The sequence below is a fragment of the Eleutherodactylus coqui genome, chromosome 7 (genome assembly GCF_035609145.1).
Source record: "Eleutherodactylus coqui strain aEleCoq1 chromosome 7, aEleCoq1.hap1, whole genome shotgun sequence".
Classification (NCBI taxonomy): domain Eukaryota; kingdom Metazoa; phylum Chordata; class Amphibia; order Anura; family Eleutherodactylidae; genus Eleutherodactylus; species Eleutherodactylus coqui.
This window is the reverse complement of record NC_089843.1, coordinates 13,008,631-13,152,809: the sequence shown is the minus strand read 5'-3', so window position 1 is coordinate 13,152,809 and position 144,179 is coordinate 13,008,631. Positions and strand designations below refer to the sequence as shown.

Genomic DNA, 144,179 nt, shown 5'->3' with positions numbered 1-144,179 from the left:
TGTTGAGATGCTCTCCTTATCTAAGGAGAGCAAAAACTCCCCCTCTCCTTTTGGTCAGTAGGTTTGCAAAGCTAAACTCAGCTGGATAGTCAATTGGAACTTGATTAGCCACTCCCATTTGTTTCCTCGTTGTACCTTAACTTTCATTATAAAATCAGTGTAAGCATGTATGCCACGCGGGTGGCTGCATTGTGAATATGAGTTGTCGACAGGTAGGCCACAAACTCTACCGAAATGCCTTGCACTTCAAAGCTATCACTATACTGTCACCTCTGTTCTCATCCTTGCTCTCAGTTTCAGAACCTCTTTCAAATGCCCACCTCTGGGGCACTCTATTCACATTAGCCCCTCTCTCCTGTCCTCACCTATGCACAGCTCGCATGCACTCTTTACCTTCTTACTCAGCCTCAAACCCCCTAATGCCACTAACAAACATAACAGTCGCCCTCATAAATCTCCTAACCATCTGCTAACCTTTGCTATTTTGCTGCTACTAGCAGCTGGGGATATCTCTCCCAATCCTGGCCCACCCTCCACCACTCCTAACTATTACCCCCTACCTGACTCACTAAGAAACCCTGAAGCCCAACTGCTAGCCCATGCATACCCTCCCCTGACTCCTTTAATTGTGCACTCTGGAACTGCCAGTCAGCATGTAATAAACTTCCCACCACCTACGACTTTTTTTACTGCTAAATCTCTAAATCTTCTAGCTCTTACAGAAACGTGGATACAGCAGTCTGACACGGCCTCCCCTGCTGCACTCTTACAATGGCTTGCAGTTCTCTCATACCCCAAGACCAGATGACAGGCGTGGTGGAGAAGTAGGTGCTCTTCTCTCTCCGAAATGTACCTACCAGGTCATCTCCCCGGTACCCTCACTCACTTTTCCATCATTTGAGGTACATGTGCTATGGCTTTTCCGCCCACTGTCCATTCGAGCAGCACTTATCTACCGCCCCCCAGGTGCTTCCCACCTGTTTTTGACCCAATTTGCTGCCTGGATCCCCCACTTCCTATCCTGCAAAATTTCAACCCTCATCTTAGGTGACTTTAACATCCCCACTAATGACCCCATCTCTCCATCTGCCTCCCAGCTTCAATCACTCACCTGCTCCATTGGTCTCTCTCAACTCACAGCCGCTCCCACTCACAGGGATGGCAACACTCTTGATCTGGTCTTCCTCTGTCTCTGCTCTGCTTCCAACTTCACCAACTCCCCTCTTTTGTTCTCGGACCATAACCTCCTCTCTTTCTCTGTTACACTCCCTAACATCTCTCCAGGCCAACCTACATACTGTACCTACAGGAACCTTAAGGCCATTCACACCCAGGAGTTTGTTGAGTCCCAGCAGTCCTCCCTGTCCCCTGTCTCTCTCCTCTCCTGACGCACACTACAACACTGCTCTCAAACATGCCCTGGATGAAGCGGCGCCCCCCATGACACAAGCTATTCAATGTAAAATGCGGCAATCCTGGCTCCTACCTCAAACACATTTCATCCGGCGGTGCTCTAGAAGTGCTGAACGGCTGTGGAGGAAGTCGCAAATGTCCGCAGAGTTTCTCCACTACAAATTCATGCTCAGAACCTACAACCTCGCACTCCACCATACCAAACAAGTCTACTTCACCTCTCTCGTATCCTCACTATCCTCACTATTACACAACCCTAAACAGCTCTTTGATACTTTTTACTCCCTTCTTAGCCCTAAACTGCAACCCCCAGTGACGCAGACACGCTAAAAACGCTTACTGTTGCCCTCATCCACTCTCTGCTCGATTATTGCAACTCGTTGCTGATCTGTCTTGCCTGCACCAGACTCTACCCTCTCCAATCCATCCTGAATGCGGCAGTCAGGCTCCTCTTCCTGTCCAGCAGCTACTCGGACGCCTCTGCCCTGTGCCGGTCACTGCACTGGCTGCCCGTTAAATACAGAATTCAATTTAAATTCACTACCTTCACCCACTTAGCTCTCGACAGCACCGTGCCGCCCTGTATTGCCTCCTTCATCTCAATCCACCACCCAGCCCGGGCTTTCCCCTCTGCTAATGAAACTAGACGGCACGTCTCTCTAATTCGAACTTCTTATTCTCGTCCTCCAAGACTTCTCCAGAGCAGCACCGGTCCTCTGGAACGCACTACCAAAGGCTACCCTGGAAATCCAGGACTCACAAAACTTTAGGTGTGCTCTAAAAATGCACCTCTTCAGGGAGGCATACCGCATACCCTTAACAAACCCCTCTGTACGCCGCCTAATACCATGCTCCCTGACCTACTGACTGCAATCCTTGCCAGCCATCATAAACCTCTCCTGCAGTCATGCTGATTCTGCCATCACACGGCTAAATGTCTGACCATTGTTTGTGTGTATAGCATCCCTCACACTCCACCTCACCATATTGTGCACATCTCCAGCCCTTTACCTTCTGTATCACCCCATTACTTGTAGTATGTAAGCTCGTTGGAGCAGGACCCGCACCCCATTAATTGTAGTATGTAAGCTCGTTGGAGCAGGACCCTCACCCCTATTGTTTCCATCAACTGATTACTATATGTAACTGTGGTTCTGTAATGTTTGTACTTTTGTCTTTCTGTATCCCCCCTGTCTATGTAAGCGCTGCAGAATATGTTGGTGCTATACAAATAAAGATTATTATTATTATTAACTAAGCAAAGATGGGGAAACGCATTGAGGCCCCTTTTGTCCATCTGTTTGTGAGCTTATATTAGCTCAAGTCTACATTGTATCCTCTTACAGGCTTCTATTGTGGCTGATGTGATGACATCATACATTAATGCTATTCATGCATTCTGACTACCTGCTAGGCCTTGGGAACTCTTGATGGTTTCTCTGCCTTTTTTTCCCACACCTAGCGTGGGACCCAGTAACTTTGACTTAGGATCTGCGCCTTCTCTTGAAATGCTTTAAGTTATTAGAGCATTTTTATAGTTTTGCCTCTGTGGAATAGGTGTTTTTTTCCACAGTATCTATTACAAACGTTGTTAGTTTCACATAGTGTGCGTCCTTTACCATCTACTTAGGGGGGCACGACTTTGGTCAGCAATTTTTACATTCCACAAACCTCCTCATTGATGGTCATTTTTGGCTGACCTATGCCGTCGCACCTCAGTCTCGTTTGGTTGTGACTAGAGGCTCAGGGGTTGTCTCCATACCCAGAGACATAACTAGACTCTTCGGCCCCAATGCAAAATCTGTAATGGAGCCCCCAACCTACCATGTGCAGTTTGTATTACTGGTGTCGTCTTATGTGATGTAGGGGCTTCTGGGCTGCCTAGGGCTTCAGGACCTGATAGCGACTGCTGCCCCTGCTCCCCCTATAGCTACACCCCTGTCCATACCAATACACCTGTCCATCTAGTGGTATATTTCTATTCTTTTGGATTTATTAAATACACTGGGGAACCACATTTTTGTTGCATCCTAAAAACATTTGTTCTTACTTTATTTGAGTTAAGCTACCCTTTTTTTTTTTGTAATTCAAGATTTTAGGTTTTCATCGTAATGTAAAATTTTCAACATTTAGTTTAACATAATGAAGTAGAATGTCTTATTAGGCATCATCCAGGTGAGAATATAATAATTTATATAATACAGTAAATACACAAATAGAATAAAACATATGATTGCATCAGAATTGGTCCACAATTTTGAAATAAAAAAATGTAACCTCCCTTTTTTAAGCATAACACTTGCACAAAACTCATTCAGATTCTATTCAGGCAGGCATTTGTGTTTGAAGCTCTTGGGTTTGAGTGCTTGCTGAGGACAATCTTGTTTGATGCTCCAGCAGTAGTCTGCCATTATATTCCTGTCCCATTGCCCCTGATAACGCTCTTCCATCGTCTTCAGATCTTGATGAACGCGTTCTCCCTGCTCATCACTAACAGCTCCAAGGTTTTCAGGAAACTTATCAAGATGACTGTTCAGGAAGTGAATCGTAACACATGTTTAGAGATGAGCGAACGTACTCGGTAAGGCTGATTTTGCAATCGAGCACCGCGATTTTCGAGTACTTCACTACTCGGGTGAAAAGATTCAGGGGTCGCCGGGGGGCAGGGCGTGGCGTGGCGTGGTGGAGGGGGGGTAGCAGCGCGGAACAGGTGGGAGCTCTCTCTCTCTCCCTCTCCCCCCCACTCCCCTCTGCAACCCCCCGCTCACCCACGGCGCCCCCTGGATCTTTTCACCCGAGTAGTGAAGTACTCGAAAATCGCGGTGCTCAATTGCGAAATCGGTCTTACCGAGTACGTTCGCTCATCTCTACTCATGTTACATCCAATGTCGCGGAAAGCCAACAGCATCTTTTGAACCGGATGTTCATAGTTTTCTGCTTTTTTGTTGCCAAGGAAGTTCTTTGTAACTGCCACAATAGACAGCCATGCTGCTTTCTCCTCCTTATTCCTCTTCCTGGCAAATTCTTTGTCACATATGAGGGTTCGAATTTGAGGTCCATCGAACACACCTGCTTTTATCTTCTCGAAAGTCAAGGCAGGAAAAGCAGAAGCACTCACTTTCTCTATTCAAACAAACTGCTTTGTTAAGCCAAGTTTGATGTGAAGTGTGTGTGTGTGTGTGTGGGGGGGGGGGGGATGATTCTGTCTCTACTAACTATAGGTTCATTCACAATATTTGGCATCCCTACTTCCAGAGCTTCACATTTCGGCCAGTCCTGAGTCCAGTGTTTCTCCTGAGCTTGGCTGTCCCACAAACACAGAAAGCAAGGATACTTTGTGAAACTTCTTTGTTGTCCAAGGAGGACATTTATCATTTTAAGATCCACCCAAATGATCCAGTTATGTTCCTGATACTTCAGTAAGTTGAGGGCAATATTTATGTTATTATAATCTTCTTGTAGATGAACTGAATGACCAATTGGAACTGCTGCATAAACATTCCCGCTGTGTAATAACACTTTTCAGTGTTCTCGTGTGAAAGAGCCCACACCCCTTACAAACCACAAAATAGCACCTGCAGCCTGTAAGTGGATGACGGTGTGTTTTTATTGTCTATTAAGTCATCATTATTTAGTATCTTTTGAAATATTATATGCTGTGATGTATAATAATTTTTGATTGCTACTATTTCTGTATATTTTTGTGGCTCTTATTTTGGGGGTTGTTTTTTCTTCAGGTTATTGAGTTATTTGCTTCACACAATTACAAACAGGCATACATTTATTACTTACTCATGTCTGTGATGAGCTCAGCTTTTGTGCGGATCTTCGGTGACACTTATGTGATGGAACCACTTTTGTCATCTGGTTGCCATGGCTCCCTGATGCTTTTACATCATCATGAGGTATCGTGCGTCTGAGCACTGGCACCTGTTTTCTTTCGGGGTTAGTGTTTGGTCATGTGATTGGAGGGTCGGGCTCCTGATGTCTTTTACTTTAATCACATCGCGCAGCAAGGATCGCAGCACAAATGCGCTCGCCGTACATCACACATCAGGTCAGTTTTATTAGGGATTCTAATGTAGTATAAAAGCCCACTTTTTAGATATTATTCATCTCCTGGCGATGCTGCAGATGCAGTGAGATCCGTTTTGAGGCATTTCTTGTGACCTATTTCGCTATTTGCTATGTCTCAGGGTATGTGTCTATTTGTATTATTCATTTCAATTTTAGTGATTTTTCACTTTGGAGCTAAGTCTATTACTACCATATTTCCCCCAAAATAAGACCCTGTCTTTTATTGTTTTTTTTTTCCCCCAAAAGAGACACTAGGTCTTATTTTTGGTCGATTTCTTATTATACTCACTTAGAAGGCATGTTCCAGGTCTCATCTGTTGCTCTGACACATTTCCCGCAATAATCAGCCACTCATACAACATCACTTCCTAGATACTGGATTCATAAATCCCGCCTCCAGGAAGTGAGGGCTGTGATTTGTTCTTTGACTGCTGCTGCACTAATTGCCTGAGCAGCGGTGGAAGAACCAATCAACAGCCATCGCGTTGTAGAGGTGGAATTTATGAATTAGCTGAGCTGCGGCCAATCACAGCCATCCCATTGCTTCTTCCAGCGCTGCATTGATTGACTGAGCAGTGGTGGAAGAACCAATCAGAGCCATCTCTTCCTTGAGGTGGGTTTTATGAATCCCATAACCAGAAAGTGATGTTGTACGAGCAGCTGAGGACTGCGGGAACTGCGCAGAACCTCTAGAGATCAGTGGGAGGGACCTGGACCAAGCCTGCAAGGTAATGTATTTTTTTTTTTATGTAGTATTACTATGGCTTATTTTTGGAATAGGCCTTATATTTAAAGCCTCCCCGAAAACTAGGCTAGGGCTATTGGGGAAACGGTATTTCTACACATCCCTTGTGCAGTTTTCAGTGGTGGAGTAAACAGTTATTGTATGCAGTTACATCCATGCACACTGGAGTTGCAATAAACAAAAATAGTCTCGCCTTCTTAGTTGCCTGCGGTGTCTGCAGTTTGTAGGTGCAAAGAAAGCATACTCACGTCCGCTGTGCCATTTGGTCCTATGGCTTAGTAAATGATAGTGGATACGTGGGAATGTGGACAAGTGTGATAATTTTGCTTTGCTTTTATTATAATTTCATGCTTGTATAATCAGGTACACGACACAAAGAACGCGTGATGCGTGATGCCTTGTTCACCTCAATTTGCATTCTGTTCACCTCAAAAATATCCTTATAAATTTTTGGCAATCTATATATGGTAGCCATGGTAGGATTTACTGGAACCAAAAAATGAGCTTCCTTTTCCTCCAATACACCCATATTAAAGGGGTTGTCCCGAGGCAGCAAGTGGGTCTATACACTTCTGTATGGCCATAATAATGCACTTTGTAATGTACATCGTGCATTAATTATGAGCCATACAGAAGTTATAAAAAGTTTTATACTTACCTGCTCCGTTGCTAGCGTCCTCGTCTCCATGGTGCCGACTAATTTTCGCCCTCCGATGGCCAAATTAGCCGCGCTTGCGCAGTCCGGGTCTTCTGCTTTCTTCTATGGAGCCGCTCGTGCCAGAGAGCGGCTCCGTGTAGCTCCGCCCCGTCACGTGCCGATTCCAGCCAATCAGGAGGCTGGAATCGGCAGTGGACCGCACAGAAGAGCTGCGGTCCACGAAGGTAGAAGATCCCGGCGGCCATCTTCAGCGGTAAGTATTGAAGTCACCGGACCGCCGGGATTCAGGTAAGCGCTGTGCGGGTGGTTTTTTTAACCCCTGCATCGGGGTTGTCTCGCGCCGAACGGGGGGGGGGTTTAAAAAAAAAAAAAACCGTTTCGGCGCGGGACATCTCCTTTAAGACCCCTCGATACCAGATTTCTTAGACCTTTCAGACATTCTTCAGTTGGATCCATATCCATTCTTTTGTATATAGCCTTATTTAATAAGATGTTATTTCTTTGTGTGGCATAGAATGTAGAGTCCATTATTACAATGTTTCCTCCTTTGTCTGATTTTTTTATGGTTATGTCCATGTTCACCATTAGATCTTTTAACTCTTTCCTTTCTCTAGATGTTAAAGGGGTTGTCCCGCGGCAGCAAGTGGGTCTATACACTTCTGTATGGCCATATTAATGCACTTTGTAATGTACATTGTGCATTAATTATGAGCCATACAGAAGTTATAAAAAGTTTTATACTTACCTGCTCCGTTGCTGGCGTCCTCGTCTCCATGGTGCCGACTAATTTTCGGCCTCCGATGGCCAAATTAGCCGCGCTTGCGCAGTCCGGGTCTTCTTCTTTTATGAATGGGATCGCTCGTGCAGGATGCCGTCTCCGTGTAGCTCCGCCCTGTCACGTGCCGATTCCAGCCAATCAGGAGGCTGGAATCGGCAATGGACCGCACAGAAGAGCTGCGGTCCACGGAGGGAGCAGACCCCAGCGGCCATCTTCAGCAGGTGAGTATGAAGACGCCGGACCGCCGGGATTCAGGTAAGCGCTGTGCTGTTTGTTTTTTTAACCCCTGCATCGGGGTTGTCTCGTGCCGAACGGGGGAGGGGTTAAAAAAAAAAAAAAACCGTTTCGGCGCGGGACAACCCCTTTAAGTTGTCTTCTTTTCTCTCAGCAAATTCTTCTTTCTTTTTTAAATTCAAAAGTTCTTGTTCCAACACAAACTGGAAATCATTCGTATGATCAGTTCTAGATTCAATGGGGTAAAATTCGGGGTTAGCGATCTTAAAAATTAATCTCTTCCTTAGTTGCTGTTTTTGTTGTGTGTACATGCTTTCTTTTTCGAGTTCCGTTAGATCAAGTATAGTCATAATTTCTTTCACTGTTTTACCTGTAAATTCATTTTCCATATCAAATTCTTGGTTATGATACTTTTCATCATAATAACCTAATTCTCTTCTTATATGAAAAGGTCTCTTTATTGTAAGTGATCGTATGAAGCGATTAACATCCAATATAGTTCCGAATACATTAAAATTATTCTTTGGTGCGAAGCTCAGCCCTTTTCCCAAGATTTTTAATTGGTTACCTGTGATCACCAATGGGGATAGTACTATACCATGGTTACCTAGTGTCTTTTCCTCCTCTCTGGGTATCTTCGGGCTTGTGGATAACCTTCTCTGTTTTTTTGTTGCTGATGGTCTTTTCTGCGGTTTGGTTGTGTTATTGATCGGGACTTGATGCTGTCCAACTAGATGAATCCTTTTCAGTTGCGTAGTCCTCCGTGTCTGTGGTAGCGAAAGTCACTCTGCTAGGTTTCCTAAAACGTGATTTGTTTTCAATAGATTTAATGGAAGGGTCTCTCTATGGAATAATAAGTAATAATGGAATTAAACTGTATAAGACAATACATTATATCAATAGTAATGAATATATGCGAGCTATAGATACATTTGTCTGTTTTACCTGTTTGTTTCTGTATGCGATGTATTAGATCACATTATGTATGGGGCGATTATTGATTAGATATCATGTACAACAATGTATGAACCATGAAAGAAACTTTAGACTTGCATGCAAGGATAGTGAATTTAAAGGGGTTGTCCCGCGCGAAACGTTTTTTTTTTTTTTTTCAACCCCCCCCCCCCCCCCCCCCCCCCCCGTTCGGCGCGAGACAAACCCGATGCAGGGACTTAAAAAAAAAACAGCACAGCGCTTACCTGAATCCCCGCGCTCCGGTGACTTCTATACTTACCGGTGAAGATGGCCGCCGGCATCTTCTCCCTCCGTGGACCGCAGCTCTTCTGTGCGGTCCATTGCCGATTCCAGCCTCCTGATTGGCTGGAATCGGCACGTGACGGGGCGGAGCTACACGGAGCTACACGGAGCCCCATTAAGAAGAGAAGAAGACCCGGACTGCGCAAGCGCGTCTAATTTGGCCATTAGACGGTGAAAATTAGACGGCAACCATGGAGACGAGGACGCCAGCAACGGAACAGGTAAGTGAAAAACTTTTTATAACTTCTGTATGGCTCATAATTAATGCACAATGTACATTACAAAGTGCATTAATATGGCCATACAGAAGTGTATAGACCCACTTGCTGCCGCGGGACAACCCCTTTAATTAAATTGTAAGAGGATTACTAAAATCTGCAGAACAGAAGGGGTTAAGTGACTAGTTCTGAGGGAAGAGAACTAGCATGGAACCATATATTATGAAGGAGTTAATAAGTCAGGTAGAAGGTAATTAAAGGTAATTGTTTTAATTTAAAAGTCAGGAAGTAACAGAATGCAAATTGAGGTGAACAAGGCATCACGCCGAAACGCGTTCTTTGCGTTGTGTACCTGATTATACAAGCATGAAATTATAATAAAAGCAAAGCAAAATTATCACACTTGTCTGCATTCCCATGTATCCACTATCATGCACACTGGAGATGTAGAATCTTCTCCAATTCTGCTATATGCCATCTGTAATGTCACTGCTGTGGGAGGAGCCAAGCTGTGTTTGTCTTCTGTGGTAATCAAGCTTGTGTGTGTGTGTGATGTGCCATCAGAAACACTGCTACTATAATTTCCTACAACTCAGCAGTCCTGGCAGAACACACTGACCTACTACCACCACAGAGATCCGGTGGGCTGAAGGACTTATGGTGATGTCACTGCTGTGGGAGGAGCCAAGCTGTGTTTGTCTTGTCTGGTAATCCAGCTACTGTGTGTGATGTGCTACCAGAAACACTTGGACTATAATGTCTTAATAATTACTAGTATTTCTATGAACATTGTTGTGCAGTAAATTGGCCACTAATAACGACTGATATTTACTTTTCCATATTCTGTGATATTGATTTGTTTTAGGTTTTTCTGATTGTAGTTTTGCTCATATCTTTATATGTTTGGAAGCATTTTTGTAGGTTCAACCCTTCATGTATTCAGCACACTGGGGGTACCATATTGAGGCCGCCTGCACACAGAAGAGCCAGATTCTCCATGCAGGAGCCTGCAGCGGAATCTGAATCTGACAGCAGTGGTGTCCGCATGTACCTGTCATTTCTGTTCTTCATCTGCACTGCAGATGGACCCGGCGGATCACCATCGGACATGCGCAGTATAGATTTTTTTTTTCAATTTTTTTTTTCCGCACTCCGTCGCTAAGCAATAACGCGGAATTCATGCCCACCTTGGATTTTGCAGCAAAATCCATTTGTGTGCAGGCGGCCTAAGCCTGGCACAAGAAATGCCAGGCTTGATATATTTCCATCATTGTTGCCCATCGCCATAGGTCTGTTGCTGCTTGAAGGTTAGTGGATATACAGAAGGTTAAAAAGACAAGTCTTGGTGGAGATACTAAATGCTTGTTGTTACCACGAGAGGCATTTTGGAAAGTTCATCTCAGCACATGGTCTCCTCAGGGGTTACATTTCAGAAAGGACATCCTGAAAGGGAGGAGACACAGATTAGATATTAGACAGTGAGGGGAGTCAATGAGTGGAACAGGTTGCCACGGGAGGTGGGGAGTTCTCCTTCAATGGAAGTGTTCAGAAGCTGGACAGACATCTGTCTGGGACGATTTAGTGAATCCTGCATTGAGCAGGGGGTCGGACCCGATGACCCTGGAGGTCCTGATGACCTCGGAGGACCCGATGACCCTGGAGGTCCTGATGACCTCGGAGGACCAGATGACCCTGGAGGTCCTGATGACCTCGGAGGACCCGATGACCCTGGAGGTCCCTTACAACTCAACCATTCTATGATTCTGTGACTCTATGTTCTGTCATATTTAAATACGTGTTGGGTATGTAGTAATTCCCAAAAAGTTTATTTACATAGTGTAAAATGTAAATAAATTTAGAGTTAAAAAGAAGCCAATGATTTGTAAATCTCATCTAACCATATTTTATTCACAGTAGAATATAGAACATATTGGGGGGGGGGGAGACATTGTTCTATTTCATTTTAAAACAACTCATTTAGAAATTGATAACCGCAACACATCTCACAAAACCATTGTGTCATATCCCCTCTTCTTACTATACTCTGTGAATGTTCTGGAAGTGAGGAGACTAGAGATGAGCGAGCATACTCGCTAAGGGCAATTGCTCAAGCGAGCATTGCCCTTAGCGAGTACCTGCCCGCTCGAGAGAAAAGGTTCTGGTGTCGGCGCGAGGGAGCGGTGAGTTGCGACAGTCAGCAGGGGGGAGCAGGGGGAGAGAGATCTCCCCTCCATTCCTCCCCGCTCTCCCCTGCAGCTCCCTACCCGCCGCCGGCACCCAAACCTTTTTTCTCGAGCAGGCAGGTCTAAGGGCAATGCTCGCTCGAGCAATTGCCCTCAACGAGTATGCTCGCTCATCACTACAGGAGACCATTTGCTGTTGTGATGGATGCAGTATGTGTAGTGTACAGAAGTCAATGTACCAAACTTTCTGGATGTTTCTGAACGGTCTATGTTGTCTTGTGCTTATGTGTTGTCAATGTGTTCTATGTGAGTGAATATGATGTGTATTGCATAGCTGCAGCACTGAATGGGTTACTGTCTGGGTTATGTCTGGAAATGCATCTTTTGTATGTCATGTGACCTGTCATATAAATGTGTTTGCAAGGTGCATGAGTGAGGTATTTTAGGTGTTCTTTATCAGTCCGCTACTGAGAGTGCCCTGAGAGGAGCCTGTGGGCACGCAGACACCTTCAGTCTGTGGGCCTAGAAGATGGAATAGGCAGAAAGGATGCTGTGTGTGTCCAGAGCCTATCTCATCAGGTCCCTATGCAGTATCGTAAAAGGAACAACAAGACTGCGTGAACCCACTGTTTAGCGCTGAGTGTCAATCTTCAGCCGTGAGTGTGCCCTGGTAGAGAGTTGGTGAGTGGAAGTGAAGTATGTTCGGGAATAGAGTGCCACAGATAACTTGGCCTATGAGAATCCCAGTGGTTTTTCCGTGTTTCCTCCCTGTCACACCACGTGTCCTCCTGCATAAGTGTCTTTAGCCAGTGAATGTAAAGTTGTTATGGACTGTTCCAAGTTTACAAGTTATCTTACAGTAAATGGCTTTACTGACAGTTCCCGATTCGGCCTTTAAAAAGACAACTCTGCGAGTGTGGACCCTTTAATACACCACAGTCTAGAATTCACTGTGGAGGACGGAATGGTGGTGTCACCCGTGACAAAAGGACTACAGGCAAATCCCTGTTGGGTTTTTACCCATTTAATAGCCTGCCCTCAGCCCCTTGGACATGTCCCTGATTACCCTCTGCGTGGGAGACAGTAGTGCCACCGTGACAAGTCTAGAATTCACTGTGGAGGACGGAATGGTGGTGTCACCCGTGACAAAAGGACTACAGGCAAATCCCTGTTGGGTTTTTACCCATTTAATAGCCTGCCCTCAGCCCCTTGGACATGTCCCTGATTACCCTCTGCGTGGGAGACAGTAGTGCCACCGTGACAAGGCCTAAACTCATCCCCGCCATCTCCTAGGCTGGGGCCTGCTCCTTGGACGCTGCATATGAGGTTCAGCATTGTCTTGTTGAAATATGCAAGGGCTTCCCTAAAACAGATGTTGTCAGGATGGAGTATATGTTATCCTACGACCTCCATATACTGCTCAGCATTGCTAGTGCCTATCAGGGTGTGTTAGCTGCTTGTGTCATAGGTAGTAATGAAACCCCATACCATCAGAGATGCAGAACTGTGCACTGATAACAAGCTGGATGTTCCTCTCCCCTGGAGTCTGCAGGACACGGCATCCATGGCTTCCGACAAGAATTTTAAATTCTGATTCATCCCACCACAGAACAGTTTTCCATGTTGCCTCAGTCCATTATAAATGAGTTTTGGCCCAGAGAGGACGCCGGCGTTTCTGGATTGTGGTGTTCTATGGCTTCTTCTCTGCATGATGCAGCTATCTATAACTTGTATTTGTGGATAGCACAGCGAACTGTGTGTCACAGACAATGATTTCTGGAAGTATTACTGAGCCCACGCAGTGATCGGCACCACAGAATCAGGCCCGTTTTTAATGCACCTCCAGCATCCAATGTTAAACCTTGTCCCTTATGAGATTTCAAAATCATGGCCTTCTTTTTTTCTAAACACTTATTTCTGTTTTATGCAGTAACCCAACTTTTTGGAATTGAAGTTGTAGATCATCGCTACAATTATGAATGCCCCGCAGCATCGGTAAATGGCTTTACTGACAGTTCCCGATTCGGCCTTTAAAAAGACAACTCTGCGAGTGTGGACCCTTTAATACACCACAGTCTAGAATTCACTGTGGAGGACGGAATGGTGGTGTCACCCGTGACAAAAGGACTACAGGCAAATCCCTGTTGGGTTTTTACCCATTTAATAGCCTGCCCTCAGCCCCTTGGACATGTCCCTGATTACCCTCTGCGTGGGAGACAGTAGTGCCACCGTGACAAGTCTAGAATTCACTGTGGAGGACGGAATGGTGGTGTCACCCGTGACAAAAGGACTACAGGCAAATCCCTGTTGGGTTTTTACCCATTTAATAGCCTGCCCTCAGCCCCTTGGACATGTCCCTGATTACCCTCTGCGTGGGAGACAGTAGTGCCACCGTGACAAGGCCTAAACTCATCCCCGCCATCTCCTAGGCTGGGGCCTGCTCCTTGGACGCTGCATATGAGGTTCAGCATTGTCTTGTTGAAATATGCAAGGGCTTCCCTAAAACAGATGTTGTCAGGATGGAGTATATGTTATCCTACGACCTCCATATACTGCTCAGCATTGCTAGTGCCTATCAGGATGTGTTAGCTGCTTGTGTCATAGGTAGTAATGAAACCTCATACCATCAGAGATGCAGAACTGTGCACTGATAACAAGCTGGATGTTCCTCTCCCCTGGAGTCTGCAGGACACGACATCCATGGCTTCCGAAAAAAATTTCAAATTCTGATTCATCTGACCACAGAACAGTTTTCCATGTTGCCTCAGTCCATTATAAATGAGTTTTGGCCCAGAGAAGAGGCCGGCATTTCTGGATTGTGGTGTTCTATGGATTCTTTTCTGCATGATGCAGCTATCTATAACTTGTATTTGTGGATAGCACAGCGAACTGTGTGTCACAGACAATGATTTCTGGAAGTATTACTGAGCCCACGCAGTGATCGACATTACAGAATCAGGCCCGTTTTAATGCACCTCCAGCATCCAATGTTAAACCTTGTCCCTTATGAGATTTCAAAATCATGGCCTTCTTTTTTTCTAAACACTTTTTTCTGTTTTATGCAGTGTCCCAACTTTTTGGAATTGAAGTTGTAGATCATCGCTACAATTATGAATGCCCCGCAGCATCGGAAACGCATAAGTGGTGGATTATCTGAGATTATCTGTGATCTGTGTGTAGATTCCAAATCCTTGATCAATAAATTGGTATCTTTGTTTTCCTAAACTCTGACGACCTTCTTACAGTTTCTTCATATGTGGCATAAATGCTGCATTTAACTAACATGTAACAAATATTCTCCACACGAGGGGGACAATAATCTGCCTGAATCCGCAGGGGTGTGACATTGGGGCGGATTTTCAGCATGGATTTAACCTCTTTAAATTATGGACTGAAATCCAGATCAAAATCTGCACCAAAATCTGTGTTCGGGCGGACTCACACCAGCGTGTTTGCGTGCGCAATGTGGAGCAGGCAGAACCCATTGTTTTGATAGGTGACAGCGGCCACGTCAGTGATCCGTGACGCCCGCTCCCCCGCTGACAGGTGGGAAGAAAAAAAGATGCTTCTGCGAAAGCATAAGTAAAGGAAATTTCCCTCCCTTCAGGGGTTCGGCGTTGTGGGCCAGCGCCGGTCGCTGATGGACGCTCCCCTGCTGACAGCTGAAGTCCTATCCCTTCAGTGCGGGTGCCAGGGTATGGTCTTGCACCAGGCCTCGGTGGCACACCCTGTATGTCTTTAGTGACTAATTTTACTGCGCTTGCAGTATCTGAGGAATAAAAAGCCCAGCAGCCAATCACTTTGAGGGGGCGTCACCCCCCTGTGAATCTTGACTCTGGAATTCCTGGTGGCGTCAAGATACACTAATACCGGTAGGACATGCCCCCATAGCATCACGGTGCCATGCAGGAAAACCTTTCTAGTCTGTATGACCCCAATCAGAAGAATGGGGTTCATATTTATGCGTCTCGCACGATTTTGACACCTGCGTGAAGCCGGCCTTAGGGTGCATTCACGTGCAATGGATTTCCTCTGACTCCGCAGTCCATCCGTATATAGGCACAGGGCGGTTTCTGCAGTCGGGGACGCGTTTCTATGAGTCGCAGCAGATGAATGGGACGGTCACAGAAATGTCTGCAACAAATTTGGTTTCACACACTTTGCTTTTTTGTGGCATTTTTCTTTGTGGTTTTTGCCTTTTTTCTTGTTGGCATAAAACAGCGCAATATTATATTAGCTGAAAGTCAAGGGGCAAATATTTAACCCCTTAACGACCAGCCATACACCTTATTACATTAGTCATCAAGGGGCTGTATCAGAAGCCTGGCACGGGTCTACCAATGGCAGTCTGATGTCAGCCTGGCACTTGCCTTAACAGCAAGAAATGGACCCCCGTTATTTAACCCTTTACATGTTATGGTCAATGACACAGTGGCATGTAAAAGACTGACAATGGGAGGGGGCTTCCTCCATTGTAGTGGCCCAGTACATGCTTTCCTGGCCCCCTCCGTAATGTCATACATGTAATGTCTTATGTAGATGTGCTGTGCAAAAACTGTCTTGCCATTCTGGTATGTGTATTGCACAGCTGCAGTGTGTGATGGGTTAATGTCTGCAAAATATTACTGTCTGGTAAATGTATCCATTCTATCCTGTCTCATGGTATGAGAGGGGCAATAAATGTGAGTGCTTGAGAGTGGGAAAGAGTAGTAGTTGTGGTTGTCCATATTCTAGAGCTGCTAAAAAACACAGAGGCACATAGGGGCACCTTAAGCCCTTATGTATTGAAGATGGAAGAAGAGGAGAGGTTTGCCAAGGGCAAGAATCTGCATGAAGTGTAAGTGAGCCCCAGAGAGAGAGAGAGAGAGAGAGCAGAGAGAACAAGTACAGTCTGTCAGGCCTAGTGCAGAGGTACTCAATTATTTGTTTGTCACGCCTGTGCGTCCTGAAGTCTGGGACCGCCTGGTGGAGGTCCTCTACAGTCATTGTTCACACTCAAGCATCCTGAAGTTTGGGACCGCCTGGTGGAGGTCCTCTACAGTCATTGTTCACACTCAAGCATCCTGAAGTTTGGGACCGCCTGGTGGAGGTGCTCTACAGTCATTGTTCACACTCAAGCATCCTGAAGTTTGGGACCGCCTGGTGGAGGTCCTCTACAGTCATTGTTCACACTCAAGCATCCTGAAGTTTGGGACCGCCTGGTGGAGGTCCTCTACAGTCATTGTTCACTCTCAAGCATCCTGAAGTTTGGGACCGCCTGGTGGAGGTCCTCTACAGTCATTGTTCACACTCAAGCATCCTGATGTCTGAGTCCTGCTGAGTGGAGGTACAGGTCTTTATATAGTCATGTACAAGCGGCCTGAAGTCTGGGTCTGCCGTGTGGAGGTACTCTAGTTTCTCTAATTCCTGAACTATTCAAGCTTGTCATTTGTGCCTTGTATCGCTAAAGTTTCAAGTAAAGTTTATTCCAGGCCCTGACTGTTCCTGGGGACCTGAGGTACTATACTCCTGTCTGTGGTTCATTTATTTCCTTGCCGATGTTCATGCCAGTGGGGAGTGAAACGGGGGCGTCACCTGTGAAGACCCCTTTTCCGGTCCAAACGTTTATTGGGCATCCCCATGTCAGGGGTGTCCGGAAGAGGCCCAGCGCTGCCCTGGTATTGGCTACATACATCCCTCTGGGAGGGAGCATTGTAAGTGCCGCCGTGACAAGCCAGCATCTTGCCCTCCAAGCTCCTCAGCGTATGTCATGTGCCCGGGGTCATCCTACAGTACACTATACCGTCACCCATTGGAATGTTATATTGTGATCACAGGGTCCCAGTGGGTTAATACGGCATCCGGAGGCTTTGAAGATAGGCCACCATAGATAGCAGTCCAGGAGACATATCCATATTACTCCCCAAATCCACACCATTCACAACCTGATTGGTTGTTTGGATTTACTCATTCCCGATGATTGGTTATTTGGGTTGGCTGATTCACGGTCATTGGTTGTTTAGGTTGGGTCGTGTAGAAGTGGGGCGTAAAAGGCTAATATGGAGGTTGTCAAGCCACACGCTTAACAGTGCTTTTTAACACACACCATCATTATGATTGGTAATGAGTAGAGATGAGCGAACGTACTCGTCCGAGCTTGATGCTCGGGCGAATATTAGGGTGTTCGGGATGTTCGTTATTCGTAACGAACACCACACGATGTTCGGATGTTCGGGTTACTTTAACTTTCTTCCCTGAGAAATCTTTTCTATATGCGCTCAATGGGGCCGGCGGCAGCAGCACCAACCCCATTGAGAACATATAGAAGACAAATCCTTCTTCTCTGCCACAGCTGTAACAGCTGTGACAGAGAAGAACGATGTTTGCCCATTGAATTCAATGGAACCGGCAATACAGCCGACTCCACTGAATGCAATGGGCTGCCGGCGATCGCAGGATGAATTGTCGGAAAGGGGTTAAATATATAAGCCCTTCCCTGCAATTCATCCAGAAATGTGTAAAAATAAAAAAAACATATATACTCACCTGGTGCCGGCAGACGGAGTTCAGCGCGGCAGGCTGCAGTTCTCCTGAACTGCTCTGAACAGCTGTGAGTAGTATTCAGCAGCCGGGGATTTAAAATCCCCGCCTGCTGAATGAGCTGCCTCTAATTGGTCACAGCCTGACCAATCAGAGGCCAGCCCTCACTCACACCCAATCTTGCGTTTTCATTTGCATGCATCAAAAATGTCAAAGCCTTTGATTTTCCGTAACGTCTCTAGTTGGGTCGTGGGGCTTATTTTAATGCACCCCTATTAGTCACAGTAGATTGTTGTGTCTGGAAAAAGCTGCTAAACGAGATTTAAAGGTTTTTCCTTCTCGACTCATGTAGCTGCCACGGGCCAGAAACGCAAGAGCAATAAATCGCAACGTGCCGCATGCCTCTGCGTGATCCCCAGCCATGGCTGCAGGCTATGTACGCTGCGCCGTCTGTGTGTGAGGAGTGTCGTCATACGTTGTCATACGTGATCCCGCTATGAAGCAGAAAGGGGAAGTTAAAGGAAAAAAGTCCCAAGTGGCACTGAGCTTATCCGTGTCGGTGGTCCGCGCGGCCTTGTGCGGTACATCCACAGCCATTCGTGGTCTCTGCGGGCAGAGGTCGTGCTTACGGACATTGGTAAAACGCTGCAGGCTCTACCGATACGTTCGTGGGCACGAGGCATGCGGCATTCCGAGGCAGATAACTCATTTTCCACGTGAGGAAGTGTTGCTTCTGCGCGAAAAAGAGCAGAAACTCAGTGAAATTCGCACGCCAATTTTGCTCATTGACCAGGATAAATCCGCGGCAATAACTGCGGCGGACGGACACGGGTTTTGACTTCGTTTTAAGAGGCAGAAAGCACGCGGATTCTGTATAAACATGCGCCCGTGTGAGTGAGCCCTAGGGTATGTGCCCCACGCATTGGGGCTTATTCACACAAACACGTTAGAGCTGTGTATTACGCATGCAAAATGTCTGCGCGCTACGCTGCGAACGGAACCAATTGCTGTCAATGAGTGCGGCTACATGTACGCTTTTTGCGCACATAATTCAGTCCACAAAACAAACACGTCGCGAGTTTTTGGTCTACAATTTGCACCAATTAGCCCGTATTAAAGTAATTGGTCGTTGTAATCCAAGGGTGCGCGCTTGTTCGTTTTTCTGTGTACGCAAATACGCAAAGCCGGCGTGCAAAGAAGTACAGTAAAATGTGTACAGACACGTACAAAAGCGCCCATTGCGCAAATGTGCACTTAAATATGCTTGTGCCCATGTGAGGCCGGTCCTGGGGCTCCTTCATACAAGCGTAAGTGCAGACACACTCGCAACCGCGTGACTTTTTGCGCTCTGAAGGTCGCAATATTGCAGACATTTGGCACTTTTCACTGTACTTTGTGCTGCTGGGGATCATTCGCATCACCCGCGTCATCACTTAAAAGGCTGTGCAGCCTGGTTAGTCCGTGGCGTTTCGGATTTCCCGCTATGTCACAAGTATTTTGTGCGCAGCCGTCAGGTGCTCATTTACGCGCCCCGCCCCCCCCCCCCCCCTCCGGCTCCTGTGGGGACTTTGGGCACAAAAAGTCTTTCACATGAGTGAATTGCGCACGTGAGAATGAGCCCGTGAGATCATTGGCTCCTGTTCCTCAGGAGGGTCTCAAGTGGGCGAGTTTACAGCGAATGTCTTGTACGCTCGGAGACGCACAAATGATGGCTCTCATTGGGTCTTACCACAGATACGGATTTTCTCCTAGTGGAGAGACGGAGAAATGGCCGCATGTCCTACTTTTATGGAATTCTATAGAAAGCCGTCCGTTATTTCTTATGGCCGATTACATTTTTTTGATTGTTTATTATTATTATTATTTTTTTTTAATTCCTTCAGGCGCGACGCCTGCGTGATCAGCGGCGCCACGGGAGCGGAGCTTCTCGTAAATCGCGTCACACCTGCACAGAACGTCACAATTTTACAGGCGAGCCCGATACCGCGCTCGCCTGCGTAAATACAGCCTAAACTCTCCGAGGGTGCGATGCGTTTTTGGGAGGCGATCCCGTGGCGGTGCGTGGGAGTTCAATGCCATTTTTTTTTTAATCTCGCCCGCCACTAACAATGACCGCATTCTCTGCGGCTTGGACCAGCGCCTGCGGAAACAAGCCCATTAGTCCTGTGCGTCGCACAAACGTCATGCAATCCTCCCCCCTGTGTAAATACAGCCCGATGCTTCTCACAGCTGAGGGGTTGTTACAATGTGTCAGTGCAGGGAATTCTTAGTGAAGCAACACAAACATGTCTACTGACACAGGAAGAGGGGGCGGGGCTGCTTTCTTAGTATTCCGTGGCTTGCCGCAGTGAATCCGCGTGACGGCGAGCGTTTTTTTTTTTATTCTGCCCGTGTGCCAATATTTCCTGTTATGTCACAAGACGTAGCTGAAGGCGCGGGCAGCGGGAATAACCTGCTGGTCCTTCTGGCAGTTCGGTTATTACCCCGACCCCCGAATGACTTAACCCCTCAGTGACCGAGCCTGTTAACCCCTTAATGACAACTCGGTTTTCCTTTTTTTTCATCGTCGCGTTCCTTGAGCCGGAACGTTCTACATTTCTCCATCGGCTTGATTTGCTTTCGTGTCGCCGCGTTCGCAGAGCCGCCGCATTGGTTTTCCGTGGACGGAGCTCTAGGGGGGTTGTTTTTGTTGCGGGGTGAGCTCTATTCTGCTTCTACCTTTTAGTAATATTGTTTGTTTATCCCTCCAACGTTTTGATCGCTTTCTATTCTGCTTTTTGTAAAGCCGGATTGGCAAAACGAGCCATGTTCGCCATGTTTTTTGTATTTTTTTCCATTTTGGGCGCCGCGGCGGTTACATAATGCACTCCCTTCCTTCTCTGGGCGATTATGACGCAGTTTTCGGCGCGCATCCGCCAGCAGATTTAGTCTTGTCAATCGGTAAAAGTCACGTGCAGAATTCTGATGCTTTTGTTGCGGATCAGCCGCAGATTTCATCCTTTCAGCTGACATTTCCGTAGCGAATTCGCACAATGGGTGTTGCATTTTTGCGCTCGCCTCTGCGTGTTTTATTGTACTTTTTTTTTTTTTACACATGCAAGTCATGCTCTTTTGCGTGCACAAAAAACAAACAACCATGCTACTATTCATAGAAATGGAATACACAGGCAAATAGCGCTGTCTCTGATTGGCTGAGCCGCAACGCTTGAGAACCAATCACAGCCAGCTTTTGGAAAAGCAGGGATTGTGAACCCCTGACCTGGAAGCGCTTAGGGAAAACTACAAGCAAGTCTGCCGGGGACCTGCAGAGAAGACATGCGGCGGAGCAGACGGCGCCTGATAGGGGGAGGGATTGTTTTTATATAGATAGGGCTTATTTTAGGACTTTGACAGCAGGATTTCCTATTGTAAACGTTGCATCACACCGCGCAAAAAACACGTGATGCAACTAAAGGAAGGTTCCACAGGGAAACATGGCTACAAAATATCACAAATCGCGGCTATACAGAGCGCGCCACGATCTTGTATTCTCGCAGTGTCGCAGGCTACAAAACAGCGCTAATGTGAAGGAATCCATTGGAAAGCCTGGATACAGCGATGTGTAGCACTGCGGCATCACGAGAAAATCACATGAGTTGTAGCCCTTGTGGAAGAGGGATTAAGGAACGGCGCTAGGAAAGCACACTTACCTGCGCTATGGTCATCTCTGTCTTTGTACACAGGCCTATCTGTGGATTAATGGCGACATCTACTCCGTCGCTACAACACTCGGCGATCACAAGATCCGGACAGACGGGGATTCCTGGACGGCTTCTTATCACTAAAGACAAAACCAATTTTGTTGCCAAGTCTTTGGGAGGTGGAATCGGCCTTCTGAAGCAATGGAACTAAATGTTTCCTTCCCCGCCAAGGGCCCTAATGATATCCAGCAACATCGATCAGGAGAATGGCGCACCGTGAAATCTCGCAAGTAATCAGATCGTTAATGGTTTCCCATGCCTTGTTGATGTAACAGTATGGATGAGCAAACCAGGAAACTGCGAGAACTTTTACCCCCAGACAACCTTTGCAGCCTTGAAGGTGCTGTTAGCGCTCGTTCACACGGCGTCGTTTCTGCGCAGAATAGGTTTCCTATAGAAACATTCAGATGAAGGAATCTTAGACACGCAGGAAACGCACCTTTAAATGATTGGCCAGGCGTGGCTACGAAGCTCACCTCTAAAGGCCCATTTACACTGAGCGACGATCGCTCAAACAGCGCTAAAAAGCAATCGTTTGAGCGATCATTGTTGCGTCTAAACGCGCGTCCACCGTGCACTTCTCCCCTGAGGTCTTGTATGACATCATGGGGCACAGAGATGGTAAAAAGAATAGTTACAGGAAAAACTAAAAAATTACAGAATATAATAAAAATCTAGGCATAAAAAAGTGACCCAAAGCCGACGCCAACCCAAACGCAATGCGAAACGTATTATACATCAAAATGTCCAAAACAAAACGAGGAACCCGCTCCCTACTTTATTTAGCATAAACTTACTAACTGGGAAAAAAAACAACTATAAGGGCGCCCACCCACTGGCGTTTGCCATTTCCGTGCGTGAAAAATGCAGCGCTTTCGGCGCGTTTTTGGCGCGTTTTTGGCGGCGTTTTTTGCGGCGTTTTCGCGGCTTTTTCGCGCCATTTCCATTGACATTCATGGGTGCATTACGAGAAAAATAAGGACACATATGCAACTGACAGTTCCTATGTTAAAAAACGCAACGGACCGAAAAAAAAAACGCCAGTGGACAGGAACACATTCAAAACTAATTGCTCTTGAGAAAAAACGCAAAACGCAAAGAAAAAAAAACGCCAGTGGGTGGGCGCCCTTAATGTTAAACTTTTTTTTCTTGCTTTTTACTGCAATAAAACTAAAAAAGTCAGTAAAAAAGATATTTAAAATCTAGCCCTACATGTCACCGGGGGGAAATGCAGTAAAAAGGATTTGGGTAGCTGAAGAAAAAAAATTGTACAGTAAAATCCCTAAAAAGTGTCTGGTCCTTAAGGGGTTAAAGAGCTGAACAGCTCTGAAAAAAAGGCATATGTGTGGGAAATGTGGGGTCAGCGCCTCCCGATATTATGCAATAGACCAACTTAGTTTCAGAGGATGCCTTTCATGTAACACCAGCATGTGGGATAGGGCTCACCGCATCCCACATGCAGGCAGCTCGCAGTATACACCGGCTGTCAGCCCAATCGGGCTCACCGCATCCCACATGCGGGCGGCTCGCAGTATACACCGGCTGTCAGCCCAATCGGGCTCACCGCATCCCACATGCGGGCGGCTCGCAGTATACACCGGCTGTCAGCCCAATCGGGCTCACCGCATCCCACATGCGGGCGGCTCGCAGTATACACCGGCTGTCAGCCCAATCGGGCTCACCGCATCCCACATGCGGGCGGCTCGCAGTATACACCGGCTGTCAGCCCAATCGGGCTCACTGGATCCCACATGCAGGCAGCCCACAGTATACACTGGCTGTCAGCCCAGCCGACGTACCTAACTTACTTGGCGGCTCGCTCATATGGTGGTGATCGCGATATGGGGCGGGATCCACGGCCCCACACCGTGCTCGCGCGTGGGGAGGTTAGTCTAAGTGCTTTTACCCACTAACGCTTTTTTAACGCTTCGTTATCGCTGTGATTTTTAAATGAGATTTTCTAATGATAAAATTGCAGAAGCGCAAACTTACGATTTTTGTGGGATGCGATTTTAACATTAGAAAGTCCCATTGAAAAGAAAAAAGCAGCGATATCGCAGTGTTAAAAAACCACCAGTGGGTAGAAGCCCCAGCGCCGCCTTCACACTTGTGAGAAAATCGTGCAATTTTGGAACAATGAAAGAGTGCGAGAAAATGCCGATTTATGAAGTCCATGACTCTTAATGACTTTATTCCCAATTGCGATGTTTCCTGCGATGTTGCAAGATTTGGAAATTATCGCCTGCCCGATCCTTCTTCGTTTTGCATTTTTTTCTTTTTAATTTTTCTCACCGTGTATCCCTACGGAGCCTCCGATTTATCGCAGCGCAACACGCGCGAACTTGCCGTGTTCATGCGATTCTAACATTATAAAGTCCTATTGTCGTCTATCGCATGAGAAAATCGCAAGCGGCAGCAATACAATGCGAGAATATGTATGCGATATTGTCGCTATTTTTGCGCGGCGCTATCGCAGTCGCCAGTGTGAAAGAACCTTACGGATGTATTCACACATCAGGACATTCCACAAGACATTATGGTATATCCCTTTGTCAAAATGCGCATCTAAATGTAGATTCGGAAGCGGATATTTCCGCCTAGTGGAACACTCCACAAAGTATCGCAGAATATTCCGTGTGAAAGCGCCTAAGAATGCAGTTCCTCCAAGTAGTCACACTAATGACTGCGCAAATTCATGGTAAAGCTGCAGTATTATCGGAAAAGTCTTGCGGCCAAGTAGCACTTTTTCTAAAACCTTGCTTACATGGTTTGTGAGCGCCGCTCCACGGGACGCCCATCACAAGGAGTTCAACCTCAGCTTTATTAACAAGACAATGATGCTACGCTCCAGAGCTGCATTCCCTCCCCTCGCTGCAGCAGGCACAAGCAACATTTTCTGCCTGCTTTTACTCTTGTGTTTTGCACATTAACAATGACTTTGCATAAAGTTGAGATACCGCAGATACTTCATGATGTGTGCTGGATTGTGGCCTTTACAGGAGGGGCTGCGAATGAGACGTCACGTGACATGCGCAATGTATCAGCAAACTGCTCTGAGCAAAAGCTGTCCAAAACAACATGATGCCGGCTTCACACGGCCGAGAAAATTGTGCATTCAAGACGCACAAATATGAACCCTGTTCTTCTGATTGGGGTCATACACATCAGCGATGTTTTCCTGCATGGCACCGCGATGTGATACGGGAAACAAATCGCCGCATGCTCTATCTTGCTGTATGATCTCGCGTCACAGCGCCTATATATTTCAATGGGGCCGGCGGTTCCATTGAAAGCAATGCGAGAAACTCTGCGATCCTGACGCGCCTGTGACCGCTGCGGCAGAGGATCCTTGCATCCCCGAAGCGATTGTGAGGCTGTTCTCACATGCAGGGCGAGCGTGATATGGAGGCAGGATTCACAACATTATATTGCACTTCCCCTGGGAAGGTAGCCTAAAACCTCTACCACAGTCTGAGGAAGAGCGGAAGGTACAGCACCAGTAGGGGGCACCGAGTCTGCATCACCTCTGTGTCCCGGCTGGAATCTCCCCTAAAGGCTTTTATTACAGAACAGCGAACTGGAAGCGAGCGGTCGTGCATAATCTTACTGCTTTAATCTTTGAAACTATTTTTTTAATGTTTTGCGCCTTGAGTGCCGGTCTTGATTAATAGACGGTGCAGCGTGCTAACGGTGAAGGGGAGGGGGGGGGGGCAGGGTGATGTTAGCGAGAGCAGAAGGGAGTGTGTCAAATTCCTGCAGGCATATCACACGCTGTGCAATGTGTTTTCCTGTCCTATGGAAAAGAAAGGGCAATGTGCTCCGAGGAACACGAAAAATTAGAACATGCCTCATGTATATGATTCCTCTCTAAAGAATGGGACTCATTCGTGCGTCTCGCAACGCACAAATCTCACACAATTTTCTTGGCCATGTGAAAGTGGCCTGACAGAGCCGACTGTCAAAAAGAGTGTCCCACTGTCTCAACGCTGATGAGCCTGCACCATTTGGAGGTCAAGGCTGGTGCCAGGAGTAAACAATCCAAGAGTGTGCCACTCCTATAATAAGAAGGTAATGTTATCCCCAGAGATGTGGTCTTCGCACTTTGACACGATGAAGCGTGGCTATGACTTTGGGAAGCGGACTGTGGAACTCTCTGCCTGAGGACGTAGTGATGGCAAAATCCATAGAGGAGTTTAAAAGGGGACTTGATGTCTTTCTGGAGAGGAAGGATATTATAGGATATAAATCTAAGGTTATTTGTTAATCCTGGTATACAGGCAGGTAGGAACTATTAGGGGTTGATCCAGGAAACAGTCTGATTGCCATTAGGGAGTCGGGAAGGAATTTTTTCCCCAAAAGGGCTAATTGGCTTCTGCTCTTGGGGTTTTTTGCCTTCCTCTGGATCAACACAGGAGGATAGACAGGCTGGACTAGATGGACATTGTCTTCATTCGGCCTTACAAACTATGTTACTGTGTTACTATGATTCTTGGTATTCACCAACCGATGTGAGCCACTAATTCAAAGCAAAGGTTGGCCTAGCGGTTCCTATGGTAAGTTGATGTCTGAACCTACCGTAGACTCTTCTGACAGGTGGTCCTCTTTATCCTGGAAAAGTTGGTAGCATTAATACTTCACACCGAGGAGATATTCTATATTTAACACAACTAAGTGAGGCAATCGTTGCTAAAGGCATGAGGCCGACTGCAGCTGAGCTAGTTGGAGGAACTTTGGTGATTAGGGGAAGACCAGCGGAGGGGATCCGAATGAGCGGCACATAATGGTGTGAGAGGATTTCCTGGCTTGAGGTCCTCTTTTTTCTCATTAGCATGTTAGTAGGGAATCCCTGAGGTTCAGTGTTGTGCCTCTTCTGCTTTCTCTGCACATAGCCCTGATTGGGTGGACTATCAGCAGATTTCGTTATTTGCTATCATTTAGCATTATCTTTCTGCTACTATATTTTTATATATTAAAAGGTTTGTTTCAGTCTAAATCTGCTTATGTCAGCGAGCGTCCGCCATATACAATGAGAGAGCAATATATTGTTTACATAAACATGAAAATCGAATTCTTATCAGCACAAGACAGCAGCAAAGAGTCTTCAAGAAGACAAAGACTGGCATTAGAATAATTGAGTTAGCAGAATGGCCAAAGACAGAAACCGCCCATTGTTTGCACTATAACCAGTTTAAACCAAATCTTAATTGTCATGTGGCAAGACCCAACTGAGCGTGTCTGCTACCCTGTTTCCCTGAAAATAAGCATGATTTTCCAGGATTTTTGAGGATGCAAAATGAATTTTCAGGATTTTTGAGGATGCTTGAAATATAAGCCCTACCCCAAAATTCAGCCCTGCTTACAATTAAAGAAAAAGTCAATCTAAATAGTGCCCAGGCAGCAATACATGTAAAAAAGGGAAATCTTTATGAGCAAAAATTAATAAAAGTCTTATTTTTGGAGAAATGGGGTAATCTCCTTCCCTTTTTCTGTCTAAAGTTACCTCATGAACACTCGCCATGAGAATAACTTATAAGCACACAATATGTTTTAATATATTCGATTGTCATACCTTCCTTTGTTTGAGTTACCGTATAAGATTTTTCCCGCCAAAATTAAAACAGAGTCAGCATTTGCAACACTTTGCCTTGATGTTCCTTTTGTTGTTCTTTCTGAGCTCGTACCCACCACACCTCATATGGCACCCACAGTATATTGAACAGAGCAATTACACTAACAGCATCCATCCAATCCGGAAATTTCTGCTGCTCTCTATATCTTAAAGGAGTTGTCCAACTCTGCAACTAATGATGGCCTATCATCAATAGTTGATCCTGAGGGTCCGCCAGCCAGGATCGGTAAGCTGCTGTGTGAGTGTACTGAGCTGCTGTATTTCCAAAAACAAACAGCTCTATTCTCTCCGCTGTGACCCGGCATGGCAGACAGAGTTTTGTCATGGGAGTTAATTGGTCTTTGCCAGAGTGCAATTCTTGCCCATTGCAGAGGCAATACAACTGTGAGTTTCCAGCAACACAGCAGCTCCATACATTCAAACAGAGTCTTGGTGGTCAGCTGATTGGCAGGGGTCCCAGATGGTAGACCCCCACCAATAAGCTAAAGAGTTGTATGAGCTGGTCACCAGATGATATCCATGGTATCTATGTTTGGATGAAGGAGGAACTTAGAATTAGGTCATTAGCAGAGCAGGGAGTATGGGTAGGGTGGTAAGCAGATAGAGATATAAGGCTGTGCTGCTCTGGGGGGAGCCATATGGATGAGCGCTATAAGTATGTGAAGCACTGAAGGTACCAAGAAATTCTCCCATCAAACTCCAATCACTGAGAGTTTCTAAAAACTTTAAAAAAATACTACATTCAAAATATGAAATCTATGTATTAGCTCAGATAATACAAACGCCCATAAAGGGGGGTCCGCCACGCAGGGGGACATAATAATGCTTTCCTTTCCTAAGCATTGTAATACACAGCACACATGTGTTAACGCTCCCCATGACAGCAGGACACATTGACATGAAAAGGCAGCCTCTCTGGGCCTTGCACAGCTCCCATCCACATCCTGCCCACCTCCATTGAACTAATCATCAGTCTCTCTTGGCCCCGCCCAGCTCCCGCCCACTCTAAGTTCACTATACAGCACCGGATGTTCTCCTGCTGTACAGTGAACATAGAGGGGGCGGTGCCAGGAGAGACTGTCTACCGTATTAGTTAATTGTATGTGTGATACAGCAGCTCTGCAGATGTATCACACATGATTGGCTTAGATACATCTGCACAACAGTATCATACAGGAGCGGCTTAGATACATCTGCTCAGTAGTTGTATCTAAGCTGATCATGGGTGATATATCTGCTGAGCTGTTGTATCTAAGCAGATCCTGTGTGGTATGTCACATATCATCTTGGCAAACAGTATCACGTGATAGTTGCCCCAGCAGTAATATTGACCCCCAATACTTGCCCCAGCACAAAAGTGACCCCCAATAATTGCCCCAGCAGTAAGTGACCCCCAATTGGTGCCCCAGCAGTAATCGTGACTCTCAATATTTGCCCCAGCACAAATAATGACCCCCAATAGTTGCTCCAACACAAATAGTGACCCTTAATCCCTTCGTAACATAGTATGTAAGGCCGAATGAAGACAATGTCCATCTAGTCCAGCCTGTCTATCTTCCTGTGTTGTTGATCCAGATGAAGGCAAAAAACCCCAAGAGCAGAAGCCAATTAGCCCTTTTGGGGAAAAAATTCCTTCCCGACTCCCTAATGGCAAATCAGACTGTGACGAAGCCTGTTTGCGCCTTAGTGATGGAGCCAAATTTTGAAAATTTGACATGTGTCACTTAACATATCATAACTCTGTAAAGGCTTTGACATGTCCCAGTGATTCTGACATTGTTTTTTCGCCAGATATTGTACTTCATTTAGGTGGTAAAAATAGACCATTAGAACTTGTGTATTTTTATTAAAAGTGCCAATATTAGGAAAATTTTGAAAGAATTGTCATTTTTTTCACATTTTCAACTATAATATCTCAAATATGTGCAAATATACTGTAAAAATCTTTGCTGAGACATAAATTTCCAAACTTCCATCTGCTTACTTTATTCTGGATGCACATTTGAAAAACTTGTGGTTTTTTTTTTTAACCATTTAGAAGACGTACAAATATAACATTGATTATTAGCATTTTGAGAAACACTTTGTTTTCCTGCACCAAGCCAAGATTGTAAAGGCTCATAGGAGTCAGAATGATAGATACCCCCACAAATGGCCCCATTTTAAAAACTACACCCCTTAATGTATTCACTGAGTCAATTAATGCAATTTAGAGGAGAAAAAAATAACATTTTATATTTTTGTAAATATGTCATTTTAAAGACATATTTTTTTCCTATAGTGCACATGAAAATGAGGATTGACACCCCAAAATGGATACTCCTGTTTAGAACTATACCCATTGTGGCCCTAATATTATGTCTGGATGCACAACGGGGCCCAAAATGAGTAGTCGGTGGCTTTCAGCACAGAAATTAGCATGAAGGCGATTTAGGCCCCATTGCCCACTTGTAGACCCCTTGAGCAGCTAAAACCATAGAGAACCTCCACAAATGATCCCATTTTGAAAACTAGACCCCCTAACGAATTCATCTAGGGGTGTACTGTGTATTCTGGTCCCACAGTTTTTGAATGAATTTAAGTAAAGCAGAAGTAAAACATTATGAGTTTCGTTTTTTTGGCAATTCTGTCATTTTTAAAACAGTTTTTTTTTGTACAGCACATATATGAATGAAGACGTGCAACCCAAAATGGATACCCCCGTTCGTCCGGTGTTCACAAATATACCCATTGTGGCCCTAATCTTCTGTCTGGATGCACAAAGGGGGCCCAAAATGAAAGGAGTAGTCGGTGGCTTTCAGAACAGTCATTTTGCTTGAAGGTGATTTAAGCCTCATTGCCCACTTGTAGAGCCCTGGAGCGGCCAAAGCAATAGAGAACCCCCACAAATGACCCCATTTTGAAAACTAGACTCCTTAACAAATTCATATAGGTGTCTACTGAGAATTTTTACCCTACAATTTTTTAATAAATCTAAGCAAAGCAGTAGAAAAAAATTACAATTTTCATTTTTTGGGCAATTGTGTCAATTTAAAAACTGTTTCTTTTGTGCAGCACACATGAATGAAGACTTGCACCCCAAAATGGATCCCCCTGTTTGTGCTGTATTCAGAAACATACCCATAGTGGCCCTAATCTTCTTACAGGACACATGGTTAGGCCTATAATGGAAGGAGCACCCGTTGGATTTCAGGGTATAACTGAACTAATTCCAGGCCCCACTGCCTAATTGTAGAGCCATTGAGCGGCCAAAACGATAAAGAACCCCGCTTTGAAAACTAGACCCCTTAATGAATTCATCTAGGGATGTACGGCATATTTTGACCCCACAGTATTAGAATAAATCTAAGCAAAGCAGAAGGAAAAAATTACGATTTTCATTTTTTTGGCAATTGGGTCAATTTAAAAACAGGTGTTTTTGTACAGCAGACAAATGAATGAAGATGTTCACCCCAAAATGGATACCCCCATTTGTCCCGTGCTCAGAAACATACCCCTTGTGGCCCTAATCTACTTATAGGACACATGACTAGGCCTAAAATGGCGGGAACATCCATTGGTTGCAGGGCACAACTGAATAAACTCCAGGACCCATTGCTCACTTGTGCGGGAAAAAAAATTGACTCCCTAAAAATAATCCCCCCCTCCCCCATACACTCCGCACCCTTTTTGTCCTTCCCTGAATCTTAGATAAAAGTAATAATGCAAACTGTGTTTTTTTCCGAAGACAGGGGTAATTACGGGGGCCTGGTTGGGATGGGCATATGGGGCAATAAAATCCCTGATAATTGCCCCAGCAGTAATAGTGACCCCCAATAGTTGCCCCAGCACAAATAGTGACCCCCAATAATTGCTCCAGCCGTAATAGTGACCCCCAATAGTTGCCCCAGCAGTAATAGTGACTCCTAATAGTTTCCCCAGCACAAATAATGACCCCAATAGTTGCTCCAGCACAAATAGTGATGCCCAATAGTTGCCCCAGCAGTAATAGTGACTGCTATTAGTTGCCCTATTAGTAATAGGGACGCCCAATAGTTGCCCCAAAAGTAATAGTGACGCCCAATAGTTGCACCAGTACTTATAGTGACACCACCCATCCCGGCAGGACTAGTAATAGTACCCATCGATACTGCCCCTAGTAGTAACAGTGACCCCTAATACTTACCCTTCAGCTGAGGACAGTCAGCCAGTGGATGCTGCTGTCAAGATCAGCTTCAGCACAGACTTTTAAATGAACTGCGCATGCACAAAGAATTAGATGCGCGTTCCCAAGAAGCTGACAAGCGCTAGTGTGTCTGTGCGACAAGAAAAGAAGACATAGAAGAATTTGTCGTAACCAAGGACGACGCAATGGTAAGAATAAGGGGGCGGGGGGGGGGGGGGATTGTTCAGGTAAGTATATAACTTCTGTATGGCTCATTTACAAAACGCATAGTATATTAAAAAAGTACTTTGTAAGGGCCATACAGAAGTGCATACATGTACTTGCTACGGCCGGACAGCCCCTTTAAATGAATTACTTGGTACAAACTAAGACTGTTATAGGGCATTATGGAAGAACCGTGTGCAGGTGCGAACGGGAAGGAAAGACGCAACATCTTTCCTCAGAGGGACTGCAGCTAAGAGAGGTTTTCGGATATTTCTCCTACAAAAGATTTGTTCTGTGTGCGGTCGCAGTGCTTTCATATCAGTGTAATACCGACCCGCAGCCGCCAGAGATACATCACAGGAAAAAAAAAAGTTCCAGCTCCAGAGGTTCAGTAAAAGCCATGCACCCATGTAGATAAAGCCAAATAATGTTTGCACTTGCCATCTGAGGAATCCCGAGACAGAGAACCCAATAAAACAAAGATGTGCCCTGAACCCATCAGCGGTGCGAAAATTAAGGGTCACAATTTCACATATAGCTAATGGATGTGTAACAGTGCGGAAGCGTTGCCGGAGCACACATGTTCTGGCGAGGGGGTTCTGACAACCAAAAAAACAATAAAATTTCAACACTAAGCCAATAAAGTGACAGCCGTCCCTTCATAGGATAGAAATCTCACATGAATATGAGCCCCATTCTTTTGAAAAGGGTTATACACAAGAGTGATTGCGGGAAACCATTCACAGCATGTCCTTTCTTTGTGCGTGCCCTCGCATCGCATCGCCCATTATATTCGATGGGGCCAGCGCCAGCATCACACTATGTGCTAGGTGCAAGTAAAACAATGGAAGGCCCTCTGCGACCCTCTGCAGCGGCTCTCAGCCACGCCGGAGGATCGTTATTTACCTGAATCGATGTGGGGTGGTTTGGATATAAAATGCGGGCAAATCGCATGTTAATGAGCGCGATATCAAACCGTGATTCCCAGCCCGCTATCACACTCACCATGGGAAGTTTGCCTCAGGAGCCTTTTTCTTTGGTTGTCACTTATTATACTAAGAAGCAGCCTATGACATCTCCGGCAGCGTCTCTGCAGCGCGGCGCTGGCAATACTTGACACTCTCTGTCGGCCCTCACGAGGCAAACATATTTGCGGTTCCTTGGTGTACCAGCTACACTGCCCATAGACTGATATTGGAGCAGCCATATAACAGGAGACTATACCGTCTATTATCTAGGACCGTCCGGCCTCTCGTTGTATAAGGTAATGGTCTTTGGACACTGCTGCCTCAAGTTACTAGCAGAACAAGAGACTGTTCTTCTGTAGCAATGGAGTCCTGTTATAAGCCTGGAGCCCCTGCAAGACTCCCACCACTAGTCATACCACAGAGCCAAGTGCGATAACGGAATCATGCTGGCTCACATGGTGTTGTGACTAGATGGGCAGCAGGTTGATCAGGAGCTGCTGCCATTTGCAGAACACTGCTCGGGACGTCCTGCTGAATCAGCATAGCAACAGCAAATCATTATGAAACAAGAAATTACAACAAAGGTTTCCAGTAAAACCCAAGCTGGGGCCATGGATCATGGGACAACAAAGAAAAGTATACATAAATATCTCACCCTACCAGAATCTTAATACCTGCATGTTGTAAAACGGGGCCTTCGCCCTGATAAGAGAAATCCCGTGCTGGAACCGAGTTATGATGACCCCATTGTACCCTAAACAAAGAATAAGAAAAGGCACAGAGATAAAGGAAAGATACTGATAATGCAGCAACACGAACAATATGGCTGGCGTCACATTCACAGCACATAGACTATTGTGCAATACAAACATGCAGAAGTTTCTCTATTTGTGGAATTGAAAGGGTTACTAGACCTGGGGGGGGGGGGGGGGGGTCACAGGAAACTTCTAAACAGAGAAAGAATGTGAATTTTCTCACTTGAAACCTGATCCCTAAAGACAGAATATAAACCAGGATGTCATTTATCACATGGCTGGTAATGCTCCCGGGAGCGGTAGATATTGCGCCATGACCGGTTTGGTCTCTTACAACGCATGTGATGAGGAAGGACTGGAGTCTGAGATGCATCACAAAAATCTGACTTATCTTCCTCCATAATGAGAAGCTGATCCACGTATTTTTGGTTCACATTTTTAAATGGATTAATAAAAAACATTCTGTATATCTTTCTACATCTTCGGTCTTGAACTTGTTTTTCTTGTTTTTGGATTTCTCCTTGTGTTCTTCCAGGTCAATCCATGCATGACATTTATTCATTGCTCACATTAGTACATTCTTTGGTTCACTGAGCCTCCGGTACTGTAAAAGTGCAGTCAGTATATGTGACATATATACTCCATGTCCAATCCAATCCCTCTCCTAGAAGAAGTGTGTATGTATATACTAGATACAAGATGTATACTAGCAGGCATAGAGGCTCTAGGACCCAGTTGTACCACCTCTACCTTGGATACAAGATGTGATACAGGTGGGCATGGAGGCTCTGGTACCTCATTGTACCCCCTGTAGCTTGGATACAAGATGTGATACAGGCGGGCATGGAGGCTCTATAACCCTGTTGTACCACCTCTAGCTTGGATACAAGATGTCATACGGACAGGCATGGAGGCTCTAGTACCCTGTTGTACCGCCTCTAGTTTGGATACAAGATGTGATACGGGGGCATAGAGGCTCTAGTACCCTGCTGTACCACCTCTAGCTTGGATACAAGATGTGATATGGGCGGGCATGGAGGCTCTAGTACCCTGTTGTACCACCTCTAGCTTGGATACAAGATATGATATGGGCGGGCATGGAGGCTCTAGTACCCTGTTGTACCACCTCTAGCTTGGATACAAGATATGATATGGGCAGGCATAGAGGCTCTAGTACCCTGTTGTACCGCCTCTAGCTGGGATACAATATGTGATACGGGGGGCATAGGGGCTCTAGTACCCTGTTGTACCGCCTCTAGCTTGGATACAATATGTGATACAGGGGGCATGTAGGCTCTAGTACCCTGTTGTACTGCCTCTAGTTTGGATACAAGATGTGATACAGGAGGGAATGGAGGCTCTAGTACCCTGTTGTACCACCTCTAGCTTGGATACAAGATGTGATACAGGGGGCATGGAGGCTCTAGTACCCTGCTGTACTGCCTCTAGCTTGGATACAAGATGTGATACAGGAGGGAATGGAGGCTCTAGTACACTGTTGTACCACCTCTAGCTTGGATACAATATGTGATACGGGTGGGCAAGCCAATAATATCATACGTTAAGAGAATCATTAGAAATATGAGTTCTAGTATTTTACAAATCAGGGGAATGATAAATGCAAAAGTGCAAAAATATCTACATCCTCAATACGTGACTTAAATGAAAAATATTTTATTAAAAAGGTCTAAATAAACTAATGAATTATCATGAAAGTAATGTGGCATCAGTGCAAAAAGGATGGGAAAGAATACACATAGCAAGGGCTCCTAATAAAGCACCAATACAGGACAGAAGTCTGACATTATCCTGACCAAGAGAAGTGGCAGAAACCTCTGAGGCTCTGAATAAAGGAAGCTGGAGCGGGCACGGTCTGGGGTAATCGCTGCGCTACCGAGTAGATCCGGTGTGACTGAGTGTGCCGGGACGGAATGGAGTGCGGCTTAAATAAATGGTCTTCACACGTGTCTGTCTTTCCAATCAGTGAAAGTTGGCTGGTTTGTGTCCCGATGTTACCGCAAAGGATAAAACTGAGTGACAAGAACAAAAATCAGAATCCAAGTATAATTCATACCGGATCATAATGCGGCACATGGGAAGAGAGCAAAGAGCCAAATACCAAAGCACAGTCACTGAGATGCATTAAAAAATAAACTGCTACTGGCAGGGGTGCCCGAGCCTGTATGCTGCCTGAGTGGGAGTTTAAAATACCCCCCCCCCCCCCCCTTCATAAAAATTCCACTCATTGTATAGGCATTGAAAGCATCAATACACAAGATACCAAACACTTATTTTGACCATTGGGACTTGTCTGACATATTAATAGTGCCCAGTAGTGGCCCTAATACCAATAGTAACCCCATTAATGGCACCAGTGTAGGGACATCATAGTGTCCCCAGTAGTAATAGTGGCCCCTTGTAGCGGCTATAGTAGTAAAAGTAACCCCCATAGTGACCCCAGTAGCAACACTAACCCTATATAGTAGTAATAGTGTCCCCATATAGGCTACAATAGAAATAGTCACCCCCATAGTGGCTTCAGTAGTAATAGTGATACATGTAAGATAAAGGCGCAATGAATTGTGGTTATAGGCGCAATCCAATTTAACTCAAAGAGGCATGAGATGTGCTTTTGAGCTCGACCCCTGTTAAAATAACACAATTGGATTGCCTGAAGAGAAAAGAAGACCAACAGGAAGACCCCAAGGATTCAGCTGGAGTCTATTTACCATGTATAATGATCTAAAACCGTCTATTCGCACAATATTCAAGAAACACTGGCCTATTTTAACACAAGATCCCCATCTGGTAAAACCAATCCCATAAAATCCACAGATAATCTTTTGAAAGGCAAAAACTCTAAAAAAAAAAAAAAAAAAAAATAGTCCGGCACCAAGCAGACTAAGAACTATCAAAAACCCTGCCTGTGACCATTATTTCCATCCCAATATCATTGGCTGCTTTAGATGCAAACATCACCAATACATAGTAACATACATATTTCGTAAGGCTGAATGAAGACAATGTCCACCTGGTCCAGCCTGTTAGCCTCCTGTTTTGTTGATCCAGAGGAAGGCAAAAAACCCCAAGAGCAGAAGCCAATTAGCCCTTCTGGGGAAAAAAATTCCTTCCCGACTCCCTAATGGCAATCGGACTGTTCCCTGGATTAACCCCTAATAGTTCCTACCTGCCTGTATACCCGGATTAACAATTAACCTAAGATTTATATCCTGTAATATCCTTCTTCTCCAGAAAGACATCAAGTCCCCTTTTAAACTCCTATATGGATTTTGCCATCACCACTTCCTCAGGCAGAGAGTTCCACAGTCTCACTGCTCTAACAGTAAAGAATCCCCTTCTATGTTGGTGATGAAACCTACTTTCCTCTAAACGTAACAGATGCCCTCTTGTTACTATCGCAGTCCTGGGTATAAACAGATCACGGGAGAGATCCTTGTATTGTCCCCTCATGTTCTTATACATGGTTATTTAGTCGCCCCTTAACCTCCTTTTTTCTAGAGTAAATAGTCCCAATTTGGATAGCCTCTCTGGGTATTCCAGTCCCGTCATTCCATGTATTAGTTTAGTCGCTCTTCTTTGAACCCCCTCCAAAACCGTAACATCTTTCCTGAGCACCGGTGACCAGAACTGTACACAGTATTCCATGTGGGGCCTGACAAGTGCCTTTATATAGTGGGAGGATAATGTTCTTGTCCCTCGCCCCTATACCTCTTTTAATGCATCCCAAGACTTTATTTGCCTTTGCAGCAGCTGACTGGCATTGGTTACTCCAGTTTAGTCTACAATCCACTAGTACCCCCAGGTCTTTTCCCATATCACTTTTCCCTAGCAGTACCCCATTTAGTGTATATTGGTGACATCTGTTTCTCCTACCCATGTGCAGAACCTTACATTTATCAACATTGAACTTCATTTGCCATTTTTCTGCCCAAGCCCCCAGCTTATCCAGGTCCGTTTGTAGCTGTACCTTGTCCTCAGGTGCGTTGATTATATTGTATAATTTTGTGTCATCTGCAAATATTGATATTTTGCTGTGCAGCCCATCTATCAGGTCGTTGATAAATATATTGAACAGAATGGGGCCTAATACTGAACCCTGTGGCCCCCACTAGTGACTGTGGCCCAATCAGAGTACGAACCTTTTCTTACCACCCTCTGCTTTCTATCATTGAGCCAATTTTTTACCCAATTACACACGTTTGCACCCAATCCGAGCTGTCTCATTTTGTATATTAGCCTATTATGTGGCACGGTGTCAAAGGCTTTAGAGAAGTCCAGATATACGAGATCAATGGATTCTCCCTGGTCCAGTTTAGAGCTTACTTCATCGTAGAAACTGATCAGATTTGTCTGACATGAGCGACCCTTCATGAATCCATGCTGGTGAGGAGTTATTCCCTTGTTCTCCTTGAGGTGCTCATCAATGGCGTCTCTCAGAATCCCCTCGAAAATGTTTCCCGTTACTGAAGTGAGACTTACTGGCCTGTAGTTACCAGGCTCACTTTTGGTCCCCTTTTTGTATATTGGAACCACATTGGCAATGGTACAACACCGGTCTTGATAGTGTCTAGAAATATTAGGTGTAGCGGCCTAGCTATCTCGTCACTTAGTTCCTTTAGTACCCTTGGGTTTATTCCATCTGGGCCTGGTGATTTATCGATTTTAATCTTCTTTAACCGGTTCCGCACTTCCTCCTGCGTTAGGTATGACATATTTTGCGGAATAAGTTGGCGCTATACAAATAAAGATTATTATTATTATTATTATTATTTTGCGAGGGGTTTATTTTATTCCCCTGTATCTTGTGTGGCATTTCCTTTTCGTTTGTGAATATGCTTGAAAAGAAACTATTTAATAGGTTTGCCTTCCCTCCATCATCTTCGATGATTCCTCCTGCATTATTTGTTAAAGGGCCAGTGCTCTCCCTGCAAATCCTTTTGCTGTTAATATAGTTGAAAAATAGTTTGATTATATTGTGGTCACTATTCCCCAAGTGCCCCTCAACCTGCACCCCCTTTATTCGGTCCGGTTTGTTAGTTAGTACTAAGTCCAGAATGTCTCTCCCTCTTGTTGGTTCCTGCACCAGTTGGTTCAGATAATTATCTTTAATTACTCTAAAGAACTAATCACCACTCTAAGATTTGCAGGTCTCATTTTCCCATGTTATATCCGAATAATTAAAGTCCCCCATGATAATTACTTCGTTGCGCTTTGACACCTCTTCTATCTGCCTTAGTAGTAAGTTTTCAGTTTCTTCTGTTGCTTTTGGTGGTCTATAGAAAACCCCTATCAAGATTTTGTTATTTTTTCCTCCCTGTATTTCTACCCACAGAGATTCCACCTGTTCGTCTCCTACCCCTATATCCTCCCGTAGTCTCGGATTTAAGTTTGATTTGACGTACAGACATACCCCTCCCCCTTTCTGGTTCCTTCGGTCTCTTCTTAAGAGGTTGTACCCCTGTAAATTCGCCGCCCAATCACACTTATCATCAAGCCATGTTTCTGTTATTCGAACTGTATCATAACTTTCATCAGTCATTCTTGTTTCAAGCTCACCCACTTTACCGATCAGACTTCGTGCATTTGTGGTCATATAATTGATATAGTTATTTTTGTTCTTTAAATTTGTTTTGTCGCTATACATGCTAATGGCTGACCTCACAGTTCCAACTGTACTAACCCCACCCCCTGCTCGACCCCCATTCCCATTTCTTTGACCCAGGTCGCTAGCTACACTGGTTACCCCACTATTTCTCATTTTACCCTCCCCCCCAGTCTCTAGTTTAAACACTCCTCCAGCCTTCTAGCCATCTTATCCCCCAGCACAGCTGCACCCTCCCCATTAAGATGCAGCCGGTCCCTACGGTAGAGCCTGTAGCCGACAGCAAAGTCAGCCCAGTTCTCCAGGAACCCAAATCCCTCCTTTTTACACCAACTCCAGAGCCACTTGTTTACCTCCCTAAGATCCTGCTGCCTTTCTAGTGTGGCCTTAGGTACAGGTAGTATTTCCGAGAAAACTACCCTGGAGGTCCTCGCCCTAAGCTTGGATCCTAAGTCCCTGAAATCATTTTTGAGGGCCCTCCATTGACCTCTAATTTGTTCATTGGTGCCAACGTGCACCATGACCACTGGATCACGGCTCTTGCGGGACCTGGGACGGCACAGGAACTACCTCTGATGCTGCGCAGCTGCAGTGAAGTGAATGGAGACGCTGGGCTGACACGGAGGGGCGCCATGACAGTGATTGCATACAACATGTGCAGAAGTAGGAGGAGAGATCACGCTAAGACAGGTTGTGATTTGATATGTATTTAAATGTTCTTGTATATATATGTGTGATGTATGGGGGGAGGGGAGTTTATACTTGATAAAGACGCAAGTCAAAATGTTGTAACCATCTGTTAGAGAAATTAAAGGTAAAATCTTCTTTGAAATAGCACCGTGTATGCTGCCATCCTCACCAGCCCCTCCCAGTAATCTGTCAATCCGATCCGCGATGTGTCGAACCCGAGTGCCAGGAAGACAACACACCGTTCGACGATCCCGGTCTTTATGGCAGATTGCCCTCTCTGTCCCCCTAATAATTGAGTCCCCCACTACTAGGACCTGTCTAGCCTGCCCTGCGCTCCCCGTCCCCGTCTCACTGGAGCAGTCATCTCCCTGGCGTTCAGAGGGCATGTTGTGCTGCAGCAGTGCTGGGTCTGTAATGGCATCCCCCTCATCTGCCAATCGTGCAAACTTGTTGGGTTGTGCCAGTTCAGGACTAGCCTCCCTGGTTCTCTTCCCTCTATCCCTACTTCTATCTGTCACCCAGCTAGTTGCCTGCTCTTCTGTACTACCATCCACCCCCGCCTCTACCCCAGCGAGTGTCTGCTCAGTGAGCAGCAAACTCCTTTCCATGATGTCAATGGCTCTCAGTGTTGCCAGTTGCCCATTTAGATCCAGAATTTGGGCTTCTAAATGTGCGACGTGCACGCATCTTGTGCAACAGTATGCACCCTCGATCAGCTGATCAAGGAATGTATACATTGTGCAAGTAGCACACTGGATGACATTGCCAGGCATGGAGCTCATCCTAATGGGGATCTACAATTTACTTGTGGAAGTAGTGAAGATCTACAGTCGCACGCAACTGCTCACACGCTGACACTTACCCTCTGCTCAACCACTCACACAACAATTCCCCCCCCCCTCCTCCTCCTCACAAACTCTTAGACCCACAGACACACACACTTACACTAGGTACACAGAAAACACAACCAGGACACACTAGATACACAGAAGACAAACACTTAGATTCACACACACACAAAATACTTATCGACTCCTGTTGCAGCTCCTCCACAGTGACGTCACCTGGTCTCCCGGCGGCCGCTCACTCCACCTGTCACTCTGCCCTCCTGCTGCTGCTCCGGGACCTGTTCTGCTTCTGCACTCCTCCTGCCGGCTCTTCCCCGGACTCCTGTCACCTCCGGGCGCCGGTATCGGCTCCTCCGCTGGTCCGATGTCCCCTTCTGCCCTTCAGCCCCCGCTCGTGCCTCTGCCTCGGCGCGCTGCTCCTGGCTCCTGTTACTATGAAATCATGTTTTCCTATTTTTCATACACCTTCCCATCCCTAAATAAACGCAGCATTATTAATTGTAATGAACTTCCACTGCAGTAGCTAATTTTGCAATTTAGGATATGGAATAGTAACGATATAATACATAAGCGGTTGATAACTACAACAGGAGGAATGTTTGTTTGCAGAACCATCTAATAACACCGCATGAATCCACATCCAATTCCAATTCATATTCCAGACAAGTTTCTTCTGATTCCCCAACTAATATGGATTGCTATTAGAGATGAGCGAATGTGCTCGGCCACGCCCCTTTTTCGCCCGAATACCGCGAATTCCGAGTACTTCCGTACTCGGGCGAAAAAATTCGGGGGGCGCCGTGGCGGCACGGGGGGTAGCAGTGGGGAATGGGGGGGAGAGGGAGAGAGAGAGGGCTCCCCCCTGTTCCCCGCTGCTCCCCCCCGCACCGCCACGCCTCTCCCCGCCCCCCGGCGCCCCCTGAATCTTTTCACCCGAGTACTGAAGTACTCGAAAATGGCGGTACTCGGGCGCGTAAGTACTCGAAACGAGTACGTTCGCTCATCTCTAATTGCTATGTATCTGCAATAATCAATGTTTACACTTCTGGGGATTTCATGTATAAATGCTGCTGATTGAATAGATTAGCTGGAGACAAGGGAAATGTTTTTGGTAAGTTAACTTTCTAGTAGACATAATTCACAAACTTTACTTTTAACCCCTGCTTGCTGTACAATGTGACACAAACGTAATCCTTATGGAAGGACTGTCACTGGCGCTAGATAAGGAGTGTTTTCCGCATGTGATAGCACTGAATAAACACATTCAGAGGCTCCTGAACATTTAGCGCTGACAGACAATTAACTAACTACATTCCAAAGTAGAGGAGGGAACGGCTTCCGTCCCCCTACATTACAAGCACTGGAGGAGAAGTCCTCCCCTGCAGCAGCTCATAGAGAACGGCCTCTGCCGTCTCAGAGCATTACGCTCTGACAGGCTATCCGCTCTGCTTCTTGCAAAGGGGGACGGGAAGTGGGGGAGGGTGTGTGTGTGTGTGGGGGGGGGGGGGGTGAGCAGGACTTCTGAGCGCATGCTTCCACGTCTTTTTTTTAACTTAACCCCAAACCAGGCTGTTTTGTAGCTTATCTCCTTAGTGACCAGCCCGTAGTGTTTTTACCTGAGGACATAAAAACATGTGTCCTGCAGGGATTAATGTCACGTGGGCTCTGGACATGACAGCTCCCTGCTGTCAGTGCCTGCAGGTAGCCAACAGCATGGAGCTATTGTCCCGGGCTGCAGGGTGTCCCCCCCCCCCCCCCCCCCCCCGGCAATGTGGTCGGTGCTATCCATGGATAGCGCCAATCACATAAAAGTTAAAAAAAAGTTTTAAAAAAGTTAAAGATTCAGCTGCCCTCATGGATCGGATCCATGGGGGCAGCTGAGAATACTTCTCCCTGCTGTCCTGGTCCTCTTGGCCCCAAAGCCTGCGCGCCTGGCGGCATTACATCAGCCGCATGCGCAGAAGGCCCAGAGCCGTGGGAAATTTAAAATCCAATTGATAATGGCGATCGCGGAAAAGTGAAGAAAAGTTTAAAAAAAGTCAAAGCTTCACCTCCCCTCATGAATCGGATCCATGAGGGAAGGTGAAAATACTCATCCCCCTTGCTCCATGTCCTCCCGCCGCTCTCGGGAAACACCGCTGGCTTCTGCGCATGCGCCGATGTGGGCAAAAAAACAATGTCAGAATCACTTGGATATGCAAAACCTTCACGGAGATATTCTATCTTAAAGTGATACATGTCAGATTTGCAAAATTTGGTCTGGTCATTAAGGCGCAACCAGGCTTGCTCACTAAGGGGTTAAGGACCAGACACCTTTTAAGGATTTTACTCATGTGGTGGTTTAATTTCCCTATTATTTAATTTACCTTCAGCTACCAAAATTATTTTTGTTGCATATAGGACTATTATTTTAATCATTTTTTATCACTGACTTATTTTCCATTTTTTTGTTTTATTGGGGGTAAAATTATTTTACCATTTTTAATTTTTTTTTTTTTAATTAGTATATTTACGCTAAAATAAAGTACAGGAACGGGTTCCTCATTTTGTTTCAAATGTTTTGATATATAATATGTATGGTTTGGGATTACAGGGCGCACACAGTAACGGTTTTGGTTGGTGTCGGCTTTGGGTTGTTTTTTTTTATGTATATATTTTTATTTTATTCTGTAATTTTGTTTTACTTATTCATATAATTATTCTTATTATGTCCCATTATTTCATTTAGGACCTTTGGGGGACATTCACTTGTTTTTAATTTTTATTTTTTTTAATTTGACACTTTCCCACTCTAGCTGGGGCATCCATAGGAGCCCCGCTTACAGGAAGAAACATCCCCTGTATTGACAATAGTCATTGACAGAGTTGACCCTGTAGCTCTGCTATAGCAGGGAATCCCGACGGTCACATGACTGCCGACTCATGTAGTAGAAGTTATACTTCCACTTTTACTTTTAGTAAATAGTGCTGATTGAGTGCCGTGTACTCAAGAAAGGAGAAGGCAGAAAAACCCCTCCTGGCATCTGTGTTATCAGCTGTGACTAACAGCTGACAAACTGACATGCTTCTGATTGATTAAAGAAGCAGGGGTTTTAAACCCCCACGATATTTTTACCATCGGCTGGGTTTAAAGCCCAGGACCAAGCGCCGTAAATTTACTGTGCTTGGTCCTAAATGGGTTAAATACCGGCATTGAGGAGAAGGAGCTCAGTGCTCTGCCAATAGAACACACCAATGCTGGCTAGTAAGCTATCCACACTGCCAGTACAAGCTGCAATTGCCCTTTAACACTACTGTTGAATAAATAGATATCACACCATCTATTGTATGTCTGTCTATCTATCTATCCATCCATCCATCCATCCATCCATCCATTCATCCATATATATACACATTACGATCGCTTGTAGATTCTTTTTGCTATATATTTATAGCGACTATTCATGTGTTTCAAATGTTAAGCCTATTTGAATGAATTAATGTCTTATATGTATTTTTTTTTTTTTTTAAACTCCAGTTTTTTATACATTGATGAGGGATATTTTCACCCCTTAGTGACCAAGCCTGTTTGCGGCTTCAGGACCAGGCCAAATTTTGGAAATCTTTCATGTGTCACTTTAACATAAAATAACTCCATAAGGCCTCCTTCCCACGAACAGATTTCCGCCGCGTAATTCACGGCGGAAACCCGTTGCGTTGCCCGCAGCTATTCGGTTCTATTGAACCTAATAGCTCAGTGCTCACGGTGCGGAATTTCACCACGGAATTCCGCACCGTGAAATCTCCCGTTCTCACCCGCGGCAAATAGAGCATGCCGCGGGTGTACGCGCGGACGGCTTCCATTGCAGTCAATGGAAGCCGTCCGTTCACGCTATCTTTCACTGTAGCACAGCAGAAGATAGCGTGAAAACGCTTCCCCGCCCACCGCCACCGCGTCATATTACGCGGCCGGCCGCATCATGTGACGCGGTGGGTGTGTCACATGACACGGTGGAGGTGGGCGGAAAAGCGTCATGCGGGAGCGAGGACGCCGGATCCGGAGGTAAGTATTGGGTCTCCTGGGGGGGTGCTGTGACGGGCTTCGCCGCGAAATTTCGCAGCGGGGCCCGTCACGGCCGTGTGCAGCCGGCCTAAGGCCTCATGTCCACGGGGAAAATATGATTTAAGATCCGCAGCGGATCTCCCGCACGCGGATCCGCACCCCATAGGGATGCATTGACCACCCGCGGGTAGATAAATACCCGCGGATGGTCAATAAAAGGGATTTAAAAAAAAATGGAGCATGAAAAAATCTGGACCATGCTCCATTTTCGTGCGGGTCTCCCGCGGGGACGGCTCCTGCGGGCTTCTATTGAAGCCTATGGAAGCCGTCCGGATCCGCGGGAGACCTAAAATAGGAATTTAAAAGAATTTACTCATCCGGAGTGGACCGGGAAGGTCTTCTCTTCCTGACGGCCGGATCTTTCTTGCTTCGGCTCGGCGGATGTGCCCGGCGCATGCGCGCGGCACGTCGACGACGTGCCGCCGGCGTGAGGAATTCATCCGCCGGCCGAAAAAGAAGATCCGGCCGTGAGGAAGAGCAGACCTTCTCCGCCCGCTACGGATGGGTAAATTCTTTTAAATTCTTATTTTCAGCGCTCATGTCCGCGGGGCAGGAGGGACCCGCTACGGATTCTACATGTAGAATCCGTAGCGGGCCTGATTTTCCCCGTGGACATGAGGCCTTAAGGTTTTGCATATCCGGGTTATTCTTTTTTTGCCACATATTGCACTTCATTTAGATAGTACAAATAGACCAATACAATTTGTGTATATTTATTAAAAGTACCAAAATTGGGGGAAAAAAATTTCCAGGTAGTTTTTTATTCAAATTTTTAAAACATACATGAAAGCTTGTCAGTCTTGTATACAGCGTTACCACAACAAGTGGTCAGAAGAGAAAAGATATACAGACCTTGATCATATATGGCATACAGACAATTACAATACATCAACCAATGTGTCACATACGTCGTGTTTCGTGGGGTCTTATACTCTTCTATTGTATCTGTCACTGTATAAGCTTTCCATTTTAAACTAGAATTGGAGTTCCTATATAACAGTATCAAACTGAAACCATAAATCGCTACTACAGGCTCTACATGTCATTAAAACTTTTCAGGTTGTTATTGGATTTAGTAATAGGTGAAATTTTGCATTGTTTCTAAACGCAATTAACACCCTGTTTGTTCTTTTTTTTTTTGCAGAACATATAGATTTGGGGGTATTTTTTATTGGTAAGCCTTGGACAAGCTATTTCTGCTAAATACGTCTCCTGCAAACACAACACATCTATACTAGATTACCTTGCATCCCTCCAAACCATTGCTCCCTTAAAAGGGGAGTTCAACCCCTTAGCATTCTGAGATAGTATCTTAATAGAGATGAGTGAGTATACTCGCTAAGGCTAACTACTCGAGCGAGTAGTGCCTTAGCCAAGTATCCTCCCGCTCGTCTCTAAAGATTCGGGGGCGGGGAGGGGCGAGGATAGCGCCGATCGCAATAAAGTAAATAAAGAAGTGAAAAAAGTTAAAGAATTTAGAGATGAGCGAACGTACTCGTCCGAGCTTGATACTCGTTCGAGTATTAGCGTGTTCGAGATGCTTGTTACTCGTAACGAGTACCACGCGATGTTCGGGTTACTTTCACTTTCATCTCTGAGACGTTAGCACGCTTTTCTGGCCAATTGAAAGACAGGGAAGGCATTACAACTTCCCCCTGCGACGTTCAAGCCCTATACCACCCCCTGCAGTGAGTGGCTGGCAAGATCAGGTGTCACCCGAGTATAAAAATCGGCCCCTCCCGCGGCTCGCCACAGATGCGTTCTGACATAGAGGAGGGAAAGTGCTATCTTGGTGGAGCTGCTATAGGGAGAGCGTTAGGAGTATTTTAGGCTTCAAGAACCCCAACGGTCCTTCTTAGGGCCACATCTAACCGTGTGCAGTACTGTGGAGGCTGCTTTTTGCAGTGTTGCACATTTTTTTTTTTTTTTGGTATATCGGCCGTGCAGAGCATTGCGCCCTGCAGTAATACTCCAGGGCCAGAAGCGCTTAGGCAGGGACAGAAGACATATTGATTGAATATAGGCAGTGGGCCTTTGCAAAAAATTTTTGGGAAAACAATCTATTTGGGCTGCCTGTGACCGTCCTCTGTGTACTGGGTCTGTGCTGGGTGTAGTAGTTCTCCAAATTCATACGCAGCCATCTAAGTGTTACAGCAGGCTTGCGCAAAATTATTTCCTGGCTCTGTCTGGGCTGTGAAATCCCTGCTGTATTGCAGTTCACAGTGCAACACTCTGCAGTTCTTTGACATACTCCAGGGCCAGAAGTGCTTAGGCAGGGACAGAAGACATATTGATTGAATATAGGCAGTGGGCCTTTGCAAAAAAATTTGGGGAAAAAAAATCTATTTGGGCTGCCTGTGAGTGTCGTCAGTGTTCTGGGTCTGTGCTGGGTGTAGTAGTTCTCCAAATTCATACGCAGCCAGCTAAGTGATACAGCAGGCTTGCGCAAAATTATTTCCTGGCGTTCCGTAAACGAAGTCAGCCTCCAACCACAGGCCAATAAGCGGCACATTTAATTACAGCGTTCTGTTTCTGCACTACTGGTAATACACCATGCTGAGGGGTAGGGGTAGGCCTAGAGGACGTGGACGCGGACGCGGGCGAGGACGCGGAGGCCCAAGTCAGGGTGTGGGCACAGGCCGAGCCAGTGCGGTGGCCAGGGGTAGAGACAGGGCCAGACCGAATCATCCACCAACAGTTTCCCAAAGCGCCCCCTCGCGCCCTGCCACCCTGCAGAGGTCAAGGTGCTCTACGGTGTGGCAGTTTTTCACAGAGACTCCTGACGACCGACGAACAGTGGTGTGCAACCTTTGTCGCGCCAAGAGCAGCTGGGGAGGCACCACCACCAGCATGCGCAGGCATATGATGGCCAAGCACCCCACAAGGTGGGACGAAGGCCGTTCACCGCCTCCGGTTTGCACCACAGCCTCTCCCCCTGTGCCCCAACCTGCCACTGAGATCCAACCCCCCTCTGAGGACACAGGCACTACCGTCTCCTGGCCTGCACCCGCACCCTCACCTCCGCTGTCCTCGTCCCCATCCAGCAATGTCTCTCAGCGCAGCGTCCAGACGTCGCTAGCGCCACTGTTTGAGCGCGAGCGCAAGTACGCCGCTACGCACCCGCACGCTCAAGCGTTAAACGTGCACATTGCCAAATTGATCAGCCTGGAGATGCTGCCGTATGGGCTTGTGGAAACGGAGGCTTTCAAAAGCATAATGGCGGCGGCGGCCCCACGCTACTCGGTTCCCAGTCGCCACTACTTTTCCCGATGTGCCGTCCCAGCCCTGCACGACCACGTCTCCCGCAACATTGTACGCGCCCTCACCAACGCGGTTACTGCCACGGTCCACTTAACAACAGACACGTGCACAAGCACAGGCGGGCAGGGCCACTATATCTCCCTGACGGCACATTGGGTGAATTTAGTGGAGGCTGGGACAGAGTCAGAGCCTGGGACCGCTCACGTCCTACCCACCCCCCGAATTGCGCGCCCCAGCTCGGTGGTGGTATCTGCGGCGGTGTATGCTTCCTCCACTAAACCACCCTCCTCCTCCTCCTCCTACGCAACCTCTGTCTCGCAATCAAGATGTGTCAGCAGCAGCACGTCGCCAGCAGTTGGTGTCGCACGGCATGGCAGCACAGCGGTGGGCAAGCGTCAGCAGGCTGTGCTGAAAGTACTCAGCTTAGGAGAGAAGAGTCAGACGGCCCACGAACTGCTGCATGGTCTGACAGAGCAGACCGACCGCTGGCTTGCGCCGCTGAGCCTCCAACCGGGCATGGTCGTGTGTGACAACGGCCGTCACCTGGTGGCGGCTCTGCAGCTCGCCAGCCTCACACACGTACCATGCCTGGCCCATGTCTTTAATTTGGTGGTTCAGCGCTTTCTGAAAAGCTACCCACACTTGTCATACCTGCTCGGAAAGGTGCGCCAGCTCTGCGCACATTTCCGCTACTACAAGACAGACGCTGCCAACCTGCGGACCCTGCAACATCGGTTTCATCTGCCAGTGCACCGATTGCTGTGCGACGTGCCCACACAGTGGAACTCTACGCTCCACATGTTGGCCAGGCTCTATGAGCAGCGTAGAGCTATTGCGGAATACCAACTCCAACATGGGCGGCATAGTGGGAGTCAGCCTCCTCAATTATTTACAGAAGAGTGGGCCTGGTTGGCAGCCATCTACCAGGTCCTTGGAAACTTTGAGGAGTCTACCCAGATGCTGAGCGGGGATGCTGCAATCATTAGCGTCACCATTCCTCTGCTATGCCTCTTGAGAAGTTCCCTGCAAAGCATAAAGGCAGACGCTTTGCAATCGGAAACGGAGGCGGGGAAGACAGTATGTCGCTGGATAGTCAGAGCACCCTCATGTCTATATCTCAGCGCGTTGAGGAGGAGGGGGAGGAGCATGAGGAGGAGGGGAAAGAGACAGCTTGGCCCACTGCTGAGGGTACAGATGCTGCTTGCCTGTCATCCTTTCAGCGTGTATGGCCAGAGGAGGAGGAGGAGGAGGGGGAGGAGCATGAGGAGGAGGGGGAAGAGACAGCTTGGCCCACTGCTGAGGGTACAGATGCTGCTTGCCTGTCATCCGTTCAGCGTGTATGGCCAGAGTAGGAGGAGGATCCTGAAAGTGATCTTCCGAGTGAGGACAGCCATGTGTTGCGTACAGGTACCCTGGCACACATGGCTGACTTCATGTTAGGATGCCTTTCTCGTGACCCTCGCGTTACATGCATTCTGGCTACTACGGATTACTGGGTGTACACACTGCTCGACCCACGGTATAAGGAGAGCCTTTCCACTCTCATTCCCGAAGAGGAAAGGGGTTCGAGAATGATGCTATACCACAGGACCCTGGCGGACAAGCTGATGGTAAACTTCCCATCCGACAGCGCTAGTGGCCGAAGGCACATTTCCGCAGCCCAGGTAGCAGGGGAGGCGCAGAGATCAGGCAGCATATACAGCGCAGCAGGGGAACATTATCCAAGGCCTTTGCCAGCTTTATGGCTCCCCAGCAAGACTGTGTCACCGGTCCCCAGTCAAGGCTGAGTTGGCGGCAGCACTGTAAAAGGATGGTGAGGGAGTACGTAGCCGATCGCACGAACGTCCTTGGTGACGCCTCTGCCCCCTACAACTACTGGGTATCGAAGCTGGACACATGGCCTGAACTCACGCTGTATGCCTTGGAGGTGCTTGCTTGTCCTGCGGCTAGCGTCTTGTCAGAGAGGGTGTTTAGTGTGGCTGGAGGAATCATCATGGATAAGCGTACCCGCCTGTCAACCGACAGTGCCGACAGGCTTACACTCATCAAGATGAACAAAGCCTGGATTTCCCCAGACTTCTCCTCTCTACCAGCGGACAGCAACGATACCTAAACAATACGTAGGCTGCACCCGTGGATGGAAGCATCGTTCTCTATCACCATCCAAAACGGGGACCTTTTTGCTTCCTCAATCTGTGTATAATATTCATCCTCCTCCTCCTGAAACCTCACATAATCACGCCGAACGGGCAATTTTTCTTAGGCCCACAAGGCTCAGTCATATAATTTTTCTAAACAATTTTTATACGTTTTAATGCTCATTAAAGCGTTGAAACTTTCACCTCAACCAATTTTTATTTTTACTGGGCTGCCTCCAGGCCTAGTTACCAATTAAGCCACATTAACCAAAGCGATTAATGGGTTTCACCTGCCCTCTTGGTTGGGCATGGGCAATTTTTCTCAGGTACATTAGAACTGTTGGTACACCAATTTTTGGGGGCCCTCGCCTACAGTGTAATCCAATTAATTTTTAGCCCACCTGCATTACAGCTGACGTTACCTCAGCTGTGATGGGCAATGCAATGGGATATATTTATGTACCGCCGGTGGGTTCCAGGGAGCCACCCATGCTGTGGGTCCACAGGGAGTTGTAACTGCATCTGTCCACTTCTAAAGAACCCCAGTCTGACTGGGGAGTTTACTGCAAGGACCTTCCAAACTAATAAGTTAAAAAATACCTTATATTAAATAACTACTTTAAAAGAAGAACAAAACACACATAAACGGTCAAATGAGGAGTTATGATGCAAAAGCCACCTATATATAGTGACCAATAGAGTATGAGTCATAGAATGAGACTCAACTTATGATACAAAGGCACTTGCCACCTATGTATTATGACCAATGAAATTTGAGTCATACAATAAGGCTCGACTGATGTTGATCATTGGTCATATGACATGAAAAATAGTAATCCAGTCTAGTATATGTCAGGTCACACAATTAATCTGACATCTAGACGTGTGTCGTATGGTAGAAAGGACTGACACGTAGTAGATTACTCATAAAGAAAAAAGCGCGTTACCCTACGTGTTTCCCCCACCTAGTGGGTTCCTCAGGGGTTACAATACGCTAATTCCAACTAGTATATTGGGTAGTGGCTAGAATGTTATTAGAAACCGCATACAGGTCCCGGATAAATAGTCCTGGACTTGGTGGTCTCAAGAAAAACTGTCTTAGAATAGATAGAAGTGAAGTGCAGCCAAAAATTGTAGTGCACTATGTTTAAAGACAGATTGCGAAAAAAATGACCCAAAGTGTGACAATAATGATCACAGCTAGGGTCATTTAAGGAACATAACTATCCTCAAAGTACAAGATCAGGGCAGGGAAATATGCCCCAAGCCCTAAAGCCGTATGATAGAATCAAGATCTACAGTCCCTAAGGTCCTAAAGATTTTTTAGCCAGCTAACTAGCAGATGAATGCTATCTCAAATAAATGAGTAAGCAGATGGATGCAACCTAAGAAGATAGCTTAGGGGAGGTGGCCCCTGTATTAGGACACAGAACTGAAATCAAATAAAAGAAAAAAAACGTGGTGGACAGACACAAGGACTGACATGCCGCCGTTTTTTTTCTTTTATTTGATTTCAGTTCTGTGTCCTAATATAGGGGTATATTTATGTACCGCCGGTGGCTTCCTGGCACCCACCCATGCTGTGGGTCCACAGGGAGTTGTAACTGCATATGTCTACTTCTAAAGAACCCCAGTCTGACTGGGGCATGCAGTGTGGTCCGAAGCCCACCTGCATTAAACATGACATTACCTCAGCTGTGATGGGCAATGCAATGGGATATATTTATGTACCGCCGGTGGGTTCCATAGAGCCACCCATGCTGTCGGTCTACACGGAGTTGTAACTGCATGTGTCCAATTCTAAAGAACCCCAGTCTGACTGGGGAATGCAGTGTGGGCCGAAGCCCACCTGCATTAAACATGACATTATTACCTCAGCTGTGATGGGCAATGCAATGGGATATATTTATGTACCGCCGGTGGCTTCCTGGCACCCACCCATGCTGTGGGTCCACAGGGAGTTGTAACTGCATCTGTCCACTTCTAAAGAACCCCAGTCTGACTGGGGCATGCAGTGTGGGCCGAAGCCCACCTGCATTAAACATGATATTATTACCTCAGCTGTGATGGGCAATGCAATGGGATATATTTATGTACCGCCGGTGGCTTCCTGGCACCCACCCATGCTGTCGGTCCACAGGGACTTCACAATAGGGAGTTGTACCTGCCTGTGTCTATGAATTAAAAAGCCCGGTCAGGTTGGGGCATGCAGTGTGGGCCGAAGCCCACCTGCATTTAATCTGACGTTAGCTCTGCTGTCCAGGGCACTGCAATGGGATACATTTATGTACAGCCGGTGGGTTCCAGGGAGCCACCCATGCTGTGGGTACACAAGGAATTCCCATTGCGGAGTTGTACCTGCCTGTGACTATTTATAAAAAAACGCGGTCTGACGGGCATGCAGACACCTTGACAGAATGAATAGTGTGTGGCACATAGGTTCCCCATTGCTATGCCCACGTGTGCAGCTCCAGATGGAGGTGGCACAGGATTGGATTTCTCATTGCTTATGTACAGCATTGTGGACTACCGCCCCGCCCCTTTTAAAGAGGGTCGCTGCCTAGCCGTGCCAACCCTCTGCAGTGTGTGCCTGCGGTTCCTCTGGCAGACGCACTTATAAATAGACATGAGGGTGGCGTGGCATGAGGGCAGCTGAAGGCTGGGCAGGGATAGATTGGTGTGCGCTGTGGACACTGGGTCGTGGGGGGGTCAGCATGTAACCCAGGAGATGTGGCAGCTGAGTGTCATGCAGGCAGTGATTGTGCTTTGTTGGAGGTAGTGTGGTGCTTAGCTAAGGTATCCATTGCTAATGAGGGCTTTTCAGAAGTAAAAGTTGGTAAGAGGGGGGGGGGGCACTCTTGCCGCTATTGTGGCTTAATAGTGGGACCTGTGAACTTGAGATGCAGCCCAACATGTAGCCCCTCGCCTGCCCTATCCGTTGCTGTGTCGTTCCCATCACTTTCTTGAATTGCCCAGATTTTCACACAAGGAAACCTTAGCGAGCATCGGCGAAATACAGAAATGCTTCGGTCGCCCATTGACTTCAATGGGGTTCGTTATTCGAAACGAACCCTCGAGCATCGCGAAAAGTTCGTCCCGAGTAACGAGGACCCGAGCATTTTGGTGCTCGCTCATCTCTATTAAAGATTCAACTGCCCTGATAGATCTTTTTATAAGGCCTGGTACCTGCCTCACCTGGTACGTGGGAGTGGCCATCCCACCCTTCGCTTTGACCACTCCAGGAAAAGCTGGCCCGGACTATTCGGCTTGGAGCCACTTACCAACTACACCGTGTCAGTAACTTAGTGTTACTGACACACAAATGCTGGCTTCCTCCACTGAGCCCAGGCCGCTCGGTGGCACGTATCCGCCCTCCTGTAAAAAGTTTTTAAAAAAAGGTTTTAAAAAGTTAAAAAAGCTTACGTTTCATCTCCCCCCACGGATCATATCCGTGAGGGAGAATGAAATGACGTACCTAAGGCCCCCGGATTTATCCGTGGACCTTACCCCAGCTTCTGCGCACGCGCTTGTCACCAAAATGGCAGGCGCATACGCAAAAGCCGTGGATTGCCAGGGTAATTTAAAATCTCCCTGCTCCTGGCTACAAAACTTATCCGAGAGCCTGGAGATTTCACGGGGGGCCGCGGTGAGCGGTTCCTGGTCACGTGTTCGCCGTTATCCAATGGATAATGGTGATCACGTAAAAGTAAAAAAAAAAGGTGAAGCTTCATCTCTCCTCACCGATGCGATCGGTGAGAGGAGATGAAACTTTTTACCAGAGGCCTCCGTATTTGCACCCCGACGCAATCTTCCTCCGTGAACTTTCCCGGATTCTGCACATGCGACCGCCGGCAAAACACCGGACACATGCGCAGGAGTCAGGGAGCCCAGGAAACTTAAAATCTCCTTACTCCCAGCGACCAACGGTCGCCGAGAGCCTCGAGCAGTGACCTTGTTGAGCGGTCGCCAGTCACGTGATAAAAAGGTAGCGATCTACCTTAGGTCGGTCTCACATGACCGGATAGGAATTACGGATTCCGCATGCGTCTGATCCATGGTATTGCGCAGATCAATCGCATTGGATTACACAATTCTGCTCACATTAGCGGGTCAGAATTGCGCAATCCACTCGCAGAAAAGAGAATACAGCAGGTTCTATTTTACTGCGGATATCCGCAACATAGAGCCCATTGTGCTCCATGGTCACGGATATAACCGCTGCCCATACGCAACTACATTGTGTACGGGCTGCGGATACCCGTGTCATCGCTAAGCGACGGTGCGGGAAATACAAAAAAACAAACAAAAAATGTACTGCGCATGACCGCCAGTGTGAGTAGGCAGTTATGCGCAGTACATTATGTGGCCATACGCAGGGTCACAGCCGGGCTCACAGATGGAATGGATTCCGCCTACGGCTGCGTGAGCCCGGCGTTATTCATACGTAATTTACAAGAAGCCCCGGGAACGCTCGCCTTCCTGCAGTTCCAGAAGCAGCTTGTTGACATCTTCTGTGTGAGACCGCCGCACCTCATCAAGCTTACGGAGACTCAGAGCGCCACTTTTTACCCCCCATACCCGCTACTGAGGTCACAAAATACCCCCCAAAAAGCATGAGAGGAGGGGGGACACCCGGTTTTATTGCCCCATGTACCCATCCAACCAGCCTCCGTAATTACCCCTGTCTTCGGAAATACCACACAGTTCACATTATTACTTTTATCTAAGATTTGGTGAACGCCGAAAAGGGCGCGGAGTGTGTGGGAGGGGGGGGGGGGGGGATATTTTTTTAGGGTGTCAATTTTTATTCCGTACAAGTGGGCAATGGGGCCTGGACTGTATTCAGTTGTGCCCTGCAATCCAACGAGTGTTCCCTCCATTACAGGCCTTGCCATGTGTCCTTTAAGTAGATTAGGGCCACAATGGGTATGTTTCTGAACACGGGACAAACGTGGGGATCCATTTTGGGGTGGACGTCTGCCTTCCTATGTACACTGCACAAAAAAAACAGTTTTTAAATTGACAAAATTGCCATAAAATGAAAATCGTAATTTTTTCCTTCTGCTTTGCTTAGATTCATTCAAATACTGTGGGGTCAAAATACGCAGTACACCCCTAGATTAATTCGTTAAGGGGTCTAGTTTTCAAAATGAGGTCATTTGTGGGGGTTCCTTATCGTTTTGGTCGCTCAATGGCTCTACAAGTGGGCAATGGGGCCTGGAATTTATTCCGTTGTACCCTTAAATCCAACGGGTGCTCCTTCCATTACAGGCCTGGCCATGTGTCCTTTAAGTAGATTAGGGCCACAAGGGATATGGTTCTGAACACGGGACAAACAGGAGTATCCATTTTGGGGTGAAAGTCTTCATTTATGTTGCAGCCGTCCTGAGGCTCCCGCCTTGCTTTCAGGCCAAACCAGGGTTTAGCAGCATTCCTGCCTTTCCTGGAGCTGAGAGGTGTGGTGGTGGCAAGATTAATGTCAGTCAGCACCTGGTGTTAAGTAGCTCTGCTGCTAATTAAGATGTGCTAACTGTTTCTCCAGTGCTGGTCAATGATTCTCTGCAGTTCCATGTTGGACAGCGACGGAGCAACATTGTGTGCTGGAAGCTCTGCTGGACAAGCTAAGTCATTTGCTGTTTTTGGTTTGGTTTTGTTCTCCTTTTGTTCTGCGCTAGGGCTCCCAGTTACGGACTGGTCAGTGGCCCAGGTTCGAGTGTGGGCTCGCACTTTTCAGCGCGGTTAGTCTGCTGAGTAGGCAGGGTCCCCTCCCGGGTTAGGGGACGATAGGGAGAGCATTCCCTTTTAGTTTTTGTTTTCCTTTTTGCACAGTTGTGCCTTTGATTTATGTTATTGTGGTTGCACGTTTAGTGAACGCAACAATTTATATGTGTGCTGTACAAAAAAAAAAGTTTTTAAATTGATACCACTGCCAAAAAAATGAAAATTGTAATTTTTTTCCTACTGCTTTGCTTAGATTTATTCATAAATTGTAGGGTAAAAATACGCAGTACATCCCTAGATGAATGCGTTAGGGGGTCTAGTTTTCAAAATGGGATAATTTGTTGTGGTTCTCTGTCGTTTTGGCTGCTCAAGGGCTCTACAAGTGTGCTATGGGGACTAAATCACCTTCATGCTAAATTTCTGTTCTGAAAGCCACCGAACTCCTTTCATTTTGGGCCCCATTGTGCATCCAAACAAAAGATTAGGACCACAATGGGTATGTCTCTGAACACGGGACAAACAGGGGTGTCTATTTTGGGGTGTAAGTCTTCATTCATGTGTGTGCTGTACAAAAAAAGCTGTTTTTAAAATGACAATTTCCAAAAAAACAAAAATCACAATTTTTTTTTCCCTTTTGCTTTGCTTGAATTCATTCAAAAACTGTGGCATCAAAATAGGCAGAACACCCCTCGATAAATTTTGTTAAGGGGTCTAGTGTTCAAAATGAGGTCATTTGTGGGGGTTCTCTTTGGTTTTGGCCGCTCAAGGGCTCTACAAGTGTGCTATGGGGCCTAAAACGCCTTTAAGCAAAATTTATGTTCTGAAAGACATTGACTACTCCTTTCGTTTTGGGCCCCTTGGTGTATCCAGACATAAGATTAGGGCCACAATGGGTATATTTCTGAACACGGGAGAAACAAGGGTATCCATTTTGGGGTGTAAATCCTCATTTTCATGGGTTCTATAGGAAAAAAAGTCTTTAAAATGACAGATTTGCAAAAATATAAAATTTTATTTTTTCTCCTCTAAATTGAATTAATTCCTGAAAAAAAGCTGTGGGCTCAAAATACTCCTGACCCCCTCAGTGAATACATTAAGGGATGTAGGTTTTAAAATGGGGTCATTTGGGGGGGGGGAGTATCTATTATTCTGACACTCATGAGCCTTTGCAAACTTGGCTTGGTGCAGGAAAACAAAGTGTTCCTCAAAATGCTGAAAAGTAATGTTAAATTTGTACGTCATCTAAATGGTTAAAAAAAACACAAAGGTTTTTCAAATGTGCTTCCAGAAAAAGGTAAACAAATGGAAATATCCTATCAAAAATGTGTACAGTATGTTTTACAGTACTTTTTTCAGTTGAAAATGTGAAAAAATTAAATTTTTTTTCAAAATGTTTCCAATATTGGTACTTTTAATAAATATACACAAATTCTATCGGTCTCTTTTTACTACCTAAATGAAGTACAACATGTGGTGAAAAAACAATGTCAGAATCGCTTGGATATGTAAAACCTTTACGGGGTTATGCTATGTTGAACGACGCATGTCAGATTTACAAAATTTGGCTCCATCACTAAGGTGCAAACAGGCTTGGTCACTAAGGGGTTAATATGATCCGCATTGAAAATCTGCACGCGTCGGGGGCATTGGGCCTTAGAGAGCTCAGGCTCCATCTTAGGAGCCACTGGAGGGACAGTAGAAGTTTCCCCTCACCTCTCTCCATTCTGTGGTGATCTGCTGTGTACCGCAGTGCTGGCAGCTCTGTCAGGTGAGGTGAAAGGACTCCGTTCTTCTTCCTCACATGCAGAGGAGACGGGAGTGGAAGAAGTCGTGGCTTTCAGAACACAAATTGTGCTTGAAGGTGATTTAAGCCCCATAGCACACTGGTAGAATCTTTAAGTGGACAAAACAAAGGAGAACCCCCACAAATAACCACATTCTGAAAACTAGACCCCTTATCAAATTCCTCGAGGGGTGTACGGCATATTTTGACGCCACATTTTTTGAGTGAAGCTAAGCAAAGCAGAAGGAAATAAATGATTTTCATTCTTTTGGCAATTGTGTCATTTTAAAAACAGCTTTTTTTGTACAGCACACATTTGAATGAAGGCTTTCACCCCAAAATGGATACCCCTGTTTGTCCCGCATTCAGAACCATACCCCTTGTGGTCCTGATCTGCTTACAGGACACATGGCTCGGCGTATAATGGGAGAACACCCGTTGGATTTCAGGGCACAACTGAATAAATTCCAGGCCCATTTCCTTTTTTTCCCACAAAATTTTTTTCTCCCTAAAAATAATCCCCCCACCCCCTCCGCGCCCTTTTTTGTCATTCCCTAAATCTTAGAAAAAAAGTAATGTAAACTGTGTGGTATGTCTGAAAACGGGTATTTACGGAGGCTGGTTGGAATGGGCACATGTGGAAATAAAACCGGGTATCTCTCCTCCTCCCATGTTTGCTGCAAACCTGACACTTTTTTGGGGGTCATTTCTTGACCTCAGTGGCGGGTATGGGGTGTAAAAAGTGGCGCTCTGAGTCTCCGTAAGCTTGATGAGGTGCGGCGGTCTCACACAGAAGGCGCTCAACAAGCTGCTCCTGGAACTGCATGAAGGCAAGCGTTCCCGGGGCTTCTTGTAAACTGCGTATTACAGGTAGTGGTCTGAATAACGCCGGGCTCACACGGCCGGATGTGGAATCTGCTTGCAGATCCCAGCTGTGAGCCCGGCTGTGACACTACGTACGGCCGCGTAATGTACTGCGCATGACTGCCTACTCACACAGGCGGTCATTCGCAGTACTTTTTTTTTTGTTTGTATTTCCCGCACCGTCGCTTAGCGATGACACGGGTACCCGCAGCCTGTATACAATGTATTTGCAGGAGCACAATGGGTTCTATGTTGCGGATATCAGCTGTAAAATCAGCTGCGTTCTGTTTTCTGCGAGTGGGTAACCTAATTCTGAACCGCTAACGAGAGCGGAATTGCGTAATCCAGTGCATTTGATTGAAGTGCGTATTACTGCGGATCAGACGCACGCTGAATTCTCAATTTCTATCCGGTCTTGTGAGACCGGCCTAAGGTAGGTCACTACCTTTTTATCACGTGACCGGGGACCACTCAACGAGGCCATCCGTCAATGCCTCAAGCTCTTGGCGACCTTTGGTAGTCGGAAGCAAGGAGATTTTAAATTTCCAGTGCCCTCACCAGCTTCTGCGCATGTGTCCCGCATCTTGTCGGGGGGCACATGTACAGAAGTCTTGAAGGTACGTGGTCAAGGATCGCATTAAGGTTCAAATGCAGAGGCCTCAGGTAAGAATTTTCATCTCCTCTCACCGACCAGGATGCAAATTGGATTGGAAAGGGTTAAATTAACAATTGAGAGTAATTATGAGCAAAACTTTCAATTTGATAAATGAACTAACTCTAGGTTCATGTTTATAATGATATAATTAGATGCATAGAAATAATATTTAACCCCTTAATGACCACCCCATAGCGTTTTTACATCCTGCCTAAGTGGGCTCTAACCCTTTCCAATCCAAGTTCTATCCTGGTTTTCCTAGGGGGCTTACTCTTTTTCTGCCATTATACAATGGCACTATCTGCTGGCTAAAGCCAGTACTGCATGAGGTGAAACGTTGGATAAGCTCCGACAGCAGAGAGGCTGGCAATATACAGTAAGAGAACCCCGACGGGTGTCTTCCAACATCGGAGCTGTACAGCCTTACATCATAATGTCTTCAGAGGTCAGACAGTGGATTGGAAAGGGTTAATTGTTTGCTTGTGTTCTTCATTTATAAATCTTTTTTTCTTTCATCAGAAATTTAAATTTTACATAAATATCCCTCTACTAGAGATGAGCGAGTATACTTGCTAAAGGCAATTGCTCGAGCGAGCATTGCTTTTAGCGAGTACCTGCCCGCTCGAGACGGAAGGTTTGGGCGCCGGTGGCGGGCAGGGAGCTGCGGGGGAGAGCGGGGAGGAACGGAGGGGAGATCTCTCACTCCCTCCCGCTCCCTCCTGCTGACTGCCGCTACTCACCGCTCCCCCGCCGCCGGCACCCGAACCTTCTGTCTCGAGCGGGCAGGTACTCGCTAAAAGCAATGCTCGCTCGAGCAATTGCCTTTAGCGAGTATACTCGCTCATCTCTACCCTCAACCCATCAAACATATTCCCCACTATATGTACAATGTATCCCCAGCTAAAAGACTGAGGAAGGGGCGCAATGGTCTCGAAACGCCTCTGTATGCTGGGATTATTTTCAAAATATCAGGAGTCGAGTTTAAAAACCCTTCTCGTGCCTCTTAGAGTTGAATGGGATTGCGCCTATAACCACATTTATGTCATATACTTGCATCTCCCCCTTGGAAGGTATGATATTTTGTGGACCTGCTGCACCCTCTTAGGCTTGTCAAGAATCAATCATATTCACTCTCCTCACAGTTAATTCTGATGTTTTTGTTTATGGTGTTCATACTGCAGCATATGGCATGATTACTTGATTTTGGGGTTCGGTCCGATTACTGTGATACCAATTTATATCGTTCTTTTTGCTGCACTACGCTTAACAAATAAGATATCTTTGGAAAAATAAACTGTTTCCTGCCGCCGTCCTCCGAGCTCCAGAACCTTTTTATTTTCCAATTGACACAGTTGTTCGAGGGCTCATTTTCTGTGGGATGTCCTGTAGTTCATCTCGGAGTTTATCTAACTTTTAGATCACTTTTTATTGCATTTTTTTCTTGGAGATTGAGTGAACGAAAAAGCGTAACTCTGCCTATTGGAAATATGATTTTTTGGTTTTTTTATTTTATTTTTTTTTAGATTGTTAATTTTTTTTCTACTAGTTAATAAAACTTTCTTAAAACCAATTTTTACATTTTTGTTTAGTTTCCTTAGGGGACTTTGAACTTGAAATTGTTTGATCGTACCATAGTATTGCATTATACCATGGTCTAACAGGCAGTCTATCAGCCATGGTAGCCCTGGGGACCTCGAGAAGGCCTCCGACTGCCATGGCATCCAAAAAGCACCTTGCAATCTCAAAGTACGGGGCCATTCGGACCCCCAAATACTAATCAGTGCATTTAAACACTGCCCCCCCCCCCCCCGAGGACATAAATAACAAAACAGATCCATTAAAAATGGATATAAGTTCCAGCAAATGGAAATCTACTGTCCATATTTTTAAATGGATGCATCCACAATATTAAATTAGAAACTATGTTTTCCATTTCTTCTGCTTTCTGTTGAGTTGACAACGTAACTCATAGCATAACGAGGCAGCAGAGTTAAGGGAGACATGGTTCCAACTACGTTTTCTGCTGAAGTCATCATAGATGAAATTCCAGCCAATAGTAGTAACATCAGAGGCTTGGAATGCGGATGTTTCAGCAGCACTAGATATCCTGCCCAAGGCTCTATTTAATGGGATACCTCCTCCCGTATGCTGTGTACCGACTGTACTCATACACAACAAACAAGCGAGGTGCGTAATATCTAAGCTACCCACAATCATCACATACCGGTATATACAGCTCACACTTCATCTCTTGTTGTACACATTACTAAACTATCAAGCACTTTAAGTGTGACAATAAGAGTTGCAAGTTTATGTTCCCAACTGCTAAAGGAACATATTAATCTAGCTCAAAAAATCCTGATGAATCAACTACAAACTTTCTGTAGTTGAGGAAACGCGTCGATTAGGTCACTTCAGGAGTTTAGGATCGCTCTAGCCAGGCGCCAGCAACACGGTACCTGGAATATGTTTGTATTGGTGTTCATGATAAAACACACAGCCTAATGTATTCTTGGTCCGTGCATGAACAGTAATTACTGGATTTAGACAGACTAATTTCCCGATTAACGGAGTACCGCAGGTCCCTGTAATAATAGGACGTAGATACTCCAGAAATGTTCTTTGGTTTTAAGACCACAATCTGTAGTACTGAATTCCAGTTTTTCAAAAAATAAACGGGATTCGGCTAATCTGAAGTGGTACAAGTGAGCCCCATAGCTATAACTACAGCACAGTGGAGCACTGATTATTCTCTGGGGCATAGAAAAATCTCTACAGGGATCATTTCAACAAGATCCTTGCCAACTTATCTTGGAGTGATATTAATACCAGAAAAATTCCCTATAATCGCTTTATTTGAGAATATACTGTACCCCAAAATCCGGTTGTCTAAACCTTTCATAATCATCTAGGTACTTCACGACACTATATCTTTTATGTTTTTGTGTTTGTAATAGTGGGTTCCACACTTCTAAATATCTTTAATAAAAGTTAATTTTTAGTATATCTCCAAAAATTAGTGTTTTTTTTCAGTGAATTACAAGAAGGTATATTATTAACCCCTCTGTCTCAGTGAATCTCTGTTTCATTAAAAAAGGATCCATTCAAAACAAAAATCAAAACCCGGATGTGAAGGAGTCCTAATGATGATAATGACCAAACTCTTGTGTTGCCCGTAAGAATCCATGAGTACTGCTAACACCATGGGCATAGTGTCCATTACAGAAATCGGGCTGAAGGCATAAAATCCTTCATGTAGGAAATGCTGCACGATGTTCTGGCAAATTCCATGGTAAATTCTGCAGCATCTCTGTATCCAAAACAGTCCAAATCTGCTACAACATCGCATATCTGCTGCTGATTTCCAAGGATCTGGCGCTGCCATCACCTCTGCGGATTTCAATTCTCCAGATCAAACTTCTGTTCCGGAGAGGAGAAGGATTATATCACCAACACTTACTGGGACTTGAACATGTGATCTCTTGTACAATACACTGCAATACCAAGGTTTTCTGCTTTGTCTATATCACATTCCTATACAGGTCTAGCATTCATGCTCACTAACGTAAGGCAAATACACATTTTACTATAGCTCCGAGGACTAATTCTTTAGTAGGTAAGGTGAAGTCTGCTGGCGCATGACCAAGTCCTGATTGACTCCTACGGTGACGTCACATTGTGACATTTTCTTGGCAGACTGTTTTCACGAGGTAGTTGGCCATTGCCTTCCCCTGTCATCCCTTTACACCCCACCGGACTGGGTGCTCATTTTACCGACCTGAGAAGGCAGGAAGTCTGAGTCAACCTTGAACCTGCAACCTTCAGGTTGTGAGTGAGAGCTTAGGACTGCATTTGTGCTGCCTCAACACTCTGCGTCACAGGAGACTCTTAAGAACACAGTGATAAATTGACCCTCCTCTCGTGTTGGGGAAAGCCCCTCGTGTGGCAGGAGGGCTGCCCAGGAAACTATCAGATTTCAGGAAGCTTCTCGCAGGGCATGCAACACTTAATACCTCCTTACAACTTTTCACTAAGGAGCTGGCAGTAGAGGAGGTTGGTTGTATCACCGGAGAGATGCTTAGGCTACTACTGATCAGTACATGGATAGGTGAGTGCACCCCCTGCTTCATCACCCTCTTCTCTACCCCCATTTATACTCTTCTCTCTCATGTATATAATGTTCTATGATGCAAGAAAATGTTCTTTAGGGGTCACTCTGCTTAATCAGGTGACATCTATGTAGCAGATGTAGCAGAGCTGATTGTATCTTTGATGATGATCCCGGTGGTGGCAGCGCATTGTTTCTTTAGTCTCTTTTACACAGGACTGGTGTGCATCACTCATTATGTAAAAGGGGCAGCTAAATTACAAACTCAGCACTGCTACATACTGTGGCTGATGAGAGGATACTGACTCATGGCCAGACCTGTCTGCAGGTCAAGTGTTTCCCTCTTCTATAGAAGTTTGTCTTTTATGCCCATTTCGTGAAAGTAGTCACATGATTGTTCTTTATACTGCCCCTTAAGGAGCTTTCACAGGGGACGTAGTTGTCCGCAGGCCGCAACACATGGATTTTATCAATTAGTGCAGATTGTCACATTTTAATTGCGGTATGCGTTCTGCAGAACATCTTGCAGAATTTCTTGCCTTTTTTATGTAGACTTTAATTGCAATATTAGGTTTGTTAGAAAAATCCCCTTTTCAGCTGTGGAAATTAATCTAGTAAAGATCTACGGATTTTACCAGGTGCGGAATTACAGCCCCATGAGGGGCACATTGGGATGCAGAAATGTTAGTGCAGACTCATTTTGTCCAGTGCACAGTAGGTTAATTAGGCGCATCCACCTGACTACTTTCACCAAATGCATAGCAATGTCGCCTTCTGGTGGCGCTCACACAGACTGATGCAATCAGGAAATGCGAATTGTAAACATATAACAGAGACTAAGATTTCTGAGTGTACAGCTAATGATTAGAGATGAGCAAGCATACTCGGTAAGGCGATATACTCGAGAGAGCATTGCCTTTTTTGAGTACCTGCTGCCTCATCCCTGAAGATTCGGGGGTGCCGCGGGCGGTGCGGGACAGCGGGGAGAAGAGTGAGAGAGATCCCTCTCTTTCCCTCCCGATCCCCTCTGCAACCACCCGCTCACCCCCGCGGCCCTCCCGAATCTTCAGGGACGAGCCAGCAGGTACTCAAAAAAGGCAATGCTCTCTCGAGTATATCACCTTACCGAGTATGCACGATCATCTCTACTACTGATGAGAAGCTGCAATGTCCTCGACACAAAGTATCTGCACCCTCGGAAACCCAACAAACCAACACAACTTACAGGAGACACTTGGGGAAAACAGGAAAGAGTAAAGTCTCCGAAGCGGGATCGCTCTTCTGCAAGTAAGATGAGCGGTGAATCCGGAGATCAGTCCCATCCATCAGTAAATATCCAGGCACAGTATACATATATCCAGGAACGGCATATATCCAAGTATGGTATGCATATATCCAGGCACAATATACATATATCCAGGCACGGCATATATCCAAGTATGGTATGCATATATCCAGGCACAATATACATATATCCAGGCACGGCATATATCCAGACACAGTGTATATCCAGGCAGGCTCTTTTCTGACACTTCCACTTCTAGAATTTTGCACACGGACTAAAAACTATAAGGAAACTGGAATAAAATGTCTGCAGCGCCACCTATTGGAAGGCTGCATTCTTGTAAATCAATGTCTGACTGTTTATGATAGTCTTTATAACACTGACTGGGAATTGAAAACCAAGCCAGAATCCACCCACAGACAGCTGTCTCGGGGTGTTTGCCCCTCATCAGGGTCAATAGGATCCTGGCTTGGCCAGTGAGAGGCCTGTGATATGGATTGGAAGGGGTATTGTCTCTCCCTAAGGAGAGCACCTAGAAAGTGAGTGAGGGCATGCATGCTCCTCTGGGAAATATATGCAAATAAGGAAGATGGAACAATACCTCAGCAGCGCCACCTATTGGATGACAGCATTCCTTCAAATCAATGTCCGACCCTTTATGCAGGTCTTTGTAACAATGATTGGAAATTCCGCACTTCGAATCTGTTCCTGTGCAGGCGGCCTTAGGCAGGGCTCACACGAGCGGGTCTGATTCTGCATACAGGAGGCCTGCAGCAGATTCTGGCTATGAGTCGGGCCGGTGACCCTGCGTACATCACGTATTCCATATGACCGCAGAGGCACGTAGGAGGTCATGCACAGTACAGGTTTTTGTTTTTTGTTTGCATTTCCCTCCCCGTTGCTTAGTGGGTACCCATAGCCAATACCCAATTTTAGTTCTGTATGGTCGGCAGGTCACACGCATCCATTCACATCAATGAAGGCCGTCCACACGGAATCCGCAGTGAAATAGAGCATACTGCAATTTTTCTTCCGCTTGTGGACTGCACAATTCGTACCCGCCGTCGTGAAGGAAAATTCAAAACTACATGCCTTTCCATACCCGCGTTTCACCACTGATCGTCCGTGTGGATGGCGATTGGGGAATTTGCAATTCAAATTCAGTCATGTGAGACCGGCCCAAATTCCAATTTTTATATATCATAATTTTGGGGGTCAATCATGTGTTCTGGATACAACGCCATATGTCATGGAGCTGAGGATCTCTCATGGATTACTTTGAACACAGTTATTAGTACAACAGTGCCCAGCATGCCAATCACACCTCACTGAGCATGTGCTGGACCTTAAAGGGGTTTTACAGTTGTGATCATTTACAGGTCATCAATAGTAGATCGATAGGGGTCTGTTGCCCAAGACCACTGCTGATCAGTCGTTCACTGAGCTAGTGTACTTGTGCAGTGAGCTGATATCTGCAGGAAGCAGACAGCGCTGTCCCTACTGTAGTGGTCAGGCTTGGTATTGCAGGACAATTTCACATTGAAATTCTTTTGCTACATCATCATCCTGTATGTTGTTTCTCTTCCCTCTCCAGGTCTTATCACCGCTGCGTCTCCCATGCCTGTATCTGGGGAGCTGCACTCTGACCTTCACCTTCCTTTGGGAGACAAATGTCAAATCGGCAAGCAAGTTCGCTTTGATATTTTTAAAGGCTCAGATCAGATCGGCTCACATGATCGTCAATTACAGGGACGAAAAGGTTACGAGAATCGTCTGAAGTACTCTAACTGCACAATCACTCTGACGAGTCTGACGGAGCAGGACGGGACGGAGTTCAGAGTGACCTTATACAAAGACATAAACGGCAAATCGGAACAAAGGGATCTAAATTATGAAGTCATCATCCGCAGTGAGTCCATCATTTATTGCAGATAACAGCATAATAAGCTGATACACTCCATATCAGATAATCAGCAACTCAGATGATCCCTGTAGAAGATGCATCTCTATTGTTTGGTCATGACTAGAGATGAGCGAGCGTACTCGGATAAGCACTACTCGCTCGAGTAATTGGCTTTATCCGAGTATCGCTGTGCTCGGGGCTAAAGATTCGGGTGCCGGCACGGAGCGGGGAGCTGCAGGGGAGAGCGGGGAGGAACGGAGGGGAGATCTTTCTCTCCCTCTCTCCCGCCCGCTCTCCCCTGCTCCCCGCTGCGACTCACCTGTCAGCCGCAGCGGCACCCGAATCTTTAGCCCCGAGCACAGCGATACTCGGATAAAGCCAATTACTCGAGCGAGTAGTGCTTATCCGAGTATGCTCGCTCATCTCTAGTCATGACACCTCATTGAAATGGGATACAGAGGATCACTCTTAAAGGGCCAGTGCAGCAAAAACACATTTCTCCGTCCCTGCCCCCCTCACCTGTTTGCTTGTCTCACTCTGGAGGTCTCCTCTGTGTATTGCAGCCTGTTCCCTGCAGTCTAGCCTCCTGATGCTTATCAGCCACCATCTTGAGGGCACTTTTACACGTCTGTAGGCGTTTTTACGCGTGCCCACCGGCGCCATAGATACGCGTGAACGGGTGCACAAATCTAACATTTTTGCGCCCATTCAGACAGCACGCCCGGCACATATACGCTGAGGCCGCAATGCCATTGGGAGCGGGTAGACAGCTTCTCTCTCCTCCCCTCCGTCTGTTTGCAATGGGAGGGGGTGGGACAGGCTTTGAGCTAAGCTCTAACCCCCTCCCCGCCCCTTGTCTGCAGCTCTCAATTGGATAGGATGGGGCGGAGCTTAGCGCCACCCCCGTCCCACCCCCTCACATTGCAAACAGCCTGAATGGAGGAGAGAAGGGGGAGGGAGTTTAGGAGTCACGCTGCTAAACTCCCTCCCACCACTCTTCCCGGCTGCTGTCATGCAGCGGCCGATGTATTCCAGCTGGAAAGATAGTTCCAGGATTATCTTTGCTGCCCGGCGCTATATTGGCCCCGCTCTGGCGCTGTTACGCCGCGGGAATATGGCCATGTGTCCTGATGCATTGGAATGCATGAGATCGTAGCGTATCGTCCGGACGTGAAAACGGCGGCCAATATATGCTTAAGTGAAAGAGCTCTGAGGCTGAGATTTATTTTACTTCAATCAATACCATGATGCATCAGCACAGCATTAGCTGAGGCTATACCGTTTCTGACTGCTGGGGGGACAGTTTAATTATCATTATCTTCTATTTTCACCTAAATAAGGTACAAACCAAAAGTATACAGTCAAGAGGGAGAGATGTAATCTCCTCTATTATAACTGTGTGAGCATCATCATTAACTGTGATAGGGGTGTCTGTTTCCCCCCTCTGGGCAGTTTCTGTGATAGATCCATGTAACAGTATAACTCTATGAGGAATAGAGGCCAGGGGTTTCAGACAGAAAGGAATAACTAACCAAGGTAACACAAGCTCCCTTACAGTGGATATACAAAGTCTACACACCCTTGTTAACATATAACCTTATGATGACTTGTAGTCAGCACTCCGCTGCCATTATTTACAGAGATTCTTGGTTCCCCCATATAAAGTTCAGCTCTTCTATGAGGATTTTCCTGCCATTTTCTTCGTTGGTCGGCAAAGATCTTACAGCTCATTAAAGGGGTCCAATCATTCAGGTGAAGCGGGCAAAACATCTCCAAGGAATCACATGTACCATGGGGCACAGTGGGGACCGTTAGCAAGAAAGGGATTAAATCTGGCACAACACTGACATTACTGAGAACAGGACTTCCCTCAAAAAAAGATGAAAAGACGAGAATATTAGTCCAGGAGGCCAAGAAGCCGTTAGCAACATTAAAGGAGCTGCAGGAGTTTGTGCTAATTTCTGGTTGTGTAGTCCTGTGACAACCATCGCCTGTATTCTTCATATGTTTAGGCTTCAGTGGGGGAGGGGGTCAAGACAGAAGCCTTTTCTAAAAAAGAACATCCAATCCCAGACATGTTTTGCCAAAACCTACATAAAGTCCGCCAGAAGTCTATGGAAGAATGTGTTATGTCTGATGCGACCGAGGGGGGAACTTGTTGGCCATAATTCCAAAAGGTATCTTTGGCACAAAGCCAACACTGCGCATAACCAGAAGACCATCATACCCGCACAGTGGAGATGGTGCGAGAAGCATTATGCTTTGGGGCAGCTTTTCGCTCCCAGAACTGGGGCTTCAGTCAAGGTGGAAGTAATTATGAACATTCCCAAATATTAGTCCATTTTGGCATAAAACATTTAAATCTGTGCTAAAAAGCTGAAGATGAAGAGGAATTCCACCTTTCAGTACGGCAACAACTCAAAGCAGACCTCCAAATCAGCAAGAGAATGGCTTCACCAGAAGATCAAAGTTTTGGAATGGCCCAGCCAGAGCCCAGACCTGAATCCCATTGAAGGTCTGTGGGTGACCTGAAGAGGGCGCTACACATGAGATGTCTTCACAGATTTGGAGCGCTTTTGCATGGAGTAATGGGCAAAGATTGCTGAGTGAGGATGTGCCATGACACCGACCCAAAAAGACTGAAAGCTGTCATAAAGTCAAAGGGTGCATCAACAAAGTATTAGTTTTAGGGTGTGCAGATTTTTTCAACCACAATATTATTTTTTTCCCGCCCTAAAAGATTTCAGTTTGCTTTTCATTGAAATTGTACAGATAACGGGTCACATTGAAATACATCCGAAATGATTCATCTTTGTTAGATTTGTTAATATGTCAAAAATATGGCATTGTAATGGGGGGGGGGGGGGGGTAGAGTTTATATATCCACTTATATATAAAGAGGGGGAATAGCTACAGAATCAATAAAAAATGACCAGAGTGGCCCTTTAATAAGAAAGTTTAGGGTTAGTTATTATGGCCCCAGTGAGCCCTCTGACTTCCTGGGAACTACATTGATCTGCAGCCACATGGAGCACATGCTGTGTAATTAGAGATGAGCGAACGTACTCGTCAAGGGCGATTTTGCAATCGAGCATCGCTATTTTCGAGTACCTGGCTACTCGGGTGAAAAGATTCGGGGGGCGCCGGGGGGCGGGTGGTAGTGTGGTGGAGCGGGGGGTAGCATTGGGAAACGGGGGAGCTCTTCCCCCCCCCCCCCCCTCTCCCCACTCCCCTCTGCAACTCCCCGCTCACCCCCGGCGCCCCCCCGAATCTTTTCACCCGAGTAGCCAGGTACTCGAAAATAGCGATGCTCGATTGCGAAATCGCCCTTGAGTACGTTCGCTCATCTCTATGTGTAATCCGTTCATTCATGTTGACACATTCTTTAATCTGAGATAAATGTGCTTTATCCTTGTTTTTTTTCCAATTTTTTTCAGCTCCTTCGCCATCTCCACATACAGAAGACACAACCCGAACACCAGCAGGTCAGTGTGTGGAGTCCTTACAGATGTAGCAAAGTTTAACTTGACTCTTAGGCCTATGTCACACAGGGGGAATTACAATACGCAGAGAATAGAACCCATTGACATCAATGGGTTCGATCAAATGAGCGTATTTTACGTTCGTATTTCGGTTGTGCAAAACAATATGCAGCATGCTCTATTTTCCTGCTCATTTGCGCAGGGAAAGAACATGCATTGAATTCATTACACTAATTGGCTTTTTTAATAGCAGAGCAAAGTTGCATTTTTTTTTTTTTTTTTGTGTATGCAAATGATTTGCAGAAAGTGCAGTAAAAACCGCAGTTGCGAGGATAAATACACAGAATCAATTCAGCAAAAATGCAGGACAAATTAACAGGTAAATACTAGAGATGATCGAGCACCAAAATGCTCGGGTGCTCGTTACTCGAGACGAAATTATCGCGATGCTCGAGGGTTCGTTTCGAGTAACGAACCCCATTGAAGTCAATGGGCGACCCGAGCATTTTTGTATTTCGCCGATGCTCGCTAAGGTTTTCATTTGTGAAAATCTGGGCAATTCAAGAAAGTGATGGGAACGACACAGCAACGGATAGGGCAGGCGAGGGGCCACATGTTGGGCTGCATCTCAAGTTCCCAGGTCCCACTATTAAGCCACAATAGCGGCAAGAGTGCCCCCCCCCCAACAACTTTTACTTCTGAAAAGCCCTCATTAGCATGGCATACCTTTGCTAAGCACCACACTACCTCCAACAAAGCACAATCACTGCCTGGATTACACTCCACTGCCACTTCTCCTGGGTTACATGCTGCCCAACCGCCCCCCCTCCCCCCCACAGCGCACACCAAAGTGTCCCTGCGCAGCCTTCAGCTGCCCTCATAGCCACACCACCCTCATATCTATTTAGAAGTGCGTCTGCCATGACGAGGGACCGCAGGCACACACTGCAGAGGGTTGGCACGGCTAGGCAGCGACCCTCTTTAAAAGGGGCGGGGCGATAGCCCACAATGCTGTACAGAAGCAATGAGAAATAGAATCCTGTGCCACCGCCATCAGGAGCTGCACACGTGGGCATAGCAATGGGGAACCTATGTGCCACACACTATTCATTCTGTCAAGGTGTCTGCATGCCCCAGTCAGACCGCGGTTTTTAATTCATAGACACAGGCAGGTACAACTCCCTATTGTGAAGTCCCTGTGGACCCACAGCATGGGTGGCTCCCTGGAACCCACCGGCGATACATAAAAATATCCCATTGCATTGCCCAACACAGCTGAGGTAGTAATGTCGTGCTTAATGCAGGTGGGCTTCGGCCCACACTGCATGCCCCAGTCAGACTGGGGTTCTTTACAAGTGGACAGATGTAGGTTAAACTCCGTGTGCACCGACAGCATGGGTGGCTCCCTGGAAGCCACCGGCGGTACACAAAAATATCCCATTGCATTGCCCAACACAGCTGAGGTAACGTCAGCTGTAATGCAGGTGGGCTAAAAATTCATTTGATTACACTGTAGGCGAGGGCCCACAAAAATTGCTGTATCAACAGTACTAATGTACATCCCAAAAATTGGCCATGGCCAGCCAAGAGGGCAGGTGAAACCCATTAAATCGCTTTGGTTAATGTGGCTTAAGTGGTAACTAGGCCTGGAGGCAGCCCAGTTTAACGAAAAATTGGTTCAAGTTAAAGTTTCAACGCTTTTAAGAGCATTGAAACATATAAAAATTTTTTAGAAAAATTATGAGTGAGCCTTGTGGCCTTAAGAAAAATTGCCCGTTCAGCGTGATTACGTGAGGTTTCAGGAGGAGGAGCAGGAGGAGGAGGAGGAATATTAGACACAGATTGATGAAGCAGAAATGTCCCCGTTTTGGATGGTGAGAGAGAACGATGCTTCCATCCGCGGGTGCAGCCTACGTATTGCTTAGGTATCGCTGCTGTCCGCTGGTGGAGAACAGAAGTCTGGGGAAATCCAGCCTTTGTTCATCTTGATGAGTGTTAGCCTGTCGGCACTGTCGGTTGACAGGCGGGTACGCTTATCTGTGATGATTCCCCCAGCCAGACTAAACACCCTCTCTGACAAGACGCTAGCCGCAGGACAAGCAAGCACCTCCAGGGCATACAGCGCGAGTTCAGGCCACATGTCCAGCTTCGACACCCAGTAGTTGTAGGGGGCAGAGGAGTCACCAAGGATGGTCGTACTCCCTCACCATCCTTTTACAGTGCTCCCGCCGACTCAGCCTTGACTGGGGAGCGGTGACACAGTCTTGCTGGGGAGCCATAAAGCCGGCAAAGGCCTTGGAGAATGTTCCCCTGCCTGCGCTGTACATGCTGCCTCATCTCTGCGCCTCCCCTGCTACCTGGCCCTCGGAACTGCGCCTTCTGCCACTAGCGCTGTCGGATGGGAAGTTTACCATCAGTTTGTCCACCAGCGCCCTGTGGTATAGCAACACTCTCGAACCCCTTTCCTCTTCGGGAATGAGAGTGGGAAGATTCTCCTTATAGCGTGGGTCGAGCAGTGTGTACACCCAGTAATCTGTAGTGGCCAGAATGCGTGTAACGCGAGGGTCACGAGAAAGGCATCCTAACAGGAAGTCAGCCATGTGTGCCAGGGTACCTGTACGCAACACATGGCTGTCCTCACTAGGAAGATCACTTTCAGGATCCTCCTCCTCCTCCTCTTCCTCCTCCTCAGGCCATACACGCTGAAAGGATGACAGCCCAGCAGCATGTGTACTCTCACCAGTGGGCCAAGCTGTCTCTTCCCCCTCCTCCTCATCCTCCTCATGCTCCTCCTCCTCCTCCTCCTCAACGCGCTGAGATATAGACAGGCGGGTGCTCTGACTATCCAGCGACATACTGTCTTCCCCCGGCTCTGTTTCCGAGCGCAAAGCGTCTGCCTTTATGCTTTGCAGGGAACTTCTCAAGAGTCATAGCAGAGGAATGGTGACGCTAATGATTGCAGCATCGCCGCTCACCACCTGGGTAGACTCCTCAAATTTTCCAAGGACCTGGCAGATGGCTGCCAACCAGGGCCACTCTTCTGTAAATAATTGAGGAGGCTGACTCCCACTGCGCCGCGCAAGTTGGAGTTGGTATTCCACTATAGCTCTACGCTGCTCATAGAGTCTGGCCAACATGTGGAGCGTAGAGTTCCACTGTGTGGGCACGTCGCACAGCAGTCGGTGCACTGGCAGATTAAACCTATGTTGCAGTGTCCGCAGGGTGGCAGCGTGCGTGTGGGATTTGCGGAAATGTGCGCAGAGCTGGCGCACCTTTCCGAGCAGGTATGACAAGTGTGGGTAGCTTTTCAGAAAGCGCTGAACCACCAAATTAAAGACATGGGCCAGGCATGGCACGTGCGTGACGCTGCCGAGCTGCAGAGCCGCCACCAGGTTACGGCCGTTGTCACACACGACCATGCCCGGTTGGAGGCTCAGCGGCGCAAGCCAGTGGTCGGTCTGCTCTGTCAGACCCTGCAGCAGTTCATGGGCCGTGTGCCTCTTCTCTCCTAAGCTGAGTAGTTTCAGCACGGCCTGCTGACGCTTGCCCACCGCTGTGCTGCCACGCCGCGCGACACCGACTGCTGGCGACGTGCTGCTGCTGACACATCTTGATTGCGAGACAGAGGTTGCGTTGGAGGAGGAAGGTGCTTTAGTGGAGGAAGCATACACCGCCGCAGATACCACCACCGAGCTGTGGCCCGCAATTCTGGGGGTGGGTAGGACGTGAGCGGTCCCAGGCTCTGACTGTGTCCCAGCCTCCACTAAATTCACCCAATGTGCCGTCAGGGAGATATAGTGGCCCTGCCCGCCTGTGCTTGTCCACGTGTCCGTTGTTAAGTGGACCTTGACAGTAACCGCAGTGGTGAGGGCGCGTACAATGTTGCGGGAGACGTGGTCGTGCAGGGCTGGGACGGCACATCGGGAAAAGTAGTGGCGACTGGGAACCGAGTAGCGCGGGGGAGCCGCCGCCATCATGCTTTTGAAAGCCTCCGTTTCCACAAGCCTATATGGCAGCATCTCTAGGCTGATCAATTTTGCAATGTGCACGTTTAACGCTTGAGCGTGCGGGTGCGTGGCGTCGTAGTTGCGCTTGCGCTCAAACTGTGGCACTAGCGACGTCTGGACACTGCGCTGAGAGACATTGCTGGATGGGGCCGAGGACAGCGGAGGTGAGGGTGTGGGTGCAGGCCAGGAGACGGTAGTGCCTGTGTCCTCAGAGGGGGGGTTGGATCTCAGTGGCAGGTTGGGGCACAGGGGGAGAGGCAGTGGTGCAAACCGGAGGCGGTGAACGGCCTTCGTCCCACCTTGTGGGGTGCTTGGCCATCATATGTCTGCGCATGGTGGTGGTGGTGAGGCTGTTGGTGGTGCCTCCCCAGCTGATCTTGGCGCGACAAAGGTTGCACACCACTGTTCGTCGGTCGTCAGGCGTCTCTGTGAAAAACTGCCACACCGTAGAGCACCTTGACCTCTGCAGGGTGGCATGGCGCGAGGGGGCGCTTTGGGAAACAGTTGGTGGATTATTCGGTCTGGCCCTGCCTCTACCCCTGGCCACCGCACTGGCTCGGCCTGTGCCCACACCCTCACTTGGCCCTCCGCGTCCTCGGCCGCGTCCACATCCTCTAGGCCTACCCCTACCCCTCAGCATGCTGTATTACCAGTGATTTGATTTCCCAGGCAGGAAAGAAATTGGCGCAAGGCTACACTCAACCGTAGCTGGTTGCGTCTGATTTTTGTACGTTGTACACGCAGCACACACGTACACGGAGACCTTAGGACTGACACAGGCAGGCCAAATATAATTTCTTTTCCTTTTTAGCAAAGGGAAGACCCCACTGTGTGTATTCAATGAATAATATATGTCTTCTGGCCCTGCCTACACAATTCTATCCCTGTAGTATTAATGCCGGGTGCAATGCTCTGCACAGCCGGTTTTGAGAAAGAAAAAAAATGCAACACTGCTAACAGCAGCCTGGACAGTACTGCACACGGATAGAAGTGGCCCTAGAAAGGACCGTTGGGGTTCTTGAAGCCTACACTCACTGCTAACACTCTCCCTGCCTAACCCCCACTTCTGTCCCTATTGCAGGGCGCAATGCTCTGCAGATCCAATTTTGGACAAAAAAAAATACTGTGCTAACACCGTACTGCACACTAGTAGATGTGCCCTGAGAAGGACCGTTGGGGTTCTTGAAGCCTACACTAACTCCTAACGCTCTCCCTACAGCAGCACCAGCACGATAGCACTTTCCCTCAGCTAAGTCACAACGCATCTGAGCCGAGCCGCGGGAAGGGCCGATTTTTATACTCGGGTGACACCTGATCTCCCCAGCCACTCACTGCAGGGGGGTGGTATAGGGCTTGAACGTCACAGGGGGAAATTGTAATGCCTTCCCTGTCTTTCAATTGGCCAGAAAAGCGCGCTAACGTCTCAGAGAGGAAACTGAAAGTAACCAGAACATCGCGTGGTGCTCGTTAAGAGTAACGAGCATCCCGAACACCCTAATATTCGCACGAATATCAAGCTCGGACGAGTACGTTCGCTCATCTCTAGTAAATACACATACGCTCCTGTAACACCGGCCTTAATGAATTAAAGGGACCCTATCACTGGAATATTATCACCTGAACAAACATTACGGACGTACTATAGGTGGTTACGCAACAAAATATTTAAAAGTGCTCACCTCTACTCCCAGCAGGATTTTTCCTTTCCTTTCTAGTGGAGTCTGCTCCATATCAGAGGAAACGTAGCTTCTAGTCCGCTGCCGCTTGATCCAGCCGGCCTCTTTAGCAGATATGCAAATAATGGAAGCTTCCGACTAGCATAAAAGCAAGCCTTCTTCTTTATTTCTGCACAGTGCTCACAGCATCATAGTGATAAGATGTTTACTGGAGTATATGTGGTTGTGGCATCTTGTTAATGTGTTTATCCATAAATGCCCACTTGACTCATCTCTGCCTCATTACCATATGTGGTGAGACAACGGTGCATGTCAAGGCCATTTTTCCCCAATTCCTCTGAACTTTTGAAGAATGAGAAAAGGGGCAGCTGCTGTGTGTGCATAATTGTTATAACAGGCCAATCCCCTTTTACGTAAAGCCATGCCCTCTGCATCCCATAATAGTGCCCTTCAGTGACCCCCTCACAGTAACCACTCTAGCTGAGCTTCATAGGCACCGTAATACACTATAATATGGGAGTATTGCAGTGCATTATGAGAATGATCATAAGTGGAAACATTCAAGTTCGCTTGTGGAACAAAAAAAAAAAATTGTAAAAAAATACAAAAAAGTCAAAGCCCCGCCTTTCTTCTTTAAACTACCAAAGAAAAACAACAAATTTGGTATTGCTGTGTTTATAATGACTCATGTAAAAAGGTTAGTGCATTATTTAACCCATACATTGCAAGCTGTGGGGAAAAAAATACAAAAAACATGGTGCAAAAACTAATTTAGCATAAAATGGAATAGAAAGAAATCAAAAAAATTGCATGGAAAAACAAGTGGAACCATTAAGAAGTACAACTTCTCAGACCAAAAAACCTGTGATAGAAAATAAATAAAAATGTTAAACGTCTTTGAATGCAGAGATAGAAAAAAATAAAAAATACAGTAAAGGAAAGCATGAAAAAGTGTGAAATCTGCATCAGAGGCTCTGAACTGAACATGTGCCGCCGATGGGAATGGGCCCGAATACTGACACGTACTAAACGTATAACATGCACATGTCACACACTACATGTTACAGATATATACTGTACACAATACAGTACACACAAACAATAATTGCACAAACATACACCAACTGCACACACTTACAGTACCTCTGCTGCAGGTAGGTGGCTGTAGGTCATTCAGTAGGGGCCGTGACTCCACCATCCTGTCATATCTCTCTTGAGCAGGCATCCTACCTAATAATGCACCTTAAGGGCGCCCACCCACTGGCGTTTGCGTTTTTGGCGCGTTTTCCGCGGCTTTTTTGCGGCTTTTTCCATTAATTTCCATTGACATTCATGGGTGCATTAAGAGAAAAATAAGGACACATATGCAACTGACAGTTCCTATGTTAAAAATTGCAACGGACTGAAACAAAAAACGCCAGTGGACAGGAACACATTCAAAACTAATTGCTCTTGAGAAAAAACGCAAAACGCAAAGGAAAAAAAAAAATCGCCAGTGGGTGGGAGCCCTAAGGGTGCCCACCCACTAGCGGTTTTTTTACTGCGAAATTCGCAGCGTTTTTTTTTTTTCTGCACGGGTCTTTGGGCTATGGGACATGCAAAGCTAAAATCGCGATCGCGCAAAATCGCGATATCGCGGTAAATCGCGATTTTGCGCGATCGCGATTTTTACATTACAAGTCTCATAGACCCCCTGCAGAAAAAAAAAACCTGCGAATTTCGCAGTGAAAAAAATCGCCAGTGGGTGGGCGCCCTAAGGGTGACTACCCACTACAGTTTTTTTTCACTGCGAAATTCAGAGTGTTTTTTTTTATCTGCAGGGGTCTATGGGACTTGTAATGTTAAAATCGCGATCGCGCAAAATCGTGATTTCGCGGTAAATTGCGATTTTGCGCGATCGCGATTTTAACATTGCAAGTCCCATAGACCCCTGCAGGAATAAAAACGCTGCAAATTTCGCAGTGAAAAATTACTGTAGTGGGTGGGAGCCCTTAGGGCTCCTTTCCACTTGCGATTGCGTTTTTTGTTAACGCGATTGTCAATGGGACTTTCTATTGTAAAAAATGCAACTGCGTTTTTGGTGCATTGCGTTGCGTTGCGTTTTTTACAATAGAAAGTCCCATTGACAATCGCGTTAACAAAAAACGCAATCGCAAGTGGAAAGGAGCCCTAAGGCCTCATGTCCACGGGAAAAATCAGATCCGCTGCGGATTTGTAACGCGGATTTGGGCTGCGGATGCTCTGTAATTGTCTTTTATTTTTCATGCCGGAGATCAATTGAGCCATGTGCTCTATGAGCTCCGCACGCGTGATCCGCACCTAAATGGAGCGTGTACATTTTTTTTCATGCTCCAGAAATTTTTTAATTAACTTTTAAATACCATCCGCGGGGATTTATCTACCCGCGCGTGGTCAATGTATTCCTATGGGGCGCGGATCCACATGTGGGAAAAACGCTGCGGATTTTAATTCTTATTTTCCCCGTGGACATGAGGCCTAAGGCCTCATGTCCACTAGAAAAATACAATCCGCGCAGAATCTGCCGATTTCCGCGGCAGATTTCGCGCAGATTTGCTTTATATGGTAATTTTTTTGCCTGCAGATATCCGAACACATTGCTATCAATGTGATAGCAATGTGGCCGATCCGCGGCAAAATGGAGCATGCCGCGTTTTTTCTCAAGCGCGTGAAAAATGCAATTCTTTTAAAATGCCATCCGCGGGTGCAAAAAATCAATTTAATGGATCCGTGGATGGCCAATGATTCCCTATGGGCAAAATCCGCTGCGGAATCCGAAATTCCATTCCCCAAGGCCTCATGTCCACTTGCAAATTCTAATTTAAAATCCGCAGCATTTCTCCCGCACGCGGATCTGCACCCCATAGGGATGCACTGGAAACCCGCAGGTAGTTAAATACCTGCGGATGTCATTTTTCTCTGCAGGCGCGGGTCCCGCATGCAGGAAAAAATCTGGACATGCTCCATTCAGGCGTGGGTCTCCTGCGCGGACGGCTCCCGCAGGCTTCTATTGGAAGCCGTCCAGAAACGCGAGAGACCTAAAATCAGAATATACTCACCTGCTGCGGGCCGTGTATGTCTTCCCTTCTGTTACGGCACTCTGCCCCCCGAGCGCCAGGTGGGGTGCACTGATCTTCCCGCACCCCACTGTCCCTGCCTACTTGCCTCGGCCCTGGCTAACCCAGGCGGACAACTGGGCGGTGGTCCCTGCGCTGGCTAGGGACCTGGCGACTACCTAGATGGAACTACTAACAGGGGACAGAGTGCCGACAGAAGAGGCAGGTGGAACAGACCAACAGAACTAACAAGCAGAGTAAGGCTGGAGATGGAGCTCACAGGCAAACTGAAAGGAAACTGACGAGCAACTAGAGACAGACCTGACTAGAGGCTAGCAGAACCAATAACTGGCAGTGAGCTCAGGTCACTGCCAGCCTTTTGAGTTAAAGCCTCCGCCCAGGGGCGGAGAGTGGGAGGAGCCAACTCTCCCATTGTTGCATATGGAAGGTGGAGGAGAGCGGGCGGCACCCTATGGGCGGACACGCCCATGCCGCTGCATGCTGGCTGCTCCACGCTGCCGGGAGAGCCCCAACAGCAGAGCTCCGGGACGTCGGAGCCGACATCGGAGCGGCGCGCGCCGGCCGCGGGACCCAGCACCGCCCTGCATGGTAACGCCTTCTTCCCGGCCGGATATTCTTGCTTCGGCCCGGCGGATGTGCCCGGCGCATGCGCGTGGCACGCAGCCGGCGTGCACGACCACATCCGCTGGGCCGAAAAAAAGAAGATCCGGCCGGGAAGAAGGGAAGACACGCATGGCCCGCAGCAGGTGAGTTTATTCTAATTTCAGCCCTCATGTCCGCGGGGCAGGAGGGACCCGCTGCGGATTCTCCATGGAGAATCCGTAGCGGGCCTGATTTTCCCCGTGGACATGAGGCCTAAGGGGGGCCTCCTGAATTCTCCTCATGCCTTCTCTCTCTGTAGACTCCCTCCTACTCCCTCTACTGTTTCAACTGCTTCCAGCCGGCTGCACAGAAGGCCAGTGTGGATGGGCAGAGCTTGTAGTTCAGAAGAGGAATCGGCCTCCTTTTGTGTAGTGACCTGGACTGGCACTACAGAATAAAAGTACTTTATCTGCAGGTTAAGAGCAACTGTTCTAACTACCAGTTCATTTAACAAAGTGTAGTTAGGCTGGAATCCATTTATTAAGAAGAGGGGGTCAGGACACTAAAGAGTTAAGGTTGCTCGGCACCATCGTAAATCAGTTAGTTGGCAGAGCTGTCACAGGCCCCTGAGCAAGGAAAAAAAGGTGGGGGTTCTGGTTCATTTTGTATTGTGCACTTAGAAATTGATAACAGTGTTAGAAGACAGAAGTGAAGGGAAGTAGGGAGTATGGCGTCAGAGAGTGAAGAGGTCACTCGGAGGAGAGAGTAGCCGAGATGGGCACGGAGGAAGCCATGCAAAGACCCAGCGTCTTCTTTATCCTCTGTCCAGCCGTAATTAGAGACACATTTAGTAAACTTTCAAGAAATCCAGCAGTCCATTAATCGCCCCATGAGAGAATGTTTGTCTTTCCAAACCTGATGTCTGCTCAAGCCAGCGCTGCTTTCTTTTGGAAGACAACTTCAGACAAGGATTAGAGAATCTAATCTAAAGAAAACATGAGCCCAGTGTTTAAAGGGGTTGTCCCACGCCGAAACGGGTTTTTTTTTTTTAACCCCCCCCCCCCCCCCCCCCCCGGTCGGCGCGAGACAACCCCGATGCAGGGAGGTAAAGAAAGCTTACCGGAGCGCTTACCTTAATCCCCGCGCTCCGGTGACTTCAATACTTACCGCTGAAGATGGCCGCCGGGATCCTCTGTCTCCGTGGACCGCAGCTCTTCTGTGCGGTCCATTGCCGATTCCAGCCTCCTGATTGGCTGGAATCGGCACGTGACGGGGCGGAGCTACATGGAGCCTGCATTCTGCACGAGCGGCTCCATAGAAGACTGCAGAAGACCCGGACTGCGCAAGCGCGGCTAATTTGGCCATCGGAGGGCGAAAATTAGTCGGCACCATGGAGACGAGGACGCCAGCAACGGAGCAGGTAAGTATAAAACTTTTTATAACTTCTGTATGGCTCATAATTAATGCACGATGTATATTACAAAGTGCATTAATATGGCCATGCAGAAGTGTATAGACCCACTTGCTGCCGCGGGACAACCCCTTTAAGGAATAGAAAAACTATTAGTGGGGTTTATAAGGGGTAGTTCTTGTCAGCTATCTCTTAGGGTGGACACCCACTGGCGATATTTTCTCTCTTGCGCTGCGAGAGCACGGGAAAACTCTCGCCTTGCTGCGCAAGAAAGACACCAAAATAGAACTGGCATATCGCTAGTGTTTTTTCAATGGGGCCAGCGGCAGCAGCACTAGCCCCATTGAAAACATAGGGAAAATACCACGGACTTCTGCCACAGCTGTGGACGAATGATATCATTCATGAATGAATAGCTAATAGAGATGAGCGAACGTGTTCTTCCGAGCTTGATATTCGTGCGAATATTAGGGTGTTCGGGATGTTCGTTACTCGTAACGAACACCATGCGGTATTCGGGTTACTTTCACTTCCTTCCCTGAGACGTTAGCGCGCTTTTCTGGCCAATTGAAAGACAGGGAAGGCATTACAACTTCCCCCTGTGACGTTCAAGCCCTATACCACCCCCCTGCTGTGAGTGGCTGGGAAGATCAGATGTCACCCGAATATAAAAGTCGGCCCCTCCCGCGGCTCGCCTCAGATGCCTTGTGAGTTAGTGAGGGACAGTGCTGCTGGTACCGGAGCTGCTGTAGGGAGAGAAATAGCAGTTAGTGTAGGCTTCAAGAACCCCAAAGGTCCTTATTAGGGCCACTGATAGCTGTGTGTTGGCTGCTGTTAGCAGTGACTTTTTTTTTTCTTCTCAAAATCGCCTCTGCAGACCGTTGCACCCTGCATTAGGGACAGAAGTGTTGGATAGGCAGGGAGAGTGTTAGGAGTGAGTGTAGCCTTCAAGAACCTCAACGGTCCTTTCTAGGGCCATATTTAACCGTGTGCAGTGCTGTGCTGGCTGCTGTTAGCTGTGCTGCATTTTTTTTTTCTTTTCTCAAAATCGCCTCTGCAGAGCATTGCACCCTCCATTGATACTACAGGGAAAGAATTGTGTAGGCAGGGCCACAACACAGTTATTATTCATTGAATATACGCAGTGGGGCCTTTTGGTGTAAAAAAAGGGAAAAGAAATCTATTTGTCCTGCCTCTGTCCGTCCTAAGGGCTGTGGACACGTGTGAGCTGCGTGTACAACGTTAAAAAATCAGGCGCACCCAGCTACGGTTTACTGCTGGCTTCGCCATTTGCTTTCCTTAATTGGGAAAAAAATACCTGCTCTGCCAGAGTTAATAACTCTGCTACCCTCAAGTTCTGTGACACATTAGCAGGGCCACAGCACAGTTATTAAACTTAGATTATTCATTCACTAGAGGCAGTGGGGCGTTTCGTTTTCAAAAAAGGGAAAAAATTATATTTGGCCTGCAGTCTTGCGCCAATTTATTTCCTGCCTGTGAAATCAAATCACTGGTAATACAGCATGCTGAGGGGTAGGGGTAGGCCTAGAGGACGTGGACGCGGCCGAGGACGCGGAGGGCCAAGTCAGGGTGTGGGCACAGGCCGAACTCCTGTTCTAGGTGTATCGCAGCCGTCTGCTGCGCGATTAGTAGACAGGCACGTTTCTGGCGTCCCGACAGTCATCGCACAATTCATGGGTCCACGCGGGAGACGGTTATTAGAAAATTAGCAGTGTGAGCAGGTCCTGTCGTGGATGGCAGAAAGTGCTTCGAGCAACCTATCGTCCAGCCACAGTTCTGCGCCGTCCACTGCTGCAAATCCGAATCCTCTGTCTGCTGCTCCTCCTTCCTCCCAGCCTCCTCACTCCACTACAATGACACATGCTCAGGAGCGGGAACACTCCCAGGAACTGTTCTCGGGCCCCTGCTCGGATTGGGGAGCAGTGGTTCCTCTCCCACCAGAGGAGTTTATCGTCACTGATGCCCAACCATTCGAAAGTTCCCGGGGTCCGGGGGAAGAGGCTGGGGACTTCCGCCAACTGTCTCAAGAACTTTCTGTGTGTGAGGAGGACGATGACGATGAGACACAGTTGTCTTGCAGTGAGGTAGTAGTAAGGGCAGTAAGTCCGAGGGAGCAGCGCACAGAGGATTCGTAGGAAGAGCAGCAGGACGATGAGGTGACTGACCCCACCTGGTGTGCAACGCCTACACAGGACAGGTCTTCAGAGGGGGAGGCACGGGCAGCAGCAGGGCAGGTTGCAAGAGGCAGTGCGGTGGCCAGGGGTAGAGGCAGGGCCAGACCGAATAATCCACCAACTGTTTCCCAAAGCGCCCCCTCGCGCCATGCCACCCTGCAGAGGCCGAGGTGCTCTAAGGTCTGGCAGTTTTTCACAGAGACGCCTGACTACCGACGAACAGTGGTGTGCAACCTTTGTCACGCAAAGCTCAGCCGGGGAGCCAACACCAACAGCCTCACCACCACCAGCATGCGCAGACATATGATGGCCAAGCACCCCACAAGGTGGGACGAAGGCCGTTCACCGCCTCCGGTTTGCACCCCTGCCTCTCCCCCTGTGCCCCAACCTGCCACTGAGATCCAACCCCCCTCTCAGGACACGGGCACTACCGCCTCATGGCCTGCACCCACACCCTCACCTCCGCTGTCCTCGGCCCCATCCTCCAGTGTAGTTCAGCGCACCGTCCAGCCGTTGCTTGCGCAACCGTTGGAGCGCAAGCGCAAGTACGCCGCCACGCACCCGCACGCTCAAACGTTAACCGTCCGCATAGCAAAATTCATCAGCCTTGAGATGCTGCCGTATAGGGTTGTGGAAACTGAGTCCTTCAAAAGTATCATGGAGGCGGCGGCCCCGCGCTACTCAGTTCCCAGTCGCCACTACTTTTCCCGATGTGCCGTCCCAGCCCTGCACGACCACGTCTCCCGCAACATTGTACGCGCCCTCACCAACGCGGTTAGTGGCAAGGTCCACTTAACAACGGACACGTGGACAAGCACAGGCGGGCAGGGCCACTACATCTCCCTGACGGCACATTGGGTGAATTTAGTGGAGGCTGGGACAGAGTCAGAGCCTGGGACCGCTCACGTCCTACCCACCCCCAGAATTGCGGGCCACAGCTCGGTGGTGGTATCTGCGGAGGTGTATGCTTCCTCCACTAAAGCACCCTCCTCCTCCTCCTCCTCCGCAACCTCTGTCTCGCAATCAAGATGTGTTAGCAGCAGCATGTCGCCAGCAGTCGGTGTCGCGCGGTGTGGCAGCACAGCGGTGGGCAAGCGTCAGCAGGCCGTGCTGAAACTACTCAGCTTAGGAGATAAGAGGCACACGGCCCACGAACTGCTGCAGGGTCTGACACAGCAGACCGACCGCTGGCTTGCGCCGCTGAGCCTCCAACCGGGCATGGTCGTGTGTGACAACGGCCGTAACCTGGTGGCGGCTCTGCAGCTCGGCAGCCTCACGCACGTGCCATGCCTGGCCCACGTCTTTAATTTGGTGGTTCAGCGCTTTCTGAAAAGCTACCCACGCTTGTCAGACCTGCTCGTAAAGGCGCGCCGGCTCTGCGCACATTTCCGCAAGTCCCACACGGACGCTGCCACCCTGCGCACCCTGCAACATCGCTTTAAGCTGCCAGTGCACCGACTGCTGTGCGACGTGCCCACACGGTGGAACTCTACGCTCCACATGTTGGCCAGGCTCTATGAGCAGCGTAGAGCTATAGTGGAATACCAACTCCAACATGGGCGGCGCAGTGGGAGTCAGCCTCCTCAATTCTTTTCAGAAGAGTGGGCCTGGTTGGCAGACATCTGCCATGTCCTTGGTAATTTTGAGGAGTCTACCCAGGTGGTGAGCGGCGATGCTGCAATCATTAGCGTCACCATTCCTCTGCTATGCATCTTGAGAAGTTCCCTGCAAAGCATAAAGGCAGCTGCTTTGCGCTCGGAAACGGGGGCGGTGGAAGACAGTATGCCGCTGGATAGTCAGGGCACCCTCCTGTCTATTTCTCAGCGCGTACAGGAGGAGGAGGAGGAGCATGAGGAGGATGAGGAGGAGGGGGAAGAGACAGCTTGGCCCGCTGCTGACGGGACACCGGCTGATTGCCTGTCATCCTTTCAGCGTGTATGGGAGGGGGAGGAGGAGGAGGATCCTGAAAGTGATCTTCCTAGTGAAGACAGCCATGTGTTGCGTACAGGTACCCTGGCACACATGGCTGACTTCATGTTAGGATGCCTTTCTCGTGACCCTCGCGTTGCACGCATTCTGGCCACAACGGATTACTGGGTGTACACACTGCTCGACCCACGCTATAAGGAGAACCTGCCCACTCTCATTCCCGAAGAGGAAAGGGGTTCGAGAGTGTTGCTATACCACAGGACCCTTGCGGACAAGCTGATGGTAAAATTCCCAGCCGACAGCGCTAGTGGCAGAAGGCGCAGTACCGAGGGCAAGGTAGCAGGGGAGGTGCGGAGATCGAGCAGCATGTACATCCCAGGCAGTGCAACAGTCTTTAAGGGCCTGGACAGCTTTATGGCTCCCCACCAAGACTGTGTCACCGCTCCCCAGTCAAGGCTGAGTTGGCGGGAGCACTGTAAAAGGATGGTGAGGGAGTACGTAGCGGATCGCACGACCGTCCTCGGTGACGCCTCTGCCCCCTACAACTACTGGGTGTCGAAGCTGGACACGTGGCCTGAACTAGCGCTGTATGCCCCATGAGGTGCTTGCTTGTCCTGCGGCTAGCGTCTTGTCGGAGAGGGTGTTTAGTGCGGCTGGGGGAATCATCACAGATAAGCGTACCCGCTTTTCAACCGACAGTGCCGACAGGCTAACACTCATCAAGATGAACAAAGCCTGGATTTCCCCAGACTTCTCTTCTCCACCAGCGGACAGCAAGGATACGTAAGCAATACGTAGGCTGCACCCGCGGATGGAAGCTACGTTCTCTCTCACCATCCAAAACGGGGACATTTCTGCTTCATCAATCTGTGTCTAATATTCCTCCTCCTCCTGCTCCTCCTCCTGAAACCTCACGTAATCACGCTGAACGGGCAATTTTTCTTAGGGCCACAAGGCTCACTCAAATAATTTTTCTGAACAATTTTTATAAGTTTCAATGCGCTTAAAAGCGTTGGAACTGTAACTTGAACCAATTTTTCGTTACACTGGGCTGCCTCCAGGCCTAGTTACCACTTAAGCCACATTAACCAAAGCGATTAATGGGTTTCACCTGCCCTCTTGGCTGGCCATGGCCAATTTTTCTGATGTACATTTGTACTGTTGATACAGCAATTTTTGTGGGCCCTCGCCTACAGTGTAATCAAATTAATTTTTAGCCCACCTGCATTACAGCTGACGTTACCTCAGCTGTGTTGGGCAATGCAATGGGATATAGTTATGTACCGCCGGTGGCTTCCTGGCACCCACCCAGGCAGTGGGTCCACAGGGAATTATAAATGCATCTGTTTCCACTTGTAAAGAACCCCAGTCTGACTGGGGCATGCAGTGTGGGCCGAAGCCCACCTGCATTAAGCACGACATTACTACCTCAGCTGTGTTGGGCACTGCAAGGGGATATATTTATGTACCGCCAGTGGGTTCCAGGGAGCCACCCATGCTGTCGGTCCACAGGGACTTCACAATAGGGGGTTGTACCTGCCTGTGTCTATGAATTAAAAAGCCCGGTCTGACTGGGGCATGCAGACACCTTGACAGAATGAATAGTGTGTGGCACATAGGTTCCCCATTGCTATGCCCACGTGTGCAGCTCCTGATGGCGGTGGCACAGGATTCTATTTCTCATTGCTTCTGTACAGCATTGTGGGCTATCGCCCGGCCCCTTTTAAAGAGGGTCGCTGCCTAGCCGTGCCAACCCTCTGCAGTGTGTGCCTGCGGTTCCTCCTCATGGCAGACGCACTTATAAATAGACATGAGTGTGGCGTGGCATGAGGGCAGCTGAAGGCTGCGCAGGGACAACTTGGTGTGCGCTGTGGACACTGGGTCATGCGGGGGGGGTTGGGCAGCATGTAACCCAGGAGAAGTGACAGCGGAGTGTCATGCAGGCAGTGATTGTGCTTTGTTGGAGGTAGTGTGGTGTTTAGCTAAGGTATGCCATGCTAATGAGGGCTTTTCAGAAGTAAAAGTTGTTGGGAGGGGGGGGGGGGCCCACTCTTGCCGGTTTTGTGGCTTAATAGTGGGACCTGTGAACTTGAGATGCAGCCCAACATGTAGCCCCTCGCCTGCCCTATCCGTTGCTGTGTCGTTCCCATCACTTTCTTGAATTGCCCAGATTTTCACACATGAAAACCTTAGCGAGCATCGGCGAAATACAAAAATGCTCGGGTCGCCCATTGACTTCAATGGCGTTCGTTATTCGAAACGAACCCTCGAGCATCACGGGAAGTTCGTTTCGAATAACGAACACCCGAGCATTTTGGTGTTCGCTCATCTCTAATAGCTAAGGGCTATCTGTCATTGGCTGAGCACTCAGCCAATAGCTAAGCACTAGCTGCTATTGGCTGAGCCCTCAGCCAATCAGAACAGCCCTCTCAGGAGGTGGGGATTTTAAAATCCCCTCCTGCTGAAAGTGCTGGACAGCAGTGTCGGGGAGCCAGCCGGAGGACGCGGCTGAGCGGCGGAGAGATGAGAAAATTTAAAAAAAAATGTTTTGCTACTTATTGATGATTATCTGGGAGGGGCTTATATTTCAAGTCCTTCCCTGATAATCATACTGCGGGGCTTGCCAGAAAGCACTGCTTTCAATGGGATCGGAAGCAGTGCCGATCCCATTGAAAGCAATGGGATAGCATGCCGCGGACTTCTGCCACAGCTGTGACAGACCGCGCGGATGAAGGAAACAGCTGTGGCAGAAGTCTGTGACATTCTCAATTTCTTTTCAATGGGGCTAGCGCTGCTGCCGCTGGCCCCATTGAAAAGACTGGCAATATCCTGGCGTGATGCCGTTTTTTTTCTCGCACCAAGCTGCGAGACTTTTCCTTTACTCTCGCAGCGCAGTGGAGAAAAAAAACGCCAGTGCGTGTGAGCCCTTAATAGCTCTTCCTTACCTCAGAAGCTGCCTCCTCAAAGTTTGTTTATCTGTGTGTTAAGTGTTAAACAGTATATATGCAATTTGTATATGCAATTTCTGGAGCTTAATGTTAATACAGACAACCACGGGTCTGAAAGTAAATGTTGTGACTGTCATTTATCTACATGCGTGTGTTAGTCTTATTTCACTACCAAGCGCTCTTAATCGAGGCACTGGCGTCATGATCACCTATTCCCATTAGTCATCCAGATCCTGTTATATACCTTCAATGGTGCACAAGATTACAAAGAGTGTGCTGCACTCATTGTCACTGTGACATGGCTCCTCAGCTACATCTTAATAATTGCTCAGAGAGGGCAGGCCTCTTCTCGCTTGTCACCTGTTGCACCTGCTCTGAAGCTGTGACAGGGGACAATATTAGGAAGAGAGAGAAAGGCTTCCAAGAGGAGGTGAGGGTTGGACAAGCCTCCCTCTGCCCAGGACTGTGGGACAGCACCCCAAATCCAGGACTGTCCAACAGAATCCAGGATGGTTGAAAGGCATGTCCCCCTCACCGGTTTTGGCAGTCCTCTACAGCCAATTAGAAGTAACATACACAAACTGCAATAATGTATGATGGACAGTAGAGGTCCTCCTTATAGCATCTAGATTACGTAACTGTAGGAACCATAGCAGAGCTCATTACAGCACAAACTCAAACCTAGGCACCCTCCTTACACCTGTACCTTGTGTTCAAGCTGTGATGCATGCACAGGAGCACCTGAGGATTGTAACCATTGTCATGGGCCAATCGTGCCTGTGCTGCAGGAGGAGAAGGGGTCAGCAGCAGTGCGCAATTTCACAGAGGTTGAGTAGCGTCTTCTGTCTTCTCCTTTCCTCCATGGTGTATGGGTCATTACTCTGCATGGTCTGTGTGATGCCACGTGATGTTGCCGATACCCCCTCCTCAATGGTGCATGCACGATTGGCCATAAAGTAAGCCAGGATCCTTAGCATTTCCTCTGGCACATATCACACGCAAGATACAGGTGCGGTATTTGCAGCAAAATTGACTGAATATGGGATCGGACAAATTCAGTAGTGAACAGCCCAGGGGCACATTTGAGAAGCCAAAAAAAGCTTCTCAAGTGAAGTCATACTGCTTATTAATATATGCAACAGGAAATGCTGACATTGGGATTTTCGGTCAAAGGAAATGTGTTAAAGTACGAAAAACACAATTTCAACATTACATTAACCACATAAAGTATGGTGGTAATGTGGTTTAAGTGTCAATCCTAGTGAAATTCCCTTCTAAGTGGTTTTCTAGGACTAAACTATTGATGAACTATCCTCAGGATGGGTCATCAATAGTTGATTGGTGGGAGTCTGTCACTCAGGACTGCGACCGATCAGCTAATTGATCATGTGAGCACTGCTGTCACTTCAGTCCATACCAGGCACAGCACTGTACATTATATAATAGCTGTGCCTGAAATCACAGCTCAGTCCTAGTCACTTGAATGGGATAGAGCTGCTATCAGGCAACGTGACGACAGGCCACTAGCCTGAGACGAGAACGTGGCGTTCACCTGTGTGCTGTGGCTTCTTCAATCAGGTAATTGATGGGGATCCCAAGTACTGGACTGCCAACAATCAAAAATTATTGATCTATCCTGAAGATATATTGTACTTCATTTAGGTGGTGAAAATAGTCCGAAAGAATTTGTGTATATTTATTAAAAGCACCAAAATTGGGAAATTTTTGAAAATTTTTTTCATTTTTTCACATTTTTAACTGCAATATCTCAAATATGTGCAAACATACTGTAAAATTTTTGATAAGATATATATTTCCATCTGTATACTTTTTTAACCATCTAAGAGACGTACACATTGAACATTGATTTTTAACATCTTCAGGAACATTTTCTTCTCATACACCACGCCAAGATTGCAAAGGCTCGTAGGTGTCAGAATGATTAATACCCCCACAAATGACCATATTTTAAAAACTACACTCAATGTATTTGCTGAGGGGGTCAGGAGGATTTTGACCCCACGTTTTTTCAGATATTAATGCAATTTAGAGGACCAAAAATAAAATTTCATATTTTTGCAAATATGCCATTTAAAAGATGGGATTTTTTTTCTATAACGCACATGAAAATGAGTATTTGCACTCCAAATGGACACCCCCATTTGTCCCGTGTTCAGAAACATACCCATTGTGGCCCTAATCTTGTGTCTGTATGTACAACAGGCCCAAACCGAAAAGAGCAGCCGGTGGCTTTCAGAACAGACATTTTGCTTGAAGGTGATTTAGGCCCCATTGCCCACTTGTAGACCCCTTGAGCGGCCAAAATGACAGAGAACCCCACAAATGACCCCATTTTGAAACTAGACCCCTAACGAATTCATCTAGGGGTATATTGTACAATTTGGCCCCACATTTTTTTGAATAAGTCTAAACAAAGCAGGAGAAAAACATTTTACAATTTTAATTTTTTTGGCAATTGTGTCATTTTAAAAACATTTTTTTTGTACAGTACACAAGAATAAAGACTTTCGCCCCAAAATGGATCCCCCTGTTTGTCCCGTGTTCAGAAACATCCCCATTGGGCCCTAATATTATGTCTATATGCACAACGGGGCTCAAACCGAAAGGCGGCATCAAACTTCAACTGTGTCTTAACTTTTATGTAATCGCCATTACCCATTGAATAACAGTGATCACGTGACTGAGGACCGCTCACCGTGGCCCTCGGTCACTGCTCCAGGCTCTTGGATACCTTTAGTAGCCAGGAGCAAGGAGACTTTAAATTTAACGGGCCCTCCACAGCTTCTGCATCTATCATTTTGCTTATGGGTACATGCACCAAAGTTGGGGAAAGGTCTGCGGATAAAGATCCCATTGGGGGACATTGCCAGAGGCCTTAGGTAAGTAATTTCACCTCCCCTCATGGATCGGATCTGTGATTCGAGGTGAAACTTTAACTTTTTTTACTTTTCCGTGATCGCCGTTTTCAACTGGAAAACAGCGATCACGTGACCAGGGGATGCATACTGCGGGACCCCGTAAAATCTCCAGGCTCTTGGCTATGTTTGGTAGCCAAGACCAGGGAGATTTTAAATTACCCTAGCAATCTGCGGCTTTTGCACATGCGTCCGCCATCTTGGTGTCAGGCGCGTGCACAAAAGCCGCGGTGAAGGCTACGGATAAATCCGGGGCCTTAGGTACGTTATTTCATCTCCTCTCACGGATATGAGCCGTGAGCGGAGTTGAAACTTAAACTTTTTTTTCTTTTTTTTTTTAACTTTCTTCAAACTTTTTTTTACATTATGTAATCGCTGTTATCCATTGGATAGCAGCAATCATGTGACCGGGAACCGCATACAGAAGGCGCCAACGGGACCCGGGAGGCCAGGACACCGCGGAACACTACGGAGAAGGCGGGTGAGTACTTTCAGCTGCCCTGATGGATCGGATCCATCAGGGCAGCTGAATCTTTAACTTTTTTCAACTTTTTATTGACTTTTACATGATGGCCGGCATTCGATAAATGCTGGCAATCATGTAACCAGGGGAGGGGAGCGCGCCCCGAAATGGCAGCTCCGGGTTGCCACCTACCCCTGGGAGCCGGCAGCATGGAGCTGTCACGTCCTCAGCTTGCATGGCCTTGATCCAGAAACATGTTTTTAGGTCCTCAGGGAATAAAGCCCAGCAAGCTAGGACGTAAAAAGGCAATGGGCTGGTCACTAAGGGGTTAAGAAGATGTTCTGTGCCACAGTTTATTTGCCCCTTCAATAGCTTTTTGTTGTGTTAAGATAAATTTTTGCTGAGAATTGATGTGGTAGGGAATGAGAGCAGCAGCAGTTATGATAGTGAGGGTAGGAGCAGGCTATGGATCTACCACTCAGAGGGATCTTCTGGGATCATTGAGTAGATTCCTAATTCAGGGCTGGTCCGGGATTCAGATATTGACTTGTGCATCCAGCATTCTCAGGCAAGCGCCTACTTTTCATTTACTTCACACCTCAGAATTAGCTTTTTTTCTGCACCATTATCAGGATCTAAAAACCACTTTCTCCATTGACATCTAAATAGGCAACAGTAAATTAGAAGCTGGTACTATAGTGGAGGAGGAACCACACTTGGCTACAAGATAGAATCTAGTCAACGGAGATAATGAGAAGGATGTACAACCGATGAAAAGATGGAGGAAAGCATGTGAGCAATGTCTGTGTGAGGGAGAGTAGGCAGGAAAAAAAAGATTATGTGCTCAGGTAATGATAGTCCCTATCCAAGTGGAAGCCAGGTGAGGAGATGGGCCAGGTTATCTTCTTGGATAGTCACAAAAAGAAAAAGGAGCACAAGACGGAGGACAACTCTCCTTGATCTTTTACTGACTGAACTCAAGTTCAATTTAAACCAGTCAAAACTGTTAAGGAGTCCAATGAGATTTCCTTATGGCTACTTGGTTTTGTAATTCATGCCTCAGTACCTTTACAATTTGCATTGTATATTAAAAGTAGTTGAAGAGAGTCAAATTCTTCCCTCAGCGCTGCAACAGATGTGCCATTATTCTTGATTGGCATGCAAACAGATTTCTATTCTTTGCTGTAATATCCCACAGGTACCAAGGCAAACATTGACTACATGGCTAGACTAGAACCATTGCCCATGGTGCAGTAGAACTATAAAGTCATCCCTTGACATGAACTCAACCAGTTTGTCATGTAGTTGAGGGCTGTCCTGCTGAAGTGTGTTTTAGTGATGGTTTTCAGTATGTCCATTTGGGTCAAAACCCCATTTCACCAAAGATGGACCTCCCAGCACTGCAACCCCTACAAGCCACTAACATTACTAGGAACACCCCCAATCACTGGTGTCACATAATGAGAAGTTACTGTGAAGTTGTGCTTTATCAACTCTGAAATAGAACTTTCTCTACTTTGTTTCAGAACACACCACCCATAATGTATCCCGGAACTCTACTGATGGCTTACTGAGCTTTGTCTCCTTCTGCTTCTCCCTGGACTCTCCGGTTAACATCTTATTCTCTTTTATGTCTTCGATGTTAGCAAGTGAGTACTATAGAAAAACTTGAAGATGGATCTGTAGAAGGAAGAAAAATCTAACGTCACACACTAGTAGATATCTTACAGGGCTGGCACATGGTGGACCATTGCTCAACCGCTTCTTAAACATAAACCCAACTCCTGAACAATTCAAGATTGGTATCAATAGTCACAGCAGCCCTTTAATAAGTAAAAAATGATGCAAGTCAAATAAATAACAACTCTTGAAGTGTTCTCCCAAGGTTAGAAAAACATGGCTAATTTCTTCACAAACAACACCACACCTGTCCACAGGTTGGACATGATATTGCAGCTCAGACATATTCACTTCAACAAGCTAAACTGCAATACCACACACAACCCATAGAGGCTTGCGTCACTGTTTCTGGAGGAAGGAAACCATGTTTTTCTAATCCTGGGCAAACCCTTGTTTCTTGTTAGCGTATTACCTTGTTATAGCAATACTGAACTTAATACTAATATATTATATATATATATATATATATATATATATATATATATATATATATATATATATATATATATATATATATAATGCGGGAAAGGTGAAGTTGCGGAAGACAGTTTCATGTCACAGGTCATACGATACAGCAAGACTGAGCACAGCAACATGACACATGTTAGTTATACGGCATCAGCAAGGTCTTTCACAGCAGACTGTGATTTCAGGATGTGTTGTTCTAGCTCTTCAGAAGCACAAAGAAACGGACACCAATGAGGATGCAGACACAGCGGTCCGCCAAGAAATCAGTGCAGCAGATGAAAGACACATGCTTAGCTGCCTTCAAAATCAGCAGATGTCCCGTAGTGTTATCATCTCAGAACTGCACACTTGCGGTTTTCGTGCACGTTTTTTTCATGCGATATTGTAGCGTTTTTTTCAAACGATTGTCAATGGAACTTTCTAATGTTAAAAAACTAACCACAGAAAAATTGCAAAGCACCAACTTGCGATGCGTTTTTAACATTAGAAAGTCCCATTGACAATCGTGTAAAAAAGCGCAGCGATATTGCATTGAAAAAAACACGCAAGAGAAACGCAAGTGTGCAGGAGCCCTTACTGTTCTTCATTGAAGAATTGTGGCCAAAAAGCAATAATTTCCACATAGAAACAAGGCCAAGCTAATCAATTCTGCTGAAAACATAGGAACTTGGAGGCAGAACAATGGCAGTAGGTGCTCTGAACTGATGAGCCAAATTGTGATATATTTGGCTGTAACTGAAGGCAGTTTATTCACTAAAGGGCTTTAGAGCAGTACAATAATGAGTGTCTGCAGGCAGCAGTGAAGTATGGTGGAGAGTGGTACAATAATGAGTGTCTGCAGGCAGCAGTAAGCCATGGTGGAGAGCAGTACAATAATGAGTGTCTGCAGGCAGCAGTGAAGCATGGTGGAGAGCGGTACAATAATGAGTGTCTGCAGGCAGCAGTGAAGGATGGTGGAGAGCAGTACAATAATGAGTGTATGCAGGCAGCAGTGAAGCATGGTGGAGAGCGGTACAATAATGAGTGTATGCAGGCAGCAGTAAAGCATGGTGGAGAGCGGTACAATAATGAGTGTATGCAGGCAGCAGTAAAGCATGGTGCAGAGCGGTACAATAATGAGTGTCTGCAGGCAGCAGTGCAGCATGGTGGAGAGCGGTACAATAATGAGTGTCTGAAGGCAGCAGTGAAGCATGGTGGAGAGCAGTACAATAATAAGTGTCTGCAGGCAGCAGTGAAGCATGGTTGAGAGCGGTACAATAATGAGTGCCTGCAGTCAGCAGTGAAGCATGGTGGAGAGTGGTATAAAAATGAGTGTCTGCAGGCAGCAGTGAAGCATGGTGGAGAGCGGTACAATAATGAGTATCTGCAGACAGCAGTGAAGCATGGTGGAGAGCGGTAAAATGAGTATCTGCAGGCAGCAGTGAAGCATGGTGGAGAGCAATACAATAATGAGTGTCTGAAGGCAGCAGTGTTGCATGGTGGAGAGGGGTACAATAATGAGTATCTGCAGGCAGCAGTGAAGCATGGTGGAGAGCGGTAAAATAATGAGTATCTGCAGGCAGCAGTGAAGCATGGTGGAGAGCAATACAATAATGAGTGTCTGAAGGCAGCAGTGAAGCATGGTGGAGAGCAATACAATAATGAGTGTCTGAAGGCAGCAGTGTTGCATGGTGGAGAGGGGTACAATAATGAGTATCTGCAGGCAGCAGTGAAGCATGGTGGAGAGCAATATAATAATGAGTGTCTGAAGGCAGCAGTGAAGCATGGTGGAGAGCAATACAGTAATGAGTGTCTGCAGGCAGCAGTGAAGCATGATGGAGAGCAATACAATAATGAGTGTCTGCAGGCAGCAGTAAGCCATGGTGGAGAGCAGGACAATAATGAGTGCCTGCAGGCAGCAGTGAAGCATGGTGGAGAGTGGTACAATAATGAGTGTCTGCAGGCAGCAGTGAAGCATGGTGGAGAGCGGTGCAATAATGAGTGTCTGCAGGCAGCAGTGAAGCATGGTGGAGAGCGGTACAATAATGAGTGTCTTCAGGCAGCAGCGAAGCATGGTGGCGAATGGTACAATAATGAGTGTCTGCAGGCAGCAGTGAAGCATGGTGGAGAGCAGTACAATAATGAGTGTCTGTAGGCAGCAGTGAAGCATGGTGGAGACGGTACAATAATGAGTGTCTGCAGGCAGCAGTGAAGCATGGGGGAGTGCAGTACAATAATGAGTGTCTGCAGGCAGCAGTGAAGCACTATTGAGGCTCTTTACAAGTTTTGGGCCGCGTTTCAGCAGTGGGAGTTTAGTTTTTGGTCAAGATTAATAGTGACCACAATGTTGAGGCAGATATTTATCTATTAAGCGGTACCATCAGGAAGGTGTCTGGCTCCAGATTTATTCTACAGCAAAACAACAACCCCAACACCCAGCCATTGTCAATAAGAGCTATCATTAGTGTAAAGAAGAACAAGGAGCTTTGGAAGTGATGCTGTGGCCCCAGAAAGCCCCGATTTTACATAATCCAGTCTGTCTGGGATTACATGAAGAGATAGAAGGATTTGAGGAAGCCGACATCCACAGAATATCTGTGCATAGTTTTCCAAGATGTCTAGAAGAACCTCGCTTCTGACTTCCTTCAAAAACTGTGTGCAAGTGTATCTAAAAAACAGGTCTGTTACCATGTTATCCCGTAGAGCAAAGTGTGATTGTCCTCAGTGAGAGAAACCAAGTAATCTTGTAGATATGATACCTTTTAATGGCTAACAGAAATACATTTTGTTAGCCACTAAAAGGTATCATATCTACAAGATTACTTGGTTTCTCTTACTGAGAACAATTGCACAGTATATCTAGAAGAGCTAATGCTGAAGGTAAAGGATGGTTTTAACAAAAATTGATGGGATTCCGATTTCTCTTCTGTTCAGTCACTTTGTGTTTTGTTAATTGACCAGAAATTACCATTAACCTGTCAGGACAGTGTCCGGGATATGGGGGTCCCTGAGATATCCCGCAACCCCTGTCCCTGCCTACTTGCCCCCCTGGGCTAACCCCCAGGGCGACAACTGGGCGACGGTCCCTACCCTCACTAGGGAAGCGGGACACGGGAGACAAACAGACACAGAGACAAGCAACGGTAGAATGGTCAGACAATCCGGGTCGGCAACAAGAGGGTACGCAGTACGGAGGGGTCAGGCAAAACGTAGTCAAGTCCAAAAGCAGGTGTCAGAAAAGCCGAGGTCACAAGAGCAGTCAGGATAAACGCGGGTGCAGCTGGAGAACCAAACTAACACTGGCGAGGCCTGAGAGGAAAACACACCTATTTAAATGCTGTCAGCGCTCCCGCCCCAGAAGCTGATTGGGGCGGGGAGCCTGACAGCAGCAGGGCTAATCAGGGCGGTGCTGGGGACACGCCCCCAGTCTAGCTGCACAGACAGTTACTAGGGAAGCCAGCCTGGTAGTCAGGACACTAGAAGCACCAGCTGCCTCCCTAGCAACCCGGCGGCGACCAGTCTTACAGCGGCCCGGGGAGATCACAAGAACCGGGGTACCTCTGCGCCGCGCTCCTGCACCCCGGGTGGCCGGACCGGTGGTGCGGGCACGGCGGCCCCGAGAGTTGCCGGTTCTGACAGTACCCCCCCTTCTACGGGGGTACACCGGACCCCCATGGCCAGGTGCGGGCTTAAGCGGGAAAGCCCTGTGGAATGCCTGGACTAGGCGTGGCGCATGAACGTCCCTGGCAGGGACCCACGTCCTATCCTCAGGGCCAAATCCTCTCCAGTGGACCAGGTACTGCAGCCCACCTCTAACCCGTCGGGCATCCACAAGCCTTTCTACTTCATACTCCAGTTCCCCCTGTACCAGAGAGGGAGGAGGCGGGTTCTGGGTGGGGAGAACTGGAGTCACATACTTCTTAAGCAAGTTCTTGTGAAAAACCTTGTGGACCTTCCAGGGGTCAGGAAGTGCCAACTTATATGACACCGGGTTGATAACCTGAGAAACCGTAAATGGGCCAATGAACCGAGGAGCAAGTTTCAGGGAGGGAACCTTAAGTCTCAGATTCTTAGATGATAATAAAACCTGCTCCCCGACCACAAAAGGTGCAGAGATAGTACGTCTTTTATTTGCGTATTTACGCAGTTTCTCTTGGGAACCCTGAAGGTTCTTACGAACCTGGGCCCAAACTGTGCACAGTTCTTCGGCGGATATGTCGGCGGCCGGATTGTTCGAGACCAAAGGAGTAGAAAGCGAGAACCGGGGATGGAACCCATAGTTACAAAAAAAAGGTGACAGTTGGGTCGACGAGTTACCATGGTTGTTAATAGCAAATTCGGCGAGAGGTAAGTAGTTGGCCCACTGATGCTGGTTATCAGAGACAAACAGTCGCAGATACTGGATAAGTTCTTGGTTCATCCGTTCAGTTTGTCCGTTACTCTCGGGATGGAAAGCGGAGGAAAAGGACAAATTAACGTTTAGATTTTTACAGAAGGCTCGCCAGAAGCGAGCGACGAACTGAACCCCTCTATCAGACACAATATCCTCGGGGATCCCATGTAACCGAACAATCTCCTTGATGAACATCTCAGACAAAAGTTTGGCGTTAGGCAACTTGCCAAGTGGAACAAAATGAGACATTTTGGAGAAACGGTCAACTATTACCCAAATGACCGTATTCCCCAGCGAGGAAGGCAGATCAGTAATAAAATCCATGGACAACTGGGACCATGGCCTGGACGGAATGGGCAAGGGCAGAAGAGGCCCCTCAGGACGTCTCCTGAGGTTCTTCCCCCTTGCGCAAACCGGGCACGCGGACACAAATACCCGTACATCCTTAGCCATGTGCGGCCACCAATAGAGTCTGGCCGCTAACTCCAGAGTACCCCTGATACCGGGGTGTCCAGCTAGGACTGAAGCATGTGTCTCCTCTAACACTTTCAATCTCAGTGACAACGGGACAAATAATTTGCCTTCCGGAAGGGCTTCAGGAGCAGATTGTTGAGCGGCGTGAATGAGAGGTGAAAGGTCGGAGGAGACAGCAGCGAGGACCACCCCAGGGGAGAGAATGCTCTCAGGCTCCGGCTCGGAAGGTTCCGGAGAACCAAAACTCCTAGACAGGGCATCAGCCTTGACATTCTTAGAACCGGGTCTATAGGTAACAACAAAATTGAACCGAGAGAAAAACAAGGCCCAGCGGGCTTGCCGAGCATTTAACCTCTTAGCGGAATCTAGATAAGTGAGGTTTTTATGGTCAGTGAGTACCGTAATCTGGTGATGGGCTCCTTCCAAAAAATGCCTCCACTCTTCAAAAGCCCACTTAATCGCCAGCAATTCCCGGTTGCCTATATCATAGTTCCGTTCGGTGGACGAAAACTTCCTAGAAAAATAGGCACACGGTCTAAGGTTGGTGAGAGTGGAGGGACCTTGGGACAGTACCGCTCCCACACCAAACTCAGAGGCATCTACCTCCACCACAAAAGGACTGGACAGATCCGGTTGTACTAGGACAGGTGCAGACGAGAACGCCGCCTTTAGGGTATTGAAGGCCCTCAGAGCCTCAGAAGACCAGGTCCTCACATCTGCCCCCTTTCTGGTGAGGTCCGTTAGCGGTTTAGCCACCACGGAGAAGTCTTTAATGAATTTGCGATAGTAGTTGGCGAAGCCGAGGAAGCGTTGAAGGGCTTTCAACGACCCTGGCTGGGCCCACTCCGTGATGGCCTTCACCTTTTCAGGATCCATCTGGAAGTCGCATGGCGTGATGATATACCCCAAAAATGATATCTTTTGTACCCCGAAAACACATTTCTCGAGTTTAGCAAACAGCTTGTTATGTCTGAGTCGAGCTAGCACAGTCTGAACGTGAGTATGGTGACTCGGCAAGTCGGAGGAAAAAATCAAAATGTCGTCTAGATATACAACCACGAACACCCCCATGATATCCTGAAACACTGAGTTCATGTACCCCTGAAAAATGGCGGGGGCGTTACACAATCCAAAAGGCATAACTAGGTATTCAAAATGCCCGAGGGGCGTATTGAAAGCGGTTTTCCACTCATCCCCCTCCCGAATGCGGATGAGGTTGTATGCTCCCCTGAGATCAAGTTTGGAAAACCATCGGGCACCAGCGACCTGGTTGAGGAGGTCAGGAATGAGTGGAAGAGCATACTGGTTTCGGACTGTGATTTTATTTAGCTCTCTATAGTCAATACAGGGCCGGAGACCCCCATCCTTCTTCTCAACGAAGAAAAACCCGGCACCCACCGGGGATTCTGAGGGCCGGATGTGCCCCTTGGCCAGGCTGTCCTGGATGTAGTCCCTCATGGATTCTCTCTCTGGAACCGTAACGTTATAAATGCGGCCCTTAGGAAGTTTGGCCCCAGGAATCAAGTCTATTTTACAGTCCCATTCCCTATGAGGGGGCAGAGCTTCAGATAATTGTTTGGAGAACACGTCGGAAAACTCGGAGAGGTATTCTGGTAGGGGGCTCCCCTCGCAGGTGGAGATTCCCACCTTCACCGCACGAAGGTGGTTGGCACAGCGGGGACCCCACTTTACCAGTTCCAACGTGTCCCAATTTACTACCGGGTTGTGCTCCCGGAGCCAGGGGAGGCCTAGGACGACGTCCACAGACAAATCTCTCATCACTAGAAAGGTGCAGGTTTCCACGTGTAAGGCTCCTATAGTAAACCTTACTTCAGGGGTCACCAGATTAACCACCCCTGCTTGCAAAGGAGTGGAGTCCACTCCTGAAACCAGAATCGGAGTTTCTAAACGTAACAAAACCCCGGACAGTTGAGCAACGAAATTAAAGTTAACGAAATTAGCCACAGCCCCCGAATCAACAAAGGCTTGCCCAGTACGGTGGAAAGCATGAAATTCTAGGGTGCAAGGCACTAACATTTTGGACAACACAGGGAGTACCTTGGCTCCTAGACAGTCCCCCCGACAACTGCCTAGGAGCGGGAGTTCTTCCTGCCGTGGCTTCTTAGCGCAGGTAGCAATGCGGTGACCCGGCTCCCCACAGTAGAAGCAGAGGTTCTTCTTCAGGCGGTGTTCCCGTCGTTGCTCGGGGTTCACGGCTCCCAGCTCCATGGCCTCGGTGGTGGGAGGGTAACAGGTCGGGTCAGTCGAAGAAGTAGACGTGGGGAGTGGGGTGGTCCGAGCGGCGTGTCTGGCCCTCAAACGTCGGTCGGCTCGAATAGCCAGCGACATGGCTTGCTCCAGGGTTTTAGGCTCTGGGTGGGCCACAAGTAGGTCCTTGAGACCCTCAGACAGACCGGTCAAAAATAAGTCTTTTAGGGCGGCATCGTTCCACCGGGATTCCGTACAATGTTGACGGAATTGGGAACAGTAGTCCTCCGCCATCTTACAACCCTGGCGCAGGGCCAGAAGTTTGGAGACTGCGTAGCCCGCCCGGTCGGGTTCGTCATAAATTTGACCCAGGGCGGAAAAAAAGGCGTCAAGGGATAGTCGGGCTGGAGAGCCAGCTGGTAGCGAGAAAGCCCAATTTTGGGGCTCTCCCCTCAGGCGGGTAATTACGATTCCCACTTTCTGGTATTCAGTACCAGAGGAGTGGGGGCGGAGATCAAAGTAGAGCTTGCAGCTCTCTCTAAATGCAAAAAACTGATCTCTCTCTCCGGAGAAGCAATCCGGAAGCGAGGCTCGAGGTTCTGACATCGTTCCTGGAGCGGACGAGGGCTGCATGGGACCTGCAGCTGCCACTTGTTCCCGTGGCTGCAAGCGGGCTGTTAGGTCCTGGGCAAGGGTCGTAAGGACCTGGACCTGGTTCGCTACAGCCGCCACGGCCTCCATCGAGGGGCTCAAAGTTGCCGGGCGGATGCAAGGGTCTGACCTTAGTTCGGCCAGTGTTACTGTCAGGACAGTGTCCGGGATATGGGGGTCCCTGAGATATCCCGCAACCCCTGTCCCTGCCTACTTGCCCCCCTGGGCTAACCCCCAGGGCGACAACTGGGCGACGGTCCCTACCCTCACTAGGGAAGCGGGACACGGGAGACAAACAGACACAGAGACAAGCAACGGTAGAATGGTCAGACAATCCGGGTCGGCAACAAGAGGGTACGCAGTACGGAGGGGTCAGGCAAAACGTAGTCAAGTCCAAAAGCAGGTGTCAGAAAAGCCGAGGTCACAAGAGCAGTCAGGATAAACGCGGGTGCAGCTGGAGAACCAAACTAACACTGGCGAGGCCTGAGAGGAAAACACACCTATTTAAATGCTGTCAGCGCTCCCGCCCCAGAAGCTGATTGGGGCGGGGAGCCTGACAGCAGCAGGGCTAATCAGGGCGGTGCTGGGGACACGCCCCCAGTCTAGCTGCACAGACAGTTACTAGGGAAGCCAGCCTGGTAGTCAGGACACTAGAAGCACCAGCTGCCTCCCTAGCAACCCGGCGGCGACCAGTCTTACAGCGGCCCGGGGAGATCACAAGAACCGGGGTACCTCTGCGCCGCGCTCCTGCACCCCGGGTGGCCGGACCGGTGGTGCGGGCACGGCGGCCCCGAGAGTTGCCGGTTCTGACATAACCCTTCTATTTCTGTAGGCATTCTTACTTTGCAGCATTTTCCCGCACCTACCTAAAACCTTTGCCCCGTACTATATATAATGAGCCTTCAAACATACATTTACAGTATTGGTCCTATGAAGTTAATGCCACATGCTGTAAATAGGAGAGAGCGGCTATGAATGGAAGAGAGCTACTGTACCATTCAGGCCACTGCACAATGTATGGAGCCCTGCCTGCTCTGGCATGCCGCAGGCCTTCAAATCAACTAATCAGCAGGGAGCCAGAAGTTAGACTCCCACCAATCTACTATTGATGAGTCCTGGTGTCTAGTAGTTTACTCATCTCATCAGGCTCCATGGCAGAGATAGGCATACAATAAATTACATGCATTGATAGGACGGCTGTACTATTAGTGACAATCGGAGGAACATTGTCACTAAAACTCAGACAGACAGTAAGGGACAGATGTGCGGTCCCCAACAGACAGTCCTGATCAACACAGCTGGAGAACAGGCTGAACTACAGATTATTGTCTTCTTTTTCCTCCTTACATTACTATTACACAAGTTGTGCTAGCATATATGTAGTGGGCACCAGAGTAGGAGGATATTAGATACTGTGGCAAATGTTCCTCTCTCATCAGGCTATACTACAATGACATTTTGGAGATAGGTGTTATAAGCTGGCTCCTGCTCCCTCGTTTGATGTAGCAGCCTTTACTTAGAGTATATGTTCTTTGCAAAAGGATAGAGACCGTGTTCTAGAAGAATCTAGAATATGGAGCGAGACGTTCACAGATGTAATGCAGAAAAAGGAAATGGAGATCGGGATATTGAAGGAGAAACTTTCTGACACTGAAGAGTTGAAGAGAGAGTTACATGAAGTATGTTGTCTTCTGGAGCAGGAGAGGCAGCAGCAGAATCAGTGGAAAGAGACCTGGCAAGAAGCAAGTGAACGGTTTGTAGAGTCTCAGGGCTTGATGAAGTGTAAAGAGGCTGAAGTCTAGAGGTTGCACAGAAAACTGACGGACATGATGGTGGCCAACCAGCAGATGGAAGCAGAGATGACCCAGATACAGGAAGAGCTTGCAGCGGCAGAATGTGCCAGAAGACAAGCTCAACAGGAGAGAGATGAACTCACTGGTGAGACTGCAAGAAGTAAAGATGCTTTAGTTGTGGAGGAAAAGGGATGCTTAGAATCCAGCACGGCACAACTAGAGGAAGATGGATTAACTGGGAGAGTGTTAGCGGTTCTCACTCGTATGTGGAGGCAATTCAGAGGGTATCAGTCCTCTGTATAGTAAACACAGTCCTGGTGGGCAGCAGAAAACACAGAAGCAGTGCAAGAAACACAATGAGTATGAACATGGCCTGAGGACACAGCAAAAGTTCCTGAACATACACAGGGAAGGTGAGAAAGAGGCCATTAAAGGGTTCTTAGGGCATTCATCAACTGATCAGAAATATCAACAGTGGCTGAAGAGAACAATTGAGAATGAAATGAATGTATCCTCTGCAGAGAGTGAAAAGACTTCAAGAAAGTTGTGCAGAATACTTCTCCAAGAGCTAAGTGTGGCTATAGAAAGTTACATGTTGGAGGAAGAGTGTTCCATGCCTGGACAACGCCAGAAGTACTTAAGGAGAAAGTTAATGGACTGGAAGCTTATCATATGAGGTCACAAAAAGGTGTAAAAGCTCCTGAAGGAATACAGAAGTATGTCTGTAAGAGAGACACTGGAGCTGCCACCATACAAGCTGGTGAGGCCCTGTCTGAGCAAGAGGAAGAAATTAGGGAGCAAAATAACAAAGACGGCTGGCAACTTGTGAGTAATGGCCGTCAGGTGATGAAGAAGAAAGCCATGTCTGCTAAAGATGCAGAAGAGTCTGACCTGCTGGAGCAGATGGAGAGAGAAATGGCTGACCAGTATGGTGCTGGAGCAGAGGCTCCTGAAAACATAAGCAAAGCGCTTGTCTTGAATGTACAAGAAGAAAAAGTGAAGATGCAGTTTGAGGATGAGTTGCCAGTCCCAGGGAATGCCCAGTGGCACTGGGAAGTTAACCCACAAGCTGTGAGGGCACAGTGTGAGAGAGATGTGCAGAGACGTGATAAGGCTGAAGACAAGAAGAGACAGCTTATGAGACAAATTAAAGAAAATGTTGTGGGACAGCATATGACCCTTGTTAGAGTTCAGCAAGTATTTGATCCTGGGGGGTCTAAGTTGCTTATAAAAAGACTAATTGTCTTTTGCCATGAGAACGAGGATATATGACAGTGCAGTAGCAAGAGTGGCCTGTAGGGGGCCTCTGAGCGCAGTCACTGTGTTTGGTTTAGTTAACTTGCACCTGCAAGGGTGCGGCTACACAGTATAAATTTCCCCTCCCTGACAAAAGCAGTGTCCTTGAAGCCTGTGGAGCTCAGGTCCATTGAGGCATGTGGGGCCTGAGGTCTATATAGACCTGGTGATGGTCTGTGAGGGACCTGGAAAACAAAGCGGACAAGGGGTAGTCGGCCCCTCGCTCATCGCCTGTCGGGCGAAGTCATCCGCTACCCCGCTTCCACAGTCCTGCAGAGTGTTCACTCTCCATGGTGATGTGTGTAGTCCTTCACGAGATCCAAATAGATTGATTCAGAAAAAAGTTACACCAATGGGGATATAGGAACTTCTAGCCTTTATTGAAGAGTGTCACAGCTTCATTTGTCACAAAAAGGTACGCTCTTCAGTCACAAGACCTTGGTCACCCAATAGACTATGGAGCACTGAGACTCCTTAGGACACCAGTGCAGTTAAAACCAATTAAAACATGTGATACAAAATCACTCCTACTCCCACCAAATTAGCATATTAAATTGTCATCTATCTTGTTTGGAGACACTTTACAAAATCAAACATCAAAGATGCAGTATATAAAGCCTAATTAATACATGTAATACGAATGTATCTCCAAGCATAAATGGATGATATGTATCAGTGACGATATTCTATTGAACTGAATACATAGTGCAAAACCTACAAACACACGGAAGACGTATGTATGGTCTTACATGATAGACATATGTTATGTTCAATTAAAATTTACCCCCATCTAGAATGCAACAAACTAAACTTATTAGCAAAAGAAAAAAAAAGGGTCCATGAAATAATGCATAATGAATGAATGCCAACCAGGTAGTAAATGTGCAAAATGATCTTCCATCCGGTTAGATGTAAAAGGCAACAACATTTGGACTTTACCCTGTGTTTCTTCATGTCATTGCGGTGCTGCCACCCCTGGGTCAGGGATAGTAAGCAGGAGATCCCAAGCAAGCAGTGTAGTGCAGTGGTCCTCCAGGGGAAGAGCCCAAGGAGTCAGGCTGGCTTACGGAAAACAACTCACTTTGAGTGTGCATCCAGATGGTAACGCAGCAACAATCCACTTTTGCAATTCCCAGATATAGTGGTGGTTGCTGGAAGTACTGCTTCCCACAACAACCTTCCCCGTTGTAATCATCAAATTCCTCCAGATCCATAAATTGGTTTCATTATTTATATATATATATCTTTATATTATCAGGATACTACAACAAGCTGCGACTGGGCGGTGAGGATGTGTCTGACCGAATCCATTGCGTTTTCACAGTCATATTTCAGCTTATCAGCATCGGCACCATGTATGGAGGTGAGGATATAGAACGTACATATTATGTCATAGATGTTGCATTTTAGTCTCTATTTACACCACTATGAAATGCTTATTTCCTGTCAGCCTGAGGTTTATCGTCTGTGGTGGCCTTCTCTACTAGATGTCATGATTTATGAGAAGTAAATAATCCCATCCGTCTGTCAACCTAAAACACCATATGTAACAATGTTATACAGTGTGCGGATGACCCATAAAAAATCCATGCACAGAAAATACCAGGATCGGTCACAGCTCAAGCCCAGGAGTGATAAGTTCTTGCGAACAATTAAAGATAACTTTCACAGATATAGATATTTAAAATTAATGACTTTTATTAATAAATACTAAAAACATGGGCTCACAAATAACACTTCTAGACAATACGCAAAAGAACAAGTAACACACATATGAAAGGGATCAGCCCTAGTTAGGGATCGTGTGGGGTAATGTGTCTCCCAGGTGTAGTAGGGGGAGTAAGTACCGCTCATAGATATAGAGACCGGCTAGGGGTTCCAATAGTTGACAAAAAGAAGAGATTTCTTGCCCCCTTTTCTGTCTCCGAAACTGGAGGATAGATGTTTGAGAACTGGTGCGGTACACGAATTGATACCCACTTAAAACACGATATTGTTTAGCATGTTGATGATGCTTAAAAGAATTTTCAATGAGTACTCAGTTCCAGCACATTATTGTTGACATATAAATATGTGCTAGACGCGTGGACTCATTGTACATCAGCAATGCTGAACAAGAGAGGCTCAGAAAGCTCGCTTAAAACACGATATTGTTTTGTATATTGATGATGCTTGAGGTTTTCAATGGATGCTCAGTTCCAGCACACTTCTGTTGACACATATGAAGGTGCTAGGAACATGGGCTCATTGTGCATCAATGATGCTGAACAAGAAGGGCTCAGAAGGCTCAAGGTTCAGAAAGCTCGACGCGTTTCCCTGTCCTGATAGAGGGCAGTTCCTCAGGAGCGCGGGTGATTATCACCCATTAATTCGTGTATCTAAATAGTCATAGAGCAGTAGAGCAAGGTTGTCTATATCTGTGAAGGTTCTCTAAAAAATTATATAGATTTCTATACCACTGTGATTTCGTTGAATTTTCGTATGGTATGGCTGGTTTCCTTTCGAGGGACCTTACCGCCACCCAGTGGCTGTCAGACGCTGGTGCCGTCTTTTCCGAAGGAGAATTAAGCCATCAAACTCAAAACTACTCAATCGATGCATGTTTCAAGGAACTAACTTCACAGTATCGTGAGTTTACACGCAATTGGTGGGAGGTACAGGGCCTTCAGAGATATGATGAACATAAGATCATACCAAGAGGCCTAAGAAATCCCATTACACCACCAAAACGAATCAAAAACCCTGAATTTATAAAAAAGTGGGAAAGCGAGTCCACATCCTTCTCTCTTCAATTAATCAGATTACTACTAGACGAAGAGAAATCGTCGTTGATTGCGAACCAGAAAAAAACTCAACGATCTATTGGAGAAAGCAAAAACATTCTCCTCTGATCCAGAATTTCTGGCAAAGGAAAAATCTCTACAAAGCAATATAGAAAAACTCACCACACAAATAAAAGAACGCAAGCATACACAATTTAATAGAGATCTAAAAGACTTCAAGGAGAACAAAATTTATACAGAGAGAAACACACACTCTGAGACAGACGCCAGTTCTTCTGACTTTGAGCAATCAGATAGTGAGAGAAATAAAACCAGAAGAGCCCCGAAACCACCTAGATGGGGCCGCTACCCACAACAATCAAAAGGACGTGGGAAAACCACACATTCAGGGTTTTTTTTTAGAACAGCCAATATCGCAATACTTTCTGCGAGGGAGGAGGGACTATTGAGCCCCGACATGGATCCTCAGTCTAGCTATGATACACAGACAGGATTTGACCCTCACAATACTGTGAAGGCAATAACATCTGAACATGCATCGACTGATAAACTAAAAGTCATTAATCTATCCGATTATCATCTATCCGGGGAGGAGAGACAAGTTTTGGAGAGGGGGCTGTCCTTCGTCCCCACGACCAAGTTTGACGCGTTCGTGTGGGCGAAGGACATCTCCCTCTTCACTCGTAAATTGAGATGGCGCAAGTTCTTTATGATTAAAAACCGTGAACGCGCCAAGGAACTAGGGCTGGAGGTCTCGGACCTTCCAGGACTAGAGATGCTCCAACAGCTTGAGGAGGAAAATGAGAGACCGGTGGGGACCGGACCATTCACAGATCTAAAGTCCCCAAATACAAAAAAAAACCCAGCATGTCCATGCCCTGAGTTAGACATTTTTGAACAGCTTGTTACAGAAGACTTAAAAACACTAAAACCTCGTAGAATGCACCCTAATTTATCACGGGCAGAAAGTTTAGCACTACAGGGACTCAAATCCAACAACAAACTTGTAATAAAACCTGCCGACAAGGGGGGAAATGTGGTCATCATGAATCGAGACAAGTATGTATCGATGTGCCTTCATCTACTTGAGGACATAGATACATATAAGATATTACCCTCCGACCCGACCACAAGATTCCAGACGGAACTAAATAAACTCCTACAAGCTGCCCTTGAAAACAGATGCATTGACCGCAAAGAATGGGAGTTCTTAAACCCTAAACATCCGGTCGTAGCTACGTTCTACGCACTCCCAAAGGTGCACAAAGGCACAAATCCTCTCCGCGGGAGACCAATAGTCTCTGGTATTAATAACCTTACACAGAATTTGAGTATCTATGTGGACAAAATTTTGAGACCTTTCGTGACATCATTAAGATCGCATGTCCAGGATACCATGGATGTCCTCAAAACAATCGAAGGAATTACGGTGGATCCAGAGACTCTCCTTGCCACCCTCGATGTGGAGTCCCTTTACAGCTCCATTCCACACGAGGGAGGCGTTAAAGCTGCCCATTTTTTTCTGGAGCAAAGGGGATCACACTTTCTACAGCATAACAACTGCGTCCTTGAATTCCTCTCCTTCATTTTGACCCACAATTACTTTTTGTTTGATACCCAGTACTTCCACCAGCTCAGGGGGACGGTGATGGGGACATCCTGTGCCCCATCGTACGCCAATCTCTACCTAGGCTGGTGGGAGGAAAAGATCATTTACACCAACCCTGCATGGTCAGACAAGATTTTGTTATGGCTTCGCTTCATTGATGACATCCTGATTTTTTGGAGAGGCACCGAGTCATCGTTCAAGAGTTTTGTTGATACATTGAACAGAAACAATTTCAGCTTAAGATTCACAGCGGAAATAAATAATAAATCAGTAGCTTTTCTTGACCTACTACTATCTAAAAAAGATGATGGATCAATCACCTCCACGCTTCACCGCAAATCAACAGCTACAAACAGCCTCCTTAAATGGGACAGTCACCATCCGTTTGCCCTCAAACGGGGCATCCCTAAATGGCAATTTCTTCGGGTTAACGAAATTGCTCCGACAATCAGGATTTCAAGCTGAAAAGTATGGGTCTGAAACAGAGATTCGAAGAAAGAGACTATCCCCGTGACATCATTGAAAACTCATACAAATATGCAGAACAACGGCCAAGAAGGGATCTTCTAACTCCCCGGCAAAGAGATGACACTCAAATCTCTAGAATAATAGGGACTTTCGATACGGGCACACGCAAAGTGAGGAATATACTTAAACATTATTGGAGCATCATTGCGAATGATCCAGACCTCACAGAGATCTTGCCATCCACCCCAATGATAACCTTCCGCAGAGGACACAATATAAGGGACCACCTTGTCAAAAGTCACCTGAACCCTGACACCAACGAGAATTGGTTAAATAGTCGCAAACCATCTGGGACATTCCCCTGCCACAGCTGTGCAGCGTGTAGATTCATCCTAAAAAGCAACACATTCACAAGTGCGAGTACAAAGCAAACCTATTCTAACCGTGGGTTCATTAACTGTAGAACCCGCAACGTGGTGTACATGGCCTCTTGCCCGTGCCCCAGGAACTACGTCGGAAAGACCATACAGGAGTTACGGCGTCGTATCCTGGGGCATGTTGGCAATATTCAACGTGGGGAGTCTACCCCACTAGCGGATCACTTTCGGGATGTTCATCATGGTGAACTTAAAGACTTAAAATTCCAGGGAATTGAGATCCTACGCACAAATGCAAGACGAGGTGATATTGATAAAAAATTGTTACAAAAAGAGGCCAACTGGATATTTAGACTAAACACGCTAAAACCAGAAGGTCTAAATGCGACACTAAGCTTTAACTGCTTTCTATAGCTTCCAAAAGGTCTTCTTTTCTCCTTCGGCCAAATAATCATGATAATTCTCCTATGTTAATGAGAATATCCCTTAACATGGATGTATGTTTGAAAGAATATAAACAAACTTTTCTCTAGGTATCATCCTATAGATATGTCTACATATCATATAACCTCTTCCGGCACCACAAAAGCATAATCTGACCTATCTTTTACATTATCAATCTAATATCTTGGATATAACATGACTTATGCATGACACTTTGATCCAAATAGAGTGCTAATGACAGAGTAAACAACTGCAGACCTGGATATCTAACTTCTAATGCTTTCTTCCCCCTGTATCCTTTAGGGTAATAAACAAATCCCTTTTATCTGGTTATTACGAAATCATGCACCACAAGATAGCCTGAGGGGTCCCAGTTGTACTTTCATTAAAGTAGAGGCCGATGCTGTCTACATCTCTGACAGCAAGTCGATCGAGGTCATTTCTATATATAGTTTATCATAAGAGCCCCTGGGAAGGGCTGGGCTATGTCCAAAGCACGCCTTCACTCACGCCCCACTGTCATCCTGGGGTAACGCCCCGATTGATGACGTGCGACTGTCATATGAGATACATCTATACCTGACATCTAGCCCCTCCATATGATGTGCCGCGCGATTATTTCTTAATGCGGCAGACGCTATAACAAGACAAGGACTAGTGGCTCCTGCCATTCTTGAGTGATATCTTTCGCAATGAAGCCACCGCATTACAGTATATCTGACCCCCGATATCAAGCTCCACCCATCCCACTATACTATCCAATAAGGAAGCACGCTACGTGATGACGTCATCACGTGGCGCGTCATGCGTTCCACTGTGGAACGCGGAAGTCTCCATCTAGCTTGGTCCATCCCGGTCTTCTATCCAATGAGAAGGCACGCTGCGTGGTGACGTCATCACGCAGCACGCCATGCGTTCCACTGTGGAACGCGGAAGCTACTACACGGCCACCTCAGCAGTAGATCGCATAGACATCCATTGCGATCGGATGGGGGATTATAAACTTGTAAAGAAGGGTCTGCAGGACCACCCAGTTACTGCACCGTTTCGAGGCATATAAATACCATAACCGGGCATCATCCCCAGGTGGGCGTTCCCCAAGATAGTTGGTACTGCCCCTTGGGGACCCAATAGGTTGGATCATAAAACTCCTCCCTTAGAGGAGGAGCCACATCTCCTTTTAAGCACTGTCAGAAGCCTCAGCACTTCATAGCCGGCCGCTCACCATCAGAGCCGCAGGCGCCACTTCTTCCACTCTGTCCCTGCTTTACACCCCGGTCTAATCCAGCTTGGACTGGCACCTAGGGGTTCTGTATTTCTCTGCTTTTCTGAACGAGGCACAAACGGGGCATCTTTCCCCCGATTGTAATTAGAATAACCTGCTCCCCTCTTTGAGCTAACTTGTCCTTTTTCTGGGACATATACTGCTTTTTTTCCTCCTGTGCCGTCCGCTTCTAAGGGCATTTTCCCTAATACACACGGATTGGACATACACCAACTGTGGTAGAATGGAGGCATAGGAATTATAGGGAAGCGTTCTGATATAACTAAGTCGGACAGATTACTCGATGTGCCAAACAAACGGGCACTAATCTGTATCGATCTGGGAAATATGACAGACCGAGCAGGGAACTTTCAGGGGGTCACTATCAGGCAACACTCTAGTAGCGGGCGACTAAGCTAGATCTGAGGCTGTCATCCGCTACCTTGAGGTGCCACTTGACATACCTGAAGTGATATTGGTATATATCACTTTATATGCCAGAATCTGACTTAAAAGACCATTTAAAACAAAATCCGGCAGCAGCACTAATTTAAGACACCGCGCCAGAAATGGCAATCTCGAAGTGGGGACCATAATTTTACGGAAATATTGAATAAGTGGCACCACTCAAACAGGACCAAATCGTTGTTAACGTCCTGATTGAGTAACAACCTTGCTCTACTGCTCTATGACTATTTAGATACACGAATTAATGGGTGATAATCACCCGCGTTCCTGAGGAACTGCCCTCTATCAGGACAGGGAAACGCGTCGAGCCTTCTGAACCTTGAGCCTTCTGAGCCCTTCTTGTTCAGCATCATTGATGCACAATGAGCCCATGTTCCTAGCACCTTCATATGTGTCAACAGAAGTGTGCTGGAACTGAGCATCCATTGAAAACCTCAAGCATCATCAATATACAAAACAATATCGTGTTTTAAGCGAGCTTTCGGAGCCGCTCTTGTTCAGCACTGCTGATGTACAATGAGTCCACGCGTCTAGCACATATTTATATGTCAACAATAATGTGCTGGAACTGAGTACTCATTGAAAATTGTTTTAAGCATCATCAACATGCTAAACAATATCGTGTTTTAAGTGGGTATCAATTCGTGTACCGCACCAGTTCTCAAATATCTATCCTCCAGTTTCGGAGACAGAAAAGGGGGCAAGAAATCTCTTCTTTTTGTCAACTATTGGAACCCCTACATGGTCTCTATATCTATGAGCGGTACTTACTCCCCCTACTACACCTGGGAGACACATTACCCCACACGATCCCTAACTAGGGCTGATCCCTTTCATATGTGTGTTACTTGTTCTTTTGCGTATCGTCTGTAAGTGTTATTTGTGAGCCCATGTTTTTAGTATTTATTAATAAAAGTCATTAATTTTAAATATCTATATCTGTGAAGGTTCTCTAAAAATTCAATTAAAGATAACTACCTTACCCAACTGGTGCGGGAACCAACTAGAGGGAGAGAAATTCTGGACTTAGTACTAACTAACAAACCGGATCGAATAATGGGGGTGCAGGTTGAGGGGCACTTGGGGAACAGTGACCCTAATATAATTGACTTCCAGCTGTCATTCAACAAGAAGCTTTATCAGACAGCGACATTTAAGCAAAATTTGATCAGCTCAGAACTACTATCGGTAACATTAATTGGGACAACATCCTCAAAAATATCAGTACAGAGGACAAATGGGAGGAGTTTAAAAACATCCTAATCACCTCATGTGAGCAGTTCATTCCCTTTAAAAATAAAAGAACTTCAAGTAAAAGGAAACCATTGTAGCTAGATAAGACGCTAAGAGGGGCAATAAACGAAAAAACAAAAAAAGTGTTAAAACTACTAAAACAAGAAGGCAGCGAAGAAGCACTAAAATCGTACAGGGAAAAAAACTAAATATGAAAGAAAAGATCAAAATTGCTAAGGAGGAGGCAGAAAGACGGATCGCCAAAGAGAGCAAAAACAACCCTAAACTATTCTTCTATTATCTTTACAGTAAAAGGATTTGCACGGAGAGCACTGGCCCTTTAACAAACAATGCAGGCAAAATCATTGAAGATGATGGAGGGAAAGCGAACCTATTAAATAGTTTATTTTCAAGTGTATTCATGAACGAAAAGGAAATGTCACACGAGATGCAGGGGAATAAAATGAACCCCTCGCAAAATATTACATACCTAACACAGGAGGAAGTGCGGAAGCGGTTAAAGAGGATACAAATCGCACGAAAACATGATTTTTGTGCAGCGTGATGCAACATTGACAGTAGGCAATCCTACTGTCAAAGCCCTAATCTAAGCCCTGGCTGCAAGAAAGAAAAAAAATACACATCTATCCCCTGTCCCGCACTGTCAGCCGGCCGCATCTTCTACCCGGGTCCAGGGCAGTGATCTTCTCCTCTTCTAGCTGGGGATTCAAAAATCCCTGCCTCCTGGAAGCGCTGGCTGTGATTGGCTGACACTTAGCTTTAATCACTTGGTTCAATCACTGCCATTCATCGAGCGCTGGCTGTGATTGGCTAAGCGTCAGCTTATATTTCGAGCCACCCCAGAAAAACCTTGCATGTGGTGCTACAAAGTCACGTGACTTTGCAGCGCTACAAAGTCGTGGTATCACCGCGATAAGTCGCGGTGATATCGCACAGACCAGCGATGCAATATTGCTGCAATTTTATTGCAGCGATGCCGTGTCACTCGTGTAAATGAGGTGTTAGTACCAAAAAATGTTTACATGGATTTTTGAGGATTGTTAAACCTTTGACTGACATAACCAAGAAGGGTGCTTTTCCATCAAAATGGTCCCCTGAAATTCCCACTACATCACCACTTATTGGAAGGCAGCAAGTCAATGTCAGAAAAAAAGCAAAATGTCAGAATTATGTTTATTTTCATTGCCCAGTCTCCAAGAAAAAAAATGTAGTAAATAGCGATTAAAATGTCATATGTACTCCACATTGGTACCATTCGAAACCATGGGTTGTCCCTCGAAAACAAGCGCTCGCACAGCCCCATCAATGGAAAAATAAAAACTTCAGCAATTTCATGGGGACCCATTCCCTTGATTTTGAGTCCCATAGCATAGTTTACGGGGCTCGAACTTGATGACAGGTACATTTAATTGCCCCCCACTGTCTAATACTACATTAGTGAATGAGAAATCTTCTTTCTCTTAGCAGGCAACTCCTACGGATGGCTCCTGATATTGATTACCAGCATTCTCTTGGTTGGTGAGTTTTTTCCTTTGGTGACGTGCAGATCTGTACATTATGGTGGGGAATAGAGATGAGCGAACGTGCTCGTTAAGGGCAATTATTCGAACGAGTATCGCTATTTTCAAGTAACTGCCTAATCGGGCGAAAAGATTTGTGGGGCGGCGGGGTGGAGTCGGGGATAGCAGGGGGAATGAGCTCTCTCTCCTCCCCATCGCTCAACCACGGCACCCCCTAAATCTTTTTGCCTGAATAGGCAGTTACTTTAAAATATCGATACTCGTTCAAGTAATTGCTCTAAACGAGCACGTTCGCTCATCTCTAGTGGGGAATTTACCTAGATCATCAGTTTATATGCTAGTCCAAGTGAAGAGTTTGTCAGAGTGAAGAGCGATAAGTGTAATAATAGGAGTGTTAAATAAATACATTTTAAAAAGTGTTGCGTGGAGCATAAAAAAGTCGAATTTTGGCAAAAATACCCAACGTGTCTTAGGTAAGGACAGGTTTTCAGTCTCTGTGAATGAGCATGATTCCATTCATTGACAGCCAGCAGAGATGTCATGGTGATAAAAGAGAGAAAAAAAAAAAAGACACAAGGCACATTTACTAATCCCATCTAATTCTGTAGCTGGACGGTGTAAACAGACTTTCACATCACATCTTCGAGCACAAGTTTTCTGGCACAATTTTCACCAGAAAACTGGCACATTTTTAATAGTAAATCTGCCTCCCTGTCTATTACAGCATTCAAACGTCTTATTTATGCACGAGTTAAGCTTCATTTCCATAAAACTGAATTAGACTGAATGTTTATGTTGCAGTTTCCTTACCAACATGTAGACAGTCTTTTTGGACCCATCTTTCCTCCTCCTCCAGACCCCTCTGTTCACTTTCTTCAGACCCTTCTGTCATCCTCCACCTGACCTCTCTGTTCTCTCCTCCAGACCCCTCTGACCCTTCCTCCATACTCTTCTATCATCTTCCTCCTCTAGACTCCTCTGTTGTCATTCTCCTGCTTCAGACCCCTCTTTCCCTGTCCTCTAAAACCCTCTGTCCCTTCTCCTTCAGACTCCTCTGTCCCTTCTCCTTCAGACTCCTCTGTCCCTTCTCCTTCAGACTCCTCTGTCCCTTCTCCTTCAGACTCCTCTGTCCCTTCTCCTTCAGACTCCTCTGTCCCTCCTCTATCAGACCCCTCTGCCCCTCCTCCATCAGACCCCTCTGCCCTTCCTCCATCAGACCCCTCTGCCCTTCCTCCATCAGACCCCTCTGCCCTTCCTCCATCAGACCCCTCTGCCCTTCCTCCATCAGACCCCTCTGCCCCTCCTCCCCCAGACCCCTCTGCCCCTCCTCCCCCAGACCCCTCTGCCCCTCCTCCCCCAGACCCCTCTGTCCCTCCTGCTCCAGACCCCTCTGTCCCTTCTGCTCCAGACCTCTCTGTTTCCCTCCTCTAGACTCTTTTGGTAGCGGCTTATCTTCCTTGGGAACAAAGGATTGGACATGTTGAAAACCAATATAACTGATCCCCCTTTCCCCTGACCTCTGCTTTTGGGGAGCATCAAAGTACCCGCATAGACATTAGATTGTTGGACGGTCCAGCTGAAAGTGGCTAGCTCATTGGTCAATTAATTAACCCCTTAAGGACCAGGTTGTTTTGTATCTTAAGGACCAGACACCTTTTAGGGATTTTCCCCATGTGGTGGTTTTACTGCCCTTTTTTTCCTTCAGCTATCAAAATTATTTTTGCTGTGTTTTTTTGTGACATATAGGTGTTTTTTGTTTTTTTTAATTAAGTATCTTTTTTACTGACTTTTTTTTGCCGTTTTTTAGTTTTATTGGGGGTAAAAGGCTAAAAAATGATTTTTTTTAAACATTTATAGTTATTTTTTTATCAGTATATTTATGCTAAAATAAAATATGGGAACAGGTTCCTCTATTTGTTTCAGACGTTTTGATATATAATATGTATGGTTTTGGATTACAGGGCGCTTATAGGGACGGTTTTGGTTGGCGTCGGCTTTAGGTTATTTTCTTTCTTAATAATTTTGTAAAATAGTAATTTTGTTTTACTTATGTATGTAATTATGTTTTTTACTATCTATGTCCCCCATGATGTCATGTAAGACCTCTGGGGGACATTCACATGTTTTTTGTTTTTTTTGTTTGATACTTTCTCACTGTAGCAGGTGTTTCCCCAGTTACAGGGGAAAACAACCCCTGTAGTCACTGGCAGAGCTGGTCAGGGGCTAGTATGACCCTGCACCTCTGCTGTAGCAGGGAATCCCAGCAGTTATGTGACCCCCCCGACTCCCGTAGTGGAAGTTACACTTCGACTTTCACTTTCTAGTACACAATGTTCATTGAGCGCTGTGTACTCGGAGATGGAAAAGGCAGAACGGGTTAAAAACCCCTCTTGCCTTCTCTTCCGGGTTATCAGCTGTTACTAACAGCCTGACAAGCCGTCTTGCCCCTGATTAATTGCAGAGGCAGGAGGCTTAAAGCGCCGCTGTAATTTTACAATCGGCGGGGCTTTAAGCCAAGGACCAAGCGCGGTAAATATACCATCCTTAATGGGTCAATGTGTATGTCCATATTATTCTTAGAGGATTCTCAGGAGATTACTGCAAACAGTGTTATTATTGAGGCTAACAGTATACAGTAATCTCTTGAGCTCCACCTAGTGGAGGCTGCAGGCACACATAATGTTATACTTCAACTCTACATCTATGTGGGGTATTTACAGTAGAACTCTAGATCAAAATGACAAAGCTAATCAAAATATGGAAACAAACAGCAAACTGAGACTTGTCCTTTCTATGTCTCTGCAGGAATGCTCCTTCCATGGGTTTTAGGAGCTCCTCCAATCACCCGCACCATGAACAGATGTTGCTCATCTTTCAGTAAGTTATATATACAGATTTATGTTCTTACACATTCTGCTCCAATAGAGGATGTCAGCCAAGCAATGGACATAACTAGAAAATGCTGAGGCCCTATGCACATGACTGCACAATTTCAGCACATGAAACAGACTGGTTTTAACGCCTGCATACACCCACATCTGTGTGTTGTGCATGTCCCTTTTTACATCTATGTGTGATCCTTGTGTGTCATCTGTTTTGTTTTTTTTTTCTCGTAAGCAAAAAAACTGAGGTAGGTCCACTTTTATTCTAGAATTGCCTAACAATGATCAGTAAACAACATGGATTTCCTCCATGCGTGCTCCATTTCATTATTTGCACCAACTAGACTTGACCAGGTGACTGTTGGACCACAAAAGGACAGTATGTGAAAGAAAAAAACACATCTATAAAACTGATTGGCCATCATGAGCCGGTGTGCTGTCTCTGTGCATTCAGTTGTAAATACGGACAGCACTTGGACGTGAACATGATTTGTGTGAATCGGACCTTAATAGCAAACATTTTGGTCCTTTGTAGCTGATGACATGAGCTCCAGCTGTAGGAAGACCGCTCTAAAGGCATTGAGCCTGCTCCTACTGCTGCTCCAACTCTTGTTTGCCGTCTGTGCCGGGCTCTTACACTATCGGTTCAGTGAGTATCTTCTGACAATCGTAATGCATTTGCTTTTTCAGATGTGGATGTTGTCAGATGTAGAATTTGCTGATGTTGTGCCACCAATCAGGTAATGAGAGTACTGACCCCTCAAATACTAAGTCCCACCTGTCCCAGATCCCGCGCTGTCACTTAGTTATGCAGGTCTGGCCTTCTTAAATCAGGCTTGGCTCTTGCGCAGCGATACAGGCAGTGCACTGATATAATAGTGATATCTGTATAACAGAGGAGATGCCAAATCGCAGGTGTCTGAGGGCTTCCTTGTGCCCACCACTGCCTCTTCAATTGTATCTCTTCTTTACACTTAAATAACGTTTCTGTCATGTTAAAAAACCCGACAAAGATGAATCATTTCAGATTTCTCTCCACCTTCCATGTGACTCGTTTGGCTCATCTAGACATTTTCTTAGTTGGTTGGTAAAGATCTTACAGCACATTAAAGGGATCTGATTGTTGGAAGGTTTTAATCAGGAGGAGGGTACCAAAACATCTCCAAGACATTACATGTACCATGGGGCGCAGGGGAGACTGTCAGCAAGAAGTGGATTAATGGCCCAACAATGACATCACCAAGAACTGTCTGTTCCTCAAAAATTGATAAAAGGACCAGAAGAAGATTGTTTCGGGAGGCCCAGAGGTCTGTAGCAGCATTAACCCCTTGAGTGGCGGGTTTCCTACCACCCTGTCGTGCCCACCAGGGCAGGTTTTTTAAATGGTCTAATCATTGAATTTCAACTAATTTTGCAGTCGCGTTCCAAGAGCCATAACTTTTTCACTTTTCCACTGACACAGCCGTATGAGGGCTTGTTTTTTGCGGGACAAGTTGTACTTTTTGATGGCATCATTTTTGGGTATATATAACGTATTGCATAACTTTTGCAAAAACATTTGTAGGGAGATTGGGGGGAAAAAAAGAAATTCTGCCATTGGTTTTTTGGATTTCATTTTTACGGTGTTAAACATGCAGAATAAATAATGTGATATCATTATTCTCTGAGTCAGCACCATTCTGGTGATAGCAAGTTTATACAGTTTTTGTATGTTTCGGGGAGGAAAAAAAGAAATGGGGGAAAAAAGAAAAAAAGGGGCAATGTCATTAAGGGGTTAAAATAATGTACCAACTTCCTACTCTGGGTCATTAGGAACGCAGGGATACCACATGTGTGATTTTATTTTAATTTTTTTACAAAGTAAAGGGAGACAAGTGTTTTTTTATTTTTATTTTTTTAATCATTTTTTAACTTTTTTTTTTATTTTAACTTTTTTTTTGTTCCTTTAGGGGACTTCCACAGGGACCCATCAGGACCCCCTGATCACTTTCCGGGGGTCTGATGGTGACAGCCCTTTACATCCTGCAGTGACAGCCCTTTACATGCTGCAGTCACATAGACTGCAGCATGTAAAGGGTTAACAAAGCAGAGATCGGAGGTTTTCTCTGATCTCTGCTGTAAGAGCTGGTGCCTAACTGTCATCTGACAGCTAAGCATCAGCTCTCCCTGCCACAGAAGCAAGCCGATGGTCTCTATAGCAACCTGTAAACAAAGCAGGAGACTTAGAAGCAGGAGATTGCCGGTAAATCGGCAATATCTTCCTGCTTCTCAATGTCCTGCTTTGTTCTCCGTGGGACTGTGCAGGCAGAGCACAATGCCACAGCTTGTGGCATTGTCGTCTGCAGCTCCCATAGTGATACATAGCCCGGAAATCTTCCGGGCTATATCACTATCGGCAGTGGAGCTCGTCCCGGAAAATTTCCGGCCGTGCCACTCAAGGGGTTAAAGGTGCTGCAGGAGTTTCTGGCAAGCACTGGTTGTGTAATGCATGTAACAACCATCACCTGTATTCTTCATATGTCTAAGCTGTGGGGAGGGAGACAGGATGAAAGCCTTGTCTAACAAAGAAAACCATCCAAGCCCGGCTATGTTTTGCCAAAACCTAAATCAAGTCTGCTAAAAGTCTGTGGAAGAATGTGTTCTGTCTAAAAAGAATGAGGGGGACCTTGTTGGCCATAATTCCAAAAAGTATGTTTGGCACTGCACCTAACTAGAAGACCGCCATACCCACAGTGAAGATGGTGGGGGCAGCATTATGTGGCGGCTGTTTTACTGCTGCTGCAAGGTGGAAGTAATTATGAGCAGTTCCAAATATCTGTCCATTTTGGCACAAACCTTTCAGGCCTCTGCTATAAAGCTGAAGATGAAGAGGAAGTTCACCTTTTAGCACAAGGTATACCTCCACATCAACAAAAGAAAGGCTTCACCACAAGATCAAAGTTTTGGAATGGCCCAGTCCGAGCCCAGACCTGAATCCCATTGAAAAATGTGGGTTGACCTGAAGAGGGCGCTACACATGAGATACTCTTGCAGTCCTTTGCAAGGAAGAGAGGGCAAAGATTGTCAAGGTGTGTCATGCTAATAGACACCTACCCAAAAAGACTGAATTCTGTCATAAGCGTGCAGTATCCGAGCAGCGGGCCCTCAGCCTAGGAGACAGTGGGGTAGAATTTGGGCCTTGCCACAGGGCTCTACCATCTCCCACCCTGAGGGTAGCATAGGACCCATCCAAGTAGCTGAGGGACGGCCTACAAACAGGGAACCCACGGTGCGATTTACCTGAGCTTTGGGTTGTGACGTGTGGCTCCACTGCTCCTTCCTCTGCAGTGAATCCAGATGTTGAACTGGTCCACACTTACAGAAGGTGTCCATGCGGGTCTCAGGCAGCTCCACCCACTCTCCAACTGCTGCCAAGTCCAGAACCAATCAAACACAACACCAACTCCCTCCTAGCATACCCCTTGCAATTACATATATAAAACATGATCACATGACAAAACACAAGATACATTTCCAGACATTCTCACAAACCAGACAATTAATGTATTCAGTGCTGCAGAAGTGCAATACACATCATATTCATGCAACAGGAAAGACACTGACAACACATAAGCACAAGACAACTTCATTCATGCGTTATGGAGGAGCCCTGTTGTTCTGGGCCACTACAAGGGCACATCAAACTACATTTTTTCCATCCTATAAATGAATGTTGAATTAATTCTGAAATGATTTATTTTTGTTAGATTTTTTTAAACATAACAAAAACATAGAATTTTAACAGGGGTGTGTAGACTTCTTATATGGGATATATGTATGTATGTATGTATCTGTGTGTGTGTGTGTATCAGAAAAAGAGTGTCTCGTAATTAGGAGACACCTGGGAGGCTTTGGTGGAAAGGAGGGATCAAGCCTCTGATAGGGGACTCCTGGGATTCTGACACCCAGACTGTGTAGAAGAGTCGCCCTTTATATTGCTGATGTGACATGTGATGGCACTAGGCGGTGAGTGAGGGCCAATTTAATGCCTTTCACACTGTTGTTTTTCCAGATGGTGACATCTCAAGGCGAGAGTATCCCATGGTTGGTTATGTGTTCCTTTCAGTTGGCTTGTCCTTTGTTTGGAGAATTTCAGTCCTCATCGGTACCTCCTGTAAGTAAAATACCCACCTACCGCACCTCACTGTTGAGAGTATGAGAGAAACATTCTGTGAGGCTATTGTAACACTGCCTAAAGCAAGAACGGCTGGATGACTCATTATATACCAATCTCAGTGGGGTCCGGGACACTTTATTTAGAATTCAGTGGTCTGATCCTCCATCAACTCATAGAGTGAGCCTTTAAAGAGATTGCCCAGGGTTAGAAAAACATGGCTGCTTTCTTCCAAACACAGCATCACTGTTGTCCATGGGTTGTGTATATTGCAGCTCAGTTCTCATTCACTTCAATGGAGCTAAGCTGCAATACCACATACAAACTTATGGACAAGGGTGGCACTGTGTTTGGAAAAAACAGCTATGTTTTTCTAACGCTGGACAAAACAATTAAGTCCTGCTTCCTCCATCTACTCATAGAGAAAACCTGTGAGTCCTGCTTTTTCTCTTGCTCTTAGAGAAAGTCTGAGTCCAGGATCTACATACCACTCAAAGAGAAAGCCATGTATACAAAGTGAAACAGAACAAAAATGTCAATCACTGTGTGTGAGTGTGGGAAGCAAAAAAAAGGGGTTTTTACCGTGTTAGATAGTAGAGCAAATTGTGATTGTTCGCAGTAAGGAAACTAAGTAAGCTTGTAGATATGATACCTTTTAATGGCTAACAAAATGAATGATGTTATAGCGAGCTTTTGGACCTCACAGGGTCCTTCCTCAGACATAATGGAACAAACTTAAGGATGTATTTAATAAATGCACATGATCACATGGGAGGGCATGTCCATGGTGAACTTAATTAGCACTAGATAAATACCAGAGACAGAGGGTAAGAGGGCACAGGCATGTTGGGATTAATAGCATTTAGATAAATACCAGGGAGGGATGACCATAACAGTAAATAATTAGTCCACTGACAAATAATGTGAAATTTCACCTTCAGGCTTGCAAACAAGGAAGATGGAACGATACCTGTGCAGCGCCACCTATTGGATGGCGGCATTCTTTCAAATCAATGTATGAGTTTTTACTATGTCTATAAAACAATGATTGGGAATAGCACCCCTTCTGAGTTCTCTCCTAGAGGAGACATGATGCCATCTCCCGACCCACTCACCCCACAGGCATCATTACACACAACCTGGGTGGTCTCTTTAAGGACACCGCTCTTCACCTCTTTCAGACCTTTCATATTTTCCAGTGCTGCAAGAACCCGGCTTTGAGGTTCATTCCATTCTTAAGGATATCAATTATGGCCATAAATTTAAGATTACTTGTGGGTAGAAAGACTTGCAGGCTTTCTCTGTGAATGTGCAAAATAAAGAGACAAAAAGGTTGTTCATGTGCCGACCTTAAAACATAAGGTGGCTAATAAATAGTCCAGGCCCAAAGCATGTTTCTGTGCATAATAAATTGATTCCCCCCCATTTTTATCTAGGCCACATGTTGTATCGGGCAAAACGTTGGATTAATGTGGTAATGGACATCCCCTTGGTTCAGGTAGCCAGCTCAAGGTTGACTAAGCCTGATTTTATATATATATATATATATATATATATATCCATATATCCATCTGATGATTCTTACATTCTTACATCTTCCAGTGAGATTCTGCTCAATTTCACAGTTTAAGGAGAAAATTCCTTGTGAAGGTATTCAAATGTTAGTGCAGTCCTCCAGGATATAACGTATGGACAATGCCTATCCAGCATCCGTAGCTACAAGCATGTGACGCTGTGGCGTTCATTTTTTCAGTGTCTGTTACTACAGTCCAGCCCTGCTAATTTGGACAGAGCTGCATTACTATAGAAGCAGAAAACAAAAAATGGCAACAGCACGTAAAATAAATTTACTATCAGAGGTCTACATAGCTATAATCAATACTCTAACCACATTAAATAATGCAAGGTTCTTGGTATATAATTTGATCATATTACATTGGCCCATCTACCAACGTCCAGGTGACCAAGCTCTCAGATGGGTCCAAATGTTCTGGAACAAAATTTATCAAGCAGGGATTGGGGTATTTTATAGTCTCCTGATTGTAAACTCTGGTATATGTGTGCATAAAACAAAGAGTCCAGTCTGAGATCAGTTCAGTCTGAAGTCTAGAGAGCTCTGCCCCGTTTATTATGCATGAACTCCTTTTATCTAAGCACATAATACCTGCCCATTATGGGCGGACAAAATATGACATACATGGTTTATACTCATGGTTATAGGGTAAACTGTATGAAAACCCCCTCCCTTCCCTCTTCCCAGTCTCCGTATGCCGGTCTTTTGTCCTTTTGCCATGTACGAGCTTCTCCTGTGTCCTGGCTTGACGCTGGAGAGGGGGAAGGGCAGGGAGAATTAATTTCAGTGTGTGTGTGTGCGTGTGCGTGTGTGCGTGTGTGCGTGTGTGCGTGTGTGTGCGTGTGTGCGTGTGTGTGCGTGTGTGTGCGTGTGTGCGTGTGTGTGCGTGTGTGTGCGTGTGTGTGCGTGTGTGTGCGCGTGTGTGCGCGTGTGTGCGCGTGTGTGTGCGTGTGTGTGTGCGTGTGTGTGCGTGTGTGTGCGTGTGTGCGTGTGTGCGTGTGTGTGCGTGTGTGCGTGTGTGTGCGTGTGTGTGCGTGTGTGTGCGCGTGTGTGCGCGTGTGTGTGCGTGTGTGCGTGTGTGTGTGCGTGTGTGCGTGTGTGTGTGCGTGTGTGTGCGTGTGTGTGCGTGTGTGCGCGTGTGTGCGTGTGTGTGCGTGTGTGCGCGTGTGTGCGTGTGTGTGCGTGTGTGTGCGTGTGTGTGCGCGTGTGTGCGCGTGTGTGTGCGTGTGTGCGTGTGTGTGTGCGTGTGTGTGTGCGTGTGTGTGTGCGCGTGCGCGTGTGCGCGTGTGTGCGCGTGTGCGCGTGCGTTTCACGTTAGCTAAATATATAGGTGATCTGACACTGTAGACTATTTCTTCATTAGCATGGACTACTGAACTCATCTTGAGTATCCAATGCAACACACATCTGACCTCATTCTGCTGTCCGATTATTATAGTGAAATACATATATTTATACAACAAATAGACATTTAACACTAACCGATGCTCCTCTCCAGCACACTAACTCTAATACTAGGTGCTATAATCTCAACCTGGGAAAGTTGGGTACCTACCTCTCAGAATGCTCCTATCTTGGGGCTAAACCTACAAATAAATCCAGGGAAGGTAGGATACCATTTATATGGTCCAGTAGCAGGGAGAGAAAGTAAATGGACGGCAGGTGTGCATGACCAAGTGAAGGCAGCCGCTACTCCACAATATTTGTAAAAAAAAAAGATAAAATATATCTTAATAGAAATATATCCCAATAGAAATATATAGGTGCACGTTAAACCATGGCTGCAACATACAATGGAAGCAGAAGCCAAAAATGGCAACAGCACGCAAAATAAACTTACTATCAGAGGTATAAATACCTATAATAAATACATCTAACCAAGTGGTATAATCTTAACCTGGGATGGTTGGGTACCTACCTCTCAGAATGCTCCTCTCTTGGGACTAAGCCTACAAATAAAACCAACGAAGGTAGGATACCATTTATATGGTCCAATAGCGGGGACAGAAGGTAAATGGGTAGCAGGTGTGCACGACCAAGCGAAGGCAGCCAAAACCTCACAATATTTGTACAAAAAAAGTTAAATAGGTCAGCACTATCGAATGGAAATATATTTCAACAGAAATATATAGGTGCACGTTAAACCACCCATTTACCTTCTGTCCCATCTGAGCTTGGTCACCTGGACGTTGGTAGATGGGCCAATGTAATTTGATCCAATTATATACCAAGAGCCTTGCATTATTTAATGTGGTTAAAGTATTGATTATAGGTATGTATACCTCTGTGTCAGGGCTGGGGTCCAGGATATTTGATATCCCTAAAAAGCCTACAACCCCTGTCCTTACCTACTCGCCCCCCTGGGCTAAGACCCAGAGCGACAACTGGGACACGGGACAGACAACAGACAAACACTGGAACAAACAACACAAAGGCAAGTCAGACTATACGGGTCAGCAATTGAAGGGTATGCGGTACAGAAGGGTCCAAAAAGCAGAGAGTGCAGCTGGAACACCGAACTAACACTGGCAAGCATATGAGCACACAGACACATATAAATGCTGTCAGAGCTCTCGCCCTAGCAGCTGATTGGGGCAGGGAGTCTGGCAGCAGCAGAAAACACCCAGCAGTGCTGGAGAACACGCCCCCAGGCCTGAAGGAGGCAGAGATCAAGATGAGTGCCTGGATGCCATGGTGCCGAAGGCGCAGCATGAGGCGGCACCTGCCGCGTCCCTGACAACCCGTCGGCGAGAAGGAGCACAGCAGCCAGGGAGGGTAACCAGGACCAAGGCTCCCCTGTGCTGCACGGCAGCCGCCTGGGTGACAGGACTGGCGTTGGGGGCACGGAGGATCCGTGAGCCGCTGGACCTGACAGTACCCCCCTTTTATGCGGGGACACCAGACCCCAGAGTGGGCTTGAGGGGAAAGGCCCCGTAGAACCGTCAAACCAATAGTGGCGCATGCATGTCCCAGCAGGAATCCACGTACGGTCCTCAGGGCCAAAACCCCTCCAGTGCACTAAGTATTGTAGAATGCCTCTAACCTGCTGGGCATCAATCAATCTCTCTACCTCGTACTCCAGTTCTCCTGAACAAGTGTAGGAGAGGGCGGGTTCCAGGCGGGCAGAACTGGGGTTACGTATTTCTTAAGTAACCCCTTGTGGAAAACATCATGAATCTTCCATGACTGCGGAAGGGACAATTTGTAAGGTCTATGCACCTGAGAGATGGTGTATAGACCAACAAAGCGGGGAGCCAGCTTTAAGGATGGAACCTTCAGTTTAAAATTTTTTGAGGCAAGTAACACCTGCTTCCCAACCATGAAAGGTGCAGAGATTGTGCGTATCTTATTAGCCTGGGAACCCTGAAGGTTCTTACGAACCTGGGCCCAAACTGTGCACAGTTCGTCCATAGCTGTATCCGCAAATGGCATGTCCAAAACCGAGGGAGCAGAGAAAGCACACCGGGGATGGAACCCATAATTACAAAGAAACGGCGAGACTTAAGAGGACAAATTTACATGATTATTAGAGATGAGCGAACACGTTCGGCCCCGCCCCTTTTTCGCCCGAACACCGAACTTTGCGAACACTTCAGTGTTCGGGCGAAAAAGTTCGGGGGCCGCCGGGGGGCGGGGAGATGCGCGGCGGCGCGGGCGGCAGTAGCGGGGAACAGGGGGGAGCCCTCTCTCTCTCCCTCTCCCCCCCACTCCCCGCCGCACCCCCCCGCGCGGCCCCCGAACTTTTTCGCCCGAACACTGAAGTGTTCGCAAAGTTCGGTGTTCGGGCGAAAAAGGGGCGGGGCTGAACGTGTTCGCTCATCTCTAATGATTATTAATAGCAAATTCAGCGAGAGGTAGAAAGTTAACCCATTGATATTGATTATCAGACACAAAAAGTCGTAGGTATTGAATTAACTCTTGATTCATTTGCTCAATATTCAAGTTCTCGCAGAAAACTCACCAGAAGTGAGCAACAAACTGTACTCCTCTATCTGAGACCACATCCTCAGGAATCCCATGCAACCGAACCACCTCTATGATAAACACCTCAGATAATAGATTGGCATTTGGCAGCTTGCCCAGAGGAACAAAATGTGCCATCTTAGAGAACCAATCCAAGATGACCCAAATGACCATATTCTCCTGCGACGGCAGCAAATCAGTTATGAAGTCCATGGACAAATGTGACCAGGGCCTGGACAGAATGGGCAAGGGAAGAGGAGGCCCTTCAGGACGTCTCCTGATACTCTTTCCCCTATTGCACACCAGACAAGCGGTAACAAATACTCAAACGTCCCTAGCCATATGAGGCCACCAATAGATTCTGGAAAGTAGTTCCTGAGTTCCCTGGATACCGGGGTGACCCGCTAAGACCGAGGCATGCGTCTCCTCTAACACTTTCAACCTCAAAGGTAAAGAAACAAAGAGTTTGCCTTCCGGAAGGGCTTCTGGTACAGATTGCTGAGCAGTGAGAATCAAAGGTGAAAGGTCAGAGGAGACGGCTACAAGAACCACCTCGGGGGAAGAATAGTTTCAGGCTCGGACTCAGTAAATTCAGGCACACTGAAACTCCTAGATAAAGCATCGGCCTTAACGTTTTTAGAGTCGGGTCAGTAGGCAACTCAGAAGTTGAAGCGAGGAAAGAACATGGCCCAGCGGGCTTGCCGAGCATTCAACCTCTTAGCTGAGTCTAAATAAATAAGATTTTTATGATCTGTGAGCACCGCAATCTGATGGTGAGCCCTTTCCAAAAAAATGCCTCCACTCCTCAAACACCCACTTAATAGCAAGTAATTCCCAGTTGCCTATATCGTAGTTTAGTTTTGAAGATGAGAACTTTCTAGAAAATTGGCACACGTTCTAAGATTTATGAGTGTAGTACCGCTCCTACTCCAAACTCGGAGGCATCCAACTCCACCACAAATGGACTGGCAAGATCTGGTTGGATGAGGACAGGCACTGAGGAGAAGGCAGTCTTCAGGGTAGTGAAGGCTGCAAGCGAGGAGTACCAGGTACTCATGTACGCTTCCTTCTTGGTGAGATCCGTTAAAGGATCTTAATGAACTTGCGATAGTAACTGGCGAACCCCAGGAAGCGTTGCAGAGCTTTCAAGGTGACTGACTGGGCCCACACCATGATGGCTTTTTACCTTCCCAGGATCCATCTGAATATCCCATGGTGTAATGAAATACCCTAAGAACGATATTTTCTGCACACCAAAAACACATTTCTCCATCTTCGCAAATAACTTGTTAGCCCTGAGTCAAGTCAACACGATCTGCACATGTGTAAGGTGTGTTTCCCAGTCAGAGGAAAAAATCTGAATGTCATCCAGGTATACTATGACGAACACCCCCATGATATCCTGAAAAACGGAATTCATGTACCCCTGAAAAATATCTGGGGCGTTACACAACCCAAAGGGCATGACTAGGTATTCAAAGTGGCCGAGAGGAGTATTAAAAGTTGTCTTCCACTCATCCCCTTCCCGAATCCAGATGGGATTTTAAGCCACCCATAATTCGATCTTAGAGAACCACTGGGCACCAGCAACCTGGTTGAGGAGGTCAGGGATGATTGGAGAACGTATTGGTTTCTGACTGGGATCATATTTAGCTCTCTGTAGTCAATGTAGGGTCTGAGACCCCCGTCCTTCTTCTCAACAAAGAAAAACCTGACACCCACAGGAGACTTTGAGGGTCGGATGTGTCCCCTGGCTAAACTATCCTGGATATAGTCCTTCATGGGCTCCCTCTTGGGAACCATAGCATTGTAGATGCAGACTTTAGGGAGTTTGGCCCCAGGAATCAAATCAATTTCACAATCCAATTCCCTTTAGGGAGGCAAGGCTTCAGATAACTGTTTTGAGAAGACGTCTGAGAACTCAGAGAGGTAGTCTGGTAGTTCAACCCCCTCACAGGTGGAGATATCCACCTCCAACAGGCATACAGACAGGTCTCTCATGACAAGAAAGGTGCAGGACTCAGTATGTAAGGCTCCTACGGTAAACTTTAACTCCAGGGTAACCAGATTAATAAGGCCGGCCTGCAACGGAGTGGGGTCAACCCCAGAGATCAGAATCAGAGGTTCCAAACGTAACAAAAACCCAAAATTTCCCAGAGCCCCAGAATCAACAAAGGCTTGGCCAGTATGGTAGCAAGACAAAAATTCTAAGCTGCAGGGTAATAACATTTTACACATCACAGGGAGTACCTGAGCTCCTAGACAGTCCTCCTGATAACTTCCTAAGAGTGGAAGTTTTCCTGCCGCGGTTTCTTACCGCAGGTTGCGATGCGATGACCCGGCTCTCCACAGTAGAAGCAGAGGTTCTTCTTTAGGTGGTATTCCCACCGTTGTTTAAGGGACATGGTTCCCAGCTCCATGGGTTCTGTGGAGAGAGGAGATAAGGTTGGTCTATCCGAAGAGGTGGACAGATGAACTGGACTGGTCCTGGTGGATCGTCTGGCCCTCAAGCGGTGGTCAGCCCGAATTGTAAGTTACTGGTCTTGCTACAGGGTCTTCGGCTCAGGATGTGCCATCAACAGGTCCTTAAGACCTTCCAACAGACCGGCCAAAAAGAAATCCTTCAGAGTCGTCGTTCCATCCGGATTGCGTGCAGTGTTGGCGGAATTAAGAACAATATTTCTCCGCCACCCTCCAACTCTGGCGCATGGCCAGGAGTTTAGAAACCACGTAGGAAGCCTGGTCGGGTTTGTCATACAGTTGGCCCAGTGCAGAGAAAAGGGCGCCAAGAGACTGTCTCATGGGAGAGTCAGATGGTAGTGAGAAGCCTAATTTTGGGGTTCTCCCTTCAGGTGGGTAATAACGATTCCCACTCTCTGATAATCTGTGCCAGAGGAGAGGGGTCGAAGATCAAAGTAGAGTTTGCAGCCCTCTCTGAAAGCAATAAACTGGCTTCTCTCCCCAAGGAAGAAATCAGGAAGCATAGCCCGTAGTTCCGCTACCGTACCTGAAACGTGAAGCATCTGCACAGAACCTGCAGCCACCACCTGTTCCTGATGTTGCAGGCGGATGGTTAGGTCCTGAACCAGGTTCGTCAGAACCTGGACCTGGTTAACTAAGGCCGCCACTGCCTCCATAGAGGGATTCAAAGTGGCCGGTCGGATGCAGGGATCTGACTTCTTTTCGGCCAATGTTACTGTCAGGACTGGGTCTGGAATACTGGAGGTCCCTGAGGGTCCGCAACCCCTGTCTCTACCTACTTGCCTTCCTGGGGTAAGCCCCAAGGTTACAACTAGGCGATGGTCCCCACACTCACTAGTGAAGCGGGATATGGGGATAGACAACAGACACTGGAACAAACAACACAAAGGCAAGTCAGACTATCTGGGTCAGAAACTGAAGGGTACGCGGTACAGAAGGGTCAGGCAAAGGCAGAGTCTGGTCCAGAAAGCAGAGAGTCAAGCAGAAGACAATATACATGAAAACGTGGGTGCAGCTGGAAGACCAAACAAACTCTGGTAAGCATATGAGCACATAGACACGTATAAATGCTGTCAGAGCTCAAGCCCTAGCAGCTGATTGGGGCAGAGTGTCTGACAGCAACAGAAAACACTCAGCCCTGCAGGAGGCAGAGATCAAGACGAGTGCTGGATTGCCATGGTGCCGGGGACGTGGTGCGGAGCAGCACCCACCGCGTCCCTGACAACCCAGTGGTGAGGAGGAGTGCGGCAACCAGGATCAGGGCTCCCCTGTGCCGCACGGCAGCCGCCTGAGTGACAGGACTAGCAGTGGGGGCACAGAGGACCCGCGAGCCGCCAGACCTGACCCTCTGATAGTAAATTTATTTTGCATACTGTTGCCATTTTTGGTTTCTGTTTCTACTGTATGTTGCAGCCATGGTTTAACACATGATTTAGGTTGCTGCAGTGAAGTTGTGCTTCAGTTCCCCCTACTGGTAATCATGGAAGTTTGCGGGTTTAATTCCCAGCCAGTTCTTCATTGATGGAGTAAACTACTTAATGTCCTGGAAGATTTGTAACATCCCAGTCCAATGTATAGACCAGATAACCCTATTATGTTAACTGGATTGGTCCATTTTTAGGGTAAGTAGCAGTATATTTTAATTTCTACTTAATTTCATGTTTTAGGTTATAAATCAGGACATAAGAAGTTTACAGCAGTTCCAAAAAATGAAATGAAAACTCCAGCTGATAATCCAAAAGGAGACAGTGAGACCCCTGTCTGAACGGTCAAGCCATCCAGATGTCGTTGGGCATTTAACAACAGCGCTGGTGTATGAGGAGTTAGACTGGAACATTCTGGACCTCGATATTGCATTTATGATGGCGGATGGTGGAGAGCTCTTCTGCACATGTAGCAATTATTGACTTGACATGTTACGCATTTGTTAACTTCAATGTTCTACGATGCGAGATGCAACCTGAGCTGATTGGTGAGACGGATAAAGATAGTTATTAGGATTCAGGTTGGCTGCTTAAAAGGCACAATTGTAGCAATATTTGTTAAAGGGAATGTGTCACCAGAAAATAACCTATTGTCAAAATCAGGTTGTTATATTAAACGTTTTGTTTTTTTAAAATTTAAAACAAATCTTCCATGTCCCTACGTATAGTGGAAAAAAATAAAATGTTTTGCACTTTTCAGTCGGACCACTGAGCCTCATGGACAATGGGTAGGAGGGAAACCATTGACATCTAATGGAAGTGTTGTGGGTAATCTCCATGACCAATGAAGAGTTCACTATGCAGGAAGGGGGAGAAGTAAGCTGTGATCATCACCTATTGACTTTTATAGGAGAGTGTTATAGGCATGCTCTGTGGCACTTTCCCTTTTAGTTACACCCCTTTATTGGGAATGATAAAGCATCTGTTTTTAAAAAAATAAATAAATAAAAGTAAATAGAGAAAAAACAGCAATAAATCTGTGAACCTAGAACCATGTAGGTTTAAGCTGTGAATGAAATGTTATAAAATGGTTCTAATTCTAGTAGTACATCCAGTGTGAAACAAGCACATGTGAACACGCCCTATCCGTGCTGTCTGATGCCCATGACTGTTTACATTCCTTATGTCAGATACCACTACTCTTATTTAATAACTATACCAAATGCAGCATTTATAGTGAGGACACTTGTATATCTCCTGTATATCCCCTCATATACGACAACTGTAGTACCCCAGAGTTGGGTGCTCTAGCACTTTCTGTGATAATTATGGTGTTATAACAGGTTTCATGTGATGTATGAACAGTGTGAAAAGTTATGATGATATGTGTTCATATTTCTCGCTGAATTATGCTCTGGTAATATTCTCCAGCCCCTGGTATGTACAGGTCACCTAGGGACAGTCAGGGGATTGGTTACCCATGCTTAGCAAAGAATAGAGGGCCTGGAATTGACAACCCAGATCCTCATTACAGGTTGAGCTAGTGTGGCAGTATAAAAGAGAGGAGCGGGCGGAGCCAAGTCAGTCTTCCAAGTCCAGAGCAAAGCTTCAGCTTGAGAAAAACATACATTCATTTTTATTTCTATTACATTTCAATGTCTCAGTCCATTTTACTGCTTTTTAAATTTGCTTAGATTCTGATTGTCTTCACTTTTACTTTGTTTTGTATGGGGATCTTTTATAATGTCATTCAGACTGTTTTTAGTATATTGTATTGTTTGTTTTATCTGTGTTGCTTTAATTTTAAGTACCTATAAAGTTTTATTATTGTGGTTCCTTCTACTCCCTGGATATGGCAAGCACGCCCTATACATGCTTAAGATGATTGTACTGCACGCTGGTAGACGTGCTTATATCTGGGCAATAAAGTTACATCCAGTCATTGGAACGCACACAAGGCTTGGTGCCTTGTCACTTACATGCATGCCTGGCCATCATGTCTCTCACAAAAGCGTGTGTAAGGTCATAGATGCAATTATATACCACCTTTTAGTCACTGTAATTAGGTGCTTGAAAAGGGAGAACCATACTCCGAAACATGTTGCATAGTCCTAGCTTGTCTATTTTTTCATTAATTAAATGATTGTTTCTAAATACAAGTGGACCTGGCCAAGTGATTTCTGGAAGATCAAGCAAGACATTAATACACTGCATTCTTAGATTACAAGTAGGGGTCAGGTGTCCATCAGACACTCCTCTCAAGCAAGTGCCTGTTATTATCATTTGACTTAATTATATATGTGATTTGGAGATGGGCCCTTCGAGCATTGGAGTTTCTGCTTTTCTTGTATACATGAGATCTCCGGAGGTTTATTTGACCCTCCCTGTTTGTGCTCTCCGGTTGTGGATGTCTAGTTGACGGAGTCTCTCATCCATTTTTGTCATGTCTTTGGGGAACACTGGTGTGATAGCCTGCCAGAAAGACTAGGCCTTCCATACCAGGTGAGTCCTCTCTAATTTATCTTTTAGCCCCCATTGAATCTTCCTAATTCCTGAAACGCTGTCTTTCTTTTAATTATTTGTATTTAGTTTGTCACTGTGCCCCTGGACATGCAAATTGGAGTCCTACATAAAGAAAAAAATGAATTTAATGCTCGGCCTTGATCCATTCTACTAAGTGTTCTCTGGCTTTGCCTCCACTCACTAGCTGTGGACAGGATTTCTGGACCGATGTCTTGCAGCTGCACTAGTATGTATCCATCCTGTCACCAAGTAGCTCGCTGGTCTTTCTTTTCCCAAATATTTTTTTATTAAACATTTTGTAGTGCATACAGAGAAAGAAATGAAGTCTCATGTTTCATAGCATTGGTTACAAAAAAATAGAAGAACAAGCATCTTGTACATTTGATTAAACATCAATCGTTGTTACAACATTAAAAGTAGAAGTATCCAGAAATATATAAAAAGGAATCACTTGTTCTGCATCTGATTAACGTTTAACTCTTTATAGTTATTTGCACTAGCGTATATATGAGAAGGTTTCAACCTTTATTCAATCAAATATTTTGTTTTATTTATCATTTTTTGAAATTTATTCAATTTTTGAAATTTATTCAATTGAGAACATAAATCAAACTAATAACAAACTGTCGCCAAGGTTTCCACAAATTATTAAAATTTTTTAAGTTGTTGTTTGACTTTCATAGTTGTAATGGTTTGCCAAAGTGTCCAATAGGTCTTTAATATTTGGGGGACTCTCAGATCTCTATTTTCTGGTAATCATGAGCTTAGCAGTTAGTAAGTAATGACATATCCATTTTCGATGGGATCTAGGGATGTGATCATATTCTAGGAGTAGTATTGCGAGGTGGGGGCTGTTTCTCACCTTTAGTCCCGTTATTTTAGGGATAAGGTCAAAAACCTCCATCCAAAAATCACTTATTTTTGGACAGTCCCATAGGATATGAAATAATGTGCCTTCTCAATGCAACAATCATACTTTTAATAAAGTCCTCTGATGCAGGAATGCTGGAGGAGGGGACTTTCTCTAAAAAATCATCTTCTGCATCTGAGCAGAAGGCCTTTGGTGCTGTGGGGCAGAAAGCCTGGGTTTCTGTTTTTCAGGGCTGCTTGATGGGGATGAAGAGTGGGAAGATGGATTTAAGCTCTGTGCCGCGGCCATTTTTTTGTTTGTTTGTTAATGGAGTAGGTGATTAATGGGCTTCTCCTCTGCTGAGAAATCTCACTCCCTCCTGTTTGAATCTGGGCTTATCCCAGGAAGGAGAATGAATGCCTTTTTGTATTTTCTGTGTCTCTTTAGATTGCTTTATCTGCCGCTGTGCAGAAGGTGGGGGGGATCGGGAGCCATCAGACGCCGTATTAGGTGAGTGCTGAGGTGATTCTATGTCTCCCTCCATCCCTACGCTTACCTCACTGCTCGCTGGGCTGCCTTGTATCTCTGCCTGATAGATGGAGGAATCGGTTGCTAGGTTCCCTGCATCCGCGGGGCTTGCAGCTGGTCCTCTCTCCTTCTCTCTCTCTCCGGCTGCATTGGTGCTGATGATGTCAGATTCTGGCTGCGAGCGGCCCGCTCCTGAGCCTCCGGACGGAGCGGGAAGAAGTCAGAGACTCTTTGTGGCGGCGGCTTGAACACCTTCCTCTTCGGCATGGCTAGCGGGAGGATCGGAGTTCACTGGGGTAAGCTGAGATTGCTGCTAGCTGTGTATAATAGTGGCTTTTAGCCTGCCTGAGGACAGAGCTTTAGGAAGAAACGTCCGTCTTCTTTCTAAGTTAGGCGTGCCCCCCGCTGGTCTTTCTTTTCCATGTGTTGCCTTTGTGGATGTGTTCAGTAAGTGGGAGTTAGCAACATTAGCACCTCATAGACCCTATAGCTGACCCATATATCTGATTCCAGGTTCTACACCATCCGAGAGATGTCATGACCACATGTAATAAAGAAAACCTTGAACAGGAAATCCTCTTCTCCAACTTGGGCAGTCTTCTTTGATGTAAAATAAAAAGATTGGTCTATTCAACCTTGTGTTGATTACCAGTATCTTAATGGCATCACCTAATTAACCTTAAAAACAAGTGCCCCTAACCATTAGTCTCTGAACTCTTTGACAGACTTAGAGGAGCAATGATTTTTACCAAGCTAGACCTATGTGGAGCCTATAACCTAATCCACATATATGGGGGTGGTGACAGCTGCTACAAATACCTCATCTTACCCTTCATCTTATGTAGTGCACCTGCCATCTTTCAAGATTTTGTCATCACTTTTTTCCGTGACCTTCTGTATTCCTTGGTGGTTGTCTATGTGAATGATATTTCTCTCTAGACCTGCAAGCATTTCAAAGAAGTTCTTCAGAGTTTAAGCACTGATGGACTATGAATTAAACTTGAAAAGTTTGCTTTCAAACAGACCACACTTTCATTCTTGGAGTGGGTATATAACTGGCCTGTGCATGAACCCAGTGGAATAGATCACAGTCCTGAACTGACCGAAGCCATGAAGTCTAGAGGCCATACAATGGTTTCTAGGTTTTACCAACTATTATTGGAAATTTATCCACCTTCAACTTCGCCATCTCTGCATTAACTCGGCAAGATGTCAACCCTAAAGTCTGTCACAGGAGGCCGAAAAGCTTTTTTTTAAGACCTGAAGATGCCTTCTCTTCTGCGTTTCATTTAGAGTTGGATGCATTTTCATTTGCAGCGAAGGCCGTTCTTCTACAAAAATCTTTCAAGTGTAAGAATATCACTATCTAACATATTACACACTATGTCAGGCTGAAAGAAGACAATGTCCATCTAGTTCAGCTCATTTCCAACCCCCCTTGTTGATCCAGAGGAGCGAAAAACACTCAACAATGAGGCAGAAGCCAAATTAGCCCAAATACCTCATCAACTCAGACAAGATTATAATTTCCATCATTCTTTGCTTTCATGGAATCCCGCCTGGCAAAATGCTGGTCACCACCAAAGAAAGCACAAGGAGTTTATCCTGAAGGTACTTTACCAAGCTTGCTGGTCATCCCGGGGTCTGCAGGACTACAGAACTTATTTCACACCAGTACAGGTGGCCAACTTTGACTTAAAATATCAAGGACTTTGTTTCTACATGCTAAGTGTGTGCACATAATACAATGTCCTAGTAACAACCCTCTAGTCTAGGGATGCTATTTGCCATTCTGGAATGCCTTTAGCTTCATACAACTATGGATTTCTTTATGGATCTGCCTCTCATTTCTGTCTGCTTGGTGATTTGGTTTATGATTGACAAGTTCTCCAAGATGACCTGTAAGGACTGTGGATATGGAACCACTGCATCAACCTGAAGATCCAATCCAGCATGGCGGACATCCAACCCCAGCGTGGGAAGTAAGATACCAGATGAACAGCTGCGCATATGGATGGAAACTAGGGAAGGTATTAGCCCTAAACTGATTACCAGGAGGTAAATATTTATATTCCACAACACTTCTGCTTGATTCGCAACCTGATTGGTTGTTTGGGTTGGGTGATTAACAGTGATTGGTTGTTTGGGTTGGGTCGAGCAGAAGTGTTGTGGAATATAAAAATATGCTACCAGGAGAGGGAGACCCCTGCCTACAAGCGGAGCACTCGTCCCAATAAGGATGACCCCGCAGTCTTCCTCTAGGTGCTGACTTACCCTGGCAGGCCAGAACACCTATAGGACAAAGATAGAACAACACTGGGGAGTAGAGAATCAAAGGAGGAACAAAAAGACAAGAATAAACAGAAAAGCAGACAATGGAACAGCAGACCATAGAGTACACAAATGAAGAACACAGAACACAAGCTGAACGCAAGGTAGCAAGGTAACTGACGAAGCAGCGGCTAGATAGGACATGATAGGAACAAAACTTTCAGCAACACTGCAGCAAGGTCTGAAAGGCCCAGGGCAGCTATATAGGACAGTGATTAGAAAAGGAGCTTCAGCTGAACAGGAGGCCAGAAGCAATTAACTCTAGGAGTGCTGGAAGAGATTGAATATAAGCTCAAGAAACAGAGAGAATGGTATGACGCCCATGTTTGCCAGACACAGAAGCAGAAGATTGTTTCTGAACAGTGCACCTAACATGATCTATTTTGTAACTCTCCTAGATTTGACTTTTACTACCCACCTGGTGCAATTGTTCATTAGGCATATCTTTAAGTGTGACGGTTTGTTCCATCACATTGTGTCTGATTGGGGAGTCCTGGTTACTTCTCAATTTTGGAGAGCCCTGTCTGGTCTACTAGAGGTAAAACTGGAATTATTTTTGGCCTATCATCCACAGGCAAATGGCCAAGTGCAACAAACACAGATCCAGGCACGTCTTTAGCCCTAAACCATAGATTTATATCCAAGCAGCAGAGCACCGATGCCGTACCAACGATGCCAGTTCAGTGGCAGAGAAAGAGGGGGACTTAGGCAGGACATTCACAGTGCTAACGTGCCAAGAAACAAAATATTTTTTTAATCATTTCATCCTGCACATCTACTAACACAACAATTAGGTAAATCTCCAAAAGGAGATGTTGCATAAGATTGCACACTCCTGTTTGAAGAGGCTGCAGTTCTCAAGTGAGTACAATGGCCTCTTCACTGCTTACCAGACACAGTGCAGTATATTTCGTAGCTGGGGTGCCCAGTATAGCTGAAGCAGGTGGTGGTGACAGACAGAGGTGGAGGTAGCACACAAAAAGACTGAACATTACTAAACAAGAGTAGTTAATTCTGTCACTCCACAGGAGGGTCACTGTACTTTAAACATTTCTTGGTAACTGTCCTACCATCACTTTCACCCAAAGGCAGCAGGTACACTGTGTTTGAACTCTGGCAGCAGTAATCACCTATACACCCATCACAGCTGATAGCTACTATGTTTAGCACAAAGAGACCTCTTCCTGCTTAGAAGAGTTTGTCTCAGCATTAAAGGGGTTGTCCCGAGGCAGCAAGTGGGTCTGTACACTTCTGCATGGCCATAATAATGCACTTTGTAATGTACATTGTGCATTAATTATGAGCCATGCAGAAGTTATAAAAAGTTTTATACTTACCTGTTCCGTTGCTGGCGTCCTCGTCTCCATGGTGCCGACTAATTTTCGCCCTCCGATGGCCAAATTAGCCGCGCTTGCGCAGTCCGGGTCTTCTGCAGTCTTCTATGGGGCTCCGTGTAGCTCCGTGTAGCTCCGCCCCGTCACGTGCCGATTCCAGCCAATCAGGAGGCTGGAATCGGCAGTGGACCGCACAGAAGAGCTGCGGTCCACGGAGGAAGAGGCCATCTTCAGCGGTGAGTAGAGAAGTCACCGGAGCGCGGGGATTCAGGTAAGCGCTCCGGTGAGCTTTCTTTACCTCCCTGCATCGGGGTTGTCTCGCGCCGAACGGGGGGGGGGGTTGAAAAAAAAAAAAACCCGTTTCGGCGCGGGACAACCCCTTTAAGATGCCAGATCTTGTAAACATCCCAATTTCACATTTTTTTCCTAAGGGTCTGTCTTGTCACAACTACCTTGTTTTCTCAAACTCTTTAGCACCAGGTGGCCTGTTTCACTAATAGGCCTCGGTCATACGAGCGTGCTTTCTGCACGTGCAAAATGAACACCTCTAAAAGAATCATTGGGTTCCTATAGAAGCATTTATATGCACATAATTAGGGGCACAAAACGCAGCTTAACTAAGAAAGACAGATTATGCACTGTATTCGGTGAGCATTTTGGAGGAGTTTCCATTGACTCCTATGGGAGCAGGAGTTTATGGAAACTCTTGCACATAAAATAGCTTCCCTGCTGCTTACAGCAAGACATTTAAAAGGTGCTCCTGGTGCAAAAGGACCTTTTAAATGTCCCACTGTAAGCAGTAGTGTATTTCTCCTGCCCCTCTGATGGGCAATTCCTCAGCAGTGGGTGGCAGTAGGCGACTCCCCCATCTCTTTCCACAAGGGATTTCCCTACTGTGGGGAGAGAGAGGGGATGAAGGTTACAGGGCTCCCTGAGATCATGGGAGGAGGGGGTGGGGATAGATGGATTGCCCTCTAGAGTGCGCCCCCCTATGGTTTGCTATATGAATTCTCTGTAAGAATCCCTATAGCCCCACCCACTCACTCTCTGCTATGAGGATATCCCTCGGGATTTCCCCATAGCAGGGAGATTTAGCAGAGCTATGGGGGATCTACCCAAAACAGGGAGAGTGAGCAGACCTATGGAGGATTAACCATTCGCCCCGCTCCATCTCTCCGTGCTATGGGAAAATCCTGAAGCCTTAAGGGGCTTCTTCTCTCTCCTCCTGGAGCAGCTGCGATGCACATATGAAACATTGCTTATTCACGTATTTTCAGCACATGCAAAAAACACCATCTTGACAATGCAGTCCTTGAGACATCCTTGCACCTTACACGCAGTTTGTACAGCATGAAAACTCTCCAATCCTGCAGGATTACGTGGGCTTCCACACTATTGCCCCTTAATCATAACTAATAACACATTCCCAGCTCTTCACTCATACCTGAGTCCAAAGTCCCAAACATATATGCATGTTACCCGTATTTTCCTGAGGTTGGCCTCCCTTACATGCATTTGGCAGGAGGCATACCCTCGACTACGCATGATGCAAGTCCATCCTCTTTTATGGTTGGCTCTGTAACTTCAGCTCACGGTCTTTGAGGTCTTTTCCTGCACTATTCCCCAGCTCGGGGACAGTGCTACTTCTGTAGCCATTGAGAACCAATGACCAAACACCACATAACATGCAGTCCTTCTTTTGCTGCTGCCTATTCACACTGAAGCTAAGCAGTGTGGAGTACTGCTCTATGGTCTTCTGCTTTTCAGCGCTTCGCTGATGGTATAGGTACAAATCCTTTAAGAGCCAATATGGTCATATGCAAATTCTATGACAGGGGCAGGGCTTCACCCTTGCAAATGAATCTTCGCCCATCTGGTTACTTGTGGGCATGTGAATGTTCACTATTGCCCTCACATGAACCTCCAAGGGATGAACCTCCAGTGATTGCATATTAATGACCTATCCAAGGGGTCATCGATATTGGAGTCCTGGAAAATCCCTTTAAGTAGTGCTCAGACATGCCAATGTTTAATAAAACTGCTTGTTTAATTGCAACATGTGTTGCCCTGGGAAGCCCCTGTAATATTGTCCTGGGGACCCCCTTTAGCATTGTGCTGAGGAGCCCTTTTAGCAATGTCCTGGGGAACCCTTTTAACCCCTTAAGGACATGGCTTATTTTGGCCTTAAGAACCTAACATACTATGTCCGCCTTATTTTTCTAATTAGACATCTGTCAATTTATGTGGTAATAACTTTTGAATGCTCTTACCTACCAACAGTCCTGGGTATAAACAAATCCTTGTATTGTCCCCTCATGTACTTATACATAGTTATTTGGTCGCCCCTTAGCCGTCTGTTTTCCGGGGTAAATAATCCCAGTTTTGATGCCTCTCTGGGTATTCCAGTCCCATCATTCCATGTATTAGTTTAGTTGCCCTTCTTTGAACCCCCTCCAGCACTGTAACATCTTTCCTGAGCCCCGGTGACCAGAACTGTGCGCAGTATTCCATGTGGGGCCTGACAAGTGCCTTATATAGTGGGAGGATGATGTTCTTGTCCCTCGCCCCTATACCTCTTTTAATGCACCTCAAGACTTTATTTGCCTTTGCAGCAGCTGACTGGCATTGGTTACTCCAGTTTAGTCTACAATCCACTAGTACCCCCAGGTCTTTTTCCATCCCCCTTTTCCCTAACAGTACCACATTTAGTGTATATTGGTGACATCCGTTTCTCCTGCCCATGTGCATAGTCTTACATTTATTCAACATTGAACTTCATTTGCCATTTTTCTCCCCAAGCCCCCGGCTTATCTCGGTCCGTTTGTAGCCGCAGCTTGTCCTCCGTTGCATTGATTATATTGTATAATTTTGTATCATCTACAAATATTGATATTTTACTGTGCAGCCCCTCTATCAGGTCGTTGATGGATATATTGAACAGAATGGGGCCTAATACTGAACCCTGTGGCCCCCACTAGCGACCGTGGCCCAATCAGAGTACGATCCATTTATTACCACCCTCTGCTTTCTATCTCTGAGCCAGTTCTTTACCCAGATACACACGTTTTTACCCAATCGGAGCTGTCTCATTTTGTATATTAGCCTATTATGTGGCACGGTGTCAAATGCTTTAAAGAAGTCCAGATATCCGAGATCAAGTACGCACCCAGGGGTATACAGTGTACGCTTTTAGGCCAAAATATGCACTGTAAACTGCGTACAGTCAAGTTACAGAGTATGCATCGACAGGACAGAAACAGGGGTATATAGCGTTTGCTTTAAGGCCCCCAAAAGATTAAAAAACGAAAAATGATAGGAGTTTTGTTACTTCTTATCTTCTCTCTGTACACCACTAGCAGTATACTGCATTAAATCATTTGCAGTATACAGCCAGGATGCTTATGAATGGTTGGTGCGCACTACTGGTCCCAGCCAGCCAAACTGATGATGCACAAAAGTGGAGTTGTAGTCCTAAAAAGGACTGTTGGGTTCTTTGAAGATGGATCCCTGCCTAAACGCTCCTTCTAACCTACACTACCGCTCTCCCTCATTCACTGCAGCTCTGTCGCTCAGCTAATCCAGCCTCTGTGTGAGGCGAGCATCAGGTGACCTGAGTTTTTATGATCCCAGGTCACCTGATCCGGCCAGCCAGTCACTGCTATAGATGTGCACGGGGTTGGCACGCCATAGCAGGAGGTGCCAAAGCCTTCCCTGCATGTTCATTGGCTAAAAAAAAGTCACAAAACGTGTGAGAAGCGGGTGAAAATTTGTCAAGCACCACATGGTACTTGATCGAGTAACGAGTACTCTCGAGTATGAAAATGCTTGAAGGAGCATCGACCTCAGACGAGCATGCTCGCTCATCTCTAGTTAGAATCCAATTTCTGCATTGTGACATAAATATTTTATTCCTTTAAGGAAGCAGCCCATTTTTTCCATTTTCGTTTTTTCCTTCCCCTTTTTAAAAGTGGTAACTCCTTTATTCATCCATTGATGTAGCTATATAAAGGCTTGTTTTTTGCGGGACGAGTTGTATTTTTTAATGGTGCTATTTAATGTACCGTATAATGTACTGAAAAACTTACAGAAATTCTAAGTAGCGTCAAATAAAAAAAATGAAATTCCGCCATCTTTCGGTGTGTCTTGTTTCACAAACTGCAACAAAAATTACTTGATAACCCTTTTCTAGGGGTCAGTATGATTACTACGATACCAAACCCATATTGTTGTTTTTTTTTTTGTTTTTTTTTGCTGTACTACTTTTATTTTTTTAATAAAGATCCTTTTTTTGTAAATTGTTTTCTGCCACCATCCTCTGAGTGCAATTTTTTTTTCAATCTGCATCGTTGTGCGAAGACTAATTCTATAAGGTACTACCTGTAGTTTCCATTGGTACCATTTTGGAATACATACGACTTTTTATCGCTTTATATTGCATTTTTTCTTGGAGACAGGGTGACCAAAAATGCACATTTCTGGCGTTGTTTATTTTTTTTCTGATGACATTCATTGTGCAGAGTAAATAATGCATTACTTTCATAGATTGGACTTTTACGGATGCAGCGATACAAAATATTTAATATTGTTTAATTATTTAGATCTTTTATTATAATATGGCAAAAGGGTTTATTGATCTTATTTTTACTTTTTTTTTTAGTCCCCAGAGGGGACAACATCTTGCAATAGTTTGATCGCTCCTGCAGTATGATATAATGCCATGGCATTACATCATACTGCGATCAGGCAGGCCACAGGCATAGCTTAATAGGCATTCTGCAAAGACAGCCTTGGGGCATTTCAGAAGACCCCTGACTGCCATGACACCCACACAGGTCTCTGCAGTCTCATAGTTCGGGGCATTTGAATGCCGCTGTCAGGACTGACAGTAGCATTTAAAGGGTTAACAGCTCTGTTGAGCCACGCAGCTTATCGGAGCTGTTGCTGCCAATGGTCAGCTGTAAGAAACAGCCGGCGCCTGCATTGTATGGAGAGAAATCGCCGCGCAATCTCCCTTCAAACATACCCCAAAGCTGTAGGGCGTAAATGTACGTCTTATAGCATTAAGGGGTTAAACATACAATGCATTGCTGAATAATATTGAAGCTAATGTTCTTTCTTACAAAAGAAAAGATAATAATTGCCAGGTTATTGTAGTTCGTCACTTCAGTACTAGATATCAACTATGAAGCAGGAACTAGAAACTTGTTCCAATTGAAGGCCTTTACTTCATGGCAAGGATCTATTAGGGAAAGGAGGGGGGATTAAGATATGGAGATATTTGGAAGGGGGGTATGTGGAGGGATTTCTATGCTAATTAATTAAGGGATGATTTGTCAGTAGAGATGAGCGAGTACCAAAATGCTCGGGTGCTCGTTGCTCGAGGCGAGCTTTCCGCAATGCTCGAGAGTTCGTTTCGAGTTACGAACCCCATTGAAGTCAATGGGTGACTCGAGCATTTTTGTATATGACCAATGCTCGCTAAGGTTTTCATTCGTGAAAATCTGCAAAACCTACGAAAGTGATGGAAACGACACAGAAACGGATAGGGCAGGTGAGGGGCAACATGCAGGGCTGCATCTCAGGTTCCCAGGTCTCACTATTAAGCCACAACAGTGGCAAGAGTGCACCACACTACCTTCAACCAAGGAACTGACTATGTGGACCCTTGACCAAAAAAAAATTATAATAAAATATAACTTTTATTAAAGAAATAACTAAAAGGAAGAACATACACACATAAATCTAGATCCAGGAAAACCC

General features: G+C 46.5%; 1 protein-coding gene and 1 long non-coding RNA gene across 3 annotated transcripts; one reads left to right on the top strand and one right to left on the bottom strand.

Moving 5' to 3' along the window:
• Positions 1 to 8,579: 8,579 nt before the first annotated feature.
• On the bottom strand, positions 8,580 to 34,196 carry LOC136572355 (uncharacterized). Of its 2 annotated transcripts, XR_010785799.1 has the most exons (4): positions 34,022 to 34,196; positions 33,463 to 33,542; positions 10,568 to 10,823; positions 8,580 to 8,748 (listed from the first exon to the last, which is right to left on the bottom strand). It is a non-coding gene; the product is annotated as an uncharacterized lncRNA (long non-coding RNA). The 2 variants fall into 2 exon arrangements; XR_010785798.1 differs by lacking the exons at positions 33,463 to 33,542; positions 34,022 to 34,196 and having other exon boundaries at positions 10,568 to 11,025.
• A 28,938-nt stretch (positions 34,197 to 63,134) lies between these two features.
• LOC136572354 (uncharacterized) lies at positions 63,135 to 134,010 on the top strand. Its single transcript, XM_066572864.1, has 10 exons — positions 63,135 to 63,336; positions 66,216 to 66,530; positions 69,962 to 70,009; positions 92,775 to 92,897; positions 105,449 to 105,553; positions 114,322 to 114,375; positions 117,183 to 117,254; positions 117,795 to 117,908; positions 121,311 to 121,412; positions 131,097 to 134,010. Exons 1-10 carry the CDS (start codon positions 63,303 to 63,305, stop codon positions 131,192 to 131,194), a joined length of 1,065 nt encoding a protein of 354 aa, XP_066428961.1. The 5' UTR covers positions 63,135 to 63,302; the 3' UTR covers positions 131,195 to 134,010.
• Positions 134,011 to 144,179: the final 10,169 nt, after the last annotated feature.

Excerpts from the sequence above, each read along its gene's own strand:
- LOC136572354 (XM_066572864.1), top strand. The coding sequence starts at position 63,303 with ATGCTTAGGCTACTACTGATCAGTACATGGATAG. Across the intron at positions 66,531-69,961 it reads TTATGAAGTCATCATCCGCA|CTCCTTCGCCATCTCCACAT; the intron begins GTGAGTCCATCA and ends AATTTTTTTCAG. Across the intron at positions 92,898-105,448 it reads TATGTCTTCGATGTTAGCAA|GATACTACAACAAGCTGCGA; the intron begins GTGAGTACTATA and ends TTATATTATCAG.